General features: G+C 49.6%; 1 protein-coding gene across 1 annotated transcript; it reads right to left on the bottom strand.

Annotated features, from left to right (window-relative positions):
* Positions 1 to 45,126: 45,126 nt before the first annotated feature.
* Positions 45,127 to 107,955, bottom strand: LOC128948596 (olfactory receptor 14J1-like). The gene is made up of 5 exons (XM_054293368.1): positions 107,874 to 107,955; positions 105,602 to 105,793; positions 101,480 to 101,535; positions 55,051 to 55,258; positions 45,127 to 45,948 (listed from the first exon to the last, which is right to left on the bottom strand). The coding sequence occupies exons 1-5, from the start codon at positions 107,901 to 107,903 to the stop codon at positions 45,127 to 45,129; spliced, it is 1,308 nt and encodes a 435-aa protein (XP_054149343.1). The 5' UTR covers positions 107,904 to 107,955.
* Positions 107,956 to 144,179: the final 36,224 nt, after the last annotated feature.

Raw genomic sequence — 144,179 nt, 5'->3', positions numbered from 1 at the left:
ACTTTGTGGGTGAGGGAACATTGGAAGAGTCTGGAGAAAACTTCTCAGTAAGACTGTAACCAGCCAGATCTGCAAAGTGGAGACACAAAGTTAAACAGAGGCCACAATGCAAACCTAAAGCATCTGAAGCTCCATATTTCCTGGGACAGATTTCCTGGAAATGTCTAAACAGCTGCACAGGGAAACATGCACCTGCTGGCAGACACTTGAGGCAGGCCAGGGCAAAACCCTGAGCTACTTGCCCAGAGCAGGCACAGGCACAGCCTGGCCCCTGGGCTGCCCTGGGACAGCAGGGAGCCCAGAGCCCTGTGCTCTCCAGGAATGGCTCAGCTGCACATGCACCCTCCTGCTCCTCTGCCTGCCCCACAGCTCAGCAGCCCTACAGCTCCAGGGGCACTGGCTGCAGCACAGCTCCTTGCAGGGGCACATGCAGGGCACAGCTGTTCCCTGGCAATGTGCACAGCCTCTCTGGGCTGCCACAAGACCCTTCCTCCCAGCAGAGATTGGCCCAGCTCCCCCCTCACCTCTCTGTGAGGCTGAGCCATGATTGCCTTCACCCTGTCCTCCATCTGGAGCTGCTTCAGGCCCCCCATGCCATGACTAGGAATGGCAATGGAGAGAGCAGGGGCAGATGAACACCCTTCCTTAGGATTTTGTCATTTTTGGCACAGCTCAAAAGGCAAATCCAGAGGTGTCCAACTCAGCACTTCCTCAGCTTTCTGGAGAACATCTCACCTTCACCAGCCCAGCATTCTGGAGAGGTTTTCCCGCACATGTGGAGGCTTGCTGGCAGCACATTTCTTCAGCTGGGTGCCCATCACCTTGCAGAGGGCAGAGGCGAGCTTGGTGGCCACGGTGAGGACGTTGGCACTCCGCACAGGCAGCGCCTTGTTCCCCAGGCAGGACCAGAGCACGGGCAGGGCGTCGCGCTGGACGACTTCAGGGCTCCTGGCATGAACCCCCTGCACAAGCACTGCCGGGACAGAGACACAGCTCCTTACCCACCAGCCTCACTGCAAACAAGGATCTACCTCTGCTTCTGCTTCTTGCCAGCCTCTCTGGCCAAGAGCAGCAAAATAGCACCAGAGCCCCTTGATCCAGAAACGGGCAAAGCAGCTGAGCATCCTGGAAAGAGAACCACCCACCCCTCAGCACTAATTGCTCCAACCAGAGCCTTGTCCCCGTGGCAGACTTCCTACCTTTACTAAATTATTTCACAATCTCTTTCTGCATGAACAATGAATGAAATGTCCAATTGCCTTTGATTTCCATTAACAAATTGTCTAAACCCACACTGAAGATTTGGAAATGCACCATAGAGAGGAAATTGAGAGATTTCTAATCAAAAGGGATGATTCCATTTTTGTAACTTTCATGTCAAGTGCCAAACGTCTATTCTGGCTCTTCCCTTTGCTCAGTGGCACACAGCAAAGGGCAGGGTTAGAACACACCTCAAAACTCCAGCCCACCAGAGATGGCTGCTGCCTGACAGCTGGATGAGAAACATCAGTGACCAGCTGGTGTCTTTGGCAGAATGCTTTTGGGGCTTCCAACAAAGAGCTGTTTCAAACCTTAGGTAATTACTCAGACCCCATTGCTGTGGCATTTGGGCATCTCCACATTGTAATGACACTTCCCTTCCCAACGTTAATGGCATTTTTTCTTGTAATGTCCACTCAAATAGGGGCATAGAGAAAGAAAAAGGCTACACAGGGGACTGAAATGTAACCAAAACATGAGTGTTTTCTCATATTGTCTCTGAAACCTCTGCCCGTTTTCTGAACTGAACTATATCAATCACAGACAAAAAGTTACTACCAACAGGCTTCTTGCATGGCAGATTTGTCTGAGAGATCAAAACCTGAAATGCTCTGGAGACCATTCTTATTTTCTGATCAGACAAAATGTTATTTAGCAGCATTTAATATTCTGTGGCGGAAGAGACTACATTTTCTCTATGCTGTTAATCCACCAGCAGTCATCAGCATTGAAAGAGCTCCTGCAAGTACCCAAAACCAATTCTGATAAGCAGGAAAGGGTTATGGTACCCATTTTAAAATGGGAATTCATTTGAGTTTAAATGCAATTAAAGACATCGGTGACTACTGAACGTAAGGAGCACCTGTCTGTTCCTACTGAATTGCAGAGCGAGCATCTGCTCTTTCTAAAGTAGTCCTAATTTATGGTTAAATCGTTTTTCTGAAAAAGAGGTCAAAAGAACTGCTAAACTAAATGCCCTATTGCTGGAGATATACTTTATTCAAATGCTCTTTAAAGGACCTTTGACATTCCCAATCACTGAACATGCCCTTTTGAGATTCCTAATGAAGACACAAAGTGTATTAAACCTTGCATTCAAAGATGTTGGCATAATTAGCAGTGGATTTAGCCCCAGTTAAAGCAAGGCTATCAATCATCTTCTCTGCTATATATTGAGATTATCCTTTTTCCATTCCTTGGCTATTGCTGACATAGCAAGCTCCTCTGAGGAATCAATTATCAGCTGCATTTGTAGCATTTTGGACAGCGCTGACACAGGCAGACACTGTTTGCACACCCTGAAAGGCTCAGTCCAAGGCCACTCTGGCAGCACAGGCAGGGAGCCTCAGCACTCTGCTTCTGTCCCTGTGCCCCAGAGGTGCCTTGCACTAAACCCGTGCCTCTGATACCTCTGTTGAGTTCTGGACTAAGCTGTGACCCCCAGGCTCTGCACGGTTCAGCCTCAAAACTTTCCAAGAGAAAAACAAGAATTCTGTGAGGACAAAACAAACTGATGCCCTGAAACAGCATTTGCCACCATTTCCCCTCAAAGATCACAGCTGTCCCTGTGCTCCCCAGAGAGAAGCCAGCTGGGGCATTTTTAGCCCTCCCTTTGCTGGAGGTGGTTCTGAGATGCCCCAGTGAGAGCTCAGCCCCAGGCCGAGCGCTGCCCCCATCTCAGGTGCTGCCCAGCTCTGCAGCAGCCAGGGAAAACCTGCCAAACCCACCTGCCTTGGCTCTGGGGCAGCAGGGACAAGCTCAGCACCTCCTGGTTTGGAGGAGCTGCTCTGCTGTCTGCTCACAGGCATTCCCTGTAAATGCTCCCTGGGAAGAGCTCTTGGCTCAGAAGGGGAGGCCATACCTGTGATGCGCTCGGTCACATCCAGCAGGGCTTGGCCACTCAGGTGATTCCATTGGTAGCTGAGCTCTTTCAGCAGTGACACTTTATCTACAAGGGAAACACACGTTTCTGCTCACTTTTCTCAGGTCATAGGAGAAAGGGCAGGGCCAACCTCATTTTATAAAATAAAGTACATTTCTGCAGATGTATGAATCCTTTCCTTCTTTCCTTCCAGCCTACTTGGCAGGGTTTTAAATTCCAAAAGAAAAGCTCTCCCTTCACATTTGTAAATCCAAACTTGTCTGCTGTACCAGGAGCTGTGTTAAAACATTTCACACCAGGGACCTCAAGAGTTCAGTCACATGGAAGCAGTGAAAAGGTTTGGCAACCCAGAGCAAAAAGGAAGAGCCCCATACTTGGGTCACAAAAAGGCACTGAGTCAGACAGTTCCTGAGTTCACAGAGCAGCTGGGGAGGAGAAAGTGGAAACTCCCCTTGAAGACCTGCCTCTTCAACACTCCTTTTTTCAGGCATATTCCCCCAGTACGGAATTTTCAGAGCTGACATAAATGTGTGTGGCAAAGGAATTTACAGCAGCCCTTGCCTATGTAGGTAATTGCTGTGGCCATCTTGCCCCATGCAAAACAACATGTGGAACAAGGCATCACTGACAGCTGGGTTTATACCTGTTTGTTCTAAACAAATGAACTTGGTGAATCATCAGTTCCCCTTTGAACAGAGAAGACAAAGATGAAAAGTGGAAAATAGGCAGCTAATGCCTCTAATGTAGAGCCTTCCAGGTGGCTGCCCTGCAGAAGCTCTGATGGGTCAGTGTCCCTTCATGCCAACAGCAAAGCTGTTCATTTGGGAAGTCAGACGGGGCCCAAGCAAACTCCAAACCCCCTTTGCCTCTGAACTGTAGCAAAGCTGTAGCCCAGGACTTGCTCTTCAGACAAGCAGCACAGAGCCAAGGGCTCCTGAGACTGTTGGGAAATGCTGATCCCATTCCAGCCTGTTGGGGATGGTGCATAAGGACTGCACCGGCACAGCCTCTGGTGGGTGTCAGCTGGAGTGTTCCACAGACAAGAGCAGCTGTCAAGGCACTCAGCGCTCTCTTGTGCAGGAGAGACAGAGACGAAGCTGAGGAGAGTCCCTGCCAGGGCTCAGCCTTACCCAAATGAGCAATGGATTCTTCCAGTGCTTTCACAGCTGCTCCACGAACCCTGGGATCCTTTGAGTTCAGGTTCTTTGTTATTCCTTCCACCAAACCAATGATCACCGGGTTCAAGGCATCTTTCAGGGCTCCTGTGATTTCAGCCAGCACGTCCAGCGCCCTCTGCTTCACTTTCTTGTGGCTGTCAGATATTCTCAGAACAAAATAATCAAAAATCTGTGAAGAGAACAAGCCACATGAAAGCTGGATTCAAATGTCCTTGTTTGAAGAGTGGATGTAGCAGTCAGAAATGTCACAGATGAAAGTGATCCTTTCTGTCAGGTCAGCACTCGCTTGCACTATTTCACTGTTTTCCTGTAGGCCACTCACTGGAATGGTGGCACAGCCTCATGCTTGTTGAAAGCTTTTCTTCTGTTTTTAAGAGGTTTGGCTGGGGACAGAATAGTTCCTATGGTATTTCTCTCCATCTATAAATCATTAAATCAATTCCATTTATTAATGCTAAAGACTACCTTTGCTTTGAATGCAAGCAGATGTTTACAATGCCCAGTTTTCTATACAGTTGCCTCAAGTACTGAGGGCAATTATGATTTTGCCAAAACTATGGCTGGAGGAGATCTAAGTTTTCTTTTGTTTGTCTCAGAACCAGTGTCTGGAGAATTGCAGGGCTCTGATCAACTCTTCCAGGATCCAGACCATTTCTCTAAGTAACAGGCGGACTTCTGAAATGTAAGGTGCTGTACAGCTCTCATTAGAGCAGGTTCAGTCCCTTGACAGCCTCATTATCAGGCACCTTTTCCTGGAAAAAGGGAAAAAGCAGCTACTGGGAGGAGAAGGCAGAGATGAGTCCTTAGCTGTTTTCCTCCTTTTCCAAAGAGAAAAAAAGACCTCCAAGAAGGGTGAGCACTGTCTTTACCAAGAGGAAAAGGAACAAGGATGGTAATGAGTAGCCAGAGCTGTGCCTGTGTAAGACAAGATGGAGTATATAGAAGTATTCTTTAAAAAAACATCTGGGTTTAAACCAACCCAGCCTGATACTTCTCTTCCCTATGCAAACCTATTTTTGGTCTAGAGAACAATTGCCATGCTTTCAGGGCCTGGATTCCCTTCACTTAACCCAACTGGGAGTAGGAGAGAGCAGCAGTTACACCAGCAGAAAATTCTGCCATCCTCTGATGAACAGCATCAATATGCACCTGCCAGACAAATACAGCTGGACTGAAATAACTTGTCCTGAAGCCTGGACCTGAATTACATTTGTCTGGGTAAGAGGGACCAGTGGGTCCCAAACAGACAGGATGGAGTGCCAAGACACACTGAATTAACTTTGCTGCTACAGGCTTAGGAAAGGAGCTAAAGGAAAGGAGCAGTGAAGATACCCTACATACTTGGGCAATGTTAGTGGAGATGAGCTGGGGGCTGGTTTTGCACAGGTCTAGGAGGAGTTCCACTCCTTCCATCCTTGTCTGAAACCCCTTGGCTTCCAGGAGATGGTAAAGCTTCTGGAGCAGCTCTGTTTCTTCCACAGCTGGAGGTGATGTGACCTGGGCTTTTGCACAGTGTAGGAGGTGTCCATCAGAGGGAGATTTCACCCTGGAAAATAAAACCAAATGAGGACCTGGTGGTGATAATTATCGTAGCATGGCATCCCCATAGTGGAAATAATTAGCATTGACTCCATGATTCCAGAAGGCCTGATCAATCACTTTATTATCCTATCCTATCCTATCCTATCCTATCCTATCCTATCCTATCCTATCCTATCCTATCCTATCCTATCCTTTCCTATCCTGAAACTCATTGCCCTTACAGACAGTCTGATACAGACAGACCAGACTGGTCAATTGAATCCAAAACACCATCACCAGTGGCCAATGAAGAAATTACTCTTTGGTAAATAAATCCGCATAACACATTCCACATGTTCACAACAACAGGTGCAGCAAGTGAAGATAAGAATTGTTTCTAATTTTTTTCTCTGATCTTCTCACAGCCTTCCTCAGGACAATGCCTGGGAAAGTTGTGCCTGCTGCTCTCTATGGAGAGAGCTGCAGCCACAGACAATATCTTCACTTAAATGTGAGCAAAACATCTTGAGCAGCTTTCCTAATTATGTCATTTCAAGCTGGAAAGTCATGAGGCTCTGAAGAACAACGTGGACCTCATGACAATCATTACAGGAGACAATCTGCAAGTGACATTCTCACCACTGCTCACTCAGGAAAACCAAGGATGAGGTGCATCTGATCTATCTTCAGATGGCTGCCAGGGCACACAGGTCACATTGCTTTGTGGAGAAAGAGAGACACTACTGCCAAGTTTAAATGCCTCCTCATAAGGGACGCGTGTGTCTTAGAATAAGGAAACTCATCACTCTGGAGAAGTGTCTCTACAACCAGGCATGACAATCTGGAAAAGTAGCTCAGATGCATCTGAAGAGATGAACAGGGCCATATTTGAAGGATTCAGAAAATCAGTAACAGAGATAAAAACAAAAGCCAGACATCCCAGAACTACACTCCCATTTCATTTGCTTCCCTAGAGACCAGATGCACAGCTTAACAACCCCACTGGGAACAATTCTCCTGGATCAACCTGTCTCTTCCATGAGCACAGGAAGATGCCAGCTGTGCTACTGAGGCATGTGGTCACTTTCCTGCCACTGCTGAGCAGGACAGAGCTAAATAAATCCCCTCTGCTATCAGAGGAGAACAGGTACAAGCAGCTCTGCAACTGCCATGAAGGGACAGCAAGGAGCAATTCCTGTCTTAAATGCTGATTGCAGCACAGGGGGAAATAAACCAAACATGCTGTCCACCAAGCAAATTACATGAAGGACAGGAATATCAAGACAAAAAGTCCACATTGAGACACCTGTTGACTGAAGTTGTTCAGGAATTGCCTTGCTACTTACTACTCAAACTTGGTACTGTTTGAGAGTAAGAAAACCCTGATTCAGCCAGGCCAAACCACACGGATGAGAACTGCATCTTTGTGGAATAGCATCTTGCTTCCAGACTGAGATTTCTCATGAAAACACCCATCTAAAAAAGTCTCCACTCAGATGAAAAATAAGCCCTGTTTGAATTTACTTGTCCCAAATCAGGCAGCAGAAACTTGGCCCTCTCCCAGCCTCCACAACACTGCCCTTGCCACTGCACTGGATCATCTGATCTGCAACCAATGGGTGTCTTTTTGTCTCTCCATTTTTGTGGAAACCCCTCCAGAGAAGTTGTGTTCAGCACAATGCACAAGTAGAAATTTTTTATCCTGGAGCATTTGTAGGGAAAGGAAACAATCTGTGGCATTGTTCATCTCTGCCAGACAGTTTTTCCTGAGGAAGAGACAGGTAAAGCTTGTCATGTGCTTTGTCACATCTGACAAAAGTGCTCAGTACTGTTTGCTAGCAGACAATGTGGCCTGGGGCTCCTTTGAGCCATCGTTCCTCTCCTTCACCGGCTCCTTGACAGATGGGCCTTCAGCCTTCTGGTTTTCCATCCCCTACAAAGACATAGAGAAACCCCATCAATCATTAGAATATAGAACAGGAAATTCCCTGTTGAAAACACAAGTTAGAACCAGGATCACTGCTACCAAGGCTTAGGGAAACATTTCCTAACTTACAGATGGAAACAGACCAGAGATTCAGTGATGCCAACTCTTTGTTTTCAATAGCCCAATACAGGTTATGGGTGCTACCACACTGAGCAGCAGTCTAAAATCTCAAATTCCTTAGTCATGAGCAGAAATGGGAATAATGCAAACTGGCAGGCAACGAGAGTTTTTGAAGGAAGCAGCAGAAAAAACTGGACTCTTTGGGGGTTGGCCCATTGTGTTGGAAGTCCATTTGGTTCAACACTCACTCTCCCTGTGCCTGCACAAAGGCAGGCTCCCTTCTGTAATGTTGATAAAAAAAATAAAATCCTCCCCCAAACAAAGAAAGGATTTTCCACTGGATGCTGCTGAATTCACCAAGCTTCTTCCAGCTCCACAGGGCTTGACAGCAGGGCAGTATTCCCAAAAGACAGACAGTAATTGTAGTAACTAGTATTGACTAGGGCATCTTTTGTAAATTTGGAAATTTTCTTGGCGCTACTACTTCCAGTGTCCTTTGCAAAGACTCTGTTATCTTCAGAAGCACAGTTCTCACTTAATTGCTTTACAGGGGGCAGAGTAGGGAGAGCATGGTGGGGGCTTATGCTTAAATGTAAACCCATTTTCTCCTCTTTGCCTTTCCTCTTTGTGACCGATATTGAAAATATTCGAAACCTCACTTTTTCCCTAATAATATCAGTTCCTTTGTGGTCTGCAGATGAACAGGCTGAGGATTAACAGCTCATTCCCAGGAGCAAAATGATTCAGAAGAGGAATGAGCTGAAGACAGATTGGGTGTGTTTGCTCTCATATTAGCTGTGACAATACTTGCACAAAGGAGACATTTCTCCTGCCAGCACTTACTTTCTTCTTAATCCTTGTCAAAATATCTTCCAGGTCATGGGTGGGAAGAGATCGTTCCAAAAGCATTTGAAATTGTTGATGATTGAGCAACATCTTCACCATCTCCTGTCCATAATGCCTAAGGCAGGCAGGCAGGCAGGCAGGCAGGAAGGAGGGAAGGAAGGAAGGAAGGAAGGAAGGAAGGAAGGAAGGAAGGAAGGAAGGAAGGAAGGAAGGAAGGAAGGAAGGAAGGAAGGAAGTGAAAGAAAGGTGAACAAACACAGGAAGAGTGTTAACAGAAGAGGCTGATACCTTAAACTCATCACGTGCAAGCCTTGCACGAGAAGGCATGACCTACTCAGCAAAGAGGGAGATTTACCTCACTGGACACTGCACAGTGCTGTCAGCTGAACACAAGAGGCAAGAGGAGAATGTGGGGCAACAGAAAAACACCATTTCACTCTGAAACAGGGGGTGTGCTTCTGTGGCATCAAAGGATCCCAGGGAACAAGCAAAACACATCTGCTTTGTTGTCAGAGCCTATTACATGTCTTGCTGCCATTGCACAGTAATTTGCCTTTCTTTAACTGGCAGGGAAGCCAAGACAAAACACCTCATGCATCCTCTTGATTATTCTATACTATGTGTATGCAGAGGGGCAGCTAGTTGCTCTGGTGTTCTTGGCAGCTATTAACGGGAATTTCATCACAAAAAGAAGGGAATTTTGGCAGTTTGGGTTGATTTTGCCACTAGGAAACCACAGGTTTTTTTCAAGAAGAAATGTGGAGCTCACTGAGCCAAAGATAACAGCATTCTAGAAATCTTCAGAACAAGTTTAGAAAGACTGAATATGTTGGCTAAAGAGCCCTGAACTATTTCTAGGAAAGTCTGAAGTTAATGAGAAATTGATGTTTGGGATCCTTCAGCGATGAACATTAGCCAACGCTTTGGCTTTGTGTTGTGCACCTAAGGCCAAACAGAAGTGTTGGACTGGCTGATCTGAGCTCTTTTGATCTCAGTAAATAATCCTTCAAGCCACAGGAAAAAGTTGGCAATGTTCCTTTTTGCTGGCCAACCTCAGGTTTCCCAGTACAGACATTTGCCCAGGCAGCCCAGAGCAGTGGTCACAGTGCCAAGGCTGACAGAGCTCAAGAAGAGTTTGGACAATGCTCTAAAGCACATGGAGTGACTCTTGGGGTGTCCTGCACATGGCCAGGAGATGGACTCGATGACCCTGATGGGTCCCTTCCAACTCAGCATATTCCATGATTCTATGACCCTTATTCACACTGTGAGGTAACTTCATATTCCCTTTAGTTTCCACTCTGTTGTGGTTTCACCTTCACAACCAGACACAAAACGGTTTTCCTGTTTTGGGAGGTGAAATGAAGATCATTACCTTGTGTCCTTGTGACGGTCCTGAGCAAGCTTCCCTGCCACGTGTGGCAGCCTCTCAGCCCTGGGTGTGCCTGCGAGCTGGGTGACTCCAATTCTCTCCATCAGGGACAGGAGGAGTTGGGCCGCACACTCGCACACCGGGGCGTGGCGGCTGCTGGGGAGGAGAGAGCAAACCCTGGGCACAGGGACAAGGAGCAGCAGCAGCGCCGGCCTTGGCCAGAGCTTGCTCCCTGTCCTTGCTGGGGGAAGGGGCCTGGGCTGTCCCTGCACCCTCACACACCTGCACAAGGTTCTGTCCTCAGGGAAGCACAAAGTTAGCATTGCACACAAGGCCTGCCTGCACAGAAGAGGGAGGAATTCAGTCTCCCTGCACTGTCTGATACTCAGTTACTTTCACAGTATTTACTCTGAGAGAGATTAAAGAAATAGATGACATATGAATAATTTAGAAATTAAGGATAATTGATGCTGATCCATCAGAGGGCACCCAGTACACAGAGCTGCAGCAGGATTGAGGCTCTTTCCAGCCATTTATCCCCAAATCTGCAGAACTTTGGAAAACAACAAATGCAGGGAAAACACGTTGTGGGCCGTGAAGTTGCAGAATATCCAGCAATGCAGCCTGTTTCTTCTCTGGGGCTTGGCAATGGATCCATCTGAATGTTTCACCCTATTCCAAAGCTGAGGAAAGGGTGGCAGGCAGTTTAGCCAGGCTGTCCTGTTCTAGAGAGCGTCTCTTGGGAACTATCAGGCCCAGAACCAACATTTAAGGCAGCATTTGCTCCAACTGTCCCATGGCAGTCAGCCTGTGGAGGTGCCTTTAAAGTGATTCATCATGTCAAGGCTAACATGAAACATCAGTTTGAATAGAAAGTAGAGCTCTAAGGCCAGGACAGTCATACAAGGCTCCTTTAGCAGGAGCTGCACCTGTTGTGCAGGCTGTGCCACACCCAGCAGATTGTCCCCCATGTGCTCCATGCCCCAGCAAGGAGCCTCCTCATTTCTCAAGTTAATGGCATCAAGAGGAGACATGGTTTTCCCAGGGCCTCTGTGGTTAGAGCTGTGAAATACCAAACTGCGCACAGCTGCAATTGCAATTGTCCCTCTGCCCACAAAAGCACAAGGCTCTATCCTTGGCCTTTGCAGGCACTTTCACTTCCCCATCAGTCACCACATCTAGGAAAATCTGACAGACTGGGAGAACTCCAGGAAGCAGCAGGAAGCTGAGTCAGAGGAGCTTTAGTTTGGACATCAGGAAAAAGGGTTTTTCACCCAGAGGGTGGCTGGGCACTGGAACAGGCTCCCCAGGGCAGAGGTCACAGCACCAAGCCTGACAGGGTTGAAGGAGCATTTGGACAACAATCTCAGGCACTTGGTGTGACCCTTGGGCTGCTCTGGGCAAGGCCAGGAGCTGGACTCGATGGTCCTGATGGGCCCATCACACTCCCCATATTCTACAATTCTGTGATTCTGAGAACTAATAGGCTGCAGGAGGGCAGAAATAGGTGACAAGAGGGAAGAAGTGAGGTTGGTCAGAGAATCAAGTCACTGAGTTCACAGAAGATGCAGGATACAGGACCCTTCCCTCCCACCATTCTCATTCTCTGTCTCATCCCTTCTCCCTCCCACACACACGAAGGTGAAGAACATCACTAAAAGAAGAAGAACCTGCTTGACTCCCACGTCCATGAGAGCAGTCATTGCTCGTGCAGGAGTCGCATTCTCCACCATGATCCCCAGGCTCTGACTGGCTGCTTTCTGAACAAATTCTGGGGAGTTGGACACCATCTGGAGAAGGACCCGAGCAACCTCATCCACCTCAGAGTCCATGTCCTTCTTCAAGGTCACAAAGAGCTCTCCCAGAGTGACAATGGCAGAGTAGGACACCTTGGAACAGACGTTGGTCACCTGGGGAAGCCATGAGGGGAAACATAGGAATCACCTTGGAAAGAAAACCAGTTGCCTTCAACAGAAGTCCCAGGAAAGGACAACACATCCCACTCTGTTGTGTCCAGAAAAACATAAAAGTACAGGAAGAGCAGGAGAGCACAAGCACAGAAAGGCACTTACTCTGGCACCATTTTCTGGCTTCAGACCTGCTTACTGCAGGCCTAAAATAAAAATTTCATTAAGTGTTCTACTTAACCCTTCTAAAATGTCCACAGCTTTTATTTTAGGCCCTTTTACTAGAAAATTAAAACAAGAGCTGCTTTCAAATCATGAAGGCAAAAGTCATAAAGGTATAAGAGTCAGGTGCTCCTGTTCCAAAAAGCAACACCAGCAGTTGAAGCACTCAGCCAGGAAACGGAAAACACAGGCTCTGGTCTACAGAATAATTTACAGTGTTGCATTACAGCTTGGGCAGAGACTGGGACTCTGGCAAATAACGTCATTAGTGTCTCAGTTTCTGCATTTGCACATTGCATTATAAAGGCTCCACACTCAAAGATGAGTGTCAGATACCCGACCTGCCAATAAATATAGCTGCATGTGCCCACAGATCCTACAGACAGCTGACAGACATTAGAAATCTCAGGTCTAAACCAGAAATGAAGGCAGACCCTGAGCTCACATGGAGATGAACAAGCACACACCTACTCTACACACTGTGTATGAAGTATGGGGGACAATTCAGAACAATGTTCTCACCTCGCTGGTAACTGCCAAGCAAACCTCACCAAGTCTACAAAGCAGGACCTCTGAATGGGACCCAGCCAGGTGTTGGATGGTGAAGAGTCCCTTCTCCTTCAGCTCTCTGAAAGGCAGAAGATTGATTTTTCTCTCCACCAAGGCAGCACCCTCTGAAATGACCAGGCTGGCAGCTCAGTTGAACAATGGGAGGTGCTTTTCAAGGAGTGCTTAATGAAATCGTGGAACGCGTTGCCCCAGGATGCTGTGGCTGTCAAAAGCATTCACAAACCCAAGAGGCAAAGAGAGCGGTTTCAGAGTGGCCATTTGAGATTACAGCCTTTCTGAAATCTCTGGCACATGAGGCCCCTCTGTCACTGCTTCCTAGGAGCTGTGAGACCGGGCCATGCTGCTGTTTGTTGTCACCTCCCTGTACCTGTCCCTGAGGCACAGTGCCACCGGGCTGTTATTGGGGCATTTTCCTTCTTTGCCAGCCCCAGCAGGCATTCAGCAGGCAGAGTCTGCACTGCCACTCTGGAGCTGAGTTTCCAATCTATGATCTCAGCCTCTCTGTCACCCCCTCCACTCCCCCTCACACATTCCCCAAAAATGCAGCAGGATGTCTGCTGGAACCACCTCAGCCTGCAGGAAGGCCAAGTGGGTCCTGGCCTCTCCTGACCCACAGCACAGCTTTCTTTCATCCCAGCATGGAAATATAAAAACTATATTGTCACATCACACAGAGGGCCAGGAGCTTTTTTATTTTGGCTGCAAGTGTCCACAGGGCATTGGGGAAGAGGAGAAAAAGAGTGTTTTGCAGCAAGCAACCCGACTACTCAGGCAGGATGGTAGGAAAAGTGTCTGGAAGCTGCTTTTTAGGACTTTGGTTGTTCTGCTGAAGCTTCTGACAGAGCTGATGGGCAGATCCCAGAGCTGTGAAGAGTTCCTGGGAAATTTGTCCTGGGATATGTCTACGAATGCTCTCCCAGCTATGAACTGCCATCTGTGTCCTGTCCATATATTACTGCCTTGACTGTTGAGTGTCTGAGGTGCCTCTTGAGGCTGCTATGGACCTCCTTCACCAAGGAATGGATTGTGATACAACATCCCTTTCTGCTTCTATTTGGGCACTGACAGAGCCTGGACCACTCTGGCTGGAGCTTGGGCTCTGGCCAAGCAAGATTGAAAATGAGAGCAGCTCATGGTCCTCAGCTCTTCCCTGCTGCTGGGACAGACAGACATGGCCATGGGGACAGAATGGAGCTGCCCCATCTGCCAGGTCACTAAGAAGGATGTGAATTTTTCTCTGCCCTGTCACCACCAGTTCTGCCTGGGCTGCATCCTGCAGTGGGCAAAGAGAAATCCAGCGTGCCCACTCTGCAGAAGAATGATAGAAGCTGTCAGGTTTTCTGAGTAGGGTGAACAGGACTACATACAATGTGCCATCAGCTCCCTCAAACAATTGCTAGAGTCCAGCAGGGAGAGAGCCTGGCCACCTTGCTGAAAGCAGCCCCCCAGACCCTGTGATGGCTGCTCCATCTTCCCCACAGGGAACACTGTCCCCAGCTAGGCAGGGGCTGCAGGACCAGAGCCTGTGGATGGCCTCCTGCCCAAGGTGTGGGCCAAATTTTTCAAATAACAATGTCATCTACTGGCCCAAATGTGGCCCTGGCTGCAGCAGAAGCTGGAGGGAATATGCCAGCACCAGAGATGGCTGGTTAAGGAATTCATAGAGCAGCATCCTGCACGCCCTCTGTGCCTTCGGTCAAGTTGCCAAAATCTTGGTGCCAGTACTGCAGCTTGTCCTCTGTAGCAGTCTGAATTGCTGCTACCATAGCCCAGGGTAAAGAAGCAAAAAGGGCCTTTGCATAATCTCCACAGATGTTTTATTCAGCTGTGCAGGGAGATGTTCAGGTCCCAGTACCCACACACAGAGGGTCTCACTTTGTCTCCATGGGGCCTGGGGGCTGACCCTGATCTTGGGGCAGTACAAAGATAAGGGGGCCAATCAGGGAATAGGGAAGGTGTGGCTCAGGAACGCAGGAACAGGCACAGGAACAGGGGAAGTAGCAAATGGGGTCTAACAGCTTTTTGAGGGAAGCTTCTTGTGTCTCCCTAGACTAGGGAATGCCCCCCCCAGGGTCTCCACAATTCCCCATGTTTTATATTATTAGGAAAGCTTCTCTGAAGGATCAACTGAATCAACACAAAATGACAAAAACAATCAAAAGCACTCATAAGACAATTGTTCAAAATGCAAACAATTCTGAGTTCCCAATGTGCCCACAGATTTCTTGGAGTGTCTTAGATCTGGCAGGAGGGATGCAGTGTTTTCTCAGCACAGTTTATCAGGAAACTGAGTCATCCATACTGAACCTCTGGTCCATGGCCTCCTCACTGCCATCGTGCAGCAAGGAGGCCCAGAGGCTGCTGTGCTCTGCTCCTGTCAGGGATGAACACAGCGGCTCTGTGGCCAGTGCCAGCTCCAGCTCCAGCAGCTCACAAGAGGAGACTCCTTCCAGAAGCTCTGCTGGCTCCAGTGTGGCAGACCAACAGAGCCCACTGGAAGCCACCTCCATTGCAACCACCCCCAGCTGCGCCCATCATCACTGCAGAGCAGGAGCTGCCCCAGAGGAGCCGCGGCAGGAGCTCATGGCAGTGGCAGGTCCCTGTGCCCAGGGCAGAGCCACAGAACCTCTGCTCCTGCCTGGGACAGGGGCTGCTCACCCTGGTGTCCCACCGAGAGGAGGGATCCTGGGCCCCAAACTCTGCCCAGCCCTGCAAAAGGCCACCCCGCCAGCAGTGCCAGCAAGGTTCCTGCAGCCATTCAGTCAAATCAGAGGAAACAAATGTCTCTTCAGCTGACACAGTCTCTGCACACAGCTTTCTCCCCCTTCTCCTGGTGCCTTTCCCTGACTCCAGCAAGAGCTGCAGGGAATGCTGTGTGAGCCATGATGATGGAAGAGCTACTGATAAAAACACTGGGGTGATGCTTTCAGAGGAGTCATGAATGGAAGATTGACCAACCTTCCAGCCAATGGTATGCCAAAAGTTTCCATGCTTTAAATAATTGATTGTAATAAATTAGTTAAAAGAAAGATACAGAAACAAATTAAATCTCCCACAGCTTCTGGCTTTCCTCAGGCTCCATGGTCTATATATTGCTAGACTTACTTCATTTAGGCAGAATATTAACTGTCCTGACTTGTTGGAGACTGACCACAAGGTCTCATCTGTGGTGAGCAGTCACTAAAATTAGCTCAGCAGAGGCATCTTCAGCTGTCCTAGTGTAGCAGAAATACATATTCTCTGCTTCATGACTGTGTGGCAACAGCTGCTGGTGTGGATGTGTCAGCGTTGCTTCATGGATTACTCCTGAGAAGGAATTGTGTGCACAGGCACAGTATGATGGCTTCGATCTCCTCTAATTACTTCAATGGGATGATGGCCAGAACTTTTAGGCAAAAAGCATCATGACTGAATAATTTTCAATATTCTCCAAACTACTCCTGTGGTTTTGATTTTCTTACTGATTTGGTTCAGTGTCTGGCTTCAAGAAATCAGTCCAGAAAGAACAGGCAAACCTCAGCTTGCAAGTTAGAGTGCAAGTCTTTAATCTGCCATTTTTGTAGCATGTACAAACAACTTTTCAACATATTTGCAAAAAAAATCTCTTAGTTCTTGCTATACCTATCCAGAATCTGACTCTCTCCTTGTTTTATTTTGATTTGAGATCCAAGCATGATTTTTTTCTGGACAGGAAAGTAAGACCCAGCTGCAAATACAGACTACAAGTGTGAATCTATACTGCAGGAACTGAGCTGTAGCTTGCAATTAAAGACAAGAAGTGATGCCATGGTAAATGTGAACGTTTAGTGCTGACATAGGAGCCTTCTGCAATGCTCCACCAACCCATGGTTCACATTGCTACAAACTCTCTTTTTGATGTTACAAAGAGTGTTTAAGAGCTGGCTGTAAGAAAAAAAAAAACAGCCAGAAAGTTAATTTTTGTTAATATGGTGAACAATGACTATCTAATAATTCTGAGCTCACAGAAGTGAGTATTCAGATTTCCACTTAGTACCTGCAGGCAGTTTTCATTTGAAATCAACAGGTTTATCCAAATCAAGTTATCCATAGGAATTAATTTGCTCTATGATCTACCTAAAAATGCCTCATTGTCTGATAAGTTTAGTAGAAATTTGCAAAGTCAACAGTCCACAGATTTTCATTTCTTGTTTAGTGGTTATTCTGCAGGGAAGCTTTTACAGACTAATCAGTTTGGATGTAATTAAAATGCCAGTACATTTCATCTAGCCATCTTGGTATTAGAGCAAAACCATATGACTGCACAGCCTTTTAAAATATATTTTCAAATAAATTTTCAAATCAACAGTCTGAGTAGGACTCAGAAAAAAAACTCTACCAAACTTCAACTCCATTGGAAGATTCCCTTGTCACCCTGTGAATCAACTCTACATTCAGAAGATTAAAAGTCCCCATTATGGTGGTTTTGGTATGATTAGGAACTGGGGAAGGGTCTTCTTCCCTCTCAACTCCATGCTGCAGTGCCTTTGGGATGTGGCCTGCTGGCCATTGTTTGTGCAGCCCTGGTATTTCTCCATGAGGCAGAAAGTGCAATTGCATTTCCAGCCCAAAGCCCATGAGGAGTGGGGCGTGCAGAGCTGTGCCAGACCCAGGCCAGCAGCTGTGCCGCCAGAGGGTTTTGGTTCCTGCCCAGTGCAGCTGGTGCATCTCTGCCGTGAGTGCCTCCCCTTGCCAGGTGCCCACGGACAGCAGGTGCAGGGTTCTGCAAGGGGCATGGAACAGGGTGGGGATGTCTGCTGGCAACCGAGTGCAGCGGAGAGCAAACAGTCCAGGATGGTCCTGGAGTGTGTGACAGAGAACTCCTGACACAGCTGGTGACTGAGCCAGTGAGGGAAGGCACTGCTGGGCCTGCTGTTTGTGAGGAGAGAAGGGCTGCTGGGTGACAGGAGGGTTGGAGGCGGCCCTGGGCTCAGTGATCACAAAATGCTCGTGTTTGATTCCCAGAGAAGGAATGAGAGATGTTGGGGAAGTGTTGACCTGCAACAAATTGTGAATCTGTTAAGCTTTAACAGGCAGTGCTTAGTCGTACCTTCCCTCACACCAGTGGTTAATGTGTGCAAGTGGATGGCTTAGCCTTGAGAATAAAGACAGTGGGCCTACTGAGGAGGTAGCTGCCATGCATTCAAGGAGAAGAAGGCTCTTAACCATGGGAGGAGAATTTGAGGAACCGGATGTTCACCACATGACCAGCAGAGACCCTCAAGAGACCCCTACTCTAAATGTCAGTAATTTTGGGGAAGTGATTTAAACATGTCAAATACTTTGTGAGAATGTTTAGCCTGTGAGTTTGAGCAAAGAAATGAATAAAAGTAATGAAAGTAATGTCTTAGTTCCGTGGATACTAACACGTGGGTGTGCATGTTTCAGGGAAGCGATTCCTCACACACCCAGCACTGAAATAAAGTAATGCCTCTTTTCTCACACTTAGCTGGCAGTGTGGATCAGGCCCTGCTTGGTAACTTTCATTTTGGTCATTTCTATTGAAGCATAAAGAATGGTTGAAATGAAATCTTTTCCAGCTGTTTCCCTTTGGTTTAGCTGTTTGAGGGTTAAAATTCTGTGCTGCAGGTGACCTGGGTGTGTGCAGAGCAGTGCAGCCCCAGAAACTCCTTGGCTTGCCCACAAGTTGTCATGCCTTGTTGCCAGGTGTGCCCAGCTATGGCAGGAGAAGGAGCCCACAGCACAGTGGGCACTGTGCCCTGCCCAGCTCCCCGCTCCTGCCTTGGCTTCCCCTGGCACACAGAAGCCTCTGGAAATCAGCACCGCCAGTGGCGTTCCCAGCTTGGAGCAGCTGCTGCTGGCGGGCAGGTGCTGCCAGTTCGACTGCTGCCAAAGGGGAAGAGAGGCAGAGATGTGCACGCACCGGAGCCCTGGGCATGTCCAATAAAGGTGCAAATATGTGGGGAGATTTGTTAGGAAGCATTTCAGCTGTGATGCCAACAGTGGCTTCTCTCCTGGTTCTGTGTGTTCTGGATGAGTAATGCAATGGTTGGCTCTGACAATTAAGAAGTAGATGTTATGTGGATGTTCAAATATGTAGTGATGGTATTGTAATATATCCTCCCATAGTCCTCTTTCCCATCTCCCTTGTAATAGCCTTGGTAGTCAGGGCATTTGGGGAGGGCTGGCTTGTGACCAGCAGGCAGGGTGTAACAACACCTGACCTCCAGTCCGGATGCAAGAAAGTAATCTCCACCAATGGACAGCAGAGAAAGAGTTTATTGACAAAACTTTTAGAGGGGCTGAGGGTATAAAAGGCAGAGCATCCTTTTTGTAGATAAGCACATGGCTGCTAGTCACAGAGACTCCCAATGCTGCAACTTTTCCTTATTCGGTCCTTTGTTAAGGTTTACTAAACCTTTAAAATGTTAAAAGTGAGAGTCATTTCTCACATGTGAAATGCTGTGGGCCATTGTCTTGGTCTGGTTTCCTTTGCTTGTTTCCCATCTGAGTGCTCAGTTGAGGTACAGGCTGTAGGTGCTTGGGGCACTCTTGGAGTTCCTCTTGGATCCCCTGAACAACAGGGTTTTACCCATGAGGGGAATTTGTGCTGCTTTGTGACAGAGAAGAACTTCCCAGGCTCTTTTGTGTTTGCTGTAGGGAAGGTTGGTTATTGCTTTGCATAAATTCACAGACTAACATGCTTTGTGATGCTTTTCTTTGTCATACTTTGCTTTGTGATGTCATGGCATGGTTGCCACATCATCGTGGTGACATCAGAAGGTTGCCTTGGTGCACGGAAGGCCTGAGTGTCAGAGCAGCCCTAGGCCTTGCTCACATCAGGAGAACCCTCCTGGTTGGAGCATTGGTCAGTGGGTAGTTACACTCTGACAGGCCATTTGTTTTTCTAGTGTTGGAGAAGACTGGCACAGCTCTGGGAATATGATCCACCATCTGGCCACAGCAGCTTTTGCTGCTTATGGTGTTTGTTTTTCCGCGTATTACGTTACACACTTTGTTAGTAAGTAGAGTTTTCCCTTCTGCTTAGGTTAGGGTGTATCCTAACCTGGCTTTTGTATGTCTTCCTGCTGGTGGCTGAGTTTCTGATTTTGAAAGAGAAAGAGCATTAGGAGGCCACTGGTTTGGTGAAGTTCATGTCAAGAAGTTCAGCTAAAAAGGGGGTGTCTGTAGCCACAGGGGCAGCATTTGCAAGGGAACCTGCAGGGCTTCCATTCCCTCCACGGGAGAGTCTGTGGCAGCAGAGTCTGTCATTTCCTCAGTTTGCTGGGACGAGCAAGACGCCTTTGAAAATGTAGACTGGCAGAGCTTCAGGGAAGGCCTTCTAAAAACTCTGCAGTTGTTCCCAGAATTCAGAGAAAGCTTCTTTCTTTTTAAATTTTGTCATGAAAGGATTTGACTGTCTAACTTGACCCGTTTCAAAGTGCTAAATAGAGTGATTCCCTTTGCAAGGAAATGCAAACTCTAAAGCAGTGAGTGTCTGACACAGCTCAGGGGGATTTTAGGGAAGGTTTTCTGAGCAACTGTTTCAAGCAAGTTTATGAGAACTGGTGCATGCAACTGATTAAAAAAAAAAAGAACCTCAAGGAGAGGATTTCAGGACCTGTCTTATGTGTTTGGTAGAACAGGAGCATTGAGTGTTAAAGAAAAACACTTTGCATTTGCTTGATCATATTTGTATTCATTTACTGGCTAAACTGGCCGAAGTGTAGGCACAGCCAAGAATATTGTCCTGATCTCTTGCTGGCTGTGTGAATGAATTGTGTCTCCTGGAGCGACATTGTGAAAAGGGAAATCATCTCTGTTTGGGTTGACTTGTTCTGTGGGATTCAGCAGCCCAGGCAATTTTCTGACAGCATCTGGTTCATTTTCCCTTCCCACTACAGGACGCCTGAAGTGTGTATTCAGCAGTGCTGAAGATCCTGAGGTGAGTGAGAAACGAACATTTCATGTTCCTGGCGCTTAAGAATGGTAGAGGAAAGTGTGAACTTGGCCAGTAGCAGTAGAGTGTAGAGGGCCAGCTAGGGAGGCTGAAAGAAAATCCATTTTCATGCCTGAAACAAAAGTAACAAAGGCAGCAATAGATATTTTTGAATTTCCTTCTCAGAGTTTGAAGAACTAAAAGACGAGTTTTGAAAAGAGAACGATGCTTGCTGACAGCAGATAGGAAAAATTTAATTAAGAGTGATTTCCTGTACAGTTGAATTAGATCATTTTAATTTAAACAGAGTGATTTAGAATCCTATTCCTATCAAACTTTATGATATCTACTTGGAACATGAGGTGGTAGAAAAGGAAGGCCATCTTGCAATGATGCCTGCTGTATCTGCAGTGAAATGGGCACCTTTGTGGCTGGGGAGCTGCGTGGGCCAAAAGGACGCAGGGCTGGCGGCCTTGAGCAGCTGAAGATGAGGCAGCGTGGGGCCAGGGGGCCAAGAAGGCCAAGGGCACGGTGGCTGTGCCGGCAGCAGTGGGGCAGCAGGAGCAGGGCAGTGAGCGTGGCCTGTGCTGGGCAGCGCTGCGGCCACAGCTGGAGTGCTGTGTGCAGCTGTGGGCCCTGGGAAGCAGAAAGTCATGGAGGGGCTGCAGCGTGTGCACAGAAGGACAGGGGAGCTGGGCAAGGGGGGGCAGCACAAGGCCAGGGAGGAGGTGCTGAGGGAGCTTTAGCCTGGACAATGGGGGCTCCTGAGGGACCTTCAGGCAGACTTCCATAGATCCCTGCCTTAGATCCATAGATCCAATGCTCAGCACAAGGGGTGTTTCAGTGCCAAACATCCCTTCACTGCAACCAAGTGCTTTAGACACTGGAGTAGGTAGCACTTTCATATTTTGTTTGTTTATTTGTTTGTTTGTTTGCCTGAAGGAGAAGCCTTGTGTAATTTCTCTTTCTCCAGGGAGCTCTTTCTCAGTTTTTGCTGCCCTTTTCCAGCACTGGCAGAAACACATCACTTTCATAACACAAGGTTAATGGCTCCCGTGTCTTTTGGCAGCCCAGGGAATCAGTGTGTGTTGTGTTTGGGAATTGAGCAGGAAATCAATGCCCTTGCATTCCAGCTGGTGCTCAGAGATTAGAGGAGCTGGGAGGGGCTGGGCTGCATTTCTCATTCCAGCCACTTCAGCACCATCAGTGTGGTCGAGTCCAAGAGAAGAACTTGCCCGAGCACAGATGCACAAAGAGTGCAGTTCCCAGTGCAATGCTCTGGGTCTGGTTGCATTCCATAAGGACCCACACGCTCCAGATTCCCCAGGAGTGAGGGTTACTGAAGCAACAGGAGAGCAAGTTCAGGATGGCTGCTGATTGGGGCACTGCTACCGAGTGCTGATGTGTGTAGTGACAGAAAGGACAGTATTGATTCAGGGTGACCCCCACATGGCGAATAATGTGCTTTGACTCTATGATTTAGAAGGTTAAACAAATGCTTTCTTAAGCTATGTTATATTACACTAGTACTATATTAAAACTATACTATAGAGATACTGTACTAAAAAGCTGCTAAAGAAAAACTTGTGACTGTCTCCAGACAGTCACAACACAGCTTTTATCTAATTAGCTAATCAAGCTAAACAACTACCACTAAAATCCAATTAACAAATCACTTTCAGTAAACAATCACTATAACACATTCTACATGTACTAAACAACAAGAACAGCAAATAGATTATAATTGTTTTCTCTTCTTCTCTAAGTTTCTCACTACCTTCCCTTAAAAAAAACCTAAGAGAGAAAATTATATCTCTCTGTGTTCAAAGAATGTAAATACCACAGCACATAAAGAGAGATTATAAAAGTGAGATCTGTCTATCTATCTGTCTATTTGAATCTTCCTGGCTCTGCTCCAAAGCAGTGGAAGATGCAAAGCTCACCTGAAGGCATCCCTTCAGGAGAGGAGTAGAGACAAATTCCATTGACTGACCCTGAGCAGGCAGAGATGTTTCCCCATCCAGAGATGGTTGCTTTTTCCCCTCATGTTTTCCTCCTGCACTCTCTTGTGCCCTGAAGCCTTCTTTTTATCCTTTAAATTTTTGCATGTCCTGAGGCAGTGGAACTATCCCATGCTGTAGCTGGGGTCTGGTGACTTTGCTCATTTATGCATTACATGACACATTGTTTCCTTCACTGGCATCCCCAGGGCTGTGTAGCTGCATTCGTTAATGGGGCCTTATGAGAAACTCTGTTACTGCTGGTCAGAATTCTCAGTTGACAAAAGAGGGAGAAGAAACACCTTGGTCCTCCTCCATATACTGAGGTGGCCATAGAGGTTCTCTGACTTCCATCAGAGATCTTTGCATGCATCCTCATCTCCTGAATGACCCGGTTTTCTAACAAGAGTGTGGATGTCAGGAAGGAGGAATGCTGGTGCAGGCCTGAAGAGAACGTGAACCCCAGAAGTGTCTCTCACAAGGAGGGAGCTCACCCAGGAAGCCCCTGCAGAGCCAGGATGGAGCTGTGGGACAGGGGTGTCAGTCACTGCTGAGAGACAAACAGGCCATGGCAGAAGCAGAGGGAGGCTCTCACCAGACCCTTGAGAAATGCCACCCCTTCCCTGTCAGCTGCCTGAGACGCTGTTGGAGCTTCAGTCCCAGATGGCCCTGACTGTAAGGCCAGGGTCACTTTGGAATCTGTGTCTCCCCTCGGGCAGAGAATGACCCAGGAGAGCAGCAGCACAGTGCTTTGGGAACGTGTGAGCCCAGCAGCCTTTGAGTCTTGGCCCACAAAGGGCATATGGGAAGTTGAAACCCATCTTCTCTTGCTTTCTGTGCAGGTGCTTCTAGAGAAAGAGCAGGAGCACACTGCCTTATCTGAGATGCCATGCCAGACTCAGGGAGAGCTGTTCCCTGCCTGAGAGCAGGAAGAGCAGCTCAGGCAGCAGGTGGAAGAGCCACAGGAGAATGACCAGGTGAGCCTGACTGGCCAGGGGACAGAGGGAAGGGCAGGAAGAGGGGCATAAACCAGAGCTCCTGGGACTGAGGAGGCCAGGAGTCCCACAGGCACTGAAAGGACAGAGCCTTGGAATTTGCAGAGATCAGCACCAGGACAGGATGGTTACAGTGGAAGCAGAGCTGGGTAGAGAAGCAGAAAGAAGGGGCTGAATAAATGTGATTTTGAGGCTAAAAGAGGGAAAAGCTGAGCTTGATGGCAGCTCTCAGTCACTTGCTCTGCTTTTGTGTGTACAGAACATCAAGGCAGAGCCACAAGCAGAGCTGCCTGAAGCTCAGAGTGACATCAGGGCAGTGAAGAGGAGGAATGAAGACATCCAAGAAGAGAAGAATCTCCCTATGCGGAGGGGCAATCAACAAAAACAGGTGAATGAAGGAATGGCAGCCACTCCACTCATGAAAGAGAGTCCTTTCCATTGTTGTTTACAGAAAATTGACAAACAGATGGAGGCACACCTTCAGGAAACTGAGGCTAGAATCAAGGTAAGGAAGAAGAGGCTAGACGAAAAAATGTAAATTATCAAAGAGAAGATGAATCGCCTCCTTCAGGAGCAATTGGCTCTAGAAATGCAAGTGAGTGAAATAGCAATAGGCAGTGCAGTTGCCCAAGGGGTGGTTTCTGCCCTCCTTGCCTTTCCAGTGCAGAGCAGCAGTGGGTGGGTGATGCCTCTGAGTGCCATCCTGATGAGGCCTCTGTCAGAGCTGCTCTCAAGGACACTGCCTGCTCTGCTGGATCTCAGCTGATGCTCTAGACAGTGGCATTACTCCTTTGGCCATTTAGCCAGCAGTCATCCGAATGAACTCCTGCTGGCTTCTTCCAGGTGACCTTGTTTCTTGAGGCGTTTTTGCAGGTGAACATGGTCACTCACACAGATTTGGAATACGAGCTACAAGCTGTCTGTATCCCTTGTAAATCATCTGCTCCTGTCCTTTTCTTTACTTTCTTCCCAGTCAATGACTCCTGGCTGACAAGGACAAGCTGTAGTCTCTGACTGCTTTGTTCTGTTTGACTTGAGGTGGAAGTGTCGCCATCCTACCTGGCAGCCTGCAGAGAGTTCCAGCAAATGACGGGCAACCAAGAGCCCCGAGGCTGGCATGAGGCCCAGGAACTGAACCATCCAGAGATGCTGCAGGATAAGCTCATCCCGAGGAAGGTGCAGAAAAAGAGAATTTCGTGGCAGGAGGTAGAACATTAGAATGAGGAGCTGCAAATGTATCTGCAGACCTATGAGGGGGAAAGGAGTCTTTGGGAGGAAGTGGAGTGGTTGTTGCTGCAGTCATCCTTTAGAACAAGAAACTGGCTATGAACTCGAGTAAAAGCAGCCTTTGGTTTTGACCATTTGGTTTCACAAGTGGACATCCAAAGCAATCCAGTTGAAGAGCTCTGCATGTGGCTGACAGCAGCTTCCTGAGGGCTTGCATTTCAAATGGCAATCTCTCTGGCATTTCAGGGCAATCTCTGCCACACCTTCCTGACATCAACTCATTTCTTGTCTCAGATCTGCACCCACTCTGACACTGAAGCTGCTGCAGCAGCAGCAGTGCTGTCTTAAGGAGCCTTTGCTCCCCAGCTGAAGAAGTGGAGCCTGAGCCCTTGGTTCACCTCCCGTGCTGACCCAGCTGCTGCTCAGCAACAGGTGATGGCGGGTGACTCTCTGGAGCAACAGAGTACGTCTGGTATCTTTCTTATCTGAGGGACAGTGTGTTGTGTGCACGTGTCAGCATAGCTGTACCAAAGGGTTCTGCTCAGTTTAGTGTCACAGAAGTGCTGGCAGTGCTCCGAGGCAGCAAGAGAGAGCTCTGGGTGTTCCTGCTGCCTCTGAGGGCAGCTTAGACTGGCTGGAGTTTGCCTGGGCTTCCCTCTCTGCCGAAGGCAGAAGCAGGGATTGTTCCTGGATCAGCAGAAGGCTGTGACTGCTTGAGTCCTAACCACTGGTAGAAGCCCTGCTGAGATCAGTCTCTAGGAGAACACATCAAGCCCTTTGTGATTCTGCAGCACAACCCAATGAATCTGCTTCTTGCCCTTAACAGCTGCCAGTGCTGTGCCCTCAGATAAGATCTGGTAGGGTTGAGAAGAGAGCCCAGTGGATTCTGTGTCTACCATCACCAGTTGGGACAAAAAGGGCACTGATCTGTGCCTCTTGGTGGCTGATCTCAAAGCCCATCCTGTTGTGTCCTGAATGGGGGCAACAGCTTGTCCGGGGCTCAGGCTCACTCTGGCTTCTTCCCATCAGAGCCTGTCAGTGCTCATGCTTGCGCTTTGCCAGCCTTGTTGTGGTCGCTGCCCTGCCCCTGAGGGCTGGTGGGAATGCAGAGGCTGGAGCCTTCCTTAGCTGGGAGGGTCCCGCTGCTGCCCGGCTGCTGCAGCGCGGAGCTGCCTGAGGCAGCAGCCCCTTCTCTGGGCTGGCTTCTGCCTCGCACGGCCTGGGCTCACAAGAGGGTCAGCATCTCCTCTGGGCAGCTCTCTGTGTCACAGGGGTGCCTGAGGAGCACTGCTGTCCTCTGTGCCTGTGCCCGCCGTGCCGAGTTGGGAAGATGGGGACGTGTGTGGTGCCGAGAGGGCGAGTGCAATGGGAGCGACTGAGCCGCGCTGTCAGGGTGAAGAGAATCGGCGCGGTTCTTCACGCGGGGCATGGGCAAGGGCGTCTTTGAGCTCAGCCTGCTCACAAAGGGTGAGGGTCCTGATGCTGAAAGCCCCATGGGGATTGGTTCTAGCATGAGCTGCTCTGGTTTACAAACACAGAGGCATTCTTCTGGTAAACTGCTGCAAGGTGGAAAAGATGGGAACACTTGGCAATATTCCTCTTGTTCTGAACTTGGCATCTGTTCAGAGGAATTGATACCAGATGTCCAGGTGCATTTAATCTTAGCAAGGAGGAAACTTTTATAAATCTCACAGTGTTTATTCCCAAGAAAAGAAAGGCACTGTTAGTTCCAGCTCTCCTTAATGTTTCTTGATGACAAACTTACTTGCCTTGGTAGGTATTGTCTTCTGGTCCCAGTCTCCTCTGAATGTATCTCCCTGGGCTTCCCAGTGTGTCTGCTGTCAAGAGGTCTCTCACTTTAAAGGATGCTAGAAATCAGTCTCTGTGCCAGCCACTTGTGCTGGAGGCCTGCTGTTCTTTTCTTGTTTTCCAGTTGCTATTCCTGTTGTTGTTAGCCAGCTGTCCACAAAGGGAGGGCTCAGAGCCCCAGACAGTGGGGCTGCCTTTTGTATCTCCTAGAAGGTGTGATCTCTGCTTTAAAGCGAACATCTTGCATTTTGTTTCCCTCAGGGAGAATGGTGAAGATGGAAAATCCTATTGTAAAATACATTGAACTAGAAAATATTGGCAGTGGGTGAGTCCAAGCAATGTAATTGTACAAAACTACGCATCAGGTATTTTGCTGGTGGAATAGGTATCAAGTGTAAAGTCAGACAAGCTGCAAATGTGTTCAGGCATTGGGCTTAGATTGTCAGTGCTGATCAGAATTTCTAAGTGTGCTCAGAAGGCATTGTCAGAGATATTTCCATGCTTCCAGTGTCCTGCAGGTCTTAGGCATTTACAGCACAGATCTCCTGTGTGGGCTGGCTTTCACTGCAAGATCTAAATTACTTTTCCTTTCTCTGCTTCTGTTTTGTTTCTAGGACTTTTGGAGATGTTTGTAAAGCACTCAACACTGCCACAGGAGGAGAGGTAAATGTGAACAGCACCTGCAGACTCTGCTGCACTCGAGGGCTTTCCCCTCTGGTTTGAGCTGTGGCTGGAGCTTTGGGCAGAGCTGTGCTGAAAAGGCACAAGAAGCACAGACTGGCACAAGCCCACAAAACACATTTGGGACTTTGTCCTCCTCAGCTGCTGGAAGGAAGGCACGGAGGGCAGCGGTTCCTTTCAGAGAAGGACGCGCTCACTCGCTCTCCATTGCTAAAACAAAGGTGGTGCCTTCGAGCACCTCACTGCTCTTTGGGGCTACACCTTCAGAGTCCTGAATTCTCATTTCTGGTTGCCGGCAAATCCATCTGAAAGTTACTGGTAGTTCCTTAGCCACCTGCCGTGCTGCACTTGGGAACTGCACATAGGGAGAGATCTGCAAGGCATCCCTGAAAGCCCTAAGCCCTGCCCATATTAGAAGATGTATCCACAGAGTATTAAGGCATGGATTACTTCTTCTGAGTCCCAAACAAAGCAGCAGAGAGTGTGGTCAGAGGTTTGTGGGTGATAGCTGAGACAGTGCTGTTACCAAGTGGTCAAGGCAAAATGTCAGTGGCCCCACGTGTCCTGTAACTGGCTCCCAAGGGAGCAGAGAAATGGGCTGTTGGAATGTCAGTTCCTAATGACTGCAGTGCCTAATCACAAGGCAGTTTGGCACAGCTCAGCTGTGTCATTGCAAAACCACTCGCTCCACGTGCCTTGTGGTCTCGTGCCACCAACCTCTCAAGTTACTGATTTTCAATGTCATTTTAGGTGGCCATAAAGAAAATACGTCTTCAAGGACTGAGGAAGAAGGAACTAAAAGTCAATGAACTCATGGTCATGAAGGTGAACAGGAATCCCAACCTGGTCAACTGTTTTGACAGGTGAGTTGTGCTTTTGTCCCATGAATGTTTGTTCATATATTGCAAACATGGAAGGTAAAATCCCACTTTGGTCACTGGCAGCAAGTAGAACTGTAATTATTCACTAATAATTTTTGCTCTTTTCATCTCCAGTGGATGGGAAAAGATTGCATTTTGTCTGCATGAGTCTTTGCTGGCACATGGTATTTGAAAATTGTTCAAAACCTCGGATGAGTCATGTCTTACTAAATCAGTGATCTCTATATTCACAGCCACCACTTTGTTTTGGAGCTTGATTTTTTTCAAGTGTCTTCCTATGTCCAGGTAAACTAACAAGGATTTCCCTTGGATTGTTGCCACTGTTTTCCATTGCTATACATGCCAGGAAGACTAGGTGCTTTTTCCCAGAAACACCATGCGTGACAGGTTTTATATCTGGGCTGTTACTAAACTGTGCATTTTGCTTGCTGCCCATCTAAGACATCTTCTTTTTCGCAGCTGTGCCTTTCTCCTTGAGACTGCACAGATGGCAAACAATGCACAGCCAAGAGGGAATGTCTATTCCTTTATTTTGTCTTTGTCTCAAAGGGACCTGAAAAGAAGAATCAACCCGTCTTTTCCAAACAGCAACCTAGCCATGTACATTCATCTCCACGCCCTTGTTTCCTTCTTTTAGCTACCTTGTGGGTGAGGAACTGTCCCTGGTTATGGAGTACATGGATGGAGGCACTCTGTCCTGGGGTGACGTTATGATGCTTGTATCCCCATTTATATGTTCTGTGCCTTTAAGTCTGTCTCTGAAGAGTGAAAGTTTTGTTTGGATTTGTCTTATCAGGGACAGAGAGACGGGCAGTACATAGGGCTATTTTCACTTTTTGCTTTTGGCTTTCTGCTTTGCATGTTCTCTCTCTGCTCTCGCTTCTGCTTGCTTTTGCTTCTGCTTATTAGCTAGTTTAGCTAAACAGTCCAAATTCCTTCCTGGACTGTTTCTCCTCTCCTTTTTCTTCGACCATCTCAAACCTGCTCCGGACTGGGACCTGGAAACGCCAAGGGTTTGCACCGTTTGGCTGCAGCAGCTGCCCCAGCACCAGAGGGACTAACAGAGCAACCACCCCCGAAAGAGACTTTCTGATTTTGTCACCTTTTTCAGAGCGGTGTCATCAGGTATTGTTCATTTTGTGTTCTGGGGGGTGCTGTGCCTGTTAAATAAACAGGTTCTTTCCACCTCTCTCCGAGGAATTCTTCCTGAACCGGTTGGGGGGAGGGGTCATGTGGGTTTTCTTTCTGGAGGGCCCTCCTTTGGAGATTCTCTACCAAATTTGCCCTAAACCAGAACAAAATCTTGGCGCCCAACAAGGGGCTCAAGAGAGTGGAAAAACCCTGTTTTGACTGCATTTTGGTTGCTATTACTCTGTGTTTGCTTAAATCAGCTAAAAGCCATGCTTTTTGAATTCATAATATCTATTGGGGTGAAGGTTTGCATGCATTTCTGGTCCCTAGGGTTTTTTGAGATTTTAACACCTCAGTGGTCCCTAGGTTTATTTTCTTATCCAGAAATAGCTCTAGTATTGTCCCTAATATGTAGTTTTTACATCCAAGGGGCAGTGACCAGAGTAGCTATCCTGCTGGGCTTGGTGGCAATGATTTGCAAGAAGTTTATAAGCATGCTAGGATCTGCTCCAGGTATGAATGGTTCATGGCTATGGTTATGCACCCAGTTTGTTAGAGGAGGAGCAGCAGGGAATGAGGTTTTTTAGCCTCTGCTTTCCTTCTTCTCCTATGAATCAGTTGCATCACTAGTGAAGGATGTTCAGTTTCCCCTCAATGTTAAAGAAACCATCTTCCTGGTATTCAATCTGGTAACCTTCCTCCATACAGCCTGCTGCTTCTCTAGAATGAGGGCTGAGATTTCTAGACGGGCTGATGAGACCCCTGACTCAGGAGTAGACCCCGGTGTGGAAAATCCTAAGTGGTGTGGGAAATGGGAGGATATGGGCCAAATCCTGAAGGAATTCTCTGACCCTATAGTCTGGGATTTTCCCCATGAACAAATTCAGAATCCAGCTGAGGTGGGGAAATATCTGAAAGAGAAGTACCAGGATGAGCCTAAGGAGAGGAAGGTCATTGCAGTGAGCTGGGCCCTGGCATATGCTTATCACGCACTGCTAGATACTGTTGGGCAGCAGAGAGAGGCAGGAGGGCAGGGAGATAAATCAGCAATTATCCCAGTTACTCAGGCTGCAGCCAACACCCCAGGCTTGAAGCCAGTAGCCCAACCAGATAGTGAGCCTTAGCCAGCAGCTAAACCCATGGCTGTTGCTACCAGCACTAGAAGTGGGAAAATGCACGGACAAGACCAATCGACCAGTGGATGATGATGATGATGAAGAAGGAGAAGGAACCTCAATGCCTCCTGACATAAAATCAGGAGTCAAAGCAGCAGGTGCAAGGTCAGATGCAAATATTGAGTCTTATTCCCTGAAGGACCTTCGTGGCTTGCGGAAGGATTACACTTGACAACCTGATGAATCCATAATTATTTGGCTGGTCCATCTCTGGGATGCTGCAGGCGAGGCTACAATTCTGGATGGCACTGAAGCGTGGCATTTGGGATCCCTGTCACAGGATCCTGTCATAGACCAAGAAATGATGAGGTGTCGAAGGAAGGAGACCAGGACACCAGATGGTCATCAACAGGTCTAATTTATTGATTAATTCGGCAACCTAAATACAGTACATAATGAGCCTCATACATATTGCAAAAGCTGAGCTCAGGGTTGGCTATTCAGCTACATGTCAACCCCGCCTAATTTAGCCTTTATCTACATTCCTGTGGTTAGCAAGAATAGCAACTTCTGCATTCCACACCCCGTCCTTGTATAACTTCAGCATCTTCTTTGTGAACAAGGACACCCTGCCTGCGAAAGGGCCTCTGCCCTAGTTAGGACATCTTTACCAAATTGATTTAGCCGTGTCCCCTCTCCTCAAGCCACTCTTTGACAAAACTCTCCACACTTCCCCCGTTTTGTTCTTGGGCAAGGAGGCTAGTCTGCCAGGTTCTTTCTATCATTCGGCTGACCATATTTTGAATACAATTAAAGATACAAGACAAAATAAGCAAAAGCATCAAAATCACACCCAGTATCCCTATAGCATATGTCACAAGGTTTCTCAGCCACGGTCCAAGCCCTAAGCTTTTAAGCCATTCGTCGATTCCTAAACCTTCTTCTTCTTTGAGATTGTGAAGTCCCTGCTGTAATTCTTTTATCTTCGCATGAATAGATACAGAGTGATCGGACAAATTCATGCAGCACATTCCCTCAAACTCTTCACATCCATGCCCTTGTGCTAAAAGCAAAAAATCTATAGCGGCTCTATTTTGCAAAACAGCATGATTAACACTTTGTACATCTGCGGTTAGCAAATCTAAAATTTGTGACGTCTTGTTTAACTCATCCTTGGCTCAGCATCCCAATTGCTTTGCTAAGTTCATAGCTTTATTTGCAGCTCGTCCTGGCAAGATAGTTGAAACTATCACTTGTTTTAACTCACTCCAAAACTGTGGGTCTCCTATCTGGATGCAGTCTAAGTCATGCAGGCTGCGACTCTTCCCGCTTGAATTTCGACTCAATTGCATTAATAAAGACTCATTGGGGTGAAACAATGACAGTTTTCCCAAATAGCAAGGTCCACCTTGTGGCCTGGCTGGTATACCATTCCAAGCTCTGTCTCCACAAATTTAAAATATCCTTGTGGGTAATTTCATCGGTGCCGTGATGTTAGTGCCGTTACATTGGCTGTAAAGCTGCTGAGACACTGTACCCAAATTCAGGGATGAATCTAGGGTAGCCCATGTTCCTTTATGCTGATTTAAATTCTGGGGATCTAAGGGATCGAAACTGAACCATCCGCCATTTGAGGTGTTAGTCATACTGGCGTTTGCACTTCCGAAGAGATCCAACTCCTCTGGAGGAGAGTACAAGGTAGTATTAAGTGATAAGATTATTAAGCATTGGCGGTAACCGTCACTTTGACTTGTAGTGTACCCTTGTTGCATGGGTAATCTAATGTTTGTCATATTGTGCATGCATAGAGTTTGGTTATCAATCAGACTGCAAAATTCCTGAGGAGACCACACTGGGAGTCCCACCAAGCATGTTCGAAATGGGTTAGTAACTCCTCCAAGGCTCAGACAAAGGGATGATTGGTTTGTTTGATTAGCAAGCGTTATCCATATATTACCTCTTGGCTGATTAAAGCGTGTTACTCCTACTGCCCCATCCGTCACAGCAGTGAACAGTATAAAAAAAATAAACCTCATTTTTCTGGTTTCTTTCTCGCTTTCCTTTTCTTATCTGTCTTTAATCTCACCGATCCTAACTCTTGCAATCTCCATCTCTGTAGGGCCTCGATGCAGGAGTCCAATGCCTGATCGGGATCTCCTTTGATGGGTCCTACAACTGAATGCTGTGTTAAAGGCACCAATTGTCTACACCTAGAAGAAGTATGACTTACTTTGAGCTTTAACTCTTTTCACAATACACTGTACCTCCCACCAGTAGTAGGCCAAGATTTTCTGCTCAGGAGACTCGTAAAAATCTAAAGCCAGAGCCGTACCTAGCCTCGTCTGTCTCCTTAGTTCCCTTTGCCAGTCTTCCCCCCATGTGTAGTCATGCTTGCACGTGTTACACCATAAACCCCAGATCCCGGACTGTTCTAACCAAAAGGTTTTACCACAGCCCCCACAATATAGAGCTACCCACGCAGCACAATAGGGGCTGCGACACTCAAGGCAGCGCTCCCTCGCTGGTCCTTTTATGTGGAAGGTCGATAGTGCTTCAACAGTGTCAATCAGCTCCTTGGCCGTCCGGTAGCGGCATGTCACTGCTCTGTCCACCGCTTTCAAGTGTCCCTTCAGTTGTAGCAATAAGGGTCGTAAGATCAGTGGCAGCTTCTTCTTCTCCCCCTCCGTGAGATTGTCCACCAGATGCTGCATCAAAGACAGGTTTAGTCCACTGGACAGGCACCCACAAAGGCCCTGTTGGTGAGGAAACACAAAGATATCCCCGACCCCAATATAGCACTTTTGCGGGCTTTTCCCATATCCCTGTGCTTGGGTTCTTATACTTCACCCAGACCTCTGTTTCCTTAATAGTTTCCTGACTTGATCTCGGGTGATGTTTAACTGCAGGGGGGGCATCGTCCTCCCCAAAAATGCATAAATGATTGAGCACATACAAAACCTTAGCCGGGCATGCTTGTGGGTCCTTTACATCCTAGTGCTTGTCGATATATTGTTTGAAGGTACCATTTGCTCTTTCTACTATCGCCTGTCCTGTGGGGGAGTGCGGAATACCTGTCACATGCTTGACAGACCATTGGTCCAAAAATTTTCAGACCCTAGCACTTGTGTCAGCCAGACCATTATCCGTTTTGATACCTTTCGGGACTCCCATGACAGCAAAGCAGCTCAATAAGTGCCTGATCACATGTATCACTTTCTCTCCTCCCTGAGCTGTAGCCCATATGTAATGGCTATATGTATCTATAGTAACATGCACATACTTGAGCCTACCAAACCTAGCTACATGTGTGACATCCATTTGCCATTTCTCATTCATTTCTAAACCTCAAGGATTAACTCCGCAGCCCAAACCTATTCCCCCATTATGATAATTGCATATTGGACATGCCCTGACAATGGCCTTAGCTTCTGATAAGCCCAAATCAAAGTTCCTCGCCAACCCTTTTGCATTTTGATGTTATCTACTATGGGCTTCTCTTGCTAAGGTATGCTTATCAACAGGACAAGAGTTATCAATGGGTAAGGTAACCAGTTTATCTGCACACTCATTCCCTTCCCCTAGACCTTCAGACCACTTATGACTCCTGATATGGATTACAGAGTACACTGCACTTCTATCCCGGAGAGCTTTCCTCAATTGAACCAGTAACTCATACAGCCGTTTGTTATTCACTTTCTTAATTGCTGCTCCTTCTATACGTCTGGCTACTCCAGCGACATACATAGAGTCTGTGACCACATTCAAAGGCTCATGCAGGTTGGACACTGCCCATACTACTGCTAACAATTCTAAGGTTTGTAGGCTGTCTGCAGGGTCTGCTGTAAGAAGTTGATGCTTCCATTGTCCTTTTTCTTGCCAGGTGACATCAGCACGTCTCGATTTTTTCCCTGCGTCTGTGAAGGCTGTGGTGGCTCCTTCTATGGGGCGCTCTCTTCTCAGCGGCCGAGTGATCCAGTCCCATTCTGTCATCCATTGCAGGACCCTGGGCACTAACTTGCTTGTCTCCACTTTTGCAGATGATGTCAATAATGCTTCCTGTAAGTCCGTTGAATTAACCAGGTAGCAGTCCAGCGTTTTTTTTCCATGGGTAGCCTAATGGTGGCAGGTTCTCGACTGTCCACTTCAGCAATTCTGAGACGGCCTTTTTTGATCAACGCAGCCAATTGTTCGATTTTTGAGAATGTTGTTCTTTTATGTTATAGCGGTGGTGACAGCCATTCCAATACCCGTATCTCCCCCATTTTGTTCTTGCATTGGGAGAGAGCGCCAAGCAGGTGACAAGGGCTATTCCAAACAGTGAGGTTAATAGGGCAATCTAGTTGTCGACGAGACACATATCCTTGTTGCACACAGTTACTGATTTGCTGTAAGGCAAGATGGTGTTCCTTCGTGAGGCACACAGGGGTAGTGGGATCAGTGCCCTTTAACAAGGGTCGTAGGGTTTCTAACAAATGATCTGGTATTCCCACAATGGGTTTTAGCCACTGTAAGTCTCCTAGCAACTTTTGAGCATCATGCAAAGTATTAATGTCCAAGTGCAGTTCTAATTTTTGGGGTACCACTGTTTGGTCCATTAGAGTCCATCCCAAATACTTCCATGGTTTCGTGGTCTGAATTTTCTCTGTGGCAATAACAAGTGAATATGCTGCAAGACTGTCTCTGATGCTGTCAACCTGCAAAGGGGAAAATGGTTGTTGCTGCGCAAACAAGATATCATCCATGTAATGATATATTATGGTAGCTGGCCACTGCTGACGCCATGGCTGTAATGCAGCATCAACATAAAGCTTGCACAACACAGGGGAATTGCGCATCCCCTGCGGCAATGACATCCACTCAAATCTTTTGTCTGGTTCTCCACGTGTCATCGGGACATGTCATCGGGATGCAGCCCAATAGTGAAAAAACAATCCTTTAAGTCGATGATTAGAAGTGGCCAATCTTGTGGGATCATGGCTGGATTCAGAAGACCAGGCTGCAAGGCCCCCATCGGTTTCATCTGGTCATTCACAGCTCGTAGATCGTGTACCAGGCGGTATTTTCCTGATTTCTTCTTAATCACAAAAATGGGCGTGTTCCACGGACTCGTTGAGAGTCGTAAATGTCCTTGTGTGTATTATTCCTTCACCAATTCATGGGCATGCATAAGACTCTCCCCTTTCAAAGGCCATTGCTTAACCATCACTGGTGTATCTGTTTTCCAGGTGAGTGGAATGGGGAAAGTCCAAGCAATGGCAATTACCCCAAAGGGTGGTGATTGGTCAACACCACCCCCAGCTGTGTTAAAATGTCCCTGCCTATCACGCAAGAGACCGTAGGAGGCAACTGAACGACTGAAAACACAATGGACATTTGTTGCCCATCAATGTGCACCAACAGAGGCGGTGTTCTGCTTGCCAAGGTAAGTCCTCCTACTCCTGTGAGCATGTTTGTTGATGGGAGCAAGGGCCAATGCTGTGGCCATGCTTCTGGAGATATAATGCTGGTGTCTGCTCCCGTATCCAATAGTCCATAAAGGGTTATACTCTGATGTCCATGGGTGATCTCAACTCTCTGTTTTGGCCTCTCCTGTAGATCTACAGTCAGGAGTGTAATGCCAGTGGAGCCAAAACCCTTTCCATCACGCTTCTGTCCAGTAAGCGATGGAATACCCGATGTCATCTGCTGTAACGGTACCAATTGCGCAACGCGTTGACCTTTTGTTATCTTTATCGGGAGATAAGGGGTGTAAGCCATGATTTGTATTTCTCCTGTATAGTCCGCATCTATGACCCCAGGCAATACAAATAGTCCCAGCATGGATGTCGAGGAGCGTCCTAGTAATAATGCTCCACATTTTTGTCCTTGTAGCATGAGAGGACCATTTACTCCAGTTGGTATCCTTTCAGGCCAGTTCGTCATTAATGTGACATCTACTGCTGCTGATATGTCCAAGCCGAGGCTCCCTGCTGTTGCTGGCTGCAGACAGGAGGTGGCGCTGATGTCACGGCGGCAACTTGTGTCTGGGTGCGGCCACTGATCGCGCTCCTCCGTCCATTTCCTGATCGGCACCAACAAGCCGTAGTGTTGTGTGAGCTAGATTGGCAGCTTTGGCACCACACGCCAGTCGCTCTGCATTCTCGGCGTATGTATCCCCCATTGCCGCATCGGTAGCACTTGAGATGTTTTCTCGAGCCTCCCTGCGTGACTGCCATTGAGCCGTTTCAGAGAGGAGCAAGAGCAGCTAACACCTGATTTTGAATGGATTCTGCTTGCTTTTGCAGCCCTAATCCTAATTCCTTTAAGGCATCTACTAAAAATGCCTGTGAGGCTGTTGGCTGTAATGCCATTCGCTCTAGCGCTTCCTCAATGGTCCAATTTGCTCCCAGAGTGGCTAGCACCCTTTGCGCTGCTGGATTGCTATTTTGTAAGGCGCGCTGCATTAATAGTGCCCCCTTCATATATTCTGCGACTCTCGCCCAGTCTATGGCCACAGCTGCTTTGTCAATAAAACTCCCAAACGATTCCTCTCTACCTTGTTTTATGCCCATGTACGCCAGCAGCCCTCCTGGCTCTTTAACCCTGTCTATGGCAGCACGTTCCAACCGCATAGCTTCTCTAAGCTTATCTGCTCCTGCTATCATCTGTGCCTCCATGTGCAAATATGCCCCTAAACCCATGAGCTCATCTATTGTCACTCCATGCAGCGGGTCCCCCTGAGCTCGCTGTGTCGCAACCGACTCATTAACCAAGGCTTGCCAATGCGCATTAAACAACAATTGCCGATGCTGAGTAAATATTAACCGTACTATTTCCCTAAAATCATTTGGGCACAAAATCTGCGTATTAAAGAGATAATCCAGCATCTGCCTAACAGGTTCGCTTTTTACACCGAATTGACTAACTGTGGACCACAACTGAGATAACAACTTCCAGTCTAAAGGGGTATACTCCACCAGATCCTGTGTGTGGTTCCCCTGAGCATCATACTGTGGCGTGTATGTAATCGGACAGGCAAGAGCCGAAGCGGCCTCCATAGCCTTACCATCTTCCGTTTGCATTGCCTCTTTTGCCAGAGTAGCCCAAGCCTCCCTCCTCTGTTTAGCCATCTCCTCCCACAGGTCACTGAGGGCCCCTGGGATAGGATCTGACTCTCCGAGAGTTCTGCACTGTTGGCGCTTCTGCGCAGGCCATTCGGGTGGGGGAGGCGGCAGGCTCGGCTCACCCTCTCTGCGGGGAGGTGGCAGGCTTAGCTTGCTCTCTCTGCCGTCCTCCAACTCGTCCTCCTCCTCCAACAGAGGAGGTGCAGAGGGCCCCCCCGCGCCTGTAACAAGATCCTCCATACCACACTGTTGTGAACCCTTTGGTATTAACACCTTGTTTACCGAAGGCGCAAGAGGATCGTTCTCACGACCATACCCTATATTCCTCTTATGAGCTTCTGTTGCCCTTTCTGCTGCCTTGCACTCAGAGACATGCTGAAGCAGCGTATTGTGCACCACCTGCCATGGCTTGCCCAATTTCTTTGCTGTCTTATCATCTTCTAACACCGCTTCCCACAGTATATCCCCAAATTTTCTCCATTCCGTGAGCTCATGGACCGTATGTGCGTTAAGGAAAACCCCCTTAACATAGCCGTAGGCTAACAACCCTGGTAGATCCTTTTTTAGATTTATCCCCTTTACTCCTCGCCTTTCTAAATACGCAGCAAAAAGATCATATGCTGCTTGCCTATCCATACCTATTCGTATACGTTAGCACTGTTGCAGCCTTCCAGGCTCCGGCAGACACGTATGGCCCGAGTCACCGATGTGAACCTCGAGGGTGCTTCAAAATTCTTGCACCATCCCGGCTGTGATAAGGACCCAACTCCAACTTCCCTCGACCGTGGCGCATCCACCCCCATTTTCTTTTTCAGCGAGACGCAGAGGCAAATGTCAAGGTCACCATTTGTCAAAAAAAGGAGACCAGGACACCAGATGGTCATCAACGGGTCTAATTTATTGATTAATTCGGCAACCTAAATACAGTACATAATGAGCCTCATACATATTGCAAAAGCTGAGCTCAGGGTTGGCTATTCAGCTACATGTCAACCCCGCCTAATTTAGCCTTTATCTACATTCCTGTGGTTAGCAAGAATAGCAACTTCTGCATTCCACACCCCATCCTTGTATAACTTCAGCATCTTCTTTGTGAACAAGGACACCCTGCCTGCGAAAGGGCCTCTGCCCTAGTTAGGACATCTTTACCAAATTGATTCGGCTGTGTCCCCTCTCCTCGAGCCACTCTTTGACAAAACTCTCCACAATGAGGGGGGCTAATCAACACAGCCTCTGGGCACTGGTCTTGGAAAGTGTTGCACGAAGATACCTGTGTGCAGATGATCTCTATATGCAACAAACTCAGTGGAAGACCATAGAGCAAGGGATCCAACGCCTGAGAGAAATGGCAGTGGCAGAGATTATCTTCTCAGATGATGTAACAACTAGGAACCCAGACTTGGTACCATGCACGTCTCTGATGTGGCAAAAACTTGTATGACTTGGGCCACATGAATATGCTTCTGCCTTAGCCATCATGAAGAGGGATGAGAGGGATGAGACTGTGCTTGACATGGCAAGGAAGCTCCGAGCATATGCAGATGCTGTACATGGCCCAACACATGCCAGAATCGCAGCGGTAGAAACACGTCTGCAGAACTTAGAGGATAAGATACAGGAGAATCATAAGAAGCTTAAAGAGGAGATTAAAGAAGACCTTCTCCAAATTTCAGCAGTACAGATCCGAGGTTCTGGTCTCCAAGGCAGACGTTTCCCAGATGGCGAGAGAAGGTACACCCCACGAGCTGAGCTGTGGTTCTACCTGCGTGATTGTGGGGAAAACATGAGAAGGTGGGATAGGAAAACCTACTGCTGTTCTGGCACGACGCGTGCGTGAACTGAAGGAAGCCACCAGAAGGAAAGCAGCTCCAGTTGCCCGTAGCCGAATGGCCAGGTATGATGATGATGACATGTCTGATCCCCTCGAAGGAACATCCAAAACATACGCCCAGGGAAAGAAGGATAACCAGGCTTTGAGGGGCCCTGCCTCTAGCCAGGTAGAGGCTAGGGAAAATCATGTTTTCTGGTCTGTGGGGATTCGTTGGCCTGGCACATCGGAACCACAAGAGTACAAAGCTTTGGTTGATACTGGTGCGCAATGTACATTAATCCCATCAAGACATGTGGGGACAGAGTCCATTTCTATTGCTGGTGTGACAGGGGGATCCCAGGATTTCACTTTGGTGGAAGCTGATGTGAGCCTAACAGGAAATGAGTGGAAGAAGCATCCTATTGTGACTGGCCCAGAGGCCCCATGTATTTTGGGCATAGACTACCTTCGAAGTGGGTATTTCAAAGACCCAAAACAACTCTGATGGGTATTTGGAATAGCTGCTGTAGAGGCCGAGGGCATCCAGCAATTGACTATCTTGCCTGGGTTGTCTAAGAATCCATCTGCAGTAGGATGCCTGATGGGAGAAGAGCAACGAGTGCCAATTGCCACTTCCATAGTGCATCGACGACAGTATAGAACTACTCAAGATGCTGTGATCCCCATCCATAATATGATCCGAGAGCTGGAGAGCCAAAGGGTGCTCAGCAAGACCCACTCACCCTTCAACAACCCCATCTGGCCTGTGCAAAAATCTGAAGGAGAATGGAGATTGACAGTGGACTACCGTGCATTGAATGAAGTGACTCCACCATTGAGTGCTGCCATGCCAGACATATTAGAGCTCCAGTATGAGCTTGAGTCCAAGGCAGCAAAGTGGTGCGCCACTATAGACATTGTCAATGCATTTTTCTCCATTCCTCTGGCAGCAGAATGCAGGCCTCAGTTTGCTTTCACATGGAGGGAGTGCAGTACACCTGGAACCGACTGCCCCAGGGGTGGAAGCACAGCCCCACCATCTGCCATGGACTGATCCAGGCTGCACTAGAAAGGGGTGAGGCTCCAGAACATCTGCAGTATATTGGTGACATCATTGTGTGGGGGAGCACAGCTGCGGAAGTGTTTGAGAAAGGGAAGGAAATCATCCAGATCCTCCTGGGAGCTGGTTTTGCCATTAAAAAGAGCAAAACAAAGGGACCAACTCATGAGATTCAATTCCTGGGAGTGAAGTGGCAAGATGGACGGCATCAGATTCCCACAGATGTCAACCACAAAATCACAACAATGTCTCCACCCACCAATAAGAAAGAGACACAAGCTTTCCTAGGCGCCATAGGTTTTTGGGGAATGCATATTCCTGAGTACAGTCAGATCGTGAGCCCTCTTTACCTGGTCACCCGCAAGAAGAACAATTTCCAGTGGGGCCCTGATCAGCAAAAAGCCTTTGTCCAGATCAGGCAGGAGATTGCTCATGCAATAGCCCTTGGCCCGGTCAGGACAGGACCAGAAGTAAAGAACATGCTCTACTCTGCAGCTGGGAACCATGGCTTGTCCTGGAGCCTTTGGCAGAAGGTGCTTGGGGAGACTTGAGGCCGACCACTAGGATTTTGGAGTCAAAGCTACAGAGGCTTTGAAGCCAACTACACTCCCACAGAGAAGGAAATCTTGGCTGCCTATGAAGGAGTCCAGGCTGCCTCAGAGGTAATAGGCACTGAAGCACAACTCCTCCTGGCACCCCGACTACCAGTGCTGGGGTGAATGTTCAAAGGCAAGGTTCCTTCCACTCACCATGCCACCAGTGCTACATGGAGCAAATGGATTGCTCTTATCACTCAGAGCGCCTGTATAGGTAAACTGAATTGCCCTGGGATTTTGGAGGTCATTACAAATTGGCCCGAAGGTGAAAATTTTGGTGTCACAGATGAAGAGGAACAAGAACCAGTGACACGTGCTGAAGAGGCTCCTCCCTATAACCAACTGCCACCAGAGGAAACATGCTATGCTCTTTTCACTGACGGTTCCTGTCGTATTGTGGGAATGAACTGGAAGTGGAAAGCAGCCGTATGGAGCACCACACGACAGGTGGCACAAGCTACCTAAGGAGAAGGTGGATCAAGCCAACTTGCTGAACTCAAAGCTGTTCAACTGGCCCTAGACATTGCAGAAAGAGAGAAATGGCCAAAACTCTACCTCTACACTGATTCATGGATGGTAGCCAATGCTCTGTGGGGATGGCTGGAGAGGTGGAAAGAGGCTTACTGGCAGCGTAGAGGAAAACCAATTTGGGCTGCTGATGAGTGGAGAGACGTTGCTACCAGGGTAGGGAAACTGCCTGTGAAGGTCCGCCATGTGGATGCCCATGTACCCAAGAGTAGAGCTAATGAGGAGCACCAAAACAATGAGCAAGTAGACCAGGCTGCAAAGATAGGGGTGTCCAAAATAGACCTAGATTGGGAACATAAGGGAGAGTTATTCCTAGCTCGATGGGCCCATGATGCCTCAGACCATCAGGGCAGAGATGCCACCTATAAGTGGGCACGAGACCGAGGGGTGGATCTAACCATAGACAGTATTTCACAGGCTATCCATGACTGTGAGCCGTGTGCTGCCATCAAGCCGGCCAAGCGAGTGAACCCCCTGTTGTACGGTGGGTGGTGGTCCAAGTACAAGTATGGGGAGGCCTGGCAGATTGACTACATCACACTGCCCCAGACATGCCAGGGCGAGCGCTACGTGCTGACCATGGTGGAAGCCACCACTGGATGGTTGGAAACCTACCCTGTGTCTCATGCTACGGCCCGGAACACCATCCTGGGCCTTGAAAAGTAGGTCCTTTGGAGGCATGGTACCCCTGAGAGGACTGAGTCAGAAAATGGGACTCATTTCAAGCACAGCCTTATCAACACCTGGGCTAGGGAACATGGCATTGAGTGGGTGTACCATATCCCCTACCATGCACCAGCTGCAGGAAAAGTGGAGAGGTACAATGGACTACTAAAACCCAGTTGAAAGCTTTGGGTGGGGGATCCTTCAAAAATTGCGAGCAGCATTTAGCAAAAGCCACCTGGTTAGTTAACACCCGAGGTTCCACCAACCGAGCAGGTCCTGCCCAGTCTGAGTCCCTGAATATATTAGCTGGAGACAAAGTCCCAGTGGTACATATCAGAGGTTTGTTAGGGAAGACTGCGTGGATCAATTCTGCCTCAAGTAAAGACAAACCCATTATTGAGATTGTCTTTGCTCAGGTTGCACATGGTGGATAATGCAAAGAGATGGAACAACATGATGTGTAATTCAGGGAGATCTGATTGTGGGGTGAAAATGATATGCAAATGCAAAAATGATATTCGTTGGATGTTACTGCAATTGTCTGTACGTTAAAAACCGTACGGACATGAGATAGAAGGAAATGTGTAAGTATCGAGGGTGTTAGCAAGTGAAAGATGGAGCTTTCAGTGAGTAAAGTGAAAGGGGGGAATCCTGCAGCTCTGTGGTATGGGGCCTGGGTTCAGTGGTCCAGTGTGGGGATGCAATGAGGGCATGATGAATATTGCTTGTAATTTTTGGGGGAAGCAGATGGAAGTTTTACATCAATAAAATGCATGATGTGTGGTAGTATGTTGACAATATGGGGATAAGGGGTGGAATTTCCTAGGGTGACGTTATGATGCTTGTATCCCCATTCATCTGTTCTGTTTATGCTGGATATTATGTTCTGTGCCTTCAAGTCTGTCTCTGAAGAGCGAATGTTTTGTTTTGGTTTTGCTATCAGCCGCTCCCCCACAGCTGGTGCGACACAGAGACAGGGCAGTACATTGTGCTGCTTTTGCTTTTTGCTTTGCTCTTGCTCTTGCTTCTGCTTTGCTCCTGCTTTGCCCTTGCTTTTTGCTTCTGCTCATTAGTTAGTTTAGTTAAGCAGTCCAAATTTTTCTCTGGACTGTTTCTTCTTTCCCTTTTTTGGACCTACTCAAACCTGCTCTGGACTGGGACCTGGGAACACCAAGAGTTTGCACCTTGTGGCTGCAGCAGCTGCCCCAGCACCAGAGGGACTGAAAACAGAGCGACCACCCCTCGAGAGAGACTTTCTGAATTGGTCATCTTTTTCAGAGTGGTGAAAGAGTGTTGTCATCTGGTACTGTTCATTTTGTGTGCTTGGGAGTGCTTTGCCTGTTAAATAAACAGGTTCTTTCCATTTCTCTCCAAGGAATCCTTCCCGAACAGGCTGAAAGGAGGGGTCGTATGGGTTTGCTTTCTGGAGGCGCCCCCTTTGGAGGTTTTCTCACAGATTTGCCCTAAACAAAGACATAGGCACAGCCAGCAATGTCAGGACTCTGTCAGGTGCCCACCCCTGAGCTGGGCTCATGCCCTGCTCAGAGTCCCAGGGCTGTCCAGGACACGAGTCCTTCCCTTGCACACACACGCACAGAGTTCATTGCAGCATGGGCAGGAGCTCCCTGGGCTCCACTGCCACTGCCAGAGCCTGGCAGGGACCTCAGCCCTGCGGGTGTCACCCTGCCTTGCCCTACCCTGCCCTACCCTGCCCTGCCCTGCCCTGCCCTGCCCTGCCCTGCGCGGCCCTGCCCTGCCCTGCCCTGCCCTGCCCTGCACTGCCCTGCCCTTCCTGAGGTGCCCCATGGCCAAAGGGATGAACATGGGGAGCTCTGTGCTCAGGAGCTCATCCCAGCCCTGCACTCAGGGGTTCCCAGGGGATGTTACTCTCTGGAAGCTCCAGGAGCAGCTGAAGGTGTTTGTGCTCACTGGGTTTATGTCCCCTCAAACACACATGATGTTCAAGGCTGTGGAATGGCCGTGCACTGCAAACACAGACTCCTGACCCTGTCACTTGATGTCCCTCCATGGAGGGAAGAACAACCTCTGTGACCTGGGGTGAGAGGCCACTGCTGTAGCAGTGCTGGCTTTGCAAGGGCAATGCTGGCACAGCCCCCCACCCTGATCACTGCCACACTTCTGCTGGTCACTGCTGGTTTCCTCTCCAGGACCCTGTGTTGGGCACATCCCTGAGAGCAAACTGGGAAGAGGATTGAAGCTTTCAGGCCCTGCACTGGGGAGATGCCCTTGCACAATGGAAATGCTGCTGCAGAGCCCAGCTCTGTCCCAGCAGTGCCCACGGTCTGTCCCTGCCTGCAGTCCCTGGACAGTCACACAGCAGGACAGGGACTGACCTGGAAGAGCCCTGAGGCCTAAAACCAGCACAGGGGCTCTGAAGGGGAGTGTGGGAGTGAAGGAAGGGGAGGTTATGGAGGAGAAGCCCGGGGGCTCCCTGGCAGGGAGGAGAACTGGGGTTCCCTTTTCTGCTCGAGCTCTGCCCAGAGGCAGCGACCCTACAGATCCAGAGAAGCCAGGGAGGAAAGATGTCAGGCACACAGGGCAATACAGAGCTCTTTATTTTGTGTAAGCACATAGGGAGTACAGAAGTAGTACAGATCCTGGTTTATACAGCCTCTCGGTGCAATACTAAAGAAAAATACTAAAATAGAAACAGTAGTTTCAAAAATTGTTGTGTGAACAAATTCACAAAAGTGTAACAGCTGTGTAAATAGCAAAAAATACAGGACACAGAGTGAGAATTAATGAGTAACACCATAAGAGCTATGTAGAAGAATAAGTGTTTATTGCTTCTGAATATCATTTGTTATAATTTTCCTCAGACCATTCTTGAGCTCCTGGTTCCTCAGGCTGTAGATGAGGGGATTCAGGGCTGGAGGCACCACCAAGTACAGAACTGACAGGGCCAGATCCAGGGATGGGGAGGAGATAGAGGGGGGCTTCAGGTAGGCAAAAAAGGCAGTGCTGATAAACAGGGAGACCACAACCAGATGAGGGAGGCAGGTGGAAAAGGCTTTGTGCCGTCCCTGCTCAGAGGGGATCCTCAGCACAGCCCTGAAGATCTGCACATAGGAGAAAACAATGAACACAAAACAGACAAATGCTAAAGAGATGGAAAAAACAATAACCTTAAGTTCCCTGAGGTAGGAATTTGAGCAGGAGAGCTTGAGGATCTGTGGGATTTCACAGAAGAATTGGCCCAGGGCATTGCCATGGCACAGGGGCAGGGAAAATGTATTGGCTGTGTGCATGAGAGCATAGAGAAAGGCAGTGGCCCAGGCAGCTGCTGCCATGTGGGCACAAGCTCTGCTGCCCAGGAGGGTCCCGTAGTGCAGGGGTTTGCAGATGGACACGTAGCGGTCGTAGCACATGACAGTGAGAAGTGCAAATTCTGCTGACATGAAAAAGGCAAAGAAGACAACCTGTGTAGCACATCCTGAGTAGGAGATGTCCCTGGTGTCCCAGAGGGAATTGTGCATGGCTTTGGGGACAGTGGTGCAGATGGAGCCCAGGTCGCTGAGGGCCAGGTTGAGCAGCAAGAAGAACATGGGCGTGTGCAGGTGGTGGCCGCAGGCTACGGTGCTGATGATGAGGCCGTTGCCCAGGAGGGCAGCCAGGGAGATGCCCAGCAAAAGGCAGAAGTGCAGGAGCTGCAGCTGCCGCATGTCTGCCAATGCCAGCAGGAGGAAGTGCCTGATGGAGCTGCTGTTGGACATTTGCTGGGTCTGCACATTTCAACCTACAGAAGGAGGAAAGACAGGGCAGTGGAGGGGAAATTTCTCACAGAAAAGTCAAAGCCCTTTCTCATTCACTCTTTCCTTCCACTAAATACCTCCCCCTGTCCATGTCTCAGAGACCTTCCTTCACCTTTGTTGCTGGAGCCCTGATTGCTTCTGGCCAACGCTGTGTGAGCAGCTGGACCTTGGCCTGCAGAACACCTGGGAGTCAGCCCTGACCCCCAGTCAGTGCAGGGCAACAGTGAGGGAGTAGTGCAGGAGCTGCAGCTGCCACATGTCTGCCAATGCCAGCAGGAGGAAGTGGCTGATGAGCTGCTGTTGGACATTCCTTCACTCTGGGCATTGTGAGCTGTTAAAAGACAACATTGACAATTTGGACAAAGTACCTGGACTCAATCCTATGCTAATTTTTTACACAATCTCTAAAAATTGCTTCTCTTTCTTTAAGGAAATTTCATTTCTCTTTTTTTAAAAAATTTTTTTTTTATTTGAGTGTTGGTTTGGACTGCTAAATAACTGTGTGTTTTCTGGAAGGGACAGAAGTCCTGTTCTTAGCATTGCTCTCAGGCTGAACACTGGGGAGCCCAGAGGGAAAACAGGACTCCCTGTGCTCCAGTGCAGTCAGATACGCTGTTCCCAAACAGCTGCCATTTGCTAATTTCACCTCCCTCGAGTACAGGTAGTACAAAGTTATAATTGTATTTTAAAATGACATGGCCTTTTTAAGGACTTCAGTATCAAAATCAATCTCTCCAACTCTTTTCTCTTTCCCTGTGCATCTGGACAGGGAGGGATACCAAGGGTTGGTCTGGCTCTCTGCTGACTGGAGTTGTGCCTACTGGGAGCTGTTTCTCTCTATCCAAGCCTTGTCCCTGCCTGTGCTGCCAGGGCCCAGACCAGCCCTGGGAGCTCAGCTCTGCCCTGCAGACACCCACTAGCACAGGGCACTGCCCAGGGGCATCTCCCTGGCAGCAGGGCCTTAAGGGCAGGCCAGACAAACAGAGATGCTGCAAGCCAAGGTGCTGCTGCTGCTGTCTGTAGGGAGAGGAGGCTGAGGAGGCACTTTCTGAGGGAGATCTGAGGCACATCTGCTGATGCCCAGGCTGACAGTGCACGAGTCTCAGTGACACAGCCAAAGCTGACAGCCCCTTTCCCTTCCCTTGAGGAGAAAGCTGAGAGCAGCCCTGGCCATGCAGCACCATCTCCACAGCAGGAGGAATCTGCCCTGATGGGGGTGGCTCCTTCCACCTCCAATTTCTCCCCTGCAGCGTCTATGGGGAGCTGCCAGGCAGGCTGAGAGCTGCCCCTGGCATGGGGCACATGCCCTGGGCTGGCCAAGAGCCCTGAGGGCTGCAGGAGCTGCTCTGCAGGACAGCCCTGGGCAGCCCTGGCTGCAGCCGCAGCTTCACCCCCTGCAGCCGTCCCTGGCAGCAGGAGCCGTCCTGCCCTGTCACTCTGACGGTGCCCAGGGCAGCCCCACTCTGCAGCACATCCTCCTCCTGCTCCTGTGCCAGAGAGAAACTGGGAGAATCCTCCTGACACACCCCCCAGGTGGTGGGGTGTGCTGGCTTCAGGAGATCCCTCCAGGGGCGCAGGGGACATTGCCCTGCACTCACAGACTCACCATGCACAGGGCTGTGAAGATGTTTCCCCAAGTGAAGTCTCAGCTCAGTGTCTTCCCAATCCTGATTGCCTTCAGCCTGTCTCTGCCTGGCTCCTGTCCCCTCAGTGCCTGCAGGCAGAGCCCTCTGCCCTGCTGGGCCGGGCGAGGAGCTGGTCCTGAGAAGAGCTGTTCCTTTAAAGCTCAGCAGCACAGTCACAGCACAAGGACTTAAATGAGACTCTTGGGGATTTAGTGTTGTTTACATAAGACTCATTCCCTAAGAGGGTCTTCAAAAAACTTCTCAACAACTCAAAATTAAATTGAAACTCCAAAGTTTCTTGAAGTTTTAATGGGTCCCACTGAGGGACACGACTGAGAAAATGTCCCCAGGTTCCAGTAGAGCAGAACACTGGAGGCAGTGATGACAGCTGGGGACAAACAAGGCCAAGGTGTCTCTGGTGCTGAGCAAAGCTGGATGTGTTTGAGGAATGCAAAGGGCCAAGGCCTGAGCCCCAGCCCCAGGCCAGGCAGATCCTGTTCCTCCCTCCTTGCTCAAGGCTCTTGCTGGGATGGGCACTGGCATGTGGGGATGTGCAGTGGCAAGGGCAGGAGCATGGGGCGGCCCCTGCCAGGCTGCTGAGCAGGGACAAGGAGGCAATGAGGCCCCAGGCCTGCAAGGGTCACTTGTCTCCTGCTCCTGCCTCAGGCCCAGGCCCAGCAGCCATGGCCAAAGTGCTGCCCAAGTTGGCTCTGGCAGGGCTGTCTTGCAGCTGCTGCCCATCCCTGTGCCCTGTGCAGCCCAGGCTGTCCCACGATGTCCCTGCCCTGTCTCTCTGTCCCAGCAGGCTGCTGGCATCCCCCGGCTGCCCCACCTGGCTGGCCCCTTCCTTTGCTGACAGCTCTGCCTCCTGCCTGCCTCTGCCTGCCCTCACAAAGCCTTGGACTGACCCAGACTCCTTCTGGGAGATGTGTTGTGCCACAGTCCTGCCCTGGGAGGGAAATTAATCTCTCCTGGTTTCCATTCTGTGTCTTCACAGCTTCACTTGGTGACATTATTTCTATCTCAGGCTCATTTCCACTATGAAGAAGATGTCCATTATATTTCAATCCACCTTTGTAGTCCTCACAGGCTATTCTTGTTTTGTCCTCAGTCTCCACACAACTGAACTCAGAACGTCCACCTCCCATACAGTGATCATGTTCTGGGAGCCTGCAAAGCACATCCTGGGAGATCTCTGGGCCTCCTCAAAGGTGTTCAACCTTGGAGATGTGATTTAAGTCCAGGACTGGCTGAGTACTTTTTTGCCCAAAGGTTGTACTGGGGAGTATAATACAGAATAATACACTGTATCTTTCAAGTGACTGAGGGCAGATTTCGATTTTCTGTAAGGATCAAATATTTTATGATGATATGGCAGAACACTGGCACAGGTTACCTTGGAATAGTAACCCCATCCCTGGATGGGGTTAAGGTCAGGGGCTTTGTACAACCTGAACGAGTTAATGTGTTCCTGGGTAACGGAAGGGGAGTTTTTCCAGAGGCTCTTTCAAGTCTCTTCTAGCTCAAATAATTTTGCAATTCTTTGATACTTATATCCCAACTGCTTCTCAACAGGGCTGCAAGTACCTATGCACACCATGCCACCATTTTAATCTTGCATAATTCCCAATACTTCCATAAAAAGGAAAGAATTGCCATATCAGGGACATGAATGACCATGTTTATGGAGGAACCATTACAAGCCCAAAAAGTAAAGAAACTGAAAGGAAGGACCAAAATCTCAGTGCAAAAGACTCACCAAGTGGGACAATGGCAAAGACTCCAAAGATGACCTCCCGGCTGTGGATGGGGATTTCTGCCTTGGGGTCTGAGTTCCAGGACAGAAGATCACTCTCAGGAGGAGTCCCAGTGCATTTCCCTGCCCCATGGCTCTGCCCTTCCTGATCCAGCAGCTATGGGGCAGCAGAGCAGGGGCAGTGCAGGGACAGGGCTGGCTCTCACAGGGCTGTTGTTGGTTAGGAATGGTGCTCTCCAATTTACTACTCCCAGTACAAGACCACGTGTGTCCCCAGATTTATATTCCCACCATTGCCCCCCCATACCCCAGGGGCTTTATCTGCCTGGCCCGGCTTGATCTCCACCCACATTTCACGTCAGGGATAACCTGGAGTTGGTGTCCATGGTTAAATCCACCCCTTGCTCATGAGCCCATCTGGAGGTTGCACCTTTTCCCTGATGACCTGAGGTGTCCAGAAATAACTCACCCTTGTGTGGCCAGTCCAGACCCTCCTGAGACACTTTAATCCTGGCAGCCCCATCCCCGTGTCCGTTGTTGTGATGCTTTTCAGTGCCCAACTCTTGGGCACGTGAGCATCCACAGGAGGGAGTTTCACAGGCAACTTCTCCCCCAGACAGAGATGTCTTGCCCCAGTCCAGCAGCCCAGCTGGGTTTCCCTCTGTGCTCCCAACTGTCCTTTTTCCATGGTTCCAGCCACCCCAGAGAGCATTTCCCACGATCCCTGAGTCAGTGCAGAGGTGCAGCGCTGGCCATTTCTCTTGCTCAGAGCTCCAGGGATGGTCCCAGAGCTACAGTGACTGCAGGAAAGGGGACCCCACAGTGGGACATTTCTTGGTCAGATACAGACAGGAAGAGTGACAAACTGTCTGTGACTCAGGTTTTGGCCTGGCAGCCCCTGCCGTGGTTTGTAGGGAGCTGCAGTGTGGCTCGGCCCTGGCTGTGCCAAGCAGTGCTGGCCTGGGAGAAGGTGTAGGTGCCAGCCGGCCCAGGGAGCTGCAGCGTGTGGGGAACAAATCCCTCCTGGGCTCCTGCCCCAGGGTGGCACTGCAGGGCCTCATGGAGCCAAGGGGCCATTGTAGCACTTCAGGGCCCCATGGAATTAAGGGGACTCTTTGGACATTTTGGGGCCTTGTGGGACTGAGGCCATTGTGACACCAGAATCAAGGGGCCACTGTGAAAATATGGGGCCTTGGGGAACTGATACTGAAATCACCCAAATAGATACTTTCTAACAGAGTTTGAGTATTTAAAAGCAGCCATTCTTTATTGCAGTGCCTGGTCACTAGGAAGATCATTCTTTCGACTGCCCCAAGGGTCAGTTGTGCAGAGGTTTTATCACACACACTAATTACACATCCATGAGCCATTCCTCCTTACTTAATGGATAGTTATTACTTTATTTTACATACTTGTACAGCTTTTGGTAAGTCCTTACCAGCAGCCAGTATCCTTTTCAGGTGGCTGTTCCTCGACCCCTGCCTTTGAATAAAGGCATTATGGTTGTTTCCCATAACTTCTGCTTTGTCAGCCTTGCAGGGCTGAGCTGGCATCCTGCTTGTGTTTTGTATGACTCGTCTTTGCCTGAGTTACATCCTTTATCCATTTCTCCAGGGCTGTGCTGTTCTGTTCTCCTGTCCCTGTCAAGAGCATGGGAAGGATGCTTCTCTGCCCCAGATCAGAGAGAGAACCCCTCTGTGGGCACTGGAACAAGCAGCTACAGGCTGGAAATAACCATGAATGCTTTCAGCAGAGCACATCCAGTGGGCTGTTCAGGAGCTGGACAGAGGCTGCTTAGTGACAGCTGAGCTGAGGAACAGCTCCACGTGTCCTTGGACACAGCCTGTCCAAGAGCTCCCACCTGGTGCCCCCACAAGGAGTCATTGGGGTGGGCAATGCCTTTGAAGGTTGGAGTCCCCACAAGCAGGGTGTGCTCCAGCCTGTGCTGATACCCCTGAATCCCCCCGGGCACACCCTGCACCCAGAGCTGGACACTGCAGGGCAGAGGCCACCAAGGAACTTCTGCATCCCTGTGGATCTGGGGAGCATCTTGTTTTGTGGAGAAAAGAAGAAGAAGAAGAGAAAAGAAGAAGACCTGAAGATCTCAGGTCTCCTTTTATCCCCCTTCCAAATGCATATGCATACAGTTTCACAATAGGTTCCTACATATTCATTCCACGTGACATTTGTCGCCAGTTCTTCTTTATCAAAGGAATTCCTAGGTTGGGGGCAAATTGACCTTGTGGTCTTTTCTGTTTTTCTTTCTCTGTCTTCTGGCTGGCTCGCCAAAATGTTTTGTGGAGAAAAGAAGAAACTTTACAACTTTTATAAAGTTCTGAAGTTTCTTCTTTTCTCCGCAAAACAATCTACACGAGGGAGCAGCTGGGTGAGAGCATCTTGTGCTTCCTCCTGCACTCTGAGGAGGAGCTGGGGTGGAATCAGAAGCCCAGCCTCTCACAGACCCTCTGCACTGGCTCCTACCCAGACATGGAGAAAACTGCCTGCTGGTTCTACCAACTGGTGAGATCAGCATGGTTCCTTTTGCCTCAGTCCCACCTTCAGCATTTGGTGTTTCAGCCCTACAGCCAGTCCTGCAAATCCCAGCTGAGCAAAGGCAAGAAAAGCCTCATGGCTGAGGTGATGTTTGGGGTGTGTCAAGGTGACTCCAACACCTTTGTGGGCAGCCAGCCCGCAGAACCCCACTGCACCCAAGACCAGCGTGGCCTGGGACCTGCCCGTGGCAGAGGGGAAATTCTCCAGACTCATCCCAGGCAGTGCCCCCTGACAGCTCACACTGGGAATGCTGCAGCTCTTCCCCTACATCCTGATGGGCACAGGCTTCTCCAGCTCTGCTTGGAAGAGGGTTGGGATGCACCTCCTCCACACCCCTGTCACGGTGGCAAAGCTGGGATTTCCTGCAGTGGCTGCGGCACATCTTGGAACACCTGTGCTGCTCCCTGCAGCTGGAATGTCTTGACCACTTTGTCACAGGCAACAAGAGGGTTCCTGTGCAGATCAGCTTCCCCCAGGTATGTGAATGGTTGAACCATTTAACCCCTTCCAGTCTCTGGTGAGGGGTCTGCATGCCCACACAGAGAGGCTGTGCAAGCTCAGGGTCATGTGTGATTTCAGCTCTGGGTGCTGCTCCATGGCCACTGACACAAAGTCTTCACTCACAGAGTTGTGCCTGTGGGGCTCACACCCAATGGCAGACACAGAAACACTCCCTACTTGGGGTGTTTAATTTGACATAGCAAAATATGTAGGTTTGTTCAAGCCATCATAATGGGAATTGGGTTCATTTTCTTCGCTTTGAAATGTCCTTCATTACTGCCACTACAAAACTCTTTTGCAAACCTACCATTGCTTGCCCAAGAGAATGACTCCACTGGCCAAGACATGTCCAAAAGGAATGCTGACAGAGCCTCAGTGCAGCCCCCTCGGGGAGGTGACAGTGACAAAGAGCTGCCGCAGGAGAACTGGGATTACAGGAACCTCCACAGCATCTGAGTCAAGCCATGGCCCCCACAGGAACACGTGTGGGAAGTGCCTCACTGGCAGTTTATATACACCTACATACAGGACGGGACACCTGAAATCAGCATCTAGAGCTTTTATTTTTCTGGCATCAGTCTCATTACATTGTTATGACAATGGAGAGGAAAGATGCTAACAGCTCACTGATAAAACAGAACGCCAAGGAAACTTAACATTACAGCATAACATAAGACAGTTTCAGTCCAAGTTTCATCCAATCACACAGAGCAAAAGCATATTGACAATAGTTCTATCCAATCACCTGAAGTACATGTAGCTGTGGTTAAAACAATCGCAGTTTTTTCTCTAATACAATGCCTCATTTATAAAAGACAAAGCACAGAGCCCCATTCATATTTAACCTTCTAAATGTATACTTAAAATATACTTTTTTTGCAACTTAGAAAGGCAAATCACATAGGCCTATTGTTCTATTTCTCACGTGTGCACTACAGCTTAGAAAACTTTTTCTGCTGCCTTGGCATTTCACTGTCCTTGCTGTCTTTGGGGCCTGTCTTTTTCACAACTTTCTCAAAACCCTCTAATTTTATGGATTCCAACAATTCCCCCTCTCTGTTGACCCAAAAAGAAACCTTCATACTCATGTCATTTACTACTTGCGTTCTATAGCCCTGTTATAATATTTGTGCTTATTAACTGCTGGAGGCCTATTCTTGCTGACCTTGAGCATTGCTATGTTACAGCACAGCAACTTAATGCTGTGAAGGCCCAGTCAGTGAAAAAAGTATGAATCACGTCTGACAATAGTTACAAGTCATTGTTCAAAAAACTCTTGTCGATTCCAGGGTCTTAAATCAAAACTCTCCTCTATTTTTATACTTTTATCTGGAATTTCTGTGAGATTTTCAACACTCTCTGTGCTTCTACTTCCTAATTCTCTCTCTTGTATGACAAAAACTTCTCGGACCGTTTTGTTCATCATTTGCCGCACACACTGAAGTATGCAGGAAATTACTATTAATATCACTACCAGAACACCCAATACATAAAGACCTATCTTGCAAAGTTGCCTTAGCCAAGGTGCAAAGCTCCATTCTTAGAACAAATCATTCAACTAGGAACCACCATCTACTTTAATTTGAGCTGTCAAATCTTTCAGTTTTTGTATGCTTTTGTGAATGGATTCAGAATGATCGGACAAATTCATACAACAATTGCACCCGTGGCTAAAGTGGTCATGAAAAAGAAACAAAAGAGAAGGAGAGCTGTTCCTAATTATGAGGAGAACTGTCAGAGTGATTTCATGCCTTGGAAAGCTGCAAGAAGGTTTTCTGCAAGTATATTTATTATATTATTATGATATTTAGCTTCAGCAGTGGCATTGAAACAATTAGATCGAGTTAGATGTTAGCTAAGCAAACAAGCTAATGCCACATCCTGTGCAATTAGGGATATGTTAACCAATGTTGATAGTGTTAGACATGCTACCCTTCAAAATAGAGTAGCAATTGATTTTCTTTTACTGGCACAAAGACATGGTTGTGAGGAATTTGTTGTCTTTGTTGACAAGGATTGACAACTGTAGTAGGAATGTTCACCTAGCATAAATTGTTTAATAGATTAATTAGTTTTGAGGAGGCTAATTCAAACTTTGTACTTGAGAGTAATGAGCTGGAACAATTTGAGGACTGGTTGATTGAGGGACAAATGACTGAGATACTGTTGATCTTGAAAAAGATCAACAGATCTTCCTGTGTGTTAGAGTCATGTGCCCTCCTACTGGTCTGAGGGCAAAGCCAGCTTTTTCTGTTCAGCTGTGCTGCTCCTTATCGCTGTGAATGGCTCCAACAGTGGACATGGGCACTTCAAACCAGTGTCAGGACTTGGAAAATTGGAGTGAGAATAAATTCTCAAGAACTACACCTGATGTGTCTCCTATCACTCACTCCACTTGGAGTAGATTGTTGATAAATGATGCATGAGAAGGAGTAAATTTGGACTAAATCTGATTTTGTTACTCATGTGCTGTAATGCAGCCTTGCAAAGGAGCGATGCTTTCATGCCGCTGTGTACACAAGTGTCTGAAGCATGTGAATGCTCCGGTGGTTCCCCTGAGGGCGGCAGCGATGGCGGCACGGCTCCCTCGGCACCGCCCGGGGCCGAGTGGGTGCCCTTTGGGCCCAGACGGGACCGTGGTTTCCCTGGGCCCTGCTCGGCCACAGCCGCCCCCGTCAAGCCCGGGCACTCGCCCAGCTCCAGGAAGCCGCCGGCACTGCTGCGGCTGAAGGGCAAACGCCCTGGGCAGAGGAGCAACCCTGCCGCCACCGCTGCCCCTGCCCCGAGCCCTTCTCCGGCCTGGACAAGGCGCCGCAGCGGGCGGTGGCCGCCCCTCAGCCCACAGGCCCGGCCCCGTCGGGCAGGGAGCCCTGGGCAGCGCCCTTGCGGCAGCAGGGACCGAGCCCCAGAACCGGGCTCTGGTCCCGTGGCACCGCAGGGCCGAGGGGGACACAGGCAGGGTGCTCGGTGCCATCATCCCCAGCCCCGAGCCCTTCTCCTGCCCGGGACTCGCCCCTGCCTCCTCCAAGGCCCTGCTGGGCTCAAGCTGGTGGTCAGCGCTGGGCCTGGCTCTTGTGCTCGCCCCAAGCGGGGTTTGTTTGCAGCCTGGGGTGTAATAAATGAGAAACTTGACTAGGCCAATGTTCAATGTTATGAACAAAAATTTTGTTAATTTTTTTGGTGAGAAAAGGTTAAAAAAATCAGCCAGATCACTGTTGCTGCCAAAGTTCTGCTTGTTCTGTTATTGTAATCACGGGTCATTGTGGCTAATTGCTCCTTTTGTATTAGCAGAGCCTTGCCCAAGGCTAAGTTGTACTTTTCCCCAGAATGGTGAAGAGACCTGAGAGGGTGGGGAGGGCTATGCAAAGTGACTCAAGGACCAGCATGCCATGAGAAGCTACTGCTTCTAGCTTGCTTTAAAAGACCCCAAAACAATGAGCCACCTAATAGTTGAGAGACTGGAGTGATGTTTGGACGTCAGGAATGGAGTGCTGAGCCTGCAGAGATGCGAAACACCTTCGGAGCGCCTCTCACCCTGAGCACGGGAGTCGTCCCGACGCTGGGAGCGGACGGGAAGGAGAGGGGAAAAGTAACATCGGAAGGGGTCACCACGCCCTAAAGGCTCCCACGAAGACTGGACGCCCAGTTCTGCCCCTAGTGGACAAAGCTGCGCATATCCTCCTCTTCCTTGTCGCCTTGGGAGAGACGACAGGAAGCTGCAGGCCCGTCCGAGCTGCCCAATCCTGAGCTGATCACTTTTAATGAAGGTGTTAAAAGGAGAGAAAGTCTCCTGGCCCTGTTTATTTCATTCAAGAAGCAATCAATTTATTAATTAATACGGTAAAATATGAGCAACACAGCACTGGGTACAGTGGGGGAAGTTTTCCTTCCAACTGCACACCAATAGTTGAGGCTTACAGGTATTTATAGGGGTACTCATAAGCTTTCTCAGCAGTTTCTATTCCAATTTTTACTCATCAGCAGTTTCTATTCCAAATTTTTACATCACAATTCTATACCCATTGTGAATTAGTTTTTCTCAGGATGTATCCCAGAAAAGGAGTATCCCCAGATGGTGGTGGTCTGGTTTCCGAAAGTAGGAAGAAGTATCCATCTGGTGAGGTCCAGTTCTCCAGATGTGGGTCCACCTTTTGATTGCAAGGACTATAAATTTCATAACAGTGATGTCCAGCTTCCCTTGGTTGAAACTATTAATCATTGAATTGACGTTCATCTTCCTTTCTCAAGCTGCTTTTCACTGTTTTGTTAAGGCGCGAGATAAGCATATTTCCTTTTTATATATTCTGGAGCTATAGTTTCAAAGATCCTTACTACAAGCAATATTCTAAAATTATACTTCAATAGGTTATTATTGCAAAACTCTTTAAGGCTTAACTACAAGCAGAAAGTTCCTGTTAAAAAGCAATATCCTTAACGCTTTAATTCAAATGCTCCTAAATCAACTTAAGATCTATAAAGGTACAAAGGATAAGTTCAAAGGCCTTCTTCCATGCTTTATTTTCCTCAGTTATTATTAGAATTTGCAAATGTCCCACTGTCGGTCTCCACACATATCGCAATCACAAATACACACATTTCCTGTATGTACCTGACACGAAACACAGCTTTGTATTTCATATGTGTAACAGCTGGCACATGAAACACTGCATGTCCTCCAGGCAATACAGCATGGGCAGTATTTCATCTTCCAGAGGCTGCAAGATCAGCCGCACAGGGAATGGAAGACTCGGCCTCATCTGTCAGGGCACCGCTGGCTACACTGTAGGAGCTCTGAGGAGAGCTGATCCTGGAGGCTCTCTTTGCTGGGAAAACCTGAGCCAGGGGGAATTTTAATTTTCTTTAAGATTTTTCTTTTCTTCTTTTCCATTTTTTATCTTTATTTTAAATTAATAAATCATAGAGCATATATAATTATATATATTATTATATAATATAGATTACTGTAAATAAATAAATTTTAGAATGTGTTATGATACACAGACTGCCAAGAGCTTTTCTTTGCTGCACAGGGTCTGCAGGGCAAGAGGCAGGAAAGGATGAAAAGGCAGCTTGTGCACAGCAGCACAGCAGGCTGAGAGGTTCTGAGTCCCTGAAGGGGGAAAAGGGTGCTTGTGCTCAGCAGCCTGCCCAGACATACAGTGGGCAAGGAAAAATGGCCAGAAGCCCCTTGGCCTGTAGTGATTCTGCTGAAGCCTTTGTGCTGGTGACAGAGCGGCTGGGCAGGGGCCGGGGCTGCAGCGATCCCTGCCAGAGCGGTGCCTGGAGATGGCCACAAGCCCTGTGCCAGGCAGGAAGCACCATCCGTGTCCTCCTGCCCATGTGCTGCTGGCTGAATTGCTGAGGGCTTCCAGGTGACTCTGGATGGGGCTGCTCTGGAGCTGCTGTGGGGCTGCGGCGCTGCTGCTGGGCAGCTTGACCGGGCTGGGGCAGCCCCTGAGGGGCTGGGGCGCTGGCAAGCCCTGAGCAATGGGCTGTCAGAGGCCACAAGCAGCCCCCCGGCAGCCACCTTGTTCCTGCCAGAGTTGAATTGCAAGAGGGACCCTGAGCACTCTGGAACTAACAGCATCAGTGTTGTTGGAAACCCAAATGCAGGGAAATCTCAGACCGTTGGTCTTGTCAGCAAAGCTTAGAATTAAACACAGGATTTGATCGAAGACCTTGGAAAGGGCTTCCACACTTAGGTGCTAGAAGCGAGAATGTGGATTTCTAGTTTATTATAGCAGAGACACGGGGAGGAAGGTTGAAGTGGAGGAAAGTTTAGAGTTTTAGTGCTGAAGATCTAGAAAAATAAAAGTAGTTACAATGGAAAACAAGAAGCTTAGGATGCAGTGCTGTATGTTTTTGTGTCATAACATGATTGGCTAAGGAAGCTTACACTGTAGCATGAGTCCCTAAGACGAAATATTGAAGGATTGGCTGCAAAACATAAATATCCTTGTTGGCAGTGTCTTCTTGGCCAAGAAATCCTTCAAAGCTCTTGTAACTACAAGTCTTGTGGCCTTGTGAGCCATGCCGTGGAGATGTGAGCCAAACTCACCCTTCCTGTCTATGTAGAAGAGAAGAAAAAGCAATGGCATCATCTAAAAAACTCAGAGGTCTGCTCTCTAGCTCGTGAGTGTAGGCTGTCTCTTGCAGGTAGGTGCCACAGCCAAAGTCAATCAAACCAAGGAGCCATTGTGCCATTGCACAGTTCCATGAAACCAACGAAACCATTTTGATACTGCAAGGCCTCATGGAAGCAAGGGGCCACTGTGCCACTGCAGAGCCAAGGAGACCATTGTGGTATTGCTGGGCCTCATGGAAACAAAGATCTCTTGTGATACTACGGAGCCTCATGGAACCAAGGGGCAATTGTGATGCTGCAGGGCCCCAGGGATCCAAGAACATGGAAAAGTTCTGGTTGGCTTGGCTTAACTGGTCACACTGACCTTGCCATGTTGGGGGTTGCTTCTCATCTAGCCCTGGAGTTCTGTGCCTTCCTTCCTGTGGGAAAGAGCTGTCCTCCTTCAGGGGTTCATGGCTGACATTGGATTCTACCTCCATATTTAAATAAATCCAAAGATTGTCCTATTTCTGCAAAAACAGAAACTCTGGATGGCCTTGGCATCTTGGGGGCCACCTCTCATCTGCCTTCAAAACAATGGGGAGCCAAGCTTTTCTTTCCATGGAAAAAACATCTTTCAAACCCAGATGTCCATAGCCAAAATTGGGAATCTGCCTCCAAAATTCCTTATATCCAAGGACAGCTGCCAGACAAAAGCTGCCAGGACTGTCTAGGTTCCCTTGCCTTTCTTAGGGCCAGGTCTCATCTCCCTGTGAAACACTGGGGCTCTGTACTTTCCTTCCTATGGAAAAGAACTATCCTTCATGTCCAGGTGCCCATGGACAAAACTGGGATTTGGCCTCCCAAATTCTGTATATCCAAGGATTGCTCCCAGACAAAAGCTGCCAAGACAAACATGTCTGGCTGGCCTTGGCCTCCTTGGGGCTGCCTCTAATCACCCTATGAAACACTGGGGCTCTGCCCTTTCCTTCCTGTGGAGAAGAACTGTCATTCTGGCCTAGGCACTCATGGCTGAAATGGAATTCCACCTCCAAAACTCCAAAAATATCCAAGGGTTGCTTTCAGACAAAAGCTGCAAGGACAGACAGGTCTGGCTGGCCTTGCCCTCTGGTGACTGCCTCTGATCTGCCTTCAAAACCCATGGGGGTCTGTGGTTTCCTTCCTATAGAAAAGAACCATCCTTCTTCCCCAGGCACCCATGGCCCCAAGCACATGAGCACTGTACAGGGACAGAGGAGCTCCGTGCTCAGTGGGGTGGAGACTGAGGACAGCAGAGAAGAGCCCTGGGAGGGACTGAAGGTTGGTTTCAGAGATGGTGGATTCTTTTGACACAGTAGACAACAGCCTGAAAAAGGAAAACATCAATGCCAAGGGCAGCTGGGGAAGCCCAGATTGGGAACAAAGAGAAAGGAATTTTCCTCCCTGGGAAGGGCTGTGGTGAAACACGTTCCCCAGATGGAGTCTGGTCCAGCCCAAGGCTCTGTGTGGGCAGGCAGAGGCAGGCAGGAGGCAGAGCTGTCAGCAAAGGAAGGGGCCAGCCAGGTGGGGCAGCCAGGGGATGAGTTTTACAACATGGCTTATGTGGTCCAAGACCGGTTCCACATTACCGAAGGATGGCTGCAGCCTTGGGAGATATTTAGCCAACACCTTTGTCAATCACTGTAACATAAGGTGACAAGGAGAGATTCACATCAGACCTCTGTCAGTAGTTTGGTTCCACTGAAGGACAGAAGTTTATTCAGTATTGTCTTCATTTTGAAAGTAAGAGCAGTGATACTGGAGTCTTCTGTAGCAGGGGACATGGTATACCATTTTGAACATGTGGACCATGGTAAAAGATGCTAAAATATAAATAAATAAAGTACATTAAATAAAATGTATTTATAAATACATAAATAAAAACACTCCTAGATGTTCAGGAGAGTCTCAGCCTCATGGTCTGGGAAGGAAGCTTATCACCATGAGTCAGAAGAGTGGCACTCCAGATGGCTTTGCAGAATGGCTGGTATTACTGCCTAGTGCCACAGGGTTAATATTGGGGTGCAAGGAAGTAGCATTTTTGGTTTTCACTAGACTTAATATGGAATGTTAGGGGAAGAATCAAAGAAGGAAAAGGGAGGGATCAAGGTGGTTTGGAGAGAAATAGACATAGAAAAATAGAGGAATAACACAATAGGTGGGGTCAGTCATGCTGACAGATGCTGACAAATGCTGATCAGTGTGCTTGTAAGGCCCTGCCTTGCACCTGGTCCCTGCACTGTTCCACAGTACCCTGTTTCCTCATTTGACACGATATGTATTTTCTGACAGCTCTGCAGAGCCAGTGGGATCTGGTGGAATCAGATGAGAAACCTTTTTGCATTCTTGTCTGTGTGTATGAACATGTCTGTATGAGGTAGCTGAAAAGTTGAGTGTCCAAAGGCCAGATAAGGGGTGATCCATATGGTGTTGATAAAGTTGATACCTTTATCATGGTATACCATGATAACTTATCCTTTGGCTCAGTAATCTAAAGATTTATAGAATGTCTTATGGATAGGCCTTAGTTACCCTTAATCACCCCATTTTTCCCTCTAAAAATACAAGTGACATCAGGTTAGTTATAATTTTACATATTAATTTCTTAAAAAAGAAGCACCATAAGGCTGCAGGACAAAGTCACTTCCCTGTTGTCCTCTTCAGTTATGTTTCAAGCTTCCAGAACAATAATTTTATTTAAAAACACATGAATTCTAACTTTCCCCTTCCTGGAGTGCTATGGTCATGAATTCCAATGCCTAAAATATTTCTGATTTTTTTTACCTTTGTTATAGGTATTACACACAAATAAGGACAACCTGCTATTGAGAAAGGACAGTTTCATTATAATAAAAACCACCAAACGATAGTATAGGGACTTATGATGCTATATATTCAGACAAAAAGGATGAGAATTTGTTTTGGTGTTCTGTAGCCATCCATGTGGACAACATTCCAATATGCCAACGTATGTGTCCAAAACGTACAGAGGGGTCAGTTCCCCACAGCCTGCTGGGACAGAGAGACAGGGCAGGGACATCGTGGGACAGCCTGGGCTGCACAGGGCACAGGGATGGGCAGCAGCTGCAAGACAGCCCTGCCAGAGCCAACTTGGGCAGCACTTTGGCCATGGCTGCTGGGCCTGGGCCTGAGGCAGGAGTAGGAGACAAGTGACCCTTGCAGGCCTGGGGCCTCATTGCCTCCTTGTCCCTGCTCAGCAGCCTGGCAGGGGCCGCCCCATGCTCCTGCCCTTGCCATTGCACATCTCTACATGCCAGTGCCCATCCCAGCAAGAGCCCTGAGCAAGGAGGGAGGGACAGGATCTGCCTGGCCTGGGGCTGGGGCTCAGGCCTTGGCCCTTTGCATTCCTCAAACACATCCAGCTTTGCTCAGCACCAGAGACACCTTGGCCTTGTTTGTCCCCAGCTGTCATCACTGCCTCCAGTGTTCTGCTCTAACAGAAACCTGGGGACACTTTCTCAGTCGTGTCCCTCAGTGGGACCCATTAAAACTTCAAGAAACTTTGGAGTTTCAATTTAATTTTGAGTTGTTGAGAAGTTTTTTGAAGACCCTCTTAGGGAATGAGTCTTATGTAAAAAACACTAAATCCCCAAGAGTCTCATTTAAGTCCTTGTGCTGTGTCTGTGCTGCTGAGCTTTAAAGGAACAGCTCTTCCCAGGACCAGCTCCTCTCCCAGCCCAGCAGGGCAGAGGGCTCTGCCTGCAGGCACTGAGGGGACAAGAGCCAGGCTGAGACAGGCTGAAGGCAATCAGGATTGGGAAGACACTGAGCTGAGACTTCACTTGGGGAAACATCTTCACAGCCCTGTGCATGGTGAGTCTGTGAGTGCAGGGCAATGTCCCCTGCGCCCCTGGAGGGATCTCCTGAAGCCAGCACACCCCACCACCTGGGGGGTGTGTCAGGAGGATTCTCCCAGTTTCTCTCTGGCACAGGAGCAGGAGGAGGATGTGCTGCAGAGTGGGGCTGCCCTGGGCACCGTCAGAGTGACAGGGCAGGACGGCTCCTGCTGCCAGGGACGGCTGCAGGGGCTGAAGCTGCGGCTGCAGCCAGGGTTGTCCTGCAGAGCAGCTTCTGCAGCCCTCAGGGCTCTTGGCCAGCCCAGGGCATGTGCCACCTGCCAGGGGCAGCTCTCAGCCTGCCTGGCAGCACCCCATAGATGCTGCAGGGGAGAAATTGGAGGTGGAAGGAGCCACCCCAAACAGGGCAGATTCCTCCTGCTGTGGAGATGGTGCTGCATGGCCAGGGCTGCTCTCAGCTTTCTCCTCAAGGGAAGGGAAAGGGGCTGTCAGCTTTGGCTGTGTCACTGAGACTCGTGCACTGTCAGCCTGGGCATCAGCAGATGTGCCTCAGATCTCCCTCAGAAAGTGCCTCCTCAGCCTCCTCTCCCTACAGACAGCAGCAGCAGCACCTTGGCTTGCAGCATCTCTGTTTGTCTGGCCTGCCCTTAAGGCCCTGCTGCCAGGGAGATGCCCCTGGGCAGTGCCCTGTGCTGGGAGGTATCTGCAGGGCAAAGCTGAGCCCCCAGGGCTGGGCTGGGCCCTGGCAGCACAGGCAGGGACAAGGCTTGGATAGAGAGAAACAGCTCCCAGTAGGCACAACTCCAGTCAGCAGAGAGCCAGACCAACCCTTGGTATCTCATCCTGTCCAGCTGCACAGGGAAAGAGAGAAGGGTTTGGAGAAAATAATTTTTTAACTGGAGAATTCAAAAAGTTCACTTTATTTTTCAAGAAAATTTTAAGTGTGATCACGCTGAAATCAAAAGTGGTGAAATGAACAAAGGGCACCAGTGTGGTTCCAGCGGGTCTGACTGCACTGGGGCACAGGGAGCCCTGTTTTCCCTTTGGGCTCTGCAGTGTTCAGGCTGAGAGCAGTGCTGAATATGAGGCAGAAACTCTGTGAGGCAGAAACTCAGCAGCACAAACCCGAACTCAAATAAAGTTTGGCAAAATTCCGTTACGGGAAGAGAAGTAATTTTAAGGGGATTCCAAATAAAATACATAGGATTAACATAAAGACTTTGTCCAGCTATTCCAGTCTTCTTTCAACAGTCCACGATTCCCAGAGTGAAGAAATGCCTAATCTGGCACTGCCATTTCCTTTCCAGACAGGTGATAGTCCTCTATAAATAACCATAACCCAAGGCTGCAAATGTCCAACAGCAGCTCAAACAGGCACTTCCTCCTGCTGGCATTGGCAGACATGCAGCAGCTGCAGCTCCTGCACTTCTGCCTCTTGCTGGGCATCTCCCTGGCTGCCCTCCTGGGCAACGGCCTCATCATCAGCACCGTAGCCTGCGGCCACCACCTGCACACGCCCATGTTCTTCTTGCTGCTCAACCTGGCCCTCAGCGACCTGGGCTCCATCTGCACCACTGTCCCCAAAGCCATGCACAATTCCCTCTGGGACACCAGGGACATCTCCTACTCAGGATGTGCTACACAGGTTGTCTTCTTTGCCTTTTTCATGTCAGCAGAATTTGCACTTCTCACTGTCATGTGCTACGACCGCTACGTGTCCATCTGCAAACCCCTGCACTACGGGACCCTCCTGGGCAGCAGAGCTTGTGCCCACATGGCAGCAGCTGCCTGGGCCACTACCTTTCTCAATGCTCTTCTGCACACAGCCAATATGTTTTCCCTGCCCCTGTGCCATGGCAATGCTCTGGGTCAGTTCTTCTGTGAAATCCCACAGATCCTCAAGCTCTCCTGCTCACACTCCAAACTCAGGGAACTTTGGCTCATTCTGCTAAGTGCTCATCTATATTTTGGTTGGTTTGTGTTCATTGTTTTCTCCTATGTGCAGATCTTCAGGGCTGTGCTGAGGATCCCCTCTGAGCAGGGGACGGCACAAAGCTTTTTCCACCTGCCTCCCTCACCTGGCCATGGTCTCCCTGTTTGTCAGCACTGGCTTTTTAGTCTACTTGAAGCCCCCCTCCATCTCGTCCCCATCCCTGGATCTGGCCCTGTCAGTTCTGTACTCGGTGGTGCCTCCAGTCCTGAACCCCCTCATCTACAGCCTGAGGAACCAGGAGCTCAAGGATGCCCTGGGAAAACTGGTGACTGCAACTTCAGAAGCAAGAAATTCTCTTTTCTGCTACAGAACCTTCAGAATATAACTCTTTACAATCTCAGCCTTTTCCCCCTATTTGTCTATTTTTTACTATGGCAACTTTTTCTATTGTTGTAATGTTTCTCACAAAACACTGTAGTATTACTCAGCATTTCTACATGAATATCCACCTTTCTTTTGAAAGAAAAAGACTTACAAGAGGCTTGTTCTCTTGGCATTTAAATAAAAACAAGTTCTTGCTCTAACCTGTCTATCCCGGATTCTTGCTGAGCCCTTCTCTGTCTCTGCCTTTGAGCAGAGGTGAAGGGTAGAGGCTCCCAGCACAGCAGCACAGCCAGGAACAATGGCCCTGGCTCTTCCCACATCTGCTCTGCCCAGCTCCACTCTGTCCTTCCCAGCCTTGCTGTGGCTGTAAGGCCGGAGTGCTCTGGCAGCTTGGTCACTGTCCTGCTGCGTGTCCCTGCTGTCGCCACAAAGCTGGGCTCCAGCACAGCAGCTCCATCAGCAAAGGGCATCTCTTGAGGGCAGGGCAGGGAGGCTTAGCTCTCCTCCAGAACCACTCTCAGGAGCAGGCCTAAGAACCAGACTCTGAAGAGGCTCCTTGTGTTCCTTGTTCTCCCAGGGCTCAGTGGGATGAGATCAGGGTCCCAGGGTGGCCTTCAGGGGACTCGGGTCTGGGGCAGGTTTTGCTTGTTGGTGGCCAGTGCCCATCAGATGGTGAATGGTCTGTGCTAAACCTTCCTGGGGCTCTGCATCTTGTGCCAGGGCTGATGGCAGGGGAATGTTTGTCTGGAGGGCCTTGGGAGCTGACAGGAGAGCACACTGGACCTGCAGGGACAGTGTGTGCCAGGGAGCAGCAAGGAGTGGAGCTCCCTGGGCACAGGCCCGTGCAGGGTGGGCTCACTTGAGATCAAGGACTGAATGTGTGCTGTGAGCCAGGAGAGCTCTGCAGCCCAGGGACACAGCAGGCACAGGGAAAGGAATCTGGGCACTGACTCATCTGACCCTCAGGGATCTCCCCCAGGAGGATCCAGGGCAGCCCCAAGCACCTCTGGCAGCGCTGGAACAAGGCAGGCACCTCTGAGCCCCCTCCATAGCCACACAGATACTGTGTGGGAGGGGATCAGTGCAGGGAGCACCATCACCTGCCTCTGTGTCCCAGGCTGAGCAGCAGAGCCCAGCAGAGGCAGCCCAGGGCCCCGGGCAGCACAGCCGCCATGCTCTGCAGAGCAGCAGCCCCAGCTCAGGCTCTGGGGAGCAGGGCAGGGGCTGCAACAATGGCTGCTCAGGCCAGCACAGAAGTGTTCCCCTGGGAAAGGCTCTGGGGGCAGCTGGCATGGGCCAGGAGAAAAGCAGGAGCCCGTGGGTGTGCAGAGGAGATCTGGCAAGAGGATGCCCTGTCCCTGGGCCAGCAGGAGCTGCCTGAGGAGCCCCAGGGCCAACTCTGCTGCTGGGCTGGGCAGCGGGACTGGCCCTGGGGCTGCAGGAGCTGCCTGAGCTGAGCATCTGCTGAGCACTCCAGACACAGAGTGGATGTCCCTGACCTCCAGGGCCTCCAGTTCCTGCTGCAGGGCCAGACAGGGCTGGGCTGCTCTGCAGGGCTGGGGTAGGGCCAGGGAGAGCTGAACAGGGCAGTGCCAAGGCAAAGAAATCACTGGATATTTGGACATACAAGTCCCTGGAACTTTGGAATGCCCTGTGGAATTATTCCATGAGGCTCCACTATGTCAGAATTGCCCCTTGGTTCCATGTGGCCCCCATGGTGTCACAATGAACACTTGGTTTCATAGGGTCCCACAGTCTCACTCTCGTCCACTTGGTTTCATGAAGCTCTGCAGTACCACAATTCCCCCTTAGTTCCATGAAGCCTCACAGTGTCCAAATAATCTTCTCCATGAGATCCCAGTGTCACTAAGGTCCTGGTGGTTCCATGTGGCCCTGAAGTGTCACTAAGGTCCCGGTGGTTCCATGTGGCCCCACAGTGTCACTCTGGTCCCCTTGGTCACACCAGGCCCCACAGTGTCACTGCGGCCCCCTTGGTTCCATGTGGCCCCACAGTGTCACTATGGCCCCCTTGGTCATACCAGGCCCCAGAGTGTCACAAGGTACGTTTGGTTCTGTGGGCCCTCAGTCTTTGTTTTGCTGGTGGGCAGGGTCAGCACCAAAGACACAGACACCAAGTTCAGGAATTGTGTGATTTCTTATACTGCAAAACTGCAAAGAATCACAGAAGGAGCAGCTCAGCAATGCCCCCAATCATCACCACCAAAGATTGCCTGCAGTGATTAAGATCCAGCCCCAGTTACCCTCAACCTTTACGCTCCCCCAGATCCACACAGCAGCTGGGGAAGCTGTCACAGCCAAGGGCTGCAGAGCCACTCCTGGACACTGGGAATTCCTGCAGGTGCCTCCAGCCACAGGTGAGGCTCCAACCCCGCTGGGAGAGGGCCCAGCTCTGACAGTGCTGAATGAACAAACTGACAGCATTTCTAGTGCAGGAACATCTGGTTTCATTCTCCTCCTGGTTCTACCCAAAGCCTGGCCAGGGCTCAAGGAGGAACCAAGGGAGCTGACTTTGACCATACAGCCCCAAACAAGGCCCGATGTCAGATTTCATGGCCTTGTCTGGCTTCTAAACACAGAAAGGTCAATACATGTTTCACTAATGAGTGGATACATCTATCACAGCTCTAACGACCATCATATTTCATTAATGAGCAGTAACAAAGATAAGCTTTGCTTGGAAGGTACATCCAGAGGTCACCTTTGGCTCAGGGCCTGCTGTTCTGGCCTCACTCGCTGGTTTCCAGGCCTTGGCACTGCAGGGACGTGGTTTAGTGCTGGGCTTGACACTGCTGGGTGACCAGCTGGACTGGTTTAGCTTAGAGGTCTTTTCCAGCAGAAAGGATTCTATAATTCCATTATTCCATCTGCTAGATTCAGTCAGGTCCATGTTGGCAGCATTGCTTTGGTCGAAAAGTTTCCTCTTGCCCAGCTCCTATGGCCTGAGGCTTCAGCTCCTTCAGCTCCTGGTGCTGAGCTGCTCATGCTGAATGAGACAACTCAGAGACAAGAACACAGTCCATGCAATTCCTTCTGGGACACGGAGAGGGGAGGCTGTGCAAACAGGAGCATTGTTTGCTGTGGCCTCCTCTCTACCCTTCACGCCTTTCAGTGCTTTGAACCAGCCAAGAGCTTTCTCTAAGAGTGCAATGGAGCAGCTGCTCCTGCTCCCAGGTCTGGCTCTCTCCAGTCTCTGACCTTGCCTGGTTTTGTCCCTATTGCTGTGCCCTCTGTTCCCCCAGGGCTCGCTGGCTGCTGCCCAGGACTGTGGCACTGGCACAGATCCAGTGGTCGAGACCCTCCTTTCTGTGCCCTTGGAGCTGCCTGGGCACAGCCGCCTTTTCCATCTGGAAGCTCCCCATGGACAGGGAGTCCCCAGCTCTGTTCCTTGCACAACCTCCAGGAGCCCAGGGCTGTCATCTCAAGTCCCTGCTGGTACTGGGGGCTCCCAGGTGCCTCAGGCTGCTGTGACACCGCTGCACACAGGAGGGAAGAGGGGCAGGGGCTGTGCTCAAAGTCAGCTCCATGTGCTGCTGCTGCTGCTGTGGGGTCATTTGTGCAGCCCTGGCCCAGAGTCAGGAATCAGATCAAGGCCCTGCTGCTGCTCCCTTGGGATCAGCCTCAGTTTGGGTGTTCTGTCAGGGCCAGCAGAAGCAGTGGCTGGAGCAGCAGGTGCTGATAGTGCCACAAGCTCCGGGGCTGGAGGGGTCCCTGGGCTGGGACTGGGAGGGAGCTGCCCCTTGTTCTCCCTCTGCCTCACGCAGAGCTGGGCCAGGCACAATTGGGGCAGCACAGCCAACAGGAAGCCTGCCAGTCTCTTCCAGCCCTGGCTGCCCAGAGTTTGGGCCTTGGAGCCTCAGATGGGCAAAGGCAGCTGCTGCTGGTCTCTGTGTGTGCCCCCGTGTTCAGCCATGCTGCTCCATCAGTCTGTGCCCAGCCACGAGGAAAAGCCTCAGCCCTGCAGGAGCAAAGGACACTCCTTTTTTCAGAGGGGTTTTCTGTTAAAAAAAAAAAAGATAAAAAGAAATATAAAAACTGGCACCAAATGTGTAGTTTAAAATCATCTTTAACTTTGGATTAAGAAAGAGGCAACTGATCTTTTCAAAAAGAGAGCTCAGTTACTCTGTAAATGTGCTGGTGGCAAAGATCCATCAGCTGCCCTCTTTCACAGATTATGGGGTTGTTTTCCAATATTTAATTATTTGAAATTGTGGTTGAAGCAATAGGAAATTGAAAGATGGGTTGTGCATGACTGTGTCTTGAGGGTAAAAATTTTGAAAACTTTGAAACTTTGACCTCAAGTATTGAAAATGAAAGTCATAAATGCCAGTGGATTGTGTGACAGCAGCTTTTCCTACAGGATCTGCAGCATCACAAAGACTTCAGTGGGGTTGGAGGTGCTTGGAGCTTTGTACTGTCCCACTCTGGGATGTCAAGAAACAGAACTTCACCTGCCACCAGCCCAGGTCACCCTCTGCAGCCACAGCTCCTTGGACCTTGAGTCCCCAAGACATTAAGAGTTTCTGCTTCTCCCCCTTTGCACAAACCCACAGAGAGTTGGGATTTTTCCAAGTCTTGTGTCTCCATTGGGCCATATTCCTAAAGAACCAGCAGCCAATCCCGATGGATACCGATGGTGAGTTATGTGGATGATTTTCAGCTCCACTTCCTGCCTAAAAACCCTGAAACTGCTTCTGAATGCTGCTCCTTCAGCTCTTCAACACCTTCTCACACAGAGATGGGAAAAAATATCCCCTGGCCACTGGCTTACAAGGCAAAAGTTAGAGCTCTGTGGGAAACCTCTATCCATGCCTGTCCTTTTAATATATCCATACATGAGGCTGTGCATGGATGTGTCTTGCATACAAAGGAAGGAGTGTGCAAGCAACGTGACTGACACTTAGACTGTCTGTGTTCCTCCCCATACCCATGGATACAGAGACATCCCAGAGCCCCTGGCACACACAGACCCTTCTGTCCATGGATACAGAGACATCCCAGAGCCCCTGGCACGCACACAGACCCTTCTGTCCCTGAGGATGGAGCACAGCGGGTGGGGGTGGTTGGTGGGCAGTGAGTCCCGGGCAGCGGCCAGACCTGGCTCCAGCCCTTCCAGGCCCTGCCAAGGCTCAGCGCTGACTCCTCTGGAATGGGAAACCCCATCAGACTTGGCCTTGCCCAGAGGGGCAGTGCTGGCCTGGCAGCACAGCTTGTTTTCCCCTCAAGCTGCAGGAAATGAGAACACAACACATGCCAACACTGACTGCAAGGCACAGCTCCAGGTTCTCCCCAGGAACCTCAGCTCTGGGAGCACTGTCTGCCCCAAGCTCCAGGGGCTGCAGTGGGAGCCTGGCTGGGCTCTGCCCTGGGGCCATCCTTCAGGGACAGCTGGGAACAGGGAGCATTCCCTTGCCACAAACAGCCAAGCCAGGGCTGCAGAGCAGCTGCTCCAGCCCGGACTGCACTGTTGTGTGCTGTGCTCTGGGGCTGGGGCTCCCCGCACAGGGCACTGGACTGATGTGCCGCAGGAGACAGAGAAGCTTCAACTTCAACCTAACTGAGGTGGGTGCATGGGCTGGGAAGGGTGAGGAGGCTCAAGGGGATTCACAGAGCTCATCCTGCTGCAAGGACGAGGAAAAGGGAGTGGGATCTCAGCAGTGAGGAGAGCTGAGGGCTGGAGAGCAGCTCTGAATGACACTAAAATCCCACTGGACCTCTGAGACATTGCTGCTCCTCAGCCAGTGACAGGATGAGTCCCTAAGCCTGGGGCTCAGCCTTTCTTGGGGTGAGGGGCACCAAGGAAGGCAACAGTGTGATGGAGACTGCAATGAGCTGGGAACTCACTGGGAGAAGAGAGGGAGCAGTGTGGAAGTAAAAGGCAGGTGGGACAGGAGAGAACTGTTAAAGAAGGGCTGAGCTACCGCTTGAGCAAGCTGAAAAATGTCATTTGAGGTCATCCCAGATTGATTTCTGTTGGGACTGGCAGGAGAAATGCGGCACGCAATATGAGTGATCAGCAAATCTCAAACTTTATTGATAGGTACACATCTTTATATCGGTGTTAATGAATCTCATACATATTACAAAGGTGAGCTCACTATTGGTTAGTTACTTATCAGGCAACTACGCCAACTTCTGCATTCTTGTGGATATTTTATTGAAACTTTTCTTCGTATTTCTGCCAAAGATGCTCTCCCTTATCCTACTGTTGCAGCAAGGGCACAATGTCCTTGCCTGTTATTGGACACTGACTACTGACTTCTATGCTTGTCCCCTTCAAGCTTAACCAGCGGCATTATGTCGACGTGACGTTTCTCAGCTAACCAACTGTCCACAAAGCTCTCCACACTTCCCCCGTTTTTCTGTTGGACAAGTATAGTCTGATTAAATGCAGTGGATATCAGCCTTTGCACCATGTTCTGTAAGCACATGCAAAAATACGGCAAAATTAACACTACTAACAGAGCTATAATGCCCACTATAATGCTAACTTCAACAACAGAATGTAACCATGATCCCAGGCCTAACGATGAGAGCCATCCATCAATACCGAAACCTCATTCTACCTGTAACTTTCCAGTCAACCTTCGCAATTCAGCGAGCTGGGCATGAATGGACTGCGAATGGTCAGAAAGATTCATGCAACACATGCCCTCAAATTTTTCACAGCCATGGCCTTGTGCAAGTAAAAGAAGGTCAATCGCAGCTCTATTTTGAAGCGTTGCATGACGAATAGAATCAATATCAAGCAAAAGGTTAGAAAGTGCCAAAGAGGTGGCATTGGTTTGCTTTGCAAGCCAGCATCCCAAATTATTTAGGGCACCATGGGCACCTGCAGCTGCCACCACTGGAGTCAGAAAGGATGCTGCAATTATGGCCCCTGGGGACCAAAATTTTACATCGTCTTTGCAGTCAGCAGTAAATGCATGGATCATTCTCTTATGTCGACGACGGTGGTGGCTCATGTTTAATATCATGGATGTATTGGGTGTAAGCAGAGACAGCCGTCCAATTGTACATGGCCTCCCACGCAGCATCGATGGGACATCAGGCCAAGCACGGTCCTCACAGATTAGGAAGTAACCTGCTGGCAGTTGAATAGGATCATTTGATGAGATTGACACTTTCCCTGTGGTATAATTGCACCAAGCTGTTGCATTATGATACACAGCCATGCTGGAAGTTACAATAGTGGAATGTTTTTTTGCTGAAAGCTGGCTTCTATGGTTAAAATTAATACATGCATCTGCCATCACTGAACGTAATAGCTCCAATTCTTGGGGTTCCTGTGGTGCTACGGGGAAGTGAGAAACCCATTGGTCCCAATTATCTACACTTGTCTTAGGATTGTCAGTTTTGCAGGTGGGTACACTTGAGGGACATGGCCAGGGATCTGCTGGCAGCCCAACCAAGCAAGTCGTAAATGGATTACCGGGAGAAGATAATGACAGGCAAATAGCCTCCTGGTTAGTTAAGTTTGCCAGGGCGACCCAAATGTTAGTCTTAGGCTGAGGTGGGGCCCATGCATGATGAGTTTTCATTTCTCCGGCAGCATCTGCACTGTCTGCTAAGAGGGTGAGGATTAGCAATGTAAAGCATAAATGTGCCACATCACCCTGGTCTCCCCAGGTGCTGCTTTTAACCATCCAGACATTTGGGAGATAAACATGTTTCCCACAAGTCGTTAAGAATGTCTCTTCTTTCCTTTCCTCTTCTTTCTCCTTGATCTGCCCAGATTTAACCTCTTTAGGTCTCTCAGACAATTGTCCCACGCTTGGTTGGGATCTTGATCTGCAGAAATTGGACCTATTATACTCGTTTGTGAAAGGGGAATACCCTTACCACACTTAGTCTGTAAAATATGCAACTTGGACTGTCCCAAAGCACGTTCAACTAAATGCTGAGTTTCCCACCTAAACCATGCAATAATTTTCTGTTCTGGTGACTCATACAACTGTAACCCTTGGTAGCCAGGTAATCCTGTAAAGGCCTGAAGTTCTGCTTCCCAGGAGCCCAACTGCCAATAAAATCCACAGATCCTGCACCACAAGTCAGGTAATTGAGTCTGATGTACCTACTTAGTTTGCTGACAACCCCCGCAAAAAAACCAATACCCATGCAGCTGTCCATTATGACAATCAATAAAAGCTAGGTTCCTAAGCCCTCTAAATTAAAATGTAGAAAGCGCTTGAAGCAGGCTTAGTATATAATCTAGGGATTTACAACGATCAATCGTGTGACATCCATTTGCCAGGTCTCATTTGTACTCAACCCTCTTGGGTTAACTCCCAGACCTAACCTGCAGCCCCCATTATGATGACTACATATGGGACAGGCTTTGACTATTGCCCGTGCCTCTTCCATAGATATCTGAAATTCTCTATGGAGGCCCTTTGCATTTTGGTGAAACATGGAATATGCCTCTCTGGCCATAGTCTGCCTGGGAATTGGAGTCACTTGTGTAATTGAGACTAACTTATCTGCTCATGCATTACCCTCTCCCAGACCAATATCCCATTTGTGACTTCTGATATGGATAACAAAAAAGGGATGTTTTCTCAGCTTAATTGCCCTCTGTAACTGAATAAACGGCTCATGTAACCTCCTGTTTTGAACCTCTTTTATAGAGGCATCCTCTATCCGCTCACACACTCCTGCAACATACAAAGAATCTGTCACTATGTTGAGGGGCCCCGAAAAATGCATCATGGCCCATACAACAGCCAATAGCTCCATCGTTTGTAAAGTATCCGACTCGGAAGCCTGGAGAATTTGATGGTGCCATTGTCCCTTTTCCTGCCAGGTCACTGCAGCAGTTCTTGATTTTCTTCCTGCATCCATGTAGGCTGTTATAGCATCCGACAGGGGCTTCTGTGATCTTTCTGGGCATTGAATCCAACCCCACTGCCCTACCCAGTTCAATGGTATATTGGGAACATTATCAGTGGCAATCATGCTTCCAGCTCCCAGCAGGGCCTCTTGTAATTCCATACTGTTTATCAGGTACCAGGTCAATGTATCTTTCTTCATTGGTATCCGTATCTGATCAGGCTCCTTTCCCGAAATCTGTAATGCCCGTTCACAACCCTTCTTTAGCAGGCCAGCCAAAATTTCAATTTTTTGAAGAAGGGTTTTATGCTGTTGAAGTGGCAGAGATATCCATTCTAAGGCCCACGCCTCCCCCGTTTTACTGTCTTGCTGAATAAGTGCACCCAGTAAAAATTTAGTTCCACATCAAACTGTCAGCTGTATGGGGAGGTTAAGATCTCGTCTCCGGACACTGTCCTGTGTCACACAGTCCAATATCTGCTGAAGTGCTTTAACCTGCTCAGAGGTTATATGGACAGGTTGTGCTGGGTCAGTCCCTTTTAGTAAAGGTCGAAGTTCATCTAACAACTCATTTGGGATGCCCACAATAGGGCGCAGCCATTGCAGATCACCAAGTAACTTTTGAGCATCATGCAGTGTATGTATTTTAATATTCAATTCCAATTTCTGGGGGGTAACAACCTGATCAGTAAGTGTCCATCCCAAATATTTCCAGGGTGCAGATAATTGATTTTTTTCAGGAGCTACAACTAAGCCATGTAGTTCCAGGGCCTTATGTATTTCTTGAATTTGTTGGCCTGTAAAAGGTTGCGGCTGCGCAAATAAAATATCGTCCATGTAATGATAAATGCTTGTTTTGGCCCAGGCCTGTCGCAAAGGTTGTAAAGCATTGTCAACATACAGCTGACACAAGCGGGCGCTGTTGCGCATGCCCTGTGGAAGAGTAAGCCATTCAAATCTCTTGTCTGGTTCTTCCCTGTTTAAAGTCGGTAAGGTAAATGCAAACCTCCGAGTGTCTCGAGGGTGAAGAACAATAGTAAAAAAGCAGTCCTTCAGATCCACAATTAACAGTGGCCAGTTCTTTGGCAACATGGCTGGGTTAGGCAAACTTGGTTGTAAGGCTCCCATAGGCTCCATTTGTTCATTTACAGCCCGTATATCTTGTAGCAAATGATACTTTCCCAACTTCTTTTTAATAACAAAAATAGGGGTATTCCATGGGCTTACTGACAACTGTAGATGACCCTAGTCATATTGTTCTTGTACTAGTACATGTGCTTGTTCCAGACTTTCCCTTTTTAATGGCCATTGCTTAACCCACACTGGTGTGTCCGTGGTCCAAATGAGTGGGATTGGGAAAGTCCACGCAATGGCCATTAGCCCAAAGGGTACTCATTTGTCAGCACAACCCCCATTTGAGCCAAAATGATCCAACCAATGAGGCACTGCACAGTAGGGGGCAAAGGCACAACTGAGAAAACACTCCGTAAAATTTTTCCATTGATAGTTGCTGATAACATGGGTGATTTCCTTGCAAGCGTTAAACCTCCAACCCCAGTAACTGCTACTGTGGTTGGCTGTAACGGCCAGTTGTGGGGCCAGCAATCCGGGCTGATAATGCTGGAGTCTGCACCAGTATCTAATAAACCTTCCAAGGTTTGCCTGTCACCCTGATACTCTATCAATACAGCACATTTTGGCCGATTGTTTAAGTTCATTGTTAACAGAGTAAGTCCTCCAGTGGAGCCAAAGCCCCGTTCCCCCCTGGACTGTGATTGATGAGGGGGTAATGTTTTAGTCATTTGTTCCAATGGAACTAATTGAGCTATCCTCTGTCCTTTCTCGATTTGTATCGGTGGAAAAGGAGTATGTACCATAACACGAATTTCCCCAGTAAAATCAGCGTCTATTACCCCAGTTAAAACAAATAATCTCATCATGGTAGCTGATGATCGCCCCAGAAGCAAAGCTCCCATAGGTTGTCCATCAATGATGATTGGTCCCTTTATTGCAGTCGGGACCTTTTCCAGATGGGTGGTCATCAATGTTACCACTACTGAGGCTGCCACGTCCAGCCCGAGGCTCCCGGCGGTGGCTGGTTGAAGGGGGGCTGGGCTGAGGTGTTGACATCTGCTACTTGTGTCTGGGCACCGCGGCTGTTGGGCGTGCTGGGCCTCGCGTTTCCCGAGCGGCGTTGGCAGGCTCCAGTGTTGTAGGTATCCAAGCGACAACTGTGACACCAAACGCTAGCTGCTTGGCAGGCTCGTCGGGTATGTCCCATACCTCTGCACCGGTAACATTTAAATCGGCCAGTAGATGGAGATCGTGGACTATTTGTTGCTGCTGCCTGTAGGGGCGCAAGGGCAGCAAGGACTTGGCTCTGCGATGCTGCTGCCTGCTCCTTCAATCCTGTCCCTAGCTCTTTAATAGCTTCTACTAACATTGCCTGACTACCTACGGGCACATTTGCCATGCGTTCTAAAGCTTCTTCTATAGTCCAATTAGCTCCTAGGATATTTAACACATTTTTCATAGCCTGGTTGCTTATTTGAAGTGTGCACTGCTTGAGTAAGGCCCCTTTCATGAAATCTGCTACTCCAGCTCGCTCGATAGCATCGGCCGCCTTATCGATAAAAGATCCAAACAATTCATCCCTTCCTTGTTTTATACCCATGTATGAGGGAACCCTGACTGGTTCTTTTATCCTGTCTATAGCCAGTCCCACCAGTTGCATAGCCTCTCAACATTTATCAGGACCGATTAACGCTTGTGCTTCTGTTCGAGCAAAAACCTCTATACCCAATAATTCATCTAAGTTTACCCCATGTAAAGGGTCACCAGGTTGCCGAACCACTGCTACGCACTCCTGGCAGAGTGCTTGCCAGTGTGCATTAAACAGAAGCTGCTGATGTTGAGTAAAAATAAGCTTCACTATTCCTCTACAATCAGCTGGCAATAACACCTGGGTCCCCCAAATATAGTCAAGCATTTGCTTTGTGGGCTCACCGGTCACCCCAAATTGACTAACTGTGGACTGTAACTGCGACAACAGTTTCCAATCTAGAGCAGTAATTGCTGCCTGTAATCCACCCCTGTCCAGAGCAGTATACACCACCAGGCAAGCCACTTCCATAGCTGCTGCCATAGCCTCACAATCTCCCGAATCCATGATCTCTTTTGCTACCGCTGCCCATGCCTTCGTCCGCTCTTGTGCAATGGCCCCCGCTAGGTCACTCTCTGCCCCAGGGATCGGCTCATTGCTAGGAGGGGGAGAGGGAGGGTCTGGCCAGGGAACAGGTGGTGCGGATGGTGCTGTTATGGGGGGTGAGTTGCTGCTTGAAGCAGGAGCCGATGTTGGTGGCAAGATAACTGTGGATGTGGCAGGGGGTAATGGGCAATCTGACCAATCTCACTAACTTTTTATTCTTACTATGAGCAGCAGTAGCTTGCTCTGCAGCCTTCTTTTCTACCTGATATTGTTCTAGCTCATTATGCACCACTCGTCATAACTTTCCTAACTTCTTTGCAGTTTTATCATCATCTAAAACTGCCTCCCACAGCTTATCTCCAAACTTTCGCCACTCACTTAATTCATGGACTGTATGAGGATTTTGGAAGAACCCCTGTGCATACCCATAAGCTAATAACCCATGAAGCTCTTTCTGCAAATCTATGCCCTTAACCTGTAGCTTTTTTAAAAAGCAAGTAAATAAATCATACGCTGCTTGCCCTTCCATTTTAAAAATGTCAGCACTGTTGCAGCCCCACAAGGTCTCGGCAGCACGTATCGGCCGGGCTCTCCTTTGAAGTCACCCAGGGCACAGCACCACCCCTGTTTTCAGCGGTGCTTTTTCGCCGTCCTTGCTGCAGCAGGACCCGAACTCCTTCACCGATACCCCGTGGTCGCCATTACTGGTATCATGTCGTTGGGGTCACCATGTTGTTGGGATCGGCAGGAGAAATGCGACACGCAATATGAGTGATCAGCAAATCTCAAACTTTATTGATAGGTACACATCTTTATGTCAATGTTAATGAGGCTCATACATATTGCAAAGGTGAGCTCACTATTGGTTAGTTACTTATCAGGCAACTACGCCAACTTCTGCATTCTTGTGGATATTTTATTGAAACTTTTCTTCGTATTTCTGCCAAAGATGCTCTCCCCTATCCTGCTGTTGCACCAAGGGCACAATGTCCTTGCCTGTTATTGGACACTGACTGCTGACTCCTATACTTGTCCCCTTCAGGCTTAACCAGCGGCATTATGTCGACATGATCTTTCTCAGCTAACCAACTGTCTACAAAGCTCTCCACATGATTCTCCATCTAAGATTGCATCATGAATAACTCTTGACCAGTGTTGCTGTATTGGATCTTTTTCTGGCTTGGGAGCCTGTGGAGGTGACACAAGCCACCCAGGGACTCGTGGAGCAGTAGGAGTGATAGGCACTGAAGTGGAAAGGGGTGTAAGTAAAACTTCTGATTTTTCCATGTTTTCTGTTTGTTTTTCTAATTGTTCTTGCCAGGAGGATAATTCTGCTATTTTCTTTAGTATTTCTTGAAGTGGATCATTAAGTTTAGGGTATTTTGATTCACGAGTTTGATTTCTTTCTTCTTCTTCCTTGAATTCATCTGACGATGTTTCAGGCAAGGGGGGATACAAAGGGGAGCAGCACGGTGAATGACACGAAGAACGAGAACAATATGGAGAAAAATATTCTTTTTTCTTTTTATCTTGCCTGCAAGCTGTAACTTCTCTTTTTGGTCTCACACCACTAATCGCTCTGAGTGATTTATTGTTCTGCTTTTCTCCTGCAAGAGGGCGATTGAGTACTTCTTTTTGGTTTTGGTCACCTGTAAAAAGTTCCTGTGGGGAAACTTCTTCTTTTTGTGATACACTACCTATCATTTCTTGCAAAGTAGAGCAAACGGGAGTGGTAATTCCATTCAGAGGTTGAGTATTTCTGACCCCAAAGAAGGTAGCAAGACGTGATGGTTTAGGAGATGTTGGGTTTTTTATCTCTCGTTGCCGTTCACTAACATCGCCTCCTAAAGCTTCAGTGGCTGCAGCAGCCATGTTTTTCTTAGCTTTCATAGTTTCTAAACTGTTACTAATAGATTTACAGGTGGCTCCTAACTCTTTTGCTTCTTTTCCATCTTTTCCTCCTTCTATTGTGCTATCCCAAAGATGGTTTCCTACCTCTTTCCACTCAGTTGTACTAAATAGCAGGGAAGGCTCAAGAAATTGTTTTCTTTTTCATGCCCATTTCACTAGGGCTTCTATTTCTGTTTCTTTTATGTCCTCGCCTCTCTTAGAGAGGATACTTGTGAGCAATCTAATTGCTGCATCTAATTCCATTGCAGTCTTACCTTGGCAGGGGCTTGTTCGGCCACTTAAGCTCTGGACTCTGGTCTCTGTGTTTGCCCACCAGGTCTCTCCTGCCTCTGACTCTCTGGATCCCAAATCAGGTTCCTGCCTGATGCTTCAGAGTCTTCCACATTTAGGCAAACCGCATTCAAGCATCTCAGACGGTCCCTGTTCGTGGCGCCAGTATGAAGAGGGTCCCACGGAGAGTCGGCTGAGTAATGACAATCACACCAATGTGCTACATGTCCTCTTCCTTTATTTAGCAATTTTGTCATATTTATGCTTCTATACACTTGTCTCACACCACCACTGCTTAATGCTTATTGGTTAAGTGGCTGTATTCACACATACATGTTACTTGTTGATAGGTTGCCACACTGTAAGCGTTTTAGCTAAGGTGAGCTAAATTAGCAGTTGTTTGGCATCCGGCTTCGTCCTTGCACAATGCTTATTCTTCCTTGTATCTATTCAAGGACAGGACATGGTCTCTCTTGTTCCGAGGATGGTACATGGTCTTCAAAGTAACTCTGCAATCTGCAGGCCAGGGTCATCCAATTCCTGTAGGAGTATAGCATGCCCTTGTTCTGCCAAGAATTCTTCTACAAGCCCACTTCCAAGTTTTTAAAACTAGGGCAGCCGCTTCCAACATGTCCAGTCTGTGGCTCTCACACCACGGACTTAGGACTAATAAAGACCAGTCATCATATTTTTCAAATATTTTCTTTAAAATAGGAGTCCATACCTGCAGAAGGGATCCACCAGTTTCAAAGCCCCTGCTCCCATGCTAGTGGTGTCTTCCACTTTGTGGTGGTTGGACCGGAAATGGGATTTCTGGGATGCTGTGGTCACTACCATCAGGCCAATGGATGCTCAGATTGTAGGACCGCCTCTGAGAAAAAACACAGGGGTTAAAACCCAGAGCTGCACGCCCCGGGAGCTTCTTGGGACATCTGTCGGGAAAGGCTTTGGATCTCTCCCCCTGTCCCAGCTGCCAGCTGGGTGGGGGGAGGGGAAAAGCCACGCAGCCATGAGGTAGGCCCAGCCCAAGGATGGAAGGGTGGAAGAGACCAAGAGACATCAGGCAGCCCCCCCCAGGGAAAAGAGAGAGAGAGAGAGAGAGAGAGAGAGAGACACCATCTGAATTCGATAGCGGCGCTGGCCCAGGAGGAGAAGCGGGGGGAGTGCAAGGGCAGCGTGGGAGTTCCAGAGCTCTGGGACAGGCAGAGACTGAAAATTTTAACCCTTTTCCTGCATGATTGAGACCTTGCAAAATGCTGATCCTCCTGGAGCTGAATAAGAAGAGAGATAAGAGATGAGATGAGATAACAAGGGATAGGCCCAAGGGAAGTGGAGAAGACTCTTGAGTGGGAGAGAGATGACGGAGTGGCCTTTTGGCTGGACTTTTCTTGTGTGGCCATAGACTGAACCAGTTTTTTTCCTGTGACACAGAGACTGCATTTAGGGGGAGGCAGTGCCTCAGAACCGGGAGGGTTCAGTGTGAGTACCCCTCGGCCCCAGGGGGTGAAAAAATGGGGGGGACAGATGTCCCAAAGCAGAGACTGTGCCTTTCTTTTTGGAGTGAGACAAGGCATCCTTGAAAGACAACCCTAGAACAAGGTCTGCTCCATGCACAGTGGTGAGAGCACTGGACATGGAAGGAAAGATGTCATGATGGCAAAAGACTTTCCCGGCGGTGCTGAGTGACATGGAAACACACGAGGTTTCAACGTGTTTCCAAGGGAAGCCTATGGTACAAGAAGGACTCCTCTCCTCTTCATGAACTTAAGATTGAGTATTCTAAAGGGTGGTGCTGGACTGAGAGTTGGTGATTTGGGGGAATGTATTGCATTGGGAAATTTTGGTGGGGAGGAGGAGGAAAGTGCTTTTTGTAAGGTTTTCAATTTTTTTTCCCTTATAGTTTTTTCTTCTTTTCTTGTAGTTTTAGTTAATAAAGTTTTCTTTATTTCTAAGCTGGAGCCTGCTTTGCTTATTCCTGGTCACATCTCACAGCAGACACCAGGGAGAGGGTATTCTCATGGGGGCACTGGCTCTGTGCCAGGCCTAAACCATGACACACTTACAAAAAGAAAACTAATAAGAAGGAAAAAAAAGAGGGTCCAGACCAATCACAGCTCTTTATGCCACTCTTTGCAGCTCAAAGGCTGAAGGAAACTCTTCCTGGTTGCCCTGCAGTGCTGGAGGCCGCCCTTCACAGCTCAAAGGCTGTGGGCAGCTCCTCTTTGCCGCCCCATCCATCTCTCCACTCTATCAGCAGCAGCTGTTGTGATCACGTCAGGGTCACCAATGGGGTCGCAGTGTCTGAGTAATATCAGACAATATCAAAAACCTGAGGAAGCCTTTGCCTGGCGCGTTCCTGCTGGGAATGCCAGCGGAGCGCAGGCGCTCCACAGCTCTTCCTGAGACACAAAGTGAAGTGTGAGAACAGGCATTTCACTCCTCTCCCTTGCAGCAGCAGCTCGGCGCAGCTCTGTCCTATCTTAACCCTGCCATCTGCTCGCAGCTCCTCCCGTCCCCGGGCGGGCAGAGCAGCTCCTATCGGAGCCTCCCTGCGCTCCCACCTGCCTGGCTGCGGCCGTGCCCCGGGTACCATGGCGGGAGGGAGGGAGGGATGCTCCTTAAACACCCATCCACTCATTGCTCCCGAGCCTTGGCAGGCCAGGGAAGATGCTGGATCCACCCCACTGCCGTGTCACTCTGGCTCTTCCCGGTCCCAGCGGGTTTAATGGTGCTATTAGAATCGTTTTAGTCGATAAAAGTAGATTTGTTTCACTGAGTCATGACTCAAAACCAAGACTTTGCTCCATTTACAAAAGCAAATCACCATCTTGCACATGCCAAGCACAGATTTCAGCTCCGAAAGTGAAGCCTGGGGAGTGTTTCCAGCCAGAGGGAGAAAGGAAAACTGCATCTGCAAAAGCTAGGAAACGTTTTTCTCATTTATCTTGTTTTGATAAACAGAGAGGATATCCTGTGGAATACCAGCTCCTGAAGAAATCTCATGAACTCATTCTACATCAAGCGACTTAATCATGGATTAATAGAGGGGAGAGCAACAGCAGGAGATGCCATGGGACCAGGGACTGCAACACAACCCATGGATAATTCCAGCCCGTTCATAGGTGGGAAGCCCTCGAGGAAAACTTGGGAGCCACAGAAAGCACCAGCAATTCTTTCTGCTTTCTGATTCATCCCTACTCACCCACCCACATGCCACGGTAGAGGAGGCTGTAACTGCTACATTTAGGATGACATTTAAAAATCAAGGTTGTGCTGCTGATGGTCATTAAAAATCCCACAGCGTTTTTCAGAAACAAGTGGGTACTCACATCAGTGTCCCTGCCAAGTATCAGCACATCAGTCATTTTTTTCTAGCAATTTCAGTTAAAAGATAAAAGAAAATTGTGCCCACCTATAATTACTGTTATTACTGTTGCTGTTAGTTTTTAAACATTCACTATATACCTTTACATTTCCTAAATACAAATTAAGAAAACATTCCCCCAAACCTTTCCAAGTGTCAGATTCATCTCTGTTAACATCAGACAGCTACAATTAAGACTTCCAGCCCATAACAGCTGCCTGGGCTCCCTCAGTAACATGTCCTGACCTGTGGTCTGCATGTCCCTAGAGACCCCATGTCTGTTTTTCCATGGGGCTTGCCCTGGCTAACCCAGAGAGGCAAATCCACTGCCTAGAGCTTTAGGGTCACTCTAAAGGGGGCTGCATCTGTTCTGAAAAGCATCTGAGAAATTCAAGGTCAGCAGTAGCTAGCAGAAAAGATGATTTATCTAATGGGAGATGGGGCTGCCTTTGACTCCTGCCTTAGCTGGAATGATTTGCCTGTTGGAAGATTCCCTGTCCCTGGCTGGATAGCCAGCTCAGGTGGAAACTCGTGTAGGAGCACTGAAGCTGGGTGACACAGATCCCATTTTTCAGAGAGAGGGTGAAGGAAACACTTATAAATGCCTGAATCAAGCTCTCAAAGAGCCAAGATGATCGAGGTAGTTAACAAAATACAGGAATAACTCAAAGGATTCATATGCAGGTGTAAGAAACAAGGCCATGGCAGGTACCAGAGCTGAACTGGGTGCTCAGGGAGAGTGGGAGCAGGGAGAGGAGCCCTTCCAGAAGGGAAGATTGTGCATAAAAGATGCAATGGAATAAGATAATTATGCAGGAAGAAGAGAATGTCAGCAATGTGCCCTACATCACTGATGAATGGAGAGAGCAGATACCTTGACAAAGAAAGCCAACGTGCTAATTAAGATTTAAAGACCCTGAAGGCAAAGACAAAAAGCCCTCCTTTGCCACAGTGGAGGAGGGAGTGGATATAAAGCCTCAGCCTGGCAAGGGAAGGGTTAGGAAAAGCCCAAAAGATCATGAGATGAACACCACCTCTGCAAGGGGGAGCATCCAGGCAGGTTCTGCCAGGCAGGAGAGAAGGGCTCCATCCCTAGGGCAGAAAAAGCTCCGAGAGCTGAGCGTGGCTGCGGGAGCTGAGCTGCCTGCATCCAGGAACAGCTTGAAGGTGAAGCAGGAAGCGGGTTCAATTCATTCCACACTCTGGAACTGTGGAAAGACATACGCCAGGCAAATGTGAGTTGTGATGATCACTTCCCACTGCTAGACTCTGCTAGGAGGGGGCAGGGAGGTAACACAACCAGGAGTTCACACATGTGTTGCGAAGGCGCAGGAGCAGCCAGGGCTTGCCAGTAAATGCTGGGGTGCAAAAGCCAGGCTGACTGCAGCCTCGTAAACAAACCTGGCTGTGCCTCCCCATGGCTCTGCTGCCCACGGGTCTGCCAGGGCCAGAGTGCACACCACGGGGCTGCCAGGGGGGTCTGGGTGCTGTCTCTGCCTTCAGAAGCTTCAGGAAATCACTCCAGAAATCACTGGTCCTGCACCAATGCTTCTTGCCCAGCTGGATGGCAGCAGGAGCAGCCTTTGCTGAGGTGGGGCAGAGCATCTCCAAGCTGAGTCCATCAGCAGGACTCAGACTGAGCCTGGGCCATGCACACCAGGGAGGTGGCCACGGCCTCCAGCTGACCACACAAACCCTGCAGGAGGGGGCTGAGAAGCCATGTGTTGTGTGATGAGTGAGGATATGAGTGCAGCGTGCTCCTCTGGCCAGCCCCTGGGCTGTGACACGCTGGCCTCTTCCCAAGCCGAGCCGCCGCTGCCTCCCACTGACAACATCCACGACTGATTTGTGGCAATGACATCAGCGCCCACAAACATCCTGCCCTTCCTCACATCCTGCCCTTCCTGCTCTCCCAGCAGCAAGGACACCAGCCTGCCACCAGGCCAGGGTGGAGGAGCACAGCTGGGCTGGCTCCCACCTCACCCCATGGCTGGTGGCACCCAATGGCACCAGCACAGCACGGTGACACCTTCCCCATGCTGGGCAGTGCAGAGTCCAGGTCACAGCACTTGTGGGTGATGTCTGGAAACCATCACCCCATGGAGAACAGTCATCACACTGACCTACCTCCTTTTCATTCTCTGCCTGTTGTGCAGAAGCAAGAAAAATCCTCTGCTTGATCTCAATCAGCCATTTTTAAGTTCCACAGTGGATAGCAGCTATTCCATGGATTCACCTTCACTCTGGAGACAGGCTGAAAGAGGTAAAGGGGAGAATGGAATGCTCTGAGGAAACCTCAGAGCCCCTTCCACTGCCTAGAAGGCTCCAGGAGAGCTGGAGAGGGACTTTGGACTAAGGCCTGGAGTGACAGGACGAGGGGGAATGGCTTCACACTGATGGGGGCAGGGTTAGATGGGATATTGGGAAGAAAATGAGAGCCTTGCACAAGGTTCCCAGAGCAGCTGTGGCTGCCCCTGGATCCCTGGCAGTGTCCCAGGCCAGGTTGGACACTGGGGCTTGGAGCTGCTTGGGACAGTGGAAGGTGTCCCTGTCCATGGCAGGGGGTGGAGAATGGGATTGGCTTTAAGGTCTGTCATGGTTTGACCCTGAAACAGGATTTCTGGGATGCTGTAGATAGGGCCAATGAGTGCTCAGATTTGAATATTGCCATCTGGCCCAACCACTGGGCATTGGATCCACCTCTGAGAACACAGGGTAAAAGCAGGGCTCTCCCCCCGGCAGGGTCTCTTTGGATTTCCGGCGGGAAGGAGTCGGGTCTCTCACCTGGCCCAGTTGCTGGCTGGGCAGGGGGAGGGGAAAAGCCATGCGGCCCGGCCCGGGAGAGGTAGGCCTGGCCCCCCCCCCCCCCACCAAGGGTGGAAGGAAGAAGTAAAGAAATGCCAGGAAGCATCATGAGTGATGAAGATCTGGACCAGAGAGAGAGAGAGTGAGAGATGTTGGAAGAATGGAGAAGATGGAGTGGGAGCCATGTCTCCGTGTGATACAGAGACTGAGTCAAGGGGGAGAAATGTCCCAGAGCCAGGGAAGATTCAGTGTGGGTACCCCTCGGCCCCAGGGGGTATATAAAATAGGGGGGGGACAGATGTCCCAAAGGTGAGATACTGTGCTTTTCTGGAACTGGACAAAGCATCTTTAAAAAGACAATCCTGGAAGCAGCCCTGATTCTTGTTCGGTGGTGAGAGCACCCGAACAAGGACGGAAAAGGCCACCACGACACATGGAAGGACTCCCTCTCCTCTTGAGGAACTGAAAGTTGAGCATTCTAAAGGGTGGTGCTGGACCCAGAATTGGTGATTTTGGAAGTTGTATTGTATTGGGAATTTAGGGGGGAGGAGGAGGAGGAGAGTGTTTTTGTGAGGTTTTCATTTTCCTTGTGTTTTCTTTTTCTTTTATGTGTAGTTTAGTAATTGTTTTTGTAGTTTAGTTAATAAACTTTTCTTTTTTTTCAAGTGAGAGCCTGCTTTGTTTATTCCTGGTCAAAATCTCACAGCAGACACCAGACAAAGTGTATTTTCATGGGGGCATTTGGCCTTGTGCCAGTGTCAAACCATAACAAGGTCCCTTCCAACCCAAACCATTCTGGGATTCTGTGATTCTCCTCTCCCAAGAGGGCTGAGTGCCCAGAGAACCTGGAGACAGACCAGTTCTCATGTTGGGAAGCAGGACTTGGACAGGCTTGGTTTAAGTCCATCTTGCAGAACCATTATGTTCAGTTCCAGTTCCCTTTCTTTTCTGTGTGTTCACTGTGAATTCCCCAAATGCAGCACAATCCTTCAGCATTCCTGCCATGGGATGAATCTGGGCAGGTTCCCGGGCCTCACTCGCTGCTCCCTGTTTATGTCCTTCACACTGTGCTGTGACAGCCCGTGCCACAGGATGCCTTGGACAATCTGGGCCACACATTTATGGCCATGGACCTCTGTGGTTCACAGCACAAATTTGGGAACCCACAGCTGACCATGGACACATCACTCATTCTTGAAATGTAGGCCACAAAGCTACTTTAGTTCTGCTTTTGCTTGTAAATCAAGGGCTTACATATGTAATTGGCCCAACCTTAAGAGCAAACAATAGCAGTGGTAGCACCGTGCCAGCAATTATTCATGCCTGTAATAAACAGCTGTAAAATTGAAAGCCAGCCTTTAAAAATCTGGCTCCTCACTGCACAAACAACAAAAACTCATTTGCAAGGTTTGGCCAGGGGAGTTTTTAACTTGGGGAGAGAGATTGAGGTGGGTGAGGATTTATTTTTTCTCTTTTCATTCTCTAAAAACACTATTCATGCCCACGCTGAGGTCACGGATTACCCTGGCTACATTTCAGCACTGTGGAATAAACCCAGTGAGAGGCACAGGGGACAAATCTGCCCTCTGCATTCCAAGAGCAGGGCCCTGGGAGCAGGCACAGCTGATCCCCCTTCCCCTGGCACGTGGGAGCAGTGAATCCTTTGCAGCCCTTCCTGCCTCCTGCTGAGCCAGCAGCAAGCCCGCAGATGAGCCACCATCCCTGGGGATGGCACAGCCACAGCAAACCCCGTGCTGCTGTTCCACACCAGGATAGGGATGCTGAGCCTTGCACAGGCCCTGCCAGTTAACAAGAGCATCCTGGCTCATAAATCACTCCTCAGGGTCAAGCAGCAAACATCCCTCTGTCTCTTGTGCCCTCTTTAACCAACCGTGGCTGCCATGCAGCGCTCCTGGACTTGCAGGGGCAAAGGTGTGATGAGATCATTCCTTTTGCTATGCACATTTCTCACCCACAATGCCAGAGCAACTCCTTCTCTTCTAGCAACTCTTCAGAGCAACTCTTCTAGCACGTGGCTGAAAATCTCCTTGGTGGTGCCGAGCAATGGCACCAGAGCTGATCCCTGCTCCCAGCACGAGTAGATTTTTCCCACTCCAGCAGCAAATGACAGTAGCAGGCACCTTCCACATGCTCTGGACAAGATTAGAAGGTCTGAGGCACTGACAGACTTCCTTACTAGGGAATCAGCCGTTTTACATCCTCCTTTGGCATTTCTGGTTGGCTTCCTCCTGCTTTAAGCAGTGGCAGAGCATGAATGGAAGAGCTCTGTGAGGACTGCTCTCCCTCTCTGCTGTGGAAAGCTTCCCTCGTCAGAAATCCCCTCTAACTACCAAGTTGCAGTTTCTTCTGAAGGAAGCCCCATTCATCACAGTTCAGAAGGGACCTTTTGGCCTAATCCCCACTAGAAAAACTGCCAAACTGATCCTCCCATCATACAATTAGCAGCCACGGAGACTTTGCTACACCAGGCGATGCGGTGCTGCTATGACAACAGGAACGGGAGCCTTGTTAAGGGTCTCATCGAGAGGGATAACGAGCAATCACGGCTCCGAGAGGAGCAGGAATCAATGGGAGCTGTTGATACCAGCGCGTTTTGCTGCATCGGGCCAGGTACTCGGGAGCCCTGGAAGCCTGACTCGCATTGTTACGGCACGGTCGCGAGTACAACTTGTGAGGACAGGCAGATTCCTGGGGAGTAGAGATGAATATTCATGAAGGAGCTCAGTTTGGGAGAGGAAATGAATCAAGTGTGACAAATGCCGCCTATTAGGAAAAGAGGGTGGCGTCTATTTTTAGTGAAGTTAAGCAAACATTAAAGCTCACTCTCTAAGAACTCCAAATAATACCACTCCCTGCTCTGCCTCCCCATCGGCAGATAAGAATTTAGCAGCACGTTCCCGCCAGCTAAAACCCGCTCGCCTCAACAGAACTTTTCCAATTTAGCCCCTGTGAGTGTTTTATAAAAATACAAATTTTAATCTCTCATCTGCATAGGAAGATGTAACGGCTTCCACCAGGATTTATTTTTTCCTCCCCTTCTCCAGCATCATAAGGCTTGAAGGAACCTTTTTAAGACGGAAGAAAACGCTGCATTGAAATCTCCTAAAAGAGCACTCACGTGGAGCTGTAATCACTTCAGATGCACAGAATTATCAGGAGGAGAAAATTCATCTCACTTAGAATCAAGCCCCAGTTTGAAGCAGAAAGGAAGAGGCTTGGTTTGCCACCGTGCCAAGCACTCAGACTTTTCACTGAAGTCAAAGAAGCTACAGCTGCTCTGAGCCATTGAAAATCATGCCCAAAATCTCCAGCAAAACTTGTTTGCAGAGATGGCAGCAGGCTGATAAGGATGTTGACTATTCCAAATAGGCCCATGTTATTTAATATTTTTAGAGATACTTAGTCTATTATTATTATGAAGCAGAGGTGGAGTATTTACTGCCCTTTTCTAGAAATCTGTACAAATGCTGCTTTTCAGCAGGCTTCTCTGTTCTTCTGGTGAATGTTCCTTCTTTTACTTCTCAGGCTTATAAATGTCCAGTTAAGGAAGACAACAATGAGAGGATAGTGCCTAACAAAAACACCACCATGCCCACAAAGCTACTTGAGAGGCCTTCATCCCAGAAGATAAGCTGCTCCCCAGCCAAGATTATGACCAGAGCATTTGGGGAGCAGTAGCACATGGGTGGTCCTAACAGTGATCCCTAGAGGACCCCTGGGTGGGATGGTGGGGAGATGAGCCAGGGGTGAAGGACTCTTGGCACAAACTCTCCAGGCTCAGTCCAGGCTCTGCTGGCTCCTCCATGCACCAAGGGCCAACTCTTCAAGGCAAATGCCCAAACTTCCCCACGTGCAACGCCACATGGCCTCTGTCACCCCTCCTGTAGAGCATCAAACACAGTCTCAGCATGTGTTTAAAAAGAAGTTGCTCTGAAATTAGACATGCCAAGTGTTTATTATCGATACCAGTCTCTAGCACCAACAGCAGAGAGACACAGCCTTTCCCAGAGCATCCAAACCCTGGGAAATCCTCTTTGGCTTTGGGATCACATGTGGTGTCCCTCCCTGAGCTCCCCTCCTTGGCCCTTCCTTTCTGATTGAGCGTCCTCATGATTCCCCCTCAGCTTTCAGGTTACAAGCTCCCCTCCCATGTGGAGGGGAAGACACCCGTAGTTAACAAATGTGACTTGTAACTGGGTGCACTGTGGCAGCCTGCATGCCCAGCACATCTGGGACCCCACCAGGACAACAGAGCTGTCCATACATCACCTCCTGGTGCTCAGCAGGGCTATTTGCCAGGGCAGTTGGGCCCAGAGTCCTTTGGAGAGCACATCTCCGTCCCTCACCATGCCAGCCCTCAGCAACTGTTGCCATGGTTATTTTATTGGAGTCCTTTTCATCAAGGAGATGCTGCAACTGCTGAATTGTCTCTTGCAAGAGTTATATAGGAATAACTAGCTGATAAGTAGGAATAACAGGTTCAGACTGCCCACGGAAGCCAGCGATCCCAATTATTTTTGTTTTGATCCTGTCTTTCTTTTGGTCTCTGCCAGGCTCAGGTTTAAAGCGGGGGTTAGAGATAAGCAGCAGAGAAGGAACGCTTCCTGATGGGAAACACACTTGGCTCTGCCAGGAGATTAAAGGTCCCTCCTCACACAAAGCCTCTGCTTTTCAATCAACCCTAAATAGGCTCTAACAAGGCACAGCAATCAACCAGGCAACATATATCCATCCTCACCTGTCGGCTTGGGGGGAGGAACAAGATGTATTTCCCGGTTCCATCATGCTAATTGTTAATCAAGATATTATCGGCACAGCCCCAGAGCCGTCCGTCAGTGGGGCAGTGAGGGATGGCCGGGCTGTGCTCCTGCCCGCAGCGGGAGCGGCTCTGCCGCCGGCCCACGGCTCTGCTGGGGCTCGTGGTGAGGCGGCCGCTTGCAGACCCACTTTCAGCATCACAGAATGTAGGAATAAAGCCTGCTCTGGAGAGCCAGGGCCGTTTTGTTTAGTGCTCATTGAAAGCTCTGGGTAATGATGGATCTGCTCTTCCGCTGCTGATGGGGTCCCACAGCGCAGGCCGTTAGGCTTTGAGCGACAGAAATGCCTTTTTGTGCTCTCTGCTGTCCCTGGCACAGGGCTTGGGTAGGGAGGTGCTGCCTCAGCCCTGGAGAGGCTCATGGAGCCCACTGCAGCCTGCACAGCCACCAGCAGCACCCAAATCCCAGCCTGTGACAGCGGAGGGGCTGCCCAAGGAACAGGACTCTCCCCACAGACGGATGCAAAAGAGCAGGGGAAGATCTCAGCTTCCTTCACAGGAATGAGCCCAAGGGCAAACAAAATCTATTAGATTTTTCTTTCATCTTTTTTGGAGGCATCAGGCCCAGCATTGCCACACAGGCAAGGGAAGGGATTGTCCTGCTCTATTCTGCACTGGAGTGGCCTCACCTTGAGTTCTGAGACAGTTTTGGGTGCCACAACATCAGAGCCCTGAAGCTGTTCCAGATGCCCAAAGGAGAGGCCGGGCTGGGGAAGGCTCTGCAGGGGCCACCCGAGGAGGGCTGAGGGCACTGGGCTGGTTCAGCTGCAGAGAGGAGCCCAGGGCAGAGCTCAGGGAAGGAGGGAACGGCTGCAGGAGAGCTTTGGGATGGACACCAGGGAAAGGTTCTGCCCCAGAGGGTGCTGGCACTGCCCAGGCTGCCCAGGGAATGGGCACGGCCCCGAGGCTGCCAGAGCTCCAGGAGCCTTTGGGCACCAGGGATGCACAGGGGGCACTGCTGGGGGGTCTGGGCAGGGACAGGGGCTGGATGGGGTGATCCTGGTGGGTCCCTTCAGCTCAGGATAGTCTGACTCCAGATGTAAGCCAAGCACACCTCACACCTGGAGCTGGACAAACACTCTGTGCTGTGCCATGGAGGCACTCAGCAGAGCCACGGGGTTGGACAGGGTGTCTGCCTGGTAGAGACACCTGAGCTGCTACCAGTGGGCTCAGACAGCCAAGCTGGAGCCCCCAGACTGGTGCCAGCCCCTCTCCCTCCCTGGGGCTGAGCTCCCCTCCTTGCACTGGCACAGGCAGATGTGGCTGCAGAGAGCCGCAGCCCCTGGCAGCACCTGGACACTGCAACCACACATGAGGGATGGGCCCTTCCTGGAGAGCGCTCTGCACTTCTGGAACAGCTACAGGCTAAAGACAAAGAAGTGAATGTGGATGATGTGACCTCAGGGAGATCAGGATTCAGCCATTCTCAGGGTACCAGAAGAGACAGAAGACGACTTTGCCAATTCCAGCTGAAATAGCTGGATTTAAAGAAATTAAATTTGTCAGTTCATTCGTGCGTAACATAAGAATGAAAAAGGCATTTCTAATTCCTGATCCGCTAATCCACAATCCGCCGATCTGCAATCCCCAGAGTCCCCAGGGAAAGAAAAGAAAATCCACAGCAGCCTCATAGTGTCTCTCCACAACTTCTGGCCAGCTCCTGCAGAGAGAGCTCAGCTACAGAGCCTTCCTCCCTGTACAAAACCTACCTCAGCAAACCTGCTGCCACCCTAGGGGGCTCAGGGGTAACAAAAATCAAACTGCACTTGTTGGAGTGAGCAAACACTGCATATTTGGTGAGGTGCTGGGTATGATGTCCCAGGAGTTGGCTCAGCTCCCCACAGATCTGCAGGATCAGCTCATTTCTAGCTCATTTCCACTCATCAGGACAATTAGCAAGGTCTCAATCACCTTCTTAACTGGGAGGGCTGCTACTGCATCACAGGAAGGGGTGCTGGTGCCTGTTAAAACACTGTCCTGGCTGCATTTGGGAGATGCCCTCTGTACCTTGTTCCCAGCTGATGGCCCCATGGATGCTATTTGTTATCCAGTTTGCCCAGCAAGACCAGTTCAGTGCACACACACCTGCTGAGCACACATAGCTGTGGGCCCCCAGCCACGTCCACACTTTAAACCATCATCTCCACAGCCAATTTCAACTTCCCACACCAAATCCTTCCTTAAATTATTGCCAACACTCAGCCCCATTCGGCTGCCTCAGGGGGAGGCACCCACAGGCCTCTCTTTGGCACGTGGGCCATGGCAGCACAGCCTGTGCACAGAGGCCAGACCAGAAGTGAGCACCAGGTGGGAAACTGGGAACCCCCTGGGGCTGCCACCACTGCCCTTGACCATCCCCTTCATGCCATTTCCAAAAAGAAGTGCAGACATAGCTCCAGAATTTGCCCTTGCAAAGCAACTTTGCCTTCACTTGCTGCATCTCCCCAGCTCAAGAGCTGCTCAGGACCTGCTGACCATGAAAGCACCACCATGAGCAGTAAAGCCAGGGAGGCCTGGCTCCCAAAACATGATGGAGAACTCTCCTTTCTGCAGCACCTTTTTCTCCTCCTATCCAGCAGAAAATGCTGTAAATGTCAGTGGCTACAAACCTCAGAAATATCCACTAATGCTAAAGCCACCACACATAACACCACATGGTGTTTCTTCATTATTCCTTTCCCTCTCACAGGCAAGGATGGGAAACCTGAGGAAAATGTGCAGGTCACACATGGAGCAGGAACCCAGAGCAGAGCTCAAATCCCCATTGCTCCACATTGCTGAGTTTTTTGGAGTGTGCCTCACAACACTCCCCTGCTCCCTGCTGAGCTCCCTGGACACGGGAGCCATCGTGCCCAGCCACGGGAGGCTCGAGGCAGGAACAGCAGCTCATTACCCAAGCGCATCATCCACACAAGGACCCCGACACACCACCATCCCTCCCTGCCCCCAGCCCACACCTGGGCCACCCTGCCCTCCTCCAGCCACAGGTCCCACCAGGAGGGGACAGCTCGGGGCTGGCTCTGCCAGGGGACAGCTGTGTGTCTCCCCCTGAGCTCTTCATGCCTGCTGAATTGATCCCCAGGTGCTGCCAGGCCAGGACCAAGCCCTGATTCCACTGCACTCTTGAAGGTTTCAATTAATCATAAAGCCAATTCCATTTTGGGCTCCATCTGTCTTTATTCCTTCAGGGACTAATATTGCCACACCGTGTGTTTTCACACACTAGCTGAACTGAAATTAAGACAGATTTCAATATGAAGTACCTGAGAAGAAAATGCATTTTTTAAAAAGAAATCTCAGAGTCGTTACTGTTCTCAGCTTGGAAAAAACACCTTGTTAAGTAAAACCAGCGGGGTATTAATTTGGAAAACAACTAAGGTGAGTTCCTGCTCATTGCAAGATATGCAAACAAACAAAAATCATATTTAGGGGCTTTTATGACAAAGTATGTATGGAAATATAACACAACCTGCTTCCAGAAGGAAAGGAGGAACATGCAGAGGAGCTCACACAGGCTCCCATGTGCAGCCCTGAGCAGAGGGATGCTGGCAGCAGCATCCAGGCATGGCCCAGCACCCAGGAACCCTCTCCAATCCTCCCTGTTGCAGTGACAGAAATAGATAAAACCCAAGAACCCTTGTGGTTCATCGTATGGCAGGTTTAAGCTGCTAAAGGCTTCAGGAAACCTCCTTTACATGTCAGCACACTGTTGGCACCTGGGTTTTGTGTTCCTTCCTCTGCAATCCCCCCACAGGGCCTTTCCAGCCAGCCAGGCCTGCATGTCCACTTCAATAAGGCAATTCCCATGTGGATCTGGGGGGTTTTACAAAACAACAGCCTAATTATTGATCTCAGCAGATGCAGCTACGGATTAATGATCTGTCCCTTGGAACTGCCACTGCAGGGCTGTGCCCATTGTCCCCTGGCTGTCAGTCTGGCAGCACCCTCCTCACCCACATGGAGGTGTTGTCCCACATGGTGACAGCTGAGGCTGGGATGCCCAAAGCCAGCTTCAGGATGATTAACACAAGGGAACAGTTATGGTGAGCCCCAGGAGGGAATAACTGAGGGAGTCATGACCGTGGGCAGCAGCAGTGACAGGACGTTTAGCATGACCCACATTTCGCCTGGGCTCCAGCTAACACCACCTCACTGCAGGAAGAGCCCTTCCTCTCTCTCATGCCCTGTGTTCAAGGCATTCAGGAAAAAAGGAGAGACAGTCTGGAAAGGATGTTTGCAAGAAATTATACGATGTGCTCTGCGTTGAATTCATAAGAGACATGTGAGATGTGAGAAGTGCAGAGCGCTGAGGGGCACGAGGATTCTGATGGAAGCCAAGATCCTTTGATGGCAGCCTTCTGGAACTGGCTGCAGTACCTTGGAAACTCATTAAATGCAGCAGAAAGGACAAGTGACGTACATCTATTGATACTCTGAGCAGCAAATTAGTTTTCAAATCTATTCAGGGCTCCTGCAGTGGCACTGAGGGGCTGAGCCTCAGTGGGGAGCGGCTGTGAGAGCATTCCTCCAGCCCATGTGGGGACACAGCTGCCCTCAGGGAGGGGCTGCCACGGGCCCAGCTCCCCTGGGACATCAGGTGGCCACAGACAGCTGCCCTGAGCATCAGGGCCCAGAGGGCTGCACGGCTGCCAGGGAGTCATCCCCTCCCAAAACATGCCAGGCTGCTCTGAGGGCCTCTGCTGGACATCTCCTTTCAAGCAGAAAAAAAGATTAGCTAAAACAAAGGGGCATCAAAACCCAGCTCAGAAGACACAGAATGTCAGCACCTGAGCAAAGAGCAAGTAGTTAACAGTGATGAGGAGTTTCTTCAGAAAGAGATAATTTCCAGTAAGTTGTTGTTTTCTCTCATCATCCCGTGCAAACACCTGGAGAGCCTCAAAGCAGCTGAGGTTGGCAGCAGTCTGGTGGAAGGCCTGAGGAGCTGTCTGCATGGATGAATAATCACCTGTTTCAAGGAATCTTTAAGCACATGAATAGACAGATGAGAGAAAACTTATCAAAGCACTGTATTAAGAGAACAGATAGGCTGGAAGATGCCAGTCTGGAAAAGAAGTTGATCCCTCTTCAGTCAGGACAGCCAAGGGCTGTTCTTGGATGCCATGGGAGCCTGCAGTTGCTGGTTTGTGTTATTTTGCCTCCTGTGAAAGATCTGCTGCCCTCTCCCTCAGCACAAGGAGAGGAATGGGAAAGAAAATATGGCTAAATCCAGAAGAGAGGCTACAAGAGGAATCGGCAGCCCCCCAACATCCCTCTGACAGCCCAGTTCTGCCAGTTGGCAATGAAATCCAACAAAAGCCACCATCAGAAAGAGCTAGGAGGGTGCAGGCAGCAGGACCTACAGAGGCAGAGATGGGATCTGCACCCTTCCATAGCAAAGAGCAAATGCAGGTGCCTCCTCTTGGTGAGTGCTCTACACCTATTGCTCGGAGGGGATGCAGAGAACATGCCAAGACCTGGGAAAGTCACAGCAGGTCAGGAAAATAATGTAGGTGGTTAGGGAGGAAAATCTCTGAAGCCTGTGAAGGCATTAGCAGAGTGTACAGGCTGTAGTAAAAAGGATAAACAGAAAACACAGGATCACAAAATCATTTAGGCTGGAAAAGACATCCAAGATCATCAAGGCCAACCATTAATCTCACACCACCGTGTTCACTGCTAAGCTGTGTCCCTAAGTGCCAAATCTGTGCAGCTTTTCAACCCCTCCAGGGCTGCTCCAGTACTTCACAACCCTTTCAGTGAAAAAAAATTTCCCTAATCTAAACCTCCCCTGGCAGAACCTGAGGCTGTTTTCTCATGTCCTACTGCTTGTTACTTGAGGGAAGAGACTGACCCCTGCCTGGCTCCACCCTCCTGCCAGGGAATTGTAGAGAACAAGAAGGATGAATGAATAGTGGCTGAAGAGCCAGAGGAATACATGTTGTGACACTGATTGACCTCTGTGTCCTCTCACAGCACCAGCCCAAGTCAGAGAACTCACTGCAGAATTCCCCTGTTTTACAGAAAGGACAATGTCCTCAGCCTAAGCCCAGTCCCTCAGCTGAGGCCAAGGTGTCCATTCCCTCTCCAGCAGCCACAAGCACCTGGGAAAACACACCTGGCACAAGACAAGGGCCTGCCCCCACCCCCTGCCACTCCCAGGCATCAGCATTGCCCCAAATATTTCTCCCTAAAAACCCAGGAGCAAACCTAGGATTCTAGACTTTTCCCTCCTTGTCTTCCTGAGAGCGCAAGGATAGCAGTTTACTCTCTAATTGTTAATTACACTTCCTTCCTAGATTTCAGAGGCTGCAAAATGTTTAGGGATTTATTCTTCTGTGTAATTAACCACAATGATGAAACACCCATTTATACTGCACTGCAGTTTTTGTTAAGGTTATTCATAATGGGAAAAGGCTAAATAGGTTGAGTTCATTATCATTACAGAAAAAAAATTGAGGTGACCCAATCAAATTAATTTGAAATTTAATGCAGTGAGGCTGATAACTTCACACAAGTCAGGAGTTAGAATGAAAATGAGGAGAAAATCTACAAAGCAAGAAATTATAAGCAGTCAAAGAGTGGAGCTGTAAATACTGCAACTGAGAGATGGCAAACACATGGTGTGGGCAAACAGGGGCACTGAAAAAATCAGGGAAAGTGGATAAAGAGATGGGCAAATACTGCAGGATGTAAAAGGAAAAGCTGGAGGAGGAAGGGATGAAGATGGATTGGAAATAAATGGGTAGGGACAGTGGTTGTTAAGCTAATCAGATTTATTTCTCTGCACAGAAATTCTTATGTCCTTACAAGACAGCATTGAAGCAAGGTCTTTAATTTTACTTTTCCTGGGTTTATTGCTTGGGCCTCTGTGTTATTTAAGCAAGCACCAACCAGTTTCAGTGCACAGCTGGACCTAACTCAAACCCCTTAAATCTGGTGGAAGCTCTTTCCTCTTGTCAGAGGCATCCTGGAGGGGCTGCTGCTTCTCCAACAGAGCAGGGAAGTCTTGTGCTCTGGGAAAATGGGCACCACCAGGGGACTGCTGGACGGAGCAAGGAGACAGCATTGCCACATCCCTCTTCCCTCAGAAAAAACAATGGAAAAGCAGAAGCAAAACCAGGTGGACCCCATGATGCTGAGCTCTGTTGGACACCCCGGCACAACAGCAGGAATCAGAGCCCATCACTCTAGGAGCTTCTCTGAGGTTTCTCTGGAGAAGTAAGCACATGTTTTGTGCCTCTCTTGGCTTTACCAGAGTGGGGCAAGCTCTGAACGAGCCTCACAGTTGGTGATACAAATAATAGTAAATGGGGTATTCAGGATGCACATGATCATCCCTTAAGGGGTTTAATCTCTGGGAAACAGCTAAGACAATCCATGGAAAACTCTTGTGTGTGGCTACAGGATCACGCTTCAATTCTCACCAGTGATGGGTTTACTCCCAAGCCTTTACCAAGCCCTGTGACATTATTTTAGCACTCAGGGCCAAAAGGGAACATTGAGAGCCCAGCAGTGCTGGGCTTGTGGGCAGAGGCTGTGCTGGGACTGTCCTGTGCCCTTCTAGGACACATGGTAGATGTCAGCTTGGACCATCAGTGGGACATCCTTGTCCCTGGCCACCCCACAGGGTGGGCTTTGGAAGGTCTGGCCAAAATGCCATGAGTCTCTCACTGCAGCTGCACAAGTGGCTGTCCTCCCAGTTCCCCACTCTGGCCAGGCCAAAATCTCACCTTCTGAGCCTTCTGCCTTGTCCCCATGAAATACAAACTGCTTCCCTTTGCCTTGAAGGTCCTACAGCTTAACTTCTCTCCATCCTCACCTCCAACTCATCCCTAAGTACACAGGGAGCGTTTGGGATAAAGCTTCAAGAAGTCATTCAACATAAATTATTATTCCCCTTCTAAACAGATTACAAAAATCCTTTTATTACAAAATACTAAAATGTTCAAATTATTGGTGTGGAAAAACGTTTCCTGTAGGTAAAATTTTCAAAAATGGAGGTTTTAATCGCACACATAATCCTTTCTGGCTAACATTTCCACTCTTGTGAAACATGGAGATACAGATTGCACAGAGGCCTGGCTGTGCCACGAACAAAGGGAGATGCTGCCTGTAAATAGCTCAGAGAACATCAGAAGACACTTCTCTCATCAGCAAGCTTTTTTAGCTTAATATAGCTCCTCTTTGCATAAAACATTGACATTTTTGTAATGTTTGGACCCAATGGTGCGAATGCTGATTGTCATGCGAAGATACTGGAGTGTACCTTCAAAATATGCAGGAACATTTTACAGACAGTAGTTTCACTTGCCTCCAAAATGCTGGATCTTAATATTTCATACTTATATATATTTAAATGTTAGTACCACAGGATAAATTCTAACATGCTTTTATGCTAATGCAATCACTGGAAATCCAGATAATGCTGTGTATTGGCATATACTGTTAGTGAATTATGGATACCTAAATGCACAACCCCACATGCCTAGCAATTATTTTTGTTAGTGCATTTAACTTTTATTTGCAATCAGAGCACTTGAGGATTGTTCAAATGAAGTTTACTTTTGCAAACTGCTGAATGGAAAAACATTTTGTTAAAGGCTTAAAAACAGTAAGAGTGTGATGAGGTTTTAGACTTGCAATAAGGGCACTGCTCAGAGAACTCCACCAGATGGAATGATGTTTGATTTGGTCACAGACTCAGCAATTAAAACCCAAATGCCTGAAGTGAAGGACATATAAGAGAAACATGAGATGAAACCTTGATTTCCTCCTTGTCAAGTGAAGATATCTGCCTCTCCTATGGCAGAGGCTCCCAGAAGCAGATGGATGCCAGGAGGTCAGACCCTGGCAGCTGGACCTGGGACCCTGTGCCCCGAGGTCCCAGTCATGCTGTGCTATGGCTGCTTTTCAAGTCTGCTTTAAGCCAAATAAATAGGAGCGATAATACCAGGAAGGGGAAATCCTGACCTGGCCCTGTTGTGCCTTCTCCTCCTGCTGCCTTTGCTGATCCAAGTCTTGGCCTGCTCCCTGGCCTGTTGGCTCAAGATGCTGATCCCCTGGAAAACCTTTTTGTTCCAATGGGCTTCCAGCACAGCCAGAGCTTTGAGCCAGGTCCTGGCAGGGCCATGTGCAGGCAGGACCTGGGGGCTGCAGCTGTTTGTTCCATCCCTTACCTGCTTGACTACCTGAGCAGAGTTAAGGACAGTGCAAATCTGGAGAAGATCTGGGTATTTCTGAGAGCTGAAAAGTTCTGGATGTGTCCCAGGCATGTCTGGAATCACTCTGTGTCCAGTGGTTTCCTCCTGTGTTAAACACTTGTCTACAGACAAGGCCAAACTCCCTCTTCCAGACTGAGCTGTGCCAGGAGTTACTGACCTCCTGTGCCAGGCTCTGGAGCTGCTCTCATCATGCCCAGATTTCCCTCTGGGAATGTTTGCCTGGCTTGAAACCACTGGCCTGAGCCAGCCTGGCTGAAGAGACCTGGGAGGTGGCCACAGACCCATTTGGTGAGCAGCAGACCATTGCCTCTTCCCAGGCTCAGCATCCAGCAGAGGATCTGACACCAGCCCCAGGCACACAAGCACAGAGCAGATCACGTCCCTGCAGCCCAGCGAGCTGTGACACCTCTGGGAATTTACTGGAAAGCCCTACCACCTCTCTAAGGCTCTCAGGAACAACCATGAGGGAAGGAAATAAAAAACAAGCCCTCAGAAAAACACAAAATGCTGTGTAAAGTACCTGAAATTCCCCCAACAGTTTAACTAGAGCATGGAGTAAGCTGAGAAAATGTATGAACAAACGAATTAAACAAGCGAGCACACAGCAGACAAGTTGGCATGTAGGTGTCTACTGAGAAAGCTTAAGCACAGCAAGGGGAGAAAAAGCAAACTCAAACCAAGGCATAATATCCCTCACATTTTGGAGCAGAGCTCTCAGACCATGTATCATCCAAACCACTCCAAATTACCATCTGCCAGAATGTCCTTCAAAGAAAAAAGGTCCACAAGTTTGCAAAGCAGCAGTTTAATGTTGTCAAATCAGATGAGAGGCTCTCTCCAAAGAAGATTTTTGCACTTGAGTAAGAAACACTACACAAAAGTGTGACTCTCGTGGCCACTGCTACACTGTCAGGTACCATGAGACAATGAATTTTTGGAGTCCTGGCCATGTCATGGCAGGTACATCTGGAAAGAAGCTCTTTAGCAGCCCCTGTCATTTCATAAGTTACCTGCAAATGTTTCCAGATCCTCTGCATGATCTTCTCTGTATGCAGAAAGAGTCTACATAAAGAACCTGAGCAAACCACTCTGGTATTGTTTCAGAGACAAAGATACACCAGAATATGAAGAGCAGGTTTTGTTTCTCATGTATCTTCCTGTCATCCCTAAATCAGGCTCTGTTTCAGACTAGAAGCTGGATCCTTCCCTGGTATAAATCTGGGTACCTGCTCCTGTCCACGAGGCCCATCACTACACACACGCTGAGGGCCAACTGCATTGCATATGAGATTGCCAAGTAAATGCAGGTCTGTGCATGCACCATGTGTTAGACTAGGCCATAAATAATTTATGATGCTGGAGAAGGTGACTGTATTTTTAGGTGTAGAAATATGCAGATAAAACAGTCCTGACCTTCAATTTTCACTCTGCACTTCTGATCCTGAATTTGAATCCATCCAATGCATTTCTAAAGCCTCTGCACCACTGAATGAGCAACACATCCCCTGCAAAGCCCCAAAACCCATAAATCAGAAAAGGGGCACCAGGAAAACCCATGGAGCCCACAGGATACCTCCTGCAGCCAGCACTACACAGGATGCCCCAGCATAAGGAAGAGCAGGCTCCTTCCCCTGAACCTCAAACATTCTGCAGGTCAGTCTCCTCTGGATTCTGGCTGCTGACCCTTATTCCTGACCCCACATCTAATCAACATGCCTTTGATGTCAGAGGCACGTGTTCATGGGGCCCAAATCTCTCTCTAAAGACCATGGGAGCTGCTCAAATCAGCCCCTTGCCATCCTGAGGCAGCCCAGGAGCAAGGATGAGGAAGGACAAAGGTGCTCACTGGGGTGCTTGTAACTGTACCCTCTGTTACATCTTCCCCCAGAGAGAGCTGTCAGTGGGACAGAAGGAGAATTATTCCTTCCTTGGACTTTGTAGAAACAGGGAGCCCAGGGAAACCAAGAAACAATCATAGATTTGACACCACATTACTTCTGGATGTGTCCAATGAGCAAGATAAGGACACACTGAGGAGAAGGGGAAACATGTTGCAAGGGCGAGGAAGGGGACAAGACAGTTTTGTGGTGTGTCACAACACAGCTTTTGGTCTCTGCTATCAGAAATAAACCAAGGGAGGTGGAGAGAGGCACAGAGCCCAGGTGAGGGCAGGTCTCACCTGGACAGGGCAGCTCCCAGGACAAAGGCAGTGTGTTCCTTCAGCGAGGCCTCGCTGCTGTTCAGCCCCTCGATCACCAGCCGGAGCCCACCCATGGACAGGAAATCCTTGGCATTGTCCACCTGGGAGAGAGCAGCTTCCATCAGCACAAAGCCCCAGCCCCTGGAGAACACCTCCCTTCACACCCACAGCATTCTGGCAGTTCTGGGAGTTCTCCATGAGTTCCATCTCCAACTTCCCATGGACAAGGAAGGAAAAAGCCAGTCAGCTTGGAGGGGTCATCCAGGAGCTTCCCCAGGGAGCAGCCCCACAATGACTTTTCTAAGCAAACAATAATGGATTAACTGCCAGTAGGGAAAAGTTTGCACATTAGTGGGAATTCATCAGCCTCTGGCTCTAAGTGGATCAGGGGCTAGCCAGGCACAGTCCCAGTGGGCATCTGCTCTTGGAGAGGAGATCAGAAAAGGCTCTGAGTGCTCACAGACAAAATTTAGAGAAACAGCACAAACTACTTCAAGTACAAAATTCAGTCCAAAGTCAAATCAATGCATTTTGGTATTCAATGATTTTTTTTTTTTTTCAGTTTAAAAGAGGATCTGATGAATGCTCAGAACTGCCTGCACAGAAAAATCAGTTTCTGCCTGCACAGAAAAATCAGGTTTAGAAATTCGACATATCTCTCTGAAAGACAGGGACACAACAGCAATCATTGGCTGATGGAAACAGAATATAAAAATGAGTTATCAGCAGGGCAAGCCGACCCCCTGATGAGGTGGAACAGGACCACAAGCCATGCAGGGCATGTGGGACCCTCTTCTAGTCAATGATTTCATGCTCAGTGTTATATGTATCTCAACCATGTGCCTTCATCAAAATTGGCCCTAAGTCAGATATTTCAGGTACCCAGGAGAAGAAGAAGCTTTGTGTCCTACAGGTCTGTCGTTACCAACCAAAGCAGGACCTGGGGAGCTCCAGCTCATCTCTGCTCCCCAGTGGGACAATACCCACCAAGCTGCTCTCTGCAGGTCTGCTGGGGCTGATTCAGGATTTGCAGCAGCTTTTGTATCCTTTCAGATGCTGTTCATTTAACTGTCCCTATAAACTAGGCCTGCCAGAGCTCTCACTTTTCTGCAGACCCATCTTTATCTACAAAGAAATCTATGCAGCAGCCCAGTTTCAGCTGCCAGTGGGTCCTTTTATTACTCAGCCTCTGTAAAAACTGGTTTAGTGCTGGAATCAGACATTGACTTCTGCATGAGAGGGAATATATGGACAGGCAGGAATTTGCATCCAGCAGCTGGAGTGGTAAAACCATCCCCTGCTGTAACCTCAGCAGCACCAGAGTCCTTTGTGCTGCCCCAGCGTCAGTGAGACACCACAACAGCAGAATGTAAAGTGTGCTGTTGTGCTGTAAAGCTTATTCTGAAGATGTGTTTATCTTTTTTAACCAGAGTCTGTTGTGAGAGCTCCAGTTCTAAAACTAACAAAATCCCCAAACTTAACAACTTGAAGGTATTAAGCTCTCTGGGGAGCAGTGGATGCTGCAAGGCAGCAGCTTCTACCTCACTTCAGTCCACTGAAATCAGCACAGAAGAAAAACCAAAGATCAAAAGAGCTCTTGAGTAAAGTACACGGGCAAAGCAGGTGAGGGGAGGGATGGGAGAAGAGCAAATATGACAGCAGTTATTCAGGGAGCAGGTTTGAATTGGAGGAGAAAGAAAATAGGGAGGGAAGGTGAGAGAGAAAATGTTAGAAAACAAGAGCGAGGGAAAGCAGCATGTCAACTGCACACGATGGAGAGGAAATTAGCAGAGAGAGATGGTGTAGCATGTCAGAGCAGAGGAGAGGGGAAGATAAGCAGAGTAAATAATTGAGAGAAAGAGCCTGCAATGCCTGAGAACGGGTCTTGGCTCCACACACTGCTGTGCAAGCACCGTGAATGCTGTTTATGAGTTATGCTCTGCCCTCTTCACATTGGCGTTTGGGTTTTATGCGTTACACATAACCCAGCAAGCCAAACCTTCCTACTCCATCTCCAAGACGGGCTCCCAAACATGCCAAGCTGAATCGTGGCTGAGGAGAAGCAAAGCAGAGCTGGCAACCAAAAGCTGAGCAAAGGCAGAGCCCTTGGGCTGACTCCTCAAAGGCAGGAGAGAGCATCTCCCCGGGCTGGGCACCAGCCATGGCTCCCACGGCACGCTCCGAGGCACGAGCTGCCCCGCACCCACTGCTCCAGGGTGACCACGGCACAGAGCAGGGAGCAGCCTTTGCTTGCACGCCCTCCAGGGCATGGCATTTTCCACTCCACAGGGCATCCCGTGTCCCGGAGACAGCAGCAGGATGGCCGGGAGCTGAACAGTTCTGAAAAGCCACGGCATGGCATGGTACTGCTCTGATGGAGGCTGGGGAAGGTGGGACTTGCAAAGTGGCCCTACACAAGTCCTTGGCCACCCACATCTGCAAGGATCCCCTGCTCCCACAGCAGGGCTGTGACTCACTGCAGAGAAGTCCTGGCAGTTCAGCCCTTCCAGAGTTATGCGGCACCAGTGTCCTTTGGCTGCTGCTCAGTAATTACATTAAGCCACTGCTGCTAAAGTCAGTCCCAAGCAGAGATAATGCTCTGGACGCATTCAACTGACTGGAAGAAGAAAGAGGAGGAAAAGCCATGCTGGCTTAGAGACAAGTCACATTTCTTATCAGCTTCCTGCCTGACGAGAAGGTGCTGCCCAGCCATCTGCCCCGACAGCGCGGGCACAGAGCAGCGCTGTGATCGGCGCACAAAGGAGCCCCTGTGCTCCTGCCAGCCTCCTGCCATTCCTCCTCTCTGACCCCTTTGATGCTGCATGTGTTTCCCTTTGATGCTCCAGTCCCTGCTCCTCTGCCATTCTGAAATTGTTTGCCCCATCCTGTGCTGCAGGGATTTTCTGCTGGAATAGTCCAGATCGCTATGCTGGAATTCAAGGCATGCCAGGGCATTTGGGGGTTGCTTTTTAGCACAATGGCCTGATGCTCTGGCACCCTTAATCAGGCAAGATTAGCCCTGAGTACAAATATGAAGCTCTTTGGGTGCCCATTGTTCACAGTTATTCTCTGAGTCACAGAGATGCCGTCAGTGACACAAAAGCAGGGAGAACAAACAGCAAGGAAGCCTCTGCATGCCCACAATGACAATTCAGAGTGGAAATTCAAGACAAAGAGCCCTGGAAATAACACTTGTATCAGCTGGCACATGGACTCTCTCTCTCACAGCAGCAACACTTCAGCTACCTGCCTCCAAATACCACATTTGGTTCAACAAGTGCTGTTCCAGTGAAAGGGCTTGCACTGGCACCTCCCAAGAGTTGTCCTATTCACCCTCTGAAATGACAAAGTGCCATTGGAAACTCTCCCAGTGCACTCCAGACTCTCCCCAGTCACTGGGGAGGGAGAAGCCAAGTCCCTTCCCACACGGCAGAGCAGAGGCTGGATGCCCAGACACCCTCCCAGGGGTGGCACCAAGGCAGGCACCAAGCCCAGGGCAGCAGAGCTCTGTGCCTGCAGATGCATCCAAGGGGAGGTAGGAATGTGTGAGCTGAAAGCAGAGCAAGAGAGATCAGAGAGAGGGGGGAAAAGTGTGAGCACAAACCCAAGGAAGCGAGATGCCAGGAAATATGTTCACCCTCACACAGAGCTAATTAGCACAGCGAGGCTCTGCTTGCCACTGCTTACTCACACCAAGACAAAATAGGGGGTTTGGGGTGACTGTCACCTTTCCTGGTACAAAGACGTTCTCTGTGAACTGATATAAAGGCACCTACCATCAACCACGGCAGCTTTCCATGGAAGCAGAGAGAAAATAATTATTTTCTGAGCAACCACCACTCTACTTACCCAAAAATGGCAGCTAAAACCCCATTTTGTAACATTAAAGAGATAAAAAAGGAAAAAGAGAGGACAAGAAAACCAGCCTGAGAACAGACAACAAATCAGGCAACCACCAGGATACTGCTGGCTCCTGGCACAAGCGATGATTAATTCCAACCTGGATATAAAATAAGCCTGCACTAGTCCTCTGCTGTCTGTTATTGTCCCAGGATTATGGTAATTAAGCAATTTGTATTACCTGATACTGATAAGAAAAATAAAGCCCCGTTTATGACACCGTATCCCCTGGATTTTACAAGGTAGTTACTGAGGCATTCTTGTTACCTGGTGAACATAATATTCGAGATCATAAAGCGCCGCGACTTTCTCATCCAGCGTGGAGGCAGAGCTGTTGAATTTGCTGATTAATTTAACCATAATTTCATAATCTGTTTCTATCTTCATGTTCAGCTTTTCAAACTCCTCCTTCAGCTGCTCTATGGGCCGGAACTTCTTCCTCACCTCTTCCTCTCGGGCCTTGGAAACAAAAGGAGGAAAAACCAGATGTGAGATAACAAGATAGGAGATGAAGAGAGACAAGACAGACACAGAAAGGAATGCCAGCCCCAAAATTCACAAAGGGAACCTGGCTGTCTGTGCCAATGGATTTATTGCTCTACATCAGAAGTGCAGGGGCAGGTTCCTTCTGAGAAGCCCAGGAACCCAGTTAGCTGTGATATACCCACAATATGAGTGAACAGTAGAGCTCTGTGCACCACTTCTACATCTCTACAGCATTTGTGCACTATTTCTACATCCCATTTCCATCCAATTCAACATCAAGCCCACAGGCAGCAGTACTGCTGTTCTCTGCTTGACTGCAAGTGGATCTTCTCAAAACCTGGCTGCAAAAAGCCCTGAGGCACCTCCCTGATCTTACAGCTGAACCTCTCTGGAACTGGACATGAGGCTGGAGAGCTCCAGAGGTCCCATCCAGCCCAAAGTGCCCAGTGACTCCAACGAGTTCTCAGACACAGACAAAGATGCTTTTGCCTTTCCAAGTGTTGAGCAAATTCCTGGAAGGGTCTATCTCCTAGGGAGAGGTGTGAGGACAGAAGCTGTCAGAAAGGGAGGCAGAAGGAGCAGTGATAAGCTGGGGGCAGCTGACGTGCTGTGCCATGGGACTTGGCCAGCACACAGCCTGTCCTGAGCTCATCTCCCTCGCAGTAACAGCACCCCAAGGGCTGCCCTGAACAGACATGCTGGAGCTGGGCTGCCCCAAGGACAGGAGAAAGGCAGAAAGCCCCTTTTGGAAGGCATTTGTCACAAATGCCAAGATGTCTTTGTATGCAGAGTGAGCCTCAGCTGGAGGGTTTGCACTGTCCTGCTCCCCATGAGGGATCAGAGAGGGCTGGAGGAAAAACAAGTGAGCAATGGAGGTGAAAGCTGTGTCAATGGAATGATAAATTACCAGAGGTACCACACCCAACCCATCCCTCCCCGAGCTGCCTCTGCCAGAGCACAGAGAGGCTCGGTGTAACTCCATTTCCTCTGACACTGAGCCTTCAGGGATGGATTTGCTCTCTGCAGGAGTGACTGCAAATGGAATACTTTAGGTCCATTAGATGTAGCTGCTTTTAGCCCAGTTGCTGGGACAAAAGCTATTCTAACAGGGGGTTTTAAAATATGGCTTATTTTCACCTAATAGAGTATCACTAATTTTTGCATTTCAATGATCCTCATTTCCAGCAGCCCTTTTCAGCAGCCCTGCAATCAATCAGCAATGCTGCTATGGAAATGATCTCCAGCAAATGAAATCATGCCGTGCTGCCACATAAGGGAAGAAAAAGCCTTTCTGTGACGCCAGAACTTTAGAGCCTTGACTCCTCTTTCAGTTTTTGTTTGAGTGAGCCAAGACCAAGGCATCAGGAGGAGCGAGGGTTAAAGAAATACTGCTGAGGGGGAGAAGGGAAAGAGGCTCTGATGTACCTGATGAGTCACACATCTTCCCACCTATTTACTTCGGGTTGTGGGTTGTTTTGTAACTAAATGGACAACTTGGAGCTTGTGTAAGGAAACGTCAGCCCCTGCTTCACCATGGCCACTTGGGTTTTGCTATCCAGAGCACAAGGTTGGAAAGCCAAAGCAAGGAGAGTAAAGGGAAATACCCTCTGTAAATACCGTCAGCTGCAATCCAGTTCCCTTTGGGGTCTGCAGACATTTTTGTGAATTGAGCTGCAGTGAAACAGATAAATTACATTGTTCAGAGCAGCTGTGGCTGCCCCTGGATCCCTGGAAATGTCGAAGGCCAGCTTGAATGGCGCTTGGAGAAACCTGAGATAGTGGAAGGTGTCCCTGCCCATGGCAGGGGTGGGACTGGATCAGCTTTAAGGTCCTATCCAACCCAAACCACTCACAGAATCTTCGAGTCGTACAGAAAAGTCAGGGAACAATATCACTAACAGGTTAATAAAGGTATTTCAGGTCCATATTCACCACAAAATTAGTTTGCACAGTGTTTTCCAAGCAATCATTTTAACCATTGTGTTTCAGCAGAGTGTAACAGGGTGTTTTCAGATCCCTGCAATGTGCATTGCTTTAGAAATGGGAAACTCACCTTCCTTTCTGCCTTCTCACTTTCCTTCATTTTAGCCAAGGCCTTTTTAAGCTCCTCAGATGTGAATGAATTTGCATCGAGATCAACCTTGCCCAGCCTTGCAGAAGAAACAAAACAAACAAGAACATGTAATGAGTGAAAAACGGCCTCAATTCTATTTTCACTGTGACATTCTAGCAATGGCTAAGGGCAGGAGGAAAGGAATGAAAAAAGCTACCATACTCAAGAAAAGATTAGTCTGAGTGCTGGATTCTGTGTCAGGCTCACAGACAGCTCCCCCTGGCAATATAGGGCTCTGCTGACCCAAATTTTCAGATCCCACCACAATAAAAACAGCTGATGAATTGATACCTCAGAATTTCGTGTTGCAATTGAGGAACCACCCCAGTGCCACTATATAACTGCAGAGGGCCTACAAGCTTCAACTTGCAGATTTCATCTTATGAGCATTGTACAGAGAGTCATAGGAGACCTCAGCAACTTTCCAATGAGGGAAGGGACTACAGAGAAGTGGGAGAGGACTCTTGGTCAGGAACTTTATGGACGGGACAATGAGGAATGGGATCAAACTGCAAGAGGTGGAAGAGATTTGATGATGGGAAGAAGTTCTTTACTCTCAGGGTGCTTGTCCCTGACACAGGGACCAGTGCAGAGAGGCTGTGGATGCCCCATCCCCAGCAACATCCAAGGCCAGGTGGGACAGGGGCCACATCCACCTGGCGGCTGGGAGCTTGCTCAGCTTGGAACCACATCATCTTGAGGGTCCCTTCCAAGCCAAACCATTCAAGGATTTGATCATTCTGCCATCCCCATCTCCCACTGCACAGCGCCCCTGAAACTTCAGTGACATCACAGCTCCCAGAGGGTTCCAGGTGGAACGTTCAGGACCTGGAAACGAGCACAGCAGACACTTCACCGGCTGCCAAGGGTCAGTTGCTGCTCACCCTGCACTCTGACCCTCAGCACAGACCTGCTGCTGCTGCCTGGGCTTTTCCTGCCGCCAGCTCTGGAGCGCCAATCTCAGCACAATGTGCTCACCTGTGCCAATGGAGGTACAGTGCCATGCCAGGCAGGGGGCACCCGGCTTGGGCAGGCTGCAGCCATGTGGGAATGGATGGTGTGGGACAGGAAGCCCACTGGGAGATTGTGCTGCCCCTTGCAGACTGACAGAGACATTGAGGAGGCAATGGATGTGGACCTGGGCCTGGATGACGAAGAGATGATGGAGGTGGCCTCCTCCTCTACTTCCATGTCCTCCCCTGTTGAGGACATGGAAGTAGAGGAGGAGGAGACCATCGAGGAGATGGAGGTGGATGAGGAGGACAACATCGAGGACACGGAAGTGGGCGAGAAGGATGAGGAGGAGCCCATGGTCCTTGGATGAAGATGCAGCCCCACAGGTAAGACAGGCAGATGCTTCCCACGCTCTGCCCACACACACACTGGGTCCCCTGACGCCAGGCTGGGGCTGGGCTGGATGGCCCCGCTCAGGGACACGGTGCCCGCAGGGGGCCTGGATTGTGCTGCCACAAGCACCAGCCCCGGCCTGCCCTGCGCTTCCCTGGGGCCACGCCAGCCCTGCCAGCCCCGACCCAGCCCCTGGGGCCCAGCAGCCAGCGCTGCTGGGCCCAGTGCTGCCAGCTGAGTCCAGCTCTGCTGCTTCCTTTCTTCCAGGGCTCATGCACATGATGGCACTGATGCCCACCTTTGTAAATACGTTTGAAGTTCAGAAGTTCCTTGTAAATATGTTTGCTACGTTGGAAGTTTTTTGTAAATACGTTTTGAAGATTGTTAGCCCATCGGATCCCATGTCAATATCTTCTGTACATTGTTGTTGTTGTTGTTATAACAATTGTTATAATGACATATGTTCTGTAAATCCTAGATTTGCCAATCTTCGATAAATAAATACTGTTTCTCTTTAAAACCTGACTTCTCCTGGCCATTCCTTTGGGCACAGGAAGCCTATGCACACTTGTGCGTTCCACTTGTTCCGCGTTCCCGGGGCTGGAGGTCCCTGGGGGTGCTGGCACGGCCACCCCGGGGCTGGGGGCCCTGTGCACAGGGGCTCCCACTGACACCACTCCTGCCACTGGGCACTGCTGCTCTTCCTGGCCTGGGGCACAGCGCTGTCCCCAAGAGCTCAGCTCTCACCACCTCTCACACAGGGGGCTCTCACAGCACTGGCCCCTGCAGCCATGCCACCAAAGCAGTCAGCAAACCTTCAGCCACCCTTCCTGCTGCAGCCACAGGCACTCCTGGGCCCAGAGCCGCCAGCAGGCCACAGCCATGCAAAATCCACCTGCATGCTCTCAAGGCCACCACAGCCTTGGCAACTGGGCCACCTGCATCTGGGCTGCTGCAGGGACTGATCTTTAAGCCTTGGCGCCTCCATAGGCCCTGGGCTCTGCTTCCCAGCCTGTTCTGCACTGCCCTGAGCCCGCATTGTTCCAGAGACAAAAGCCAAGCCAGGGCATCCTCACCCTGCCCGCATTCCTGCTGCTGCCAGCGGCCACTGGGCCCTGGGCCCCTCTCGGGTGACAGCTGCAGGGACAGGGCAGCCTGTGCTGGGCAGAGGGCACGGGGCTTTGGGCCCCGGGGCGGCTGCTGCTGCTGCTGCTGGGGGCCATGGCCCCAACAGGGCCCCGAGCTCAGCCCCTGCCCGGGCAGTTGCCCACAAAGCCCCACACTCCCCGAGCATCCCCATCACACCTGCCAGGGGGAAATCCCACGGGATTCAGGAAAGAAATTCCCCATAGTGACTAAACCAAGGTGTCCAAGGGGAAAGTCAGCACCAGCTGATGTTTACAGCACCTTGACAAAGGTGGCTGCAGGGCAGGTGAGATCTCCAGGGCCTCTGGCAGTGCCTGCTCTGCACGTGAGCCTGTGCGGCTGCTCCCAGTGGGACACAGCACCGGGATCAGGCCAGCCCTCAGCCCCTTACAGCTGATCCCAACCAGCAGGCTCAGAAAGCATTTCCAGACCACTTCCTGTAGATATTTCGAAAGATTGAATGTCATTCTAGGAAGCCACTTTGCACATTTAGTTTTGATGTCGCGGCATGAGAAGCCACGAAGGTGCCTCTGAATGTGCACTCAGGGCGCTTCCACTGCCATCCCAAAGGGATCACAAAGGACAGGCCTCCGCTTTTAGCACTGCTGAGCTCCTCACTAGCAATGATATCTCAGGAGGACGCAGGGTTGTGCAGACCCAGGGGCCTAGTACTGGAACTATAATACCTCACAACAAAAATGACAAATTAAAGTAAAGTGTGGCAGCCCTCTAAATGCAATGTTTTATCAGTTTTATCAGGGCTTGCTGAATGCCGCGCCAGCGCCCAGCAGCAGCATGAGGGATGAGGGCTGGCTCAGCGGGTGAAGCTCAGGGGATATTTTGAAACCTCTGCATCCAGAGCCACCAGAGCAATGAATGGGAAGACAGCCACCTGCAGTGCAGGATCCTTGGGTTATATTTTAGTCCTGTGGGTGGGCCACCCTTTACATCAGGGGCAGCTCTGGGTAGCAAATTATCCAGAGTTGTTAGGGACATATATGTTCCTACTAGGGAGGTTCTCCTTTCATGGGGGAAGACTTGTATTAAGGGAGGCTGGAAGTCATTTGTTCATTGGCTTTTAAAGGAGTTCCCAGATATTTCTGTTGATTCAATTTGTCATGTAGCATTTTGGGACTCAGTTCGGGAAAGATTCTTTCTTTTGAAAACTCAGAGAGGGATAAGAGTCGCAAAATTTTACCCAATTTTTCATATGATTTATGGAGTTTTCTCAAGGGTTCAATGCTCTAATACTCAAATCATTTTTTGAGTTCTGCCCCTGGCATTCCTGAACCCACTGATACCAAGATAAGGGTGAGAGACAGGAACTGCTGTAAAGCACAAACAAGCCACCTGCTGTCTGACATCTTCCCTCCTTCTCCACCCCCTGCCCAGGTAACACAGGCCTGGATTCTACCCTAACCCATTCTCCAGTATCTCTCCTCCCTGGATCCCCCTCAGATAGCTCACAAAATGGAGTCCCTCCTCTGGAGGGGGTTGTCAATGTCAAACTCCCTCCCACCCCCAGCTCTCTCATCGGGTCCAGCCCCTGTGTTGGGTCCCAGCTCTGTGTCAGGTACCACCCCTGCATTGGGATCCAGCGCTTCCTTGCCTACTCCCGCTGCCTTACCCCCTCCAACTCAGCCCCTTGTGGACCCCACACTGTCAGAGCCGGAAGTGTGAGGGGCGGTAACCGGAAGGCCGCCATCTTGGCTACCAAAGGCCCACAACACCGGGCCTGGCCAGTCACCCCAAGGCCCCGCTCCTCTGCCAAAGAACAAGTTCCCTCTTCTGGCGAGGAGAGGGAAGGTTCATCCCACCTTCAGCATGAGCCTGAGGATTCTTGGACAAGGATGTGGAAGCTGGTGGCAGAAGAGGGGGATTGGGAATTGGTGGCTAAAATACAAGCAGCACCGGTGCAGTACCAGTGTGGGGCTAACCCCTGATGAGAAGCTGTCACACACGGGAGATGAAAGACCTTTGTAAAGCAGTGAAAGACCATGGGAGGGGGTCACCGTATTTTAATAATTTGTTAAATGCCACCTTCACTGCACATGTTATGGTGCCTCACGATCTGCTCCATTTTATGCACATCCTACTTTCTCCCACTGAAATTATTCTGTGGGAAGGAATGGAGAAAAATCTAATAAAACAATTATTAGAAGACTAAACTAGGGAAGACAGGTGGGCACACCTACCACTAGTCCATCTAGCCCGTGAGGAAGATTTCACAAAACCTCATTCAATAGACCTTCCCAGAGCTCTGTTAGAAGAGATAAAAGTGCTGCAAAGACAGCTCTCAAGCAGACACCCAATGGAACAACACCTACTCTAGATTTCCCAGACATTCTGCAGGGACCTGGGCAATCCTTTCTAAAATTTATTGACCACCTTACACAAGCAATAGAGAAGCAAGGTGAACATCCAAAAGCCAGGAAGGAACTTCTTAATAAACTTGCTGAAACAAATGCTAACAACACCTTTAAAGACATTTTTCCTTCGCTACCAGTCAACACAAAGACTAGCATTGCACAAATGGTCGAGGCATGCATACTTAGGGCATCCCAACACTGTCACGCCAGCCAAGCTAAGGCTACCAGTAAGGGTGTGGTAGAGGTGCTAGTAGCCTCCCAAGTTGTTCCCTGACATACACATGAAAAAGGACCTGGCTTTAAGTGTAGGGAGATGGGGCATTTTCAACAGAATTGTAAAAATAAAGGCTATTACCAGGGACCTTCTAGCTGTCACAGCCACTGTCCTCACTTCCCCCCTCGACCACACGCTTTCCAACACCAGCAAACTGGTGGCCTGCGGGAAACCCCACACAGACACAGAAAGGCCCTGCGTGATGACACCAAACGCGAGGCCGTTCCGCCCCACTCTCCCTGACATCGTGGAGAAACAGCACAGAGACTTTCTCAATTCAATTCAATTCAATTCAATTCAATTCAATTCAATACTTTTTTGATGCCCTCATGCATCCAAATGACACCCCCCCGGTTTGCCTTTTCCGCCCCTAAACTGAAAAACACCTTCACAGAGGTACCAGTGGACTGCATTGCCTCAAAGGGAGAAGACTAGCTCAACTATTTGTCAATGGCTTTGAGCCCAAAATCTCTCGCCCAGACAGAAAAGACATCCTAATGCTATCATTTTTCATTACATGGACGATACAGTAATTTGTGCAGAAGGCCAAATCATTTTGGACGTTGCAGTAAAAGATGACATCACTGTGGTACAACAGAAAGGTTTTTGAGATTGCAGCAGATAAAGTTCAAAAGACAGTCGCTTGGAAGTACCTTGGGCTAAAGAGCACAGATAAAACCATCACACCACAAACACTGCACATCAAGGACAAACCAAAGACTCTGTCAGAACTGCAAACGCTCTGTGGAATGATCAGTGGGGTACGTTCATTGCTGGGAATCACCACAGAAGATCTCACGTCACTCTTCCTGCTGCTCCTTAAAGGCAGTGAAGGACTCGATTCCCGTCATCACTGACACCGGAGGCTTAAGCAACTGTACAAAAGGCATCCTGGGGGATTCAAACTAAACAGGCACACAGATACCACACTACTTTTCCTTTCTCCCTGGCAATCCTTGGTGTAAGTCCAATATTCCATGCATTATTTTTTCGGGGGCACTCAACTATTGCAGGTCCCCTCAAAGACATTGAATGCGTTTTCAGAGCACACCAACCTACTAAAATGATAACAACCCAACAGAAAGTTATTACACAACTAATCAGGAAAGCTAGAGAGCGTCTGTGCTCCCTTGCAGGAACAGACCTTGTCAATATATACTTACTTCTCACTCCAGAGCACCTCAATTGCCTACTTCAAACATCTGAAACACTGCAATACGCCTTAGACAATCTTTATACAGGCAAATATCGGCCACCTATTCTAACATCAAAACATTCCTGTGCTGCACAGGATGTTCAAAATTACACCAGACCCGGAAGATCCATTGTAGCCACCTGCCCAAATTGTCAGGAACATGGCCTTGCTTCTCTCAGAGCTGCAGTTAGTCCAAGAGGACTAGAGAGTCTCCACATCTGGCAATCAGACATCACACACTAAGCTCCTTTGGACAGACTAAAATACATCCAGGTCTCAATCGACGCCTTTACAAGTGTGCTTTTTGGCTCTGTCCATGCTGGTGAAAAATCAGAAGATGCTATAAAACATTACGTTTTCGTTTTTTCCACCTTAGCAATTCCACCGGAAATTAAAACTGATAATGCTCTTGCTTATATCTTGCACTGATTCCAACAAGTTTCCGACCATTGGGGTATAAAACATGTCACAGGCATACCACACTCCACCACAGGACAGTCCATAGCCGAGAGGCCCAATTGAGCCATCAAAAGGATCCTTGATCAACTGAGAGGGGGAAACCAGATATTATCTTCCATTGAGAGACTGGCCAAGGCCTTTAATGTATTCAACTTTTTGAACAATTCATTTATGGAGGCAACTCCCCCAGTCATCAGGCATTTTACTAATTCAACTGCAGCCCAATTAAAAAAACAGCCACCTGTGTTGCTCAAAGAACCTGAATCTAAACAATTTATGGGCACCTACCCATTAATTACTTGGAAAGCGAAGATGCCCATGTCTCTTGAGCAACACTCCTAAGATTGATCCCAGCAAAATACATTAAAACTCTTTCTGGGAACCGTGAGGCAAACACCAGAGCTACCACCAGAAGAACAGAATGGAAGCCTAAGAGGGACAGCAGCAGCCTGGAAAAGAAGAAGGAAAAGGACAGAAGAAGATCTCCTAAGCAGCGTTGACCACACACACCAAGACCAAGGTAGCTCAGACACCACTAACCAGGATATATGTCTTAACATTTGTAAAAATTATATTAAAGCATTGATATATGATTCTTCTAATAAGCTGTGTTCACACCCTTGCCTTACAGAAGAGAAAGTTTAGTGGGAACACAACTTAAGTTTCATCTTCTAATCTCTTTATCTGTTTGCTTTTAGGCAACCCAAGCCTCAAGATACTAAATTAGCTAAAGTCACAGGATGTTGCCATTGGTTGCTACTGAACAGGAATCTGGATGCTCCTCACTGAGCCACATGCCTTCAGCTGGGCGCTTCCACAGACAAGCCACAATTTCTTGTCCATGGCCATGCCTGTCAGGCATTTGAAGGCAGGTGTTTTTTCTACCTGTTGTCACATAGAGAGTCAGTATACCAGGGCATCCAGCTGCTGAAAGATCAAGGAAACAAGATCCAGATGGAAGGCAACAACGACTGGTTCACTGGACTTTTCAAACACGGCGGGATGAAAGGCTGGTTTACATCTTTAGTTAAGACTGTTGTGTGGACAATGTTGATTGTATTCATTGTGTTGGTTATTTTATCCTATTTTACTAAATGCCTGCAAAAATCTAGGGCAGAAGCCTTCTTTAAAGGCAACAAAAAGGGGGAAGTTCTTGGGGCCCAGGGGCCGACCACTGGAACTGTAATACCTCAGGGCAAAGTGACCAAGGGAAAAAAAAGTCACCGCTCTGAATGCAATGGTGTCGCCCAAGGGCATTTGCAGGCTCATGGTGATGCAGCACGTTTTGCTGGCATCACCCAGTTCAACTGCTGTATTTTCCTATATGTACACCCCCTAGAAGGTTCTCCCCTCTGTTTTACCTTTTTGGTCCTGGCTCACTGCAATGCTACCCTGATTTTTCCCACCATTTTCCATCTGTGTGCCCAGCCCCATTTTGTCTCCCTTCCTGGACCCTCTTCAGTGCAATCCATAGTGTTTGGAGCTCCACACAAAGATCCCTCACTCGCCTCGTTCACCAGCAGTTAAAGCAAGTGTGCTCCCAGCTCTGGGAGTACAGGTCCCTCAAAGAGGCTGGCTGTGGGCAGGCTGCAACACAGGAACTGAGTGCAACAGGGAACCTAACCTCTAAGAAAACGCATGAATCCGGTTGCCCACCCAAACCAATGCCTTGCATGTCCTTGCATTTTCCTTATTCTCTCAGTTCTCATGCCACATTCTGCATTGTCTGTGACTGGGTACTTGGCTTCTCTATCTCCTGTCTGAAGGTCAGTCCACATGTGAGACCCTGCAGGAACAGCCTGACCCACAGGAAAGTGCGAGAGGGCCCTTGGTCAGGAACTGTAGTGACAGGACACGGAGGAATGGGATCAAACTGCAAGAGGTGGAAGAGATTTGATGATGGGAAGAAGTTCTTTACTCGCAGGGTGCTTGTCCCTGACACAGGGATCAGTGCAGAGAGGCTGTGGATGCCCCATCCCCAGCAACATCCAAGGCCAGGTGGGACAGGGGCTGCAGCAACCTGCTCTGCTAAGAGGTCGCTCAGCTTGGAACCAGATCATCTTTAGGAACTCTTCAAAGCCAAACCCTTCAAGGATTTGATCATTCTGCCATCCCCATCTCCCACTGCACAGCGCCCCTGAAACTTCAGTGACATCACAGCGCCCAGAGGGTTCCAGGTGGAACCTCCAGGACCTGGAAACGAGCACAGCAGACACTTCACCGGCTGCCGAGGGTCAGTTGCTGCTCACCCTGCACTCTGACCCTCAGCGCTGAGGTGCTGCTGCTGCCTGGGCTTTTCCTGCCGCCTGCTCTGGAGTGCCAATCCCAGCACAATGTGCTCTGCTGTGCCAATGGAGGTACAGTGCCATGCCAGGCAGGGGGCACCCGGCTTGGGCAGGCTGCAGCCATGTGGGAATGGATGGTGTGGGACAGGAAGCCCACTGGGAGATTGTGCTGCCCCTTGCAGACTGACAGAGACACTGTGGAGGACATGGAAGTGGACCTGGGCCTGGATGAGGAAGAGATGATGGAGGTGGACTCCTCCTCTACTTCCATGTCCTCCCCTGTTGAGGACATGGAAGTAGACGAGGAGGACAACATCGAGGAGATGGAGGTGGATGCGGAGGATGACATCGAGGACATGGAGGTGGATGAGAATGAGGAGGAGCCCATGGTCCTTGGATGAAGATGGAGCCCCACAGGTAAGACAGGCAGATGCTTCCCATGCCCTGTCCACACACACACGGGGTACCCTGATGCCAGGCTGGGGCTGGGCTGGATGGCCCCGCTCGGGGACACGGTGCCCGCAGGGGGCCTGGATTGTGCTGCCACAAGCACCAGCCCCGGCCTGCCCTGCGCTTCCCTGGGGCCACGCCAGACCTGCCAGCCCCGACCCAGCCCCTGGGGCCCAGCTGCCAGCCCTGCTGGGCCCAGTGCTGCCAGCTGAGTCCAGCTCTGCTGCTTTCTTTTCTTCCAGGACTCATGCACATCATGGCACAGATGACACGCCATTGTAAATACGTTTGAGAGTTTAGAAGTTTCTTGTAAATACGTTTCTTCTGTTTGAAGTTTTCTGTAAATATGTTTTGAAGATTGTTAGCCCATCGGATCCCATTTAAATATGTTCTGTACATCGTTGTTCTTGTTGTTATACCAATTGTTATGACAAATGTCCTGTAAATCCTAGATTTGCCAATCTTCGGCAAATAAATACTGTTTCTCTTTAAAACCTGACTTCTCTTGGCCATTCCTTTGGGAACAGGCAGCCTTTGCACATTTGTGGGTTCGACTTTTGCCACGTTCCCGGGGCTGGGGGTCCCTGTGCACAGGGGCTCCCACTGACACCACTCCTGCCACTGGGCACTGCTGCTCTTCCTGGCCTGGGGCACAGCGCTGTCCCCAAGAGCTCAGCTCTCACCACCTCTCACACAGGGGGCTCTCACAGCACTGGCCCCTGCAGCCATGCCACCAAAGCAGCCAGCAAACCTTCAGCCACCCTTCCTGCTGCAGCCACAGGCACTCCTGGGCCCAGAGCCGCCAGCAGGCCACAGCCATTCAAAATCAACCTGCACACTCTCAAGGGCACCACAGCCTTGGCAACTGGGCCACCTGCATCTGGGCTGCTGCAGGGGCTGATCTTTAAGCCTTGCAGACTCCAAAGGCCCTGGGCTCTGCTTCCCAGCCTGCTCTGAACTGCCCTGAGCCCACTTTGTTCCCGAGACAAAAGCCAAGCCAGGGCATCCTCACCCTGTCCGCATTCCTGCTGCTGCCAGCGGCCACTGGCCCCTGGGCCCCACTCGGGTGACAGCTGCAGGGACAGGGCAGCCTGTGCTGGGCAGGGGGCACGGGGCTTTCGGCCCTGGGGCTGCTGCTGCTGCTGCTGGTGCTGCTGCTGCTGCTGCTGCTGCTGCTGGGGGCCATGGGCCCAACAGGGGCCCGAGCTCAGTCCCTGCCCGGCCAGCTGCCCCCAAAGCCCCACACTCCCCAAGCATCCCCATCACACCTGCCAGGGGGAAATACCACAGGATTCAGGAAAGAAATTCCCCATAGTGACTAAACCAAGGGGTCCAAGGGGAAAGTCAGCACCAGCTGAGGTTTACAGAACCTTGACAAAGGTGGCTGCAGGGCAGGTGAGATCTCCAGAGCGTCTGGCAGGGCTTGCTCTGCACGTGAGCCTGTGCGGCTGCTCCCAGTGGGACACAGCACCGGGCTCAGGCCAGCCCTCAGCCCCTCACAGCTGATCCCAAGGAGCAGCCTCACAAAGCAGTTTCAGACCACTGCCTGCAGATATTTCAAAGGACTAAATGTCATTCAAAGAAGCCACCTTGCACATTTAGTTTTGGTGTCGTGGCATAAGGAGCCATGAAGGTCCCTCTCAATGTGCACTCAGGGCACTTCCCCTGCCATCCCAAAGGGATCACAAAGGACAGGCCTCAGCTTTCAGCACTGCTCAACTCCTCACCCAGCAATGAAATCTCAGGAAGATATAGGAATTACGTGCACCAGGGCACTTGGCCTCAAATAACAGTCATAAATCCCTCAGACCACTAAACCCAATGACTTGCATGTCTGTACTTTTTTTGTCCTTCTCTCATCCTTCATGTCACTTTTACCAAAACCTGCCCTTTCACAAATGGTCAAGGCATGCACCATTAGGTCATCTGTACACCATGATGCCAGCCTAGATAAGGCTACCAGTCAGGGTGTAGTAGAAGTGCTAATACCCTTTAAGTTTCTCACCCACAAACATATGAAAAAGGACCTTCCTTTTTATGTGGAGAGATGGGGCATTTTTAACAGTATTGCAAAACTAAAGGCTATTACTGAAGACCTTCTAGGCGTCACAACCACTGTCCTCACTGCCCCCCTCGTCCACATGCTTTCCAACACCAGCAAAACCGGTGGCCTGCGGGAAACCCCACACAGACACAGAAAGGCCCCGCACGATGACACAAAATGCGAGGCTGTTCCGCCATACTCTCCCCAACATCATGGAGAACCAGCACAGCGACCTTCTCAGATCCATCAGGACAGCTCGATCGCTGCAGAAAATAGAAGACAGCTCTGCCCTGGAACCTAAAGGCAGCTAGTAGGGGCCTTTTCAATTCCAATCCATTAAATTTATGTTCACCATATTCCAACAGGCAAATACGGGCCTGAAGAATGGCCCAGAGGCATTTTGATTTAAACCAACACCAGGGAAGAGATGGAGACACTCACTACATTACCTGAGGTGCTCGCCTTGACATCTTTGCAGGAGATAACTTTCCAGGCTCTATGCTTAGACCCTCCCCTTTTCATTCCAAAAGGAACAGTTAGAGCCAGAGCCATCCTCCTACTGGACATGATCACCACACCAGTTGATCCAATGGTGATGTGGGCACAGACAACAGGCAGAAATAGACCCATTCTAAAGTGCGCTTTGTCATGTAAAGGGAGAAAGAGATGTCTTTCAGGACTATTAGATACAAGACCTGATGTCACTATAACTTACTGCTCTGATTGGCTAAAGAATGGCCCCTGGTTCCAACTGCTCTGGTAAGTATTAGCTACCAGGGGAGCCACTACCAGCTTCTGGAGTCACAGTAACATCTGCAGGGAAGGTCCTGAGGGCACAGTTTCGACTGTAAGATCCTTTGTCACCCAGGCACCAATAACAATTTGAGGAAAACGACCTCTTGTCCCAAAGGGGGACAGGGCCAGAGACCCTATCAAGACCTCAGGATTTCTAGATGGGGCCACAGAGCAGCGCGCCACACTTCAGTCAACCTGGAAGACCAACAACCCCGTATGGGTGGATCAGTGGCCCCTCCAAGGCAGAAAGTTAAAGGCCCTGCAGTCCCTCCTGCAGAGGCAGCTGACTGTGGGCCACATTGTACCATCTACTAGCCCCTGCAATGCACCTGTCATTATCATATGGAAGCCTGGCAAAGACAAGAGGCGGCTCCTGCAGGACCTCAGGAAAATCAACGAGGTCATCGACGACATGGGTGCCTTCCAGTCCAGACTGCCCTCAGCCTCCATGGTACCTCGAGATTGCCGATGGTGCACCATGCCGTAGTTGTGGGTAGCAGTTTTTGGAGTCCTCCTATTTTTCGGATATCTTGTTCGATATTTAGGCTGTGATTGATGGAGCCTGAGCATAGGAAGAGCATTGCTTTGAACATTGCATGGGTTGAGAATTGAAGGAAGGCTAGTTCAGGGAGGTTTAGTCCAATTGTACCTATGATTACACTGTTATTGGCAGATGGTTGATATAGATCTTAATGAATACTTTTTGACACCCAAATGCAGCCAAATGACACCCTCCAGGGTTGCCTTTTCCGTCACTAAATCGACAAGCACCTTTAAAGAGGTACCAGTGGACTGTATTGCCTCAACGACTGAAGAGTAGACCAAATATTTGTCAATGGCTTGATGTTCAAATTCTCAAGGCCTAATGCTAATCGCTTTTCGTTATATGGACCAGTAAATGAACATCCTAATACTATCATTTTTCATTACATGGACGACACAGTCGTTTGTGGAGGGGCTCAAATCATTTTGGATGTTGCAGTACAAGATGTCATCGCTGTGGTACAGGAGAAAGGTTTTAAGATTGCAGCAGATAAAGTTCAAAGGACAGCCCCTTGCAAGTGTCTCGGCCTAAAAACTGCAGAGAGAACCAGCACACCACAAACACTGCACATCAAGGACAACCCAAAGACTCTGCCAGAACCCCAAATTCTCTGTGGAAGCATCAGCTGGGTACATCCACTGCTGGGAATCACCACAGAAGATCTCACGCCACTGTTCCTGCTGCTCCTTAAAGGCAGTGAAGGACTCGATTCCCGTCATCACTGACACCGGAGGCTTAAGCAACTGTACAAAAGGCATCCTGGGGGATTCAAACTAAACAGGCACATAGATACCACACTACTTTTCCTTTCTCCCTGGCAATCCTTGGTGTAAGTCCAATATTCCATGCATTATTCTTTCAGGGGGACTCAACTATCTCAGATCCCCTCATAGAAATTGAATGCGTTTTCAGAGCACACCAACCTACTAGAATGATAACAACCCAACAGAAAGTTATTGCACAACTTATCAGGAAAGCTAGAGAGCATCTGTGCTCCCTTGCAGGAACAGACCTTGTCAATATATACTTACTTCTCACTCAAGAGCCCCTCAATTGCCTACTTCAAACATCTGAAACACTGTAATATGCCTTAGATCGGTTTTACACAGGCTAGGATCAGCCACCAATTCTACCATCAAAACATTCCTGCGCTGCTCAGGATGTTCAAAAACACCCGAGACCCTGCAAGATCCCTTGTAGCCACCTGCCCAAATTGTCAGGAACGTGGCCTTGCTTCTGTCAGAGCTGCAGTCCATCCAAGAGGAATAGAGAGTCTCCACATCTGGCAATCAGACATCCCACACTAAGTCCCTTTCAGCAGAATAAAATACATCCAGGTCTCAATCGATGCCTTTTCCACTGCGGTTTTCACCTCTGCCCATGCTGGTGAAAAATCAGAAGATGCTATAAAACATTACGTTTTCGTTTTTTCCACCTTAGCAGTTCTACAGGAAATTAAATTTAATAATGCTCTTGCTTATACCTTGCACTGATTCCAACAAGTTTCTGTCCACTGGGGTATAAAACATGTCACAGGCATACCACACTTCACCACAGGACAGTCCATAGCTGAGAGGGCCCACTGATCCACCAAAAGGATCCTTGATCAACTGAGAAGGGTAATCCAGATATTATCTTCCACTGACAGACTGGCCAAGGCCTTTAATGTATTCAACTTTTTGAACAATTCATTTATGGAGGCAACTCCCCCAGTCATCAGGCATTTTACTAATTCAACTGCAGCCCAATTAAAAAAACAGCCACCTGTGTTGACCAAAGACCCTGAATCTAAACAAATTATGGGCCCTTTTCCATTAAATACTTGGGGAAGAGAAGATGCCCTTGTCTTTACAGCAACACTCCTAAGATCGATCCCAGCAAAATACATAAAAACTCTTTCTGGGAATGGTGAGGCAAACACCAGAGCCACCATAGGAAGAACAGAATGAAAGCCTAAGAGGGGCAGCAACAGCCTGGAAAAGAAGAAGGAAAAGGACAGAAGAAGATCTCCTACGCAGCGTTGACCACACACACCAAGACCAAGATAGCTCAGACACCACTAACCAGGATCTATGTCTTAACATTTGTAAAAATTATATTTTAGCATTGATACATGATTCTTCTAATAAGCTGTGTTCACACCCTTGCCTTACAGAAGAGAAAGTTTAGTGGGAACACAACTTAAGTTTCATCTTCTAATCTCTTTATCTGTTTACTTTTAGGACACCCAAGCCTCCAGATAATAAATTAGCCTACGTCAGAGGATTCTGCCGTTTGTAGCCGCTGCAGCAGACAACTGGATGTTCCTCACTGAGCCGCATGCCTTCAGCTGGGCGCTTCCACAGACAAGCCACAATTTCTTGTCCATGGCCATGCCTGTCAGGCACTACAAGGCATGTGTTTTTTCTACCTGCTGTCACATAGGGAGTCAGTATACCAGGGCATCCAGCTGCTAAAAGATCAAGGAAACAAGATCCAGATGGAAGGCAACAACGACTGGTTCACTGGACTTTCCAAACACAGGGGTTTGCGAGGCTGGTTTTCATCTTTAGCTAAGACTGTTGTGTGGGTTTTGTTTTTTGTATTCAATGTGTTGGTTATTTTATCCTTTTTTGCTAAATACCTCCAAAAGTCTATGGCAGAAACCTTCTTTATAGATAACAAAAAGGGGGAGATGTGAGGGCCCAGGGGCCTACCACTGGAACTGTAATACCTCAGGGCAAAGTGACCAAGGTAAAAAAAGTCACCGCTCTGAATGCAATGCTGTCGCCCATGGGCATTTGCAGGCTCATGGTGATGCAGCACGTTTTGCTGGCATCACCCAGTTCAACTGCTGCATTTTCCTTATATGTACTCCCTCGGAATGTTCCAACTCTCTTGCATCAATTTGGTCCTGGCTTACTGTAAGTATCCTGCGCTGTTCACCCCCATATTGTGTGCCCAGCCCCATTTTGTCTCCATTTCTGGACCCTCTTCAGTGCAATCCACACTATTTGGATTTCCACACAACGATCCCTCTCTTGCCTCATCCATCAGCCATCCAAGCAAGCCGGCTCCCACCACTGCGAGTGCAGGTCCATCACAGAGGTTGCTGTGGGCAGGCTGCAACACAGGAACTGAGTGCACCAGGGACCGGGCCTCTAATAAAAGGCATGAATCCCACAGCCCACGCAACCCAAAGACTTCCATGTCTTTTCTTTTTCCTTATTCTCTCAGTTCTCAAGCCACATTCCGCATTTTTTCTGACTGGGAACTTGGCTTGTCTCTCTCCTGTCTGCAGGTTAAGTCACACGTGTAACCCTGTAGGAACAGCCTGAAACACAGGGAAGTGGGAGAGCACACTTTCTCAGGAACTGTAGTGACAGGACACGGAGGAATGGGATCAAACTGCAAGAGGTGGAAGAGATTTGATGATGGGAAGAAGTTCTTTACTCTCAGGGTGCTTGTCCCTGACACAGGGACCAGTGCAGAGAGGCTGTGGATGCCCCATCCCCAGCAACATCCAAGGCCAGGTGGGACAGGGGCCACATCCACCTGGTGTGCTGGGAGCTTGCTCAGCTTGGAACCACATCATCTTGAGGGTCCCTTCCAAGCCAAACCATTCAAGGATTTGATCATTCTGCCATCCCCATCTCCCACTGCACAGCGCCCCTGAAACTTCAGTGACATCACAGCTCCCAGAGGGTTCCAGGTGGAACCTCCAGGACCTGGAAACGAGAACAGCAGACACTTCACCGGCTGCCGAGGGTCAGTTGCTGATCACCCAGCGCTCTGACCCTCAGCACAGACCTGCTGCTGCTGCTGCCTGGGCTTTTCCTGCCGCCTGCTCTGGAGTGCCAATCCCAGCAGGATGTGCACTGCTGTGCCAATGGAGGTACAGTGCCATGCCAGGCAGGGGGCACCCGGCTTGGGCAGGGTGCAGCCATGTGGGAATGGATGGTGTGGGACAGGAAGCCCCCTGGGAGATTGTGCTGCCCCTTGCAGACTGACAGAGACACTGTGGAGGATATGGAAGTGGACCTGGGCATGGATGAGGAAGAGATGATGGAGGTGGACTCCTCCTCTACTTCCATGTCCTCCCCTGTTGAGGACATGGAAGTAGATGAGGAGGACAACTACGAAGAGATGGAGGTGGATGAGGAGGATAACATGGAAGATATGGAAGTGGACGAGAAGGATGAGGAGTAGCCCATGGTCCTTGGATGAAGATGGAGCCCCACAGGTAAGACAGGCAGATGCTTCCCACGCCCTGCCCACACACACTGGGTCCCCTGATGCCAGGTTGGGGCTGGGCTGGATGGCCCTGCTCAGGGACACGGTGCCCACAGGGGGCCTGGATTGTGCTGCCACAAGCACCAGCCCCGGCCTGCCCTGCGCTTCCCTGGGGCCACGCCAGCCCTGCCAGCCCCGGCCCAGCCCCTGGGGCCCAGCTCCCAGCCCTGCTGGGCCCAGTGCTGCCAGCTGAGTCCAGCTCTGCTGCTTCCTTTCTTCCAGGACTCAGGCTCAAGATGGCACAGATACCATGCATTTGTAAATACGTTCAAAGTTTAGAAGTTCCTTGTAAATATGTTTACAACGTTCGAAGATTTTTGTAAATACGTTTTGAAGATTGTTAGCCCATCGGATCCCATGTCAATATCTTCTGTACATTGTTGTTGTTATAACAATTGTTATAATGACACATGTTCTGTAAATCCTAGATTTGCCGATCTTCGGCAAATAAATACTGTTACTTTTTTAAACCTGACTGCTCCTGGCCATTCCTTTGGGCACAGGAAGCCTATGCACACTTGTGCGTTCCACTTGTTCCGCGTTCCCGGGGCTGGAGGTCACTGGGGGTGCTGGCACGGCCACCCCGGGGCTGGAGGTCCCTGTGCACAGGGGCTCCCACTGACACCACTCCTGCCACTGGGCACTGCTGCTCTTCCTGGCCTGGGGCACAGCGCTGTCCCCAAGAGCTCAGCTCTCACCACCTCTCACACAGGGGGCTCTCACAGCACTGGCCCCTGCAGCCATGCCACCAAAGCAGCCAGCAAACCTTCAGCCACCCTTCCTGCTGCAGCCACAGGCACTCCTGGGCCCAGAGCCGCCAGCAGGCCACAGCCATGCAAAATCCACCTGCACGCTCTCAACGCCACCACAGCCTTGGCAACTGGGCCACCTGCATCTGGGCTGCTGCAGGGGCTGATCTTTAAGCCTTGCAGCCTCCAAAGGCCCTGGGCTCTGCTTCCCAGCCTACTCTGCACTGCCCTGAGCCCGCTTTGTTCCAGAGACAAAAGCCAAGCCAGGGCATCCTCACCCTGTCCGCATTCCTGCTGCTGCCAGCGGCCACTGGCCCTTGGGCCCCACTGGGGTGACAGCTGCAGGGACAGGGCAGCCTGTGCTGGGCAGGGGCCAGGGGGCTTTTGGCCGGGGGCTGCTGCTGCTGCTGCTGCTGCTGCTGCTGGGGGCCATGGGCCCAACAGGGCCCCGAGCTCAGCCCCTGCCCGGGCAGCTGCCCCCAAAGCCCCACACTCCCCGAGCATCCCCATTACAGCTGCCAGGGGGAAATACCACAGGATTCAGGAAAGAAATTCCCCATAGTGACTAAACCAAGGGTTCCGAGGGGAAAGTCAGCACCAGCTGATGTTTACAGCACCTTGACAAAGGTGGCTGCAGGGCAGGTAAGATCTCCAGAGCCTCTGGCAGTGCCTGCTCTGCACGTGAGGCTCTGTGGCTGCTCCCAGTGGGACACAGCACCGGGCTCAGGCCAGCCCTCAGCCCCTCACAGCTGATCCCAAGGAGCAGGCTCACAAAGCAGTTTCAGACCACTGCCTGCAGATATTTCAGAGGACTACATGTCATTCTAGGAAGCCACCTTGCACATTTAGTTTTGGTGTCATGGCATGAGAAGCCATGAAGGTGCCTCTGATTGTGCACTAAGGGCACTTCCACTGCCATCCCAAAGGGATCACAAAGGACAGGCCTCAGCTTTCAGCACTGCTGAGCTCCTCACCCAGCAATGAAATTTTAGGAAGAGGCAGGAATTATGTGCTCCAGAGATTCTGGACTCCAATCAATGGCATAAATTCCACAGGCTATTTAACCCAATGACCTGCATGTCTCTTTTTCCTCTTTCTCTCATCCCTCATGTCACTTTCCCCAAAACCTACCATTGCACAAATGGCCAAAGCATCAACCGTTAGGATATCCTTAAACCATGATGCCAGCCTAGCTAAAGCAACATTAGTTTGAGCAGAAGCTCAAATCATTTTGCATGTTGCAGTACAAGATGTCATCACTGCAGTACGGGAGAAAGGTTTTAAGATTGCAGCAGATAAAGTTCAAAGGACAGCCCCTTGCAAGTGTCTCGGCCTAAAAACTGCAGAGAGAACCAGCACACCACAAACACTGCACATCAAGGACAACCCAAAGACTCTGCCAGAACTGCAAACGCTCTGTGGAAGCATCAGTTGGGTACATTCACTGCTGGGAATCACCACAGAAGATCTCACGCCACTGTTCCTGCTGCTCCTTAAAGGCAGTGAAGGACTCGATTCCCGTCATCACTGACACTGGAGGCTTAAGCAACTGTACAAAAGGCATCCTGGGGGATTCAAACTAAACAGGCACACAGAGACCACCCTGATTTTCCTTTCTCCCTGGCAATCCTTGGTGTAAGTCCAATATTCCATGCATTATTCTTTCAGGGGGACTCAACTATCTCAGATCCCCTCATAGAAATTGAATGCGTTTTCAGAGCACACTAACCTACTAAAATGATAACAACCCAACAGAAAGTTATTGCACAACATATCAGGAAAGCTAGAGAGCGTCTGTGCTCCCTTGCAGGAACAGACCTTGAGAATATATACTTACTTCTCACTCAAGAGCCCCTCAATTGCCTACTTCAAACATCTGAACCACTGCAATATGCCTTAGATCGTTTTTACACAGGCTAGGATCAGCCACCAATTCTACCATCAAAACATTCTTGCGCTGCTCAGGATGTTCAAAAACACCCGAGACCCGGCAAGATCCCTTGTAGCCACCTGCCCAAATTGTCAGGAACGTGGCCTTGCTTCTGCCAGAGCTGCAGTCAATCCAAGAGGAATAGAGAGTCTCCACATCTGGCAATCAGACATCCCACACTAAGTCCCTTTCAGCAGAATAAAATACATCCAGGTCTCAATCGATGCCTTTTCCACTGCAGTTTTCACCTCTGCCCATGCTGGTGAAAAACCAGAAGATGCTATAAAACATTACTTTTTCGTTTTTTCCACCTTAGCAGTTCTACAGGAAATTAAAACTGATAATGCTCTTGCTTATACCTTGCACTGATTCCAACAAGTTTCTGTCCACTGGGGTATAAAACATGTCACAGGCATACCACACTCCGCCATTGGAAAGTCCATAGCTGAGAGGGCCCACTGATCCACCAAAAGGATCCTTGATCAACTGAGAGGGGTAATCCAGATATTATATTCCACTGACAGACTGGCCAAGGCCTTTAATGTATTCAACTTTTTGAACAATTCATTTATGGAGACAACTCCCCCAGTCATCAGGCATTTTACTAATTCAACTGCAGCCCAATTAAAAAAACAGCCACCTGTGTTGACCAAAGACCCTGAATCTGAACAAATTATGGGCCCTTTTCCATTAATTACTTGGGAAAGAAAAGATGCCCTTGTCTCTACAGCAACATTCCTACGATGAATCCCAGCAAAATACATAAAAACTCTTTCTGGAAACTGTGAGGCAAACACCAGAGCCACCATCAGAAGAACAGAATGAAAGCCTAAGAAAAACAGTAGCAGCCTGGAAAAGAAGAAGGAGAAGGACAGAAGAAGATCTCCTACGCAGCGTTGACCACACACACCAAGACCAAGATAGCTCAGACACCACTAACCAGGATCTATGTCTTAACATTTGTAAAAATTATATTTTAGCATTGATACATGATTCTTCTAATAAGCTGTGTTCACACCCTTGCCTTACAGAAGAGAAAGTTTAGTGGGAACACAACTTAAGTTTCATCTTCTAATCTCTTTATCTGTTTACTTTAAGGACACCCAAGCCTCCAGATAATAAATTAGCCTAAGTCAGAGGATGCTGACGTTTGTAGCCACTGCAGCACAGAACTGGATGTTCCTCACTGAGCCGCATGCCTTCAGCTGGGCGCTTCCACAGACAAGCCACAATTTCTTGTCCATGGCCATGCCTGTCAGGCACTACAAGGCATGTGTTTTTTCTACCTGTTGTCACATAGGGAGTCAGAGTACCAGGGCATCCAGCTGCTAAAAGATCAAGGAAACAAGATCCAGATGGAAGGCAACAACGACTGGTTCACTGGACTTTCCAAACACAGGGGTTTGCAAGGCTGGCTTTCATCTTTAGTTAAGACTGTTGTGTGGGTTTTGTTTTTAGTATTCATTGTGTTGGTTATTTTATCCTTTTTTGCTAAATACCTCCAAAAGTCTATGGCAGAAGCCTTCTTTATAGATAGCAAAAAGGGGGAGATGTGAGGGCCCAGGGGCCTACCACTGGAACTGTAATACCTCAGGGCAAAGTGACCAAGGTAAAAAAAGTCACCGCTCTGAATGCAATGGTGTTGCCCATGGGCATTTGCAGGCTCATGGTGATGCAGCACGTTTTGCTGGCATCACCCAGTTCAACTGCTGCATTTTCCTTATATGTACTCCCTCGGATTGTTCCAACTCTCTTGCATCAATTTGGTCCTGGCTTACTGTAATGATCCTGCGCTGTTCACTCCCATATTGTGTGCCCAGCCCCATTTTGTCTCCATTTCTGGACCCTCTTCAGCGCAATCCACACTATTTGGATTTCCACACAACGATCCCTCTCTTGCCTCATCCATCAGCCATCCAAGCAAGCCGGCTCCCACCACTGCGAGTGCAGGTCCCTCACAGAGGTTGCTGTGGGCAGGCTGCAACACAAGAACTGAGTGCACCAGGGACCGGGCCTCTAATAAAAGGCATGAATCCCACAGCCCACGCAACCCAAAGACTTCCATGTCTTTTCTTTTTCCTTATTCTCTCAGTTCTCAAGCCACATTCCGCATTTTTTCTGACTGGGAACTTGGCTTGTGTCTCTCCTGTCTGCAAGTTAAGTCACACGTGTAACCCTGTAGGAACAGCCTGAAACACAGGGAAGTGGGAGAGCACACTTTCTCAGGAACTGTAGTGACTGGACACGGAGGAATGGGATCAAACTGCAAGAGGTGGAAGAGATTTGATGATGGGAAGAAGTTCTTTACTCTCAGGGTGCTTGTCCCTGACACAGGGACCAGTGCAGAGAGGCTGTGGATGCCCCATCCCCAGCAACATCCAAGGCCAGGTGGGACAGGGGCCACATCCACCTGGGGTGCTGGGAGCTTGCTCAGCTTGGAACCACATCATCTTGAGGGTCCCTTCCAAGCCAAACCATTCAAGGATTTGATCATTCTGCCATCCCCATCTCCCACTGCACAGCGCCCCTGAAACTTCAGTGACATCACAGCTCCCAGAGGGCTCCAGGTGGAACCTCCAGGACCTGGAAACGAGCACAGCAGACACTTCACCGGCTGCCAAGGGTCAGTTGCTGCTCACCCAGCACTCTGACCCTCAGCACAGACCTGCTGCGTCTGCTGCCTGGGATTTACCCACTGCCGGCTCTGGAGCGCCAATCCCAGCAGGATGTGCACTGCTGTGCCAATGGAGGTACAGTGCCATGCCAGGCAGGGGGCACCCGGCTTGGGCAGGCTGCAGCCATGTGGGAATGGATGGTGGGGGACAGGAAGCCCCCTGGGAGATTGTGCTGCCCCTTGCAGACTGACAGAGACACTGTGGAGGATATGGAAGTGGACCTGGGCATGGATGAGGAAGAGATGATGGAGGTGGACTCCTCCTCTACTTCCATGTCCTCCCCTGTTGAGGACATGGAAGTAGATGAGGAGGACAACTACGAAGAGATGGAGGTGGATGAGGAGGATAACATGGAAGATATGGAAGTGGACGAGAAGGATGAGGAGGAGCCCATGGTCCTTGGATGAAGATGCAGCCCCACAGGTAAGACAGGCAGATGCTTCCCACGCCCTGCCCACACACACACTGGGTCCCCTGACGCCAGGCTGGGGCTGGACTGGGTGGCCCTGCTCAGGGACACGGTGCCCGCAGGGGGCCTGGATTGTGCTGCCACAAGCACCAGCCCCGGCCTGCCCTGCGCTTGCCTGGGGCCACGCCAGCCCTGCCAGCCCCGGCCCAGACCCGGGGGCCCAGCTCCCAGCCCTGCTGGGCCCAGTGCTGCCAGCTGAGTCCAGCCCTGCTGCTTCCTTTCTTCCAGGACTCAGGCTCAAGATGGCACAGATACCATGCATTTGTAAATACGTTCAAAGTTTAGAAGTTCCTTGTAAATATGTTTACAACGTTCGAAGATTTTTGTAAATACGTTTTGAAGATTGTTAGCCCATCGGATCCCATGTCAATATCTTCTGTACATTGTTGTTGTTATAACAATTGTTATAATGACACATGTTCTGTAAATCCTAGATTTGCCGATCTTCGGCAAATAAATACTGTTACTTTTTTAAACCTGACTGCTCCTGGCCATTCCTTTGGGCACAGGAAGCCTATGCACACTTGTGGGTTGCACTTGTTCCGCGTTCCCGGGGCTGGAGGTCCCTGGGGGTGCTGGCACGGCCACCCCGGGGCTGGGGGTCCCTGTGCACAGGGGCTCCCACTGACACCACTCCTGCCACTGGGCACTGCTGCTCTTCCTGGCCTGGGGCACAGCGCTGTCCCCAAGAGCTCAGCTCTCACCACCTCTCACACAGGGGGCTCTCACAGCACTGGCCCCTGCAGCCATGCCACCAAAGCAGCCAGCAAACCTTCAGCCACCCTTCCTGCTGCAGCCACAGGCACTCCTGGGCCCAGAGCCGCCAGCAGGCCACAGCCATGCAAAATCCACCTGCACACTCTCAAGGCCACCACAGCCTTGGCAACTGGGCCACCTGCATCTGGGCTGCTGCAGGGGCTGATCTTTAAGCCTTGCAGCCTCCAAAGGCCCTGGGCTCTGCTTCCCAGCCTGCTCTGCACTGCCCTGAGCCCGCTTTGTTCCCGAGACAAAAGCCAAGCTAGGGCATCCTCACCCTGCCCGCATTCCTGCTGCTGCCAGTGGCCACTGGCCCTTGGGCCCCACTCGGGTGACAGCTGCAGGGGCAGGGCAGCCTGTGCTGGGCAGGGGCCAGGGGGCTTTTGGCCGGGGGCTGCTGCTGCTGCTGCTGCTGCTGCTGCTGCTGCTGCTCCTGCTGGGGGCCATGGGCCCAACAGGGCCCCGAGCTCAGCCCCTGCCCGGGCAGCTGCCCCCAAAGCCCCACACTCCCCGAGCATCCCCATCACAGCTGCCAGGGATAAATACCACGGGATTCAGGAAAGAAATTCCCCATAGTGACTGAACCAAGGGGTCCGAGGGGAAAGTCAGCACCAGCTGATGTTTACAGCACCTTGACAAAGGTGGCTGCAGGGCAGGTGAGATCTCCAGAGCGTCTGGCAGGGCCTGCTCTGCACGTGAGGCTCTGTGGCTGCTCCCAGTGGGACACAGCACCGGGCTCAGGCCAGCCCTCAGCCCCTCACAGCTGATCCCAAGGAGCAGGCTCAGAAAGCAGTTTCAGACCACTGCCTGCAGATATTTCAGAGGACTACATGTCATTCTAGGAAGCCACCTTGCACATTTAGTTTTGGTGTCATGGCATGAGAAGCCATGAAGGTGCCTCTGATTGTGCACTAAGGGCACTTCCACTGCCATCCCAAAGGGATCACAAAGGACAGGCCTCAGCTTTCAGCACTGCTGAGCTCCTCACCCAGCAATGAAATTTTAGGAAGAGGCAGGAATTATGTGCTCCAGAGATTCTGGACTCCAATCAATGGCATAAATTCCACAGGCTATTTAACCCAATGACCTGCATGTCTCTTTTTCCTCTTTCTCTCATCCCTCATGTCACTTTCCCCAAAACCTACCATTGCACAAATGGCCAAAGCATCAACCATTAGGATATCCTTACACCATGATGCCAGCCTAGCTAAGGCAACATAAGTTTGAGCAGAAGCTCAAATCATTTTGCATGTTGCAGTACAAGATGTCATCACTGCAGTACGGGAGAAAGGTTTTAAGATTGCAGCAGATAAAGTTCAAAGGACAGCCCCTTGCAAGTGTCTCGGCCTAAAAACTGCAGAGAGAACCAGCACACCACAAACACTGCACATCAAGGACAACCCAAAGACTCTGCCAGAACTGCAAACGCTCTGTGGAAGCATCAGTTGGGTACATTCACTGCTGGGAATCACCACAGAAGATCTCACGCCACTGTTCCTGCTGCTCCTTAAAGGCAGTGAAGGACTCGATTCCCGTCATCACTGACACTGGAGGCTTAAGCAACTGTACAAAAGGCATCCTGGGGGATTCAAACTAAACAGGCACACAGAGACCACCCTGATTTTCCTTTCTCCCTGGCAATCCTTGGTGTAAGTCCAATATTCCATGCATTATTCTTTCAGGGGGACTCAACTATCTCAGATCCCCTCATAGAAATTGAATGCGTTTTCAGAGCACACCAACCTACTAGAATGATAACAACCCAACAGAAAGTTATTGCACAACATATCAGGAAAGCTAGAGAGCGTCTGTGCTCCCTTGCAGGAACAGACCTTGAGAATATATACTTACTTCTCACTCAAGAGCACCTCAATTGCCTACTTCAAACATCTGAACCACTGCAATATGCCTTAGATCGTTTTTACACAGGCTAGGATCAGCCACCAATTCTACCATCAAAACATTCTTGCGCTGCTCAGGATGTTCAAAAACACCCGAGACCCGGCAAGATCCCTTGTAGCCACCTGCCCAAATTGTCAGGAACGTGGCCTTGCTTCTGCCAGAGCTGCAGTCAATCCAAGAGGAATAGAGAGTCTCCACATCTGGCAATCAGACATCCCACACTAAGTCCCTTTCAGCAGAATAAAATACATCCAGGTCTCAATCGATGCCTTTTCCACTGCGGTTTTCACCTCTGCCCATGCTGGTGAAAAACCAGAAGATGCTATAAAACATTACTTTTTCGTTTTTTCCACCTTAGCAATTCTACAGGAAATTAAAACTGATAATGCTCTTGCTTATACCTTGCACTGATTCCAACAAGTTTCTGTCCACTGGGGTATAAAAGATGTCACAGGCATACCACACTCTGCCATTGGAAAGTCCATAGCTCAGAGGGCCCACTGATCCACCAAAAGGATCCTTGATCAGCTGAGAGGGGTAATCCAGATATTATATTCCACTGACAGACTGGCCAAGGCCTTTAATGTATTCAACTTTTTGAACAATTCATTTATGGAGACAACTCCCCCAGTCATCAGGCATTTTACTAATTCAACTGCAGCCCAATTAAAAAAACAGCCACCTGTGTTGACCAAAGACCCTGAATCTAAACAAATTATGGGCCCTTTTCCATTAATTACTTGGGAAAGAAAAGATGCCCTTGTCTCTACAGCAACATTCCTACGATGAATCCCAGCAAAATACATAAAAACTCTTTCTGGAAACGGTGAGGCAAACACCAGAGCCACCATCAGAAGAACAGAATGAAAGCCTAAGAAAAACAGTAGCAGCCTGGAAAAGAAGAAGGAGAAGGACAGAAGAAGATCTCCTACGCAGCGTTGACCACACACACCAAGACCAAGATAGCTCAGACACCACTAACCAGGATCTATGTCTTAACATTTGTAAAAATTATATTTTAGCATTGATACATGATTCTTCTAATAAGCTGTGTTCACACCCTTGCCTTACAGAAGAGAAAGTTTAGTGGGAACACAACTTAAGTTTCATCTTCTAATCTCTTTATCTGTTTACTTTAAGGACACCCAAGCCTCCAGATAATAAATTAGCCTAAGTCAGAGGATGCTGCAGTTTGTAGCCACTGCAGCACAGAACTGGATGTTCCTCACTGAGCCGCATGCCTTCAGCTGGGCGCTTCCACAGACAAGCCACAATTTCTTGTCCATGGCCATGCCTGTCAGGCACTACAAGGCATGTGTTTTTTCTACCTGCTGTCACATAGGGAGTCAGAGTACCAGGGCATCCAGCTGCTAAAAGATCAAGGAAACAAGATCCAGATGGAAGGCAACAACGACTGCTTCACTGGACTTTCCAAACACAGGGGTTTGCAAGGCTGGCTTTCATCTTTAGTTAAGACTGTTGTGTGGGTTTTGTTTTTAGTATTCATTGTGTTGGTTATTTTATCCTTTTTTGCTAAATACCTCCAAAAGTCTATGGCAGAAGCCTTCTTTATAGATAGCAAAAAGGGGGAGATGTGAAGGCCCAGGGGCCTACCACTGGAACTGTAATACCTCAGGGCAAGTGACCAAGGTAAAAAAAGTCACCGCTCTGAATGCAATGCTGTCGCCCATGGGCATTTGCAGGCTCATGGTGATGCAGCACGTTTTGCTGGCATCACCCAGTTCAACTGCTGCATTTTCCTTATATGTACTCCCTTGGAATGTTCCAACTCTCTTGCATCAATTTGCTCCTGGCTTACTGTAATGATCCTGCGCTGTTCACTCCCATATTGTGTGCCCAGCCCCATTTTGTCTCCATTTCTGGACCCTCTTCAGCGCAATCCACACTATTTGGATTTCCACACAACGATCCCTCTCTTGCCTCATCCATCAGCCATCCAAGCAAGCCGGCTCCCACCACTGCGAGTGCAGGTCCATCGCAGAGGTTGCTGTGGGCAGGCTGCAACACAGGAACTGAGTGCACCAGGGACCGGGCCTCTAATAAAAGGCATGAATCCCAAAGCCCACGCAACCCAAAGACTTCCATGTCTTTTCTTTTTCCTTATTCTCTCAGTTCTCAAGCCACATTCCGCATTTTTTCTGACTGGGAACTTGGCTTGTCTCTCTCCTGTCTGCAGGTTAAGTCACACGTGTAACCCTGTAGGAACAGCCTGAAACACAGGGAAGTGGGAGAGCACACTTTCTCAGGAACTGTAGTGACTGGACACGGAGGAATGGGATCAAACTGCAAGAGGTGGAAGAGATTTGATGATGGGAAGAAGTTCTTTACTCTCAGGGTGCTTGTCCCTGACACAGGGACCAGGGCAGAGAGGCTGTGGATGCCCCATCCCCAGCAACATCCAAGGCCAGGTGGGACAGGGGCCACATCCACCTGGTGTGCTGGGAGCTTGCTCAGCTTGGAACCACATCATCTTGAGGGTCCCTTCCAAGCCAAACCATTCAAGGATTTGATCATTCTGCCATCCCCATCTCCCACTGCACAGCGCCCCTGAAACTTCAGTGACATCACAGCTCCCAGAGGGCTCCAGGTGGAACATCCAGGACCTGGAAACGAGCACAGCAGACACTTCACCGGCTGCCGAGGGTCAGTTGCTGCTCACCCAGCACTCTGACCCTCAGCACAGACCTGCTGCTGCTGCTGCTGCCTGGGATTTTCCCACTGCCGGCTCTGGAGCGCCAATCCCAGCACAATGTGCACTGCTGTGCCAATGGAGGTACAGTGCCATGCCAGGCAGGGGGCACCCGGCCTGGGCAGGGTGCAGCCATGTGGGAATGGATGGTGGGGGACAGGAAGCCCACTGGGAGATTGTGCTGCCCCTTGCAGAATGACAGAGACACTGTGGAGGACATGGAAGTGGACCTGGGCATGGATGAGGAAGAGATGATGGAGGTGGACTCCTCCTCTACTTCCATGTCCTCCCCTGTTGAGGACATGGAAGTAGACGAGGAGGACAACTACGAAGAGATGGAGGTGGATGAGGAGGATAACATGGAAGATATGGAAGTGGACGAGAAGGATGAGGAGGAGCCCATGGTCCTTGGATGAAGATGGAGCCCCACAGGTAAGACAGGCAGATGCTTCCCACGCCCTGCCCACACACACACTGGGTCCCCTGACGCCAGGCTGGGGCTGGGCTGGATGGCCCTGTTCAGGGACACGGTGCCCGCAGGGGGCCTGGATTGTGCTGCCACAAGCACCAGCCCCGGCCTGCCCTGCGCTTCCCTGGGGCCACGCCAGCCCTGCCAGCCCCGGCCCAGCCCCTGGGGCCCAGCTGCCAGCCCTGCTGGGCCCAGTGCTACCAGCTGAGTCCAGCCCTGCTGCTTCCTTTCTTCCAGGACTCAGGCTCAAGATGGCACAGATACCATGCATTTGTAAATACGTTCAAAGTTTAGAAGTTCCTTGTAAATATGTTTACAACGTTCGAAGATTTTTGTAAATACGTTTTGAAGATTGTTAGCCCATCGGATCCCATGTCAATATCTTCTGTACATTGTTGTTGTTATAACAATTGTTATAATGACACATGTTCTGTAAATCCTAGATTTGCCGATCTTCGGCAAATAAATACTGTTACTTTTTAAAACCTGACTTCTCCTGGCCATTCTTTTGGGCACAGGCAGCCTATGCACACTTGTCCGTTCCACTTGTTCCGCGTTCCCGGGGCTCGAGGTCCCTGGGGGTGCTGGCACGGCCACCCCGGGGCTGGAGGTCCCTGGGCACAGGGGCTCCCACTGACACCACTCCTGCCACTGGGCACTGCTGCTCTTCCTGGCCTGGGGCACAGCGCTGTCCCCAAGAGCTCAGCTCTCACCACCTCTCACACAGGGGGCTCTCACAGCACTGGCCCCTGCAGCCATGCCACCAAAGCAGCCAGCAAACCTTCAGCCACCCTTCCTGCTGCAGCCACAGGCACTCCTGGGCCCAGAGCCGCCAGCAGGCCACAGCCATGCAAAATCCACCTGCACACTCTCAACGCCACCACAGCCTTGGCAACTGGGCCACCTGCATCTGGGCTGCTGCAGGGGCTGATCTTTAAGCCTTGCAGCCTCCAAAGGCCCTGGGCTCTGCTTCCCAGCCTGCTCTGCACTGCCCTGAGCCCGCTTTGTTCCCGAGACAAAAGCCAAGCCAGGGCATCCTCACCCTGTCCGCATTCCTGCTGCTGCCAGCAGCCACTGGCCCTTGGGCCCCACTCGGGTGACAGCTGCAGGGACAGGGCAGCCTGTGCTGGGCAGGGGGCACAGGGCTTTGGGCCCTGGGGCGGCTGCTGCTGCTGCTGCTGCTGCTGCTGCTGCTGCTGCTGCTGCTGCTGCTGCTGGGGGCCATGGGCCCAACAGGGCCCCGAGCTCAGCCCCTGCCCGGGCAGCTGCCCCCAAAGCCCCACACTCCCCGAGCATCCCCATCACACCTGCCAGGGGGAAATACCACAGGATTCAGGAAAGAAATTCCCCATAGTGACTAAACCAAGGGGTCCGAGGGGAAAGTCAGCACCAGCTGATGTTTACAGCACCTTGACAAAGGTGGCTGCAGGGCAGGTGAGATCTCCAGGGCCTCTGGAAGTGCCTGCTCTGCACGTGAGCCTGTGCGGCTGCTCCCAGTGGGACACAGCACCGGGATCAGGCCAGCCCTCAGCCCCTCACAGCTGATCCCAAGGAGCAGGCTCACAAAGCAGTTTCAGACCACTGCCTGCAGATATTTCAGAGGACTACATGTCATTCTAGGAAGCCACCTTGCACATTTAGTTTTGGTGTCATGGCATGAGAAGCCATGAAGGTGCCTCTGATTGTGCACTAAGGGCACTTCCACTGCCATCCCAAAGGGATCACAAAGGACAGGCCTCAGCTTTCAGCACTGCTGAGCTCCTCACCCAGCAATGAAATTTTAGGAAGAGGCAGGAATTATGTGCTCCAGAGATTCTGGACTCCAATCAATGGCATAAATTCCACAGGCTATTTAACCCAATGACCTGCAAGTCTCTTTTTCCTCTTTCTCTCATCCCTCATGTCACTTTCCCCAAAACCTACCATTGCACAAATGGCCAGAGCATCAACCATTAGGATATCCTTACACCATGATGCCAGCCTAGCTAAGGCAACATAAGTTTGAGCAGAAGCTCAAATCATTTTGCATGTTGCAGTACAAGATGTCATCACTGCAGTACGGGAGAAAGGTTTTAAGATTGCAGCAGATAAAGTTCAAAGGACAGCCCCTTGCAAGTGTCTCGGCCTAAAAACTGCAGAGAGAACCAGCACACCACAAACACTGCACATCAAGGACAACCCAAAGACTCTGCCAGAACTGCAAACGCTCTGTGGAAGCATCAGTTGGGTACATCCACTGCTGGGAATCACCACAGAAGATCTCACGTCACTGTTCCTGCTGCTCCTTAAAGGCAGTGAAGGACTCGATTCCCGTCATCACTGACACTGGAGGCTTAAGCAACTGTACAAAAGGCATCCTGGGGGATTCAAACTAAACAGGCACACAGAGACCACCCTGATTTTCCTTTCTCCCTGGCAATCCTTGGTGTAAGTCCAATATTCCATGCATTATTCTTTCAGGGGGACTCAACTATCTCAGATCCCCTCATAGAAATTGAATGCGTTTTCAGAGCACACCAACCTACTAGAATGATAACAACCCAACAGAAAGTTATTGCACAACTTATCAGGAAAACTAGAGAGCATCTGTGCTCCCTTGCAGGAACAGACCTTGGGAATATATACTTACTTCTCACTCAAGAGCCCCTCAATTGCCTACTTCAAACATCTGAACCACTGCAATATGCCTTAGATCGTTTTTACACAGGCTAGGATCAGCCACCAATTCTACCATCAAAACATTCTTGCGCTGCTCAGGATGTTCAAAAACACCCGAGACCCGGCAAGATCCCTTGTAGCCACCTGCCCAAATTGTCAGGAACGTGGCCTTGCTTCTGCCAGAGCTGCAGTCAATCCAAGAGGAATAGAGAGTCTCCACATCTGGCAATCAGACATCCCACACTAAGTCCCTTTCAGCAGAATAAAATACATCCAGGTCTCAATCGATGCCTTTTCCACTGCGGTTTTCACCTCTGCCCATGCTGGTGAAAAACCAGAAGATGCTATAAAACATTATTTTTTCGTTTTTTCCACCTTAGCAATTCTACAGGAAATTAAAACTGATAATGCTCTTGCTTATACCTTGCACTGATTCCAACAAGTTTCTGTCCACTGGGGTATAAAACATGTCACAAGCATACCACACTCCGCCATTGGAAAGTCCATAGCTCAGAGGGCCCACTGATCCACCAAAAGGATCCTTGATCAGCTGAGAGGGGTAATCCAGATATTATATTCCACTGACAGACTGGCCAAGGCCTTTAATGTATTCAACTTTTTGAACAATTCATTTATGGAGACAACTCCCCCAGTCATCAGGCATTTTACTAATTCAACTGCAGCCCAATTAAAAAAACAGCCACCTGTGTTGACCAAAGACCCTGAATCTAAACAAATTATGGGCCCTTTTCCATTAATTACTTGGGAAAGAAAAGATGCCCTTGTCTCTACAGCAACATTCCTACGATGAATCCCAGCAAAATACATAAAAACTCTTTCTGGAAACGGTGAGGCAAACACCAGAGCCACCATCAGAAGAACAGAATGAAAGCCTAAGAAAAACAGTAGCAGCCTGGAAAAGAAGAAGGAGAAGGACAGAAGAAGATCTCCTACGCAGCGTTGACCACACACACCAAGACCAAGATAGCTCAGACACCACTAACCAGGATCTATGTCTTAACATTTGTAAAAATTATATTTTAGCATTGATACATGATTCTTCTAATAAGCTGTGTTCACACCCTTGCCTTACAGAAGAGAAAGTTTAGTGGGAACACAACTTAAGTTTCATCTTCTAATCTCTTTATCTGTTTACTTTTAGGACACCCAAGCCTCCAGATAATAAATTAGCCTACGTCAGAGGATTCTGACGTTTGTAGCCGCTGCAGCAGACAACTGGATGTTCCTCACTGAGCCGCATGCCTTCAGCTGGGCGCTTCCACAGACAAGCCACAATTTCTTGTCCATGGCCATGCCTGTCAGGCACTACAAGGCATGTGTTTTTTCTACCTGTTGTCACATAGGGAGTCAGTATACCAGGGCATCCAGCTGCTAAAAGATCAAGGAAACAAGATCCAGATGGAAGGCAACAACGACTGGTTCACTGGACTTTCCAAACACAGGGGTTTGCAAGGCTGGCTTTCATCTTTAGTTAAGACTGTTGTGTGGGTTTTGTTTTTAGTATTCATTGTGTTGGTTATTTTATCCTTTTTTGCTAAATACCTCCAAAAGTCTATGGCAGAAGCCTTCTTTATAGATAGCAAAAAGGGGGAGATGTGAGGGCCCAGGGGCCTACCACTGGAACTGTAATACCTCAGGGCAAAGTGACCAAGGTAAAAAAAGTCACCGCTCTGAATGCAATGCTGTCGCCCATGGGCATTTGCAGGCTCATGGTGATGCAGCACGTTTTGCTGGCATCACCCAGTTCAACTGCTGCATTTTCCTTATATGTACTCCCTCGGATTGTTCCAACTCTCTTGCATCAATTTGGTCCTGGCTTACTGCAATGATCCTGCGCTGTTCACCCCCATATTGTGTGCCCAGCCCCATTTTGTCTCCATTTCTGGACCCTCTTCAGCGCAATCCACACTATTTGGATTTCCACACAACGATCCCTCTCTTGCCTCATCCATCAGCCATCCAAGCAAGCCGGCTCCCACCACTGCGAGTGCAGGTCCCTCACAGAGGTTGCTGTGGGCAGGCTGCAACACAGGAACTGAGTGCACCAGGGACCGGGCCTCTAATAAAAGGCATGAATCCCACAGCCCACGCAACCCAAAGACTTCCATGTCTTTTCTTTTTCCTTATTCTCTCAGTTCTCAAGCCACATTCCGCATTTTTTCTGACTGGGAACTTGGCTTGTCTCTCTCCTGTCTGCAGGTTAAGTCACACGTGAAACCCTGTAGGAACAGCCTGAAACACAGGGAAGTGGGAGAGCACACTTTCTCAGGAACTGTAGTGACAGGACACGGAGGAATGGGATCAAACTGCAAGAGGTGGAAGAGATTTGATGATGGGAAGAAGTTCTTTACTCTCAGAGGGCTTGTCCCTGACACAGGGACCAGTGCAGAGAGGCTGTGGATGCCCCATCCCCAGCAACATCCAAGGCCAGGTGGGACAGGGGCCACATCCACCTGGTGTGCTGGGAGCTTGCTCAGCTTGGAACCACATCATCTTGAGGGTCCCTTCCAAGCCAAACCATTCAAGGATTTGATCATTCTGCCATCCCCATCTCCCACTGCACAGCGCCCCTGAAACTTCAGTGACATCACAGCTCCCAGAGGGCTCCAGGTGGAACATCCAGGACCTGGAAACGAGCACAGCAGACACTTCACCGGCTGCCGAGGGTCAGTTGCTGCTCACCCAGCACTCTGACCCTCAGCACAGACCTGCTGCTGCTGCTGCCTGGGATTTTCCCACTGCCGGCTCTGGAGCGCCAATCCCAGCAGGATGTGCACTGCTGTGCCAATGGAGGTACAGTGCCATGCCAGGCAGGGGGCACCCGGCTTGGGCAGGCTGCAGCCATGTGGGAATGGATGGTGGGGGACAGGAAGCCCACTGGGAGATTGTGCTGCCCCTTGCAGACTGACAGAGACACTGTGGAGGACATGGAAGTGGACCTGGGCATGGATGAGGAAGAGATGATGGAGGTGGACTCCTCCTCTACTTCCATGTCCTCCCCTGTTGAGGACATGGAAGTAGACGAGGAGGACAACTACGAAGAGATGGAGGTGGATGAGGAGGATAACATGGAAGATATGGAAGTGGACGAGAAGGATGAGGAGGAGCCCATGGTCCTTGGATGAAGATGAAGCCCCACAGGTAAGACAGGCAGATGCTTCCCACGCCCTGCCCACACACACACTGGGTCCCCTGATGCCAGGCTGGGGCTGGGCTGGGTGGCCCTGCTCAGGGACACGGTGCCCGCAGGGGGCCTGGATTGTGCTGCCACAAGCACCAGCCCCGGCCTGCCGTGCGCTTCCCTGGGGCCACGCCAGCCCTGCCAGCCCCGGCCCAGACCCGGGGGCCCAGCTGCCAGCCCTGCTGGGCCCAGTGCTGCCAGCTGAGTCCAGCTCTGCTGCTTCCTTTCTTCCAGGACTCAGGCTCAAGATGGCACAGATACCATGCATTTGTAAATACGTTCAATGTTTAGAAGTTCCTTGTAAATATGTTTACAACGTTCGAAGATTTTTGTAAATACGTTTTAAAGATTGTTAGCCCATCGAATCCCATGTAAATATCTTCTGTACATTGTTGTTGTTATAACAATTGTTATAATGACACATGTTCTGTAAATCCTAGATTTGCCGATCTTCGGCAAATAAATGCTGTTTCTTTTTTAAACCTGACTGCTCCTGGCCATTCCTTTGGGCACAGGCAGCCTATGCACACTTGTGGGTTCCACTTGTTCCACGTTCCCGGGGCTGGAGGTCCCTGGGGGTGCTGGCACGGCCACCCCGGGGCTGGGGGTCCCTGTGCACAGGGGCTCCCACTGACACCACTCCTGCCACTGGGCACTGCTGCTCTTCCTGGCCTGGGGCACAGCGCTGTCCCCAAGAGCTCAGCTCTCACCAGCTCTCACACAGGGGGCTCTCACAGCACTGGCCCCTGCAGCCATGCCACCAAAGCAGCCAGCAAACCTTCAGCCACCCTTCCTGCTGCAGCCACAGGCACTCCTGGGCCCAGAGCCGCCAGCAGGCCACAGCCATGCAAAATCCACCTGCACGCTCTCAACGCCACCACAGCCTTGGCAACTGGGCCACCTGCATCTGGGCTGCTGCAGGGACTGATCTTTAAGCCTTGCAGCCTCCAAAGGCCCTGGGCTCTGCTTCCCAGCCTGCTCTGCACTGCCCTGAGCCCGCTTTGTTCCCGAGACAAAAGCCAAGCCAGGGCATCCTCACCCTGCCCGCATTCCTGCTGCTGCCAGCGGCCACTGGCCCTTGGGCCCCACTCGAGTGACAGCTGCAGGGACAGGGCAGCCTGTGCTGGGCAGGGGGCATGGGGCTTTGGGCCCTGGGGCGGCTGCTGCTGCTGCTGCTGGGGGCCATGGGCCCAACAGGGGCCCAAGTTAACACCCTGCCCGGCCAGCTGCCCCCAAAGCCCCACACTCCCTGGGCATCCCCATCACACCTGCTAGGGGGAAATCCCACGGGCTTCAGGAAAGAAATTCCCCATAGTGACTAAACCAAGGGGTCCGAGGGGAAAGTCAGCACCAGCTGATGTTTACAGCACCTTGACAAAGGTGGCTGCAGGGCAGGTGAGATCTCCAGAGCCTCTGGCAGTGCCTGCTCTGCACGTGAGGCTGTCGGGCTGCTCCCAGTGGGACACAGCACCGGGCTCAGGCCAGCCCTCAGCCCCTCACAGCTGATCCCAAGGAGCAGGCTCAGAAAGCATTTCCAGACCACTGC

This window comes from Melozone crissalis, unplaced genomic scaffold (genome assembly GCF_028551555.1).
Source record: "Melozone crissalis strain CALT ecotype California unplaced genomic scaffold, PUWL_Pcris_2 ptg000139l_1, whole genome shotgun sequence".
Classification (NCBI taxonomy): Eukaryota; Metazoa; Chordata; class Aves; order Passeriformes; family Passerellidae; genus Melozone; species Melozone crissalis.
The sequence above is the reverse complement of the archived record's forward strand: the minus strand, read 5'-3'. Positions and strand labels throughout refer to the sequence as shown.

Bases quoted from the DNA above. Each gene is read 5' to 3' on its own strand.
- LOC128948596 (XM_054293368.1), bottom strand. From the start codon at position 107,903: ATGAAGGAAAGTGAGAAGGCAGAAAGGAAG. The intron at 55,259-101,479 runs GCTGAACAGCAG...TTTGCCCTTCAG, and splicing joins CTCCGGCTGGTGATCGAGGG to CCGCAGCAGTGCCGGCGGCT. The intron at 45,949-55,050 runs GTACACAGCGGC...CTGGCTGCCCTC, and splicing joins CACATGCTTCAGACACTTGT to CTGGGCAACGGCCTCATCAT.